General features: G+C 46.2%; 5 protein-coding genes and 1 long non-coding RNA gene across 12 annotated transcripts; 3 read left to right on the plus strand and 3 right to left on the minus strand.

The window, feature by feature from the left end:
• Positions 1 to 16697: 16697 nt before the first annotated feature.
• On the plus strand, positions 16698 to 86505 carry rhbdl1 (rhomboid, veinlet-like 1 (Drosophila)). 2 transcript variants are annotated; one of them, XM_029247042.1, is made up of 8 exons: positions 16698 to 17061; positions 26732 to 26890; positions 42516 to 42740; positions 44226 to 44374; positions 45527 to 45639; positions 71670 to 71770; positions 82312 to 82372; positions 82609 to 86505. In XM_029247042.1, exons 1-8 carry the CDS (start codon positions 17023 to 17025, stop codon positions 82878 to 82880), a joined length of 1119 nt encoding a protein of 372 aa, XP_029102875.1. In that variant the 5' UTR covers positions 16698 to 17022; the 3' UTR covers positions 82881 to 86505. The 2 variants fall into 2 exon arrangements, with proteins under 2 accessions (XP_029102875.1, XP_029102876.1); XM_029247043.1 differs by lacking the exon at positions 71670 to 71770.
• Positions 86506 to 87867: 1362 nt separating this feature from the next.
• LOC108923952 (uncharacterized) lies at positions 87868 to 91005 on the minus strand. The gene is made up of 6 exons (XM_018735032.2): positions 90926 to 91005; positions 89935 to 90105; positions 89403 to 89496; positions 88797 to 88956; positions 88383 to 88535; positions 87868 to 88213 (listed from the first exon to the last, which is right to left on the minus strand). The coding sequence occupies exons 1-6, from the start codon at positions 90928 to 90930 to the stop codon at positions 88044 to 88046; spliced, it is 753 nt and encodes a 250-aa protein (XP_018590548.1). The 5' UTR covers positions 90931 to 91005; the 3' UTR covers positions 87868 to 88043.
• Positions 91006 to 91045: 40 nt separating this feature from the next.
• On the plus strand, positions 91046 to 99872 carry wdr24 (WD repeat domain 24). Of its 2 annotated transcripts, XM_018735031.2 has the most exons (11): positions 91046 to 91396; positions 91733 to 91817; positions 92341 to 92815; positions 92904 to 93081; positions 93190 to 93862; positions 94319 to 94431; positions 95203 to 95327; positions 95638 to 95742; positions 96489 to 96826; positions 97116 to 97300; positions 97491 to 99872. In XM_018735031.2, exons 3-11 carry the CDS (start codon positions 92344 to 92346, stop codon positions 97657 to 97659), a joined length of 2358 nt encoding a protein of 785 aa, XP_018590547.1. In that variant the 5' UTR covers positions 91046 to 91396; positions 91733 to 91817; positions 92341 to 92343; the 3' UTR covers positions 97660 to 99872. The 2 variants fall into 2 exon arrangements, with proteins under 2 accessions (XP_018590547.1, XP_018590545.1); XM_018735029.2 differs by lacking the exons at positions 91046 to 91396; positions 91733 to 91817 and having other exon boundaries at positions 92209 to 92815.
• A 105-nt stretch (positions 99873 to 99977) lies between these two features.
• anks3 (ankyrin repeat and sterile alpha motif domain containing 3) lies at positions 99978 to 108484 on the minus strand. Its single transcript, XM_018734894.2, has 17 exons — positions 108394 to 108484; positions 107728 to 107920; positions 107166 to 107364; positions 106878 to 106999; positions 106668 to 106749; positions 106469 to 106586; positions 106151 to 106300; positions 105009 to 105134; positions 104714 to 104829; positions 104408 to 104569; positions 104078 to 104202; positions 103398 to 103539; positions 103101 to 103273; positions 102629 to 102726; positions 102408 to 102488; positions 102119 to 102210; positions 99978 to 101972 (listed from the first exon to the last, which is right to left on the minus strand). Exons 2-16 carry the CDS (start codon positions 107901 to 107903, stop codon positions 102128 to 102130), a joined length of 1953 nt encoding a protein of 650 aa, XP_018590410.1. The 5' UTR covers positions 107904 to 107920; positions 108394 to 108484; the 3' UTR covers positions 99978 to 101972; positions 102119 to 102127.
• A 213-nt stretch (positions 108485 to 108697) lies between these two features.
• On the plus strand, positions 108698 to 110582 carry LOC108923913 (uncharacterized). Of its 2 annotated transcripts, none has more exons than XR_001965252.1 (3): positions 108698 to 109109; positions 109446 to 109564; positions 110249 to 110582. It is a non-coding gene; the product is annotated as an uncharacterized LOC108923913 (long non-coding RNA). The 2 variants fall into 2 exon arrangements; XR_001965253.1 differs by having other exon boundaries at positions 108698 to 108833.
• Positions 110583 to 111343: 761 nt separating this feature from the next.
• On the minus strand, positions 111344 to 115076 carry c20h8orf33 (chromosome 20 C8orf33 homolog). 4 transcript variants are annotated; one of them, XM_018734907.2, is made up of 7 exons: positions 114685 to 115076; positions 114266 to 114355; positions 114015 to 114152; positions 113433 to 113902; positions 113255 to 113345; positions 112950 to 113096; positions 111344 to 112270 (listed from the first exon to the last, which is right to left on the minus strand). In XM_018734907.2, exons 3-7 carry the CDS (start codon positions 114079 to 114081, stop codon positions 112059 to 112061), a joined length of 987 nt encoding a protein of 328 aa, XP_018590423.1. In that variant the 5' UTR covers positions 114082 to 114152; positions 114266 to 114355; positions 114685 to 115076; the 3' UTR covers positions 111344 to 112058. The 4 variants fall into 4 exon arrangements, with proteins under 4 accessions (XP_018590423.1, XP_018590424.1, XP_018590422.1 ...); XM_018734908.1 differs by lacking the exon at positions 114685 to 115076 and adding an exon at positions 114546 to 114678; XM_018734906.2 differs by lacking the exon at positions 114266 to 114355.
• Between the last annotated feature and the right edge of the window lie 3195 nt (positions 115077 to 118271).

Raw genomic sequence — 118271 nt, forward strand, 5'->3', positions numbered from 1 at the left:
AATCAGAGCCTAGTATGATGCACATCCTTTTACTACGATTTACCTGTTGTACTTCCTATATCAGCGCTGTCCCTGTTGTACGTGAATAATCGAGGACGCGCCTCAAGCGGCGTCACTCATGACCCTATTCTTATATCCCTCTGTTCTCCAGAGGGGTTTGGAGAGAGTTAGTTTTCAAGTGTACGAGTTAGGCGTGTTTAGGGAAGGATCGCGGTGAAGGGATTTCTGGATATGGATATGCGGATGGCGCAGGGTGGTGTAGGATGAGGTACGGTAGTGTAAAATGATGTGAGGTGGTGCAAGATGGTGGTGGCATGATGCCGAGGGCAGCGCCGACCATCTACGGCCCCTAGTGCGACATCCTGGCGAGCTAGCAGCAACGCGCTCGACAGGCCGCGTTGGTGTTCGTTTCCGCCTTCTTCGTAAACCAGCGGATGATGTTCGGGCACTTTTTATGCGAGGTCGGCTTATTTTTCGATGCCGGGTGCAGCAGGACGTCGCAGGGAGGTGTAGAAGGGATGGTGGCAGCGTGGTGCTGAAGACAGCGCCTCTCATTTACACCCTTCGCCCACGATTCCGTCGGAGGGCAGCAGTGAATTTCCCGCCCTGAACGCCAACGTCCCTTTTCTTTTCCTCGCCTTCCTCGTAAGGCGGTGAATGACACTGAAAATCACTGAAAAACACAGGTGAAGATAAAAGATATATGGTGGAAATACAATAAAAACACTGAACTTATTTCCAGTGAAAAACACTGCTTTGCACCTGTGTACGTGCGTGCTGTATGTCTTGAAATTTTAACATTCGAAAATTGAAAGCAATGTAAACATCATGTAGAGTTTTTAACGGCACCTTTTGACAGCAAATTAAGTGTGAAAGGATTAAGACAAATTTATACAGCAGCTATTCTCCGATGTGTTTGTGTACACAGTTCAGACTCCATGTGAAAAAAAGCTAAATTGAAATTCGAAGTGAGCTAAATCATGGCAGCAAAAAGCAGCTACGCTGATGAGTCGTGTTAAAGTGGGTACAAGTTAACGGTAAAAGGCCTGACGTTCGGCACTTTGTTAAGTGGGTTTCTAAGGAAACAAGTCATCGCTATCAGAGTTTGACAAAATTGCAGATGACCAAAACTGAAATGTCATTAACCGTCAAGGAAAACAGTGAAAAATCACAAAAACGACATATCCCCAAAAAAATGGAAAAACAACAGCGGAATGAAAAAGTAGGAATACTGTAAGTAAAATTTCGCTGATAGAGACAGATGGTGAATTAACAGGATATTATTTAAAAAATATAAGAAACCAAAAATAACTTAAAACCTATGACACCCAGACTCAACAAAAAGATGTGGCGTAAGCTTTAGAAAAATGATATTAATGGTAGAACTGCTGTGTGGGAACTGCTTGGTTAAATACATAAACTGGATTTAAAAAACTAGACTCAGAGCGGTGGAAAAAGAAACATATGAAGTCTTTTTTTTTTTTTTGCTTTTTTCCCTTTATCCAAGGCGATTTACATTTTGAGGAAACCAAAGGATGCCTTCGATCCACATTCTCTCTTACCACTTGTTAAAGATGACCTAGAATCAGGAATGGTGTGATAAGCTGTCATTACAGTCATCATTTTTCCACCGTACAAGAGGATAATGTCCATGTACATAATAATGAAAAGTTTTAAGTGATTTCTTGAACACTGCAATTAAGTCTCTATTTGACCTCCAAATCTTCCCCTAACTGATCTGAATATTACTGAACTCTTAGTTGATCACCCGACCAACTTTGTTTTATAAGTCCATCAATCCATGGTGAACATCCACTTGTCCCAAGCGGGGTTGCAGTGAGCCGGAGCCTAGCCCGGCAATAAAGGGCGCGGGGCCGAAGGAGGAGGGGGCCCACCCAGGATGGGACGGCAGTACGTCGCAAGGACCCCCCAAGCAGGACTCAAACCCCAGACCCGCCACACAGCGGGACCCAGCTGAACCCGCCTAGTCACCATACCCACCCCCCCCCCCCCCCGTTTTAAAAAGTGCAAAAGAGACAAAAATGTTATCAGTTTTCAGCATAGACGTTTTTATGATCATTTAACAGTATGCGGAATGAAAGTAAGGTTAATTTTTTTCTTCAGGCTCTATTTTCAGAACTGCCAGTTTTTGCAGGAGAACTTTTTATAAAACGTTCTATTAATATTCTTAGTTAATAATAAGACTATAAATATTATGTTAGCCTCGGTCTTCTTACAGAACAAAAACCTTTTTTTCTCTTTTGTGCTTGTGGCTACCCTGCGGTGGACTGGCATCCCACCACGGTGTACCCATCCCACCCGATTGCCCGCTGAGTCCATGATAGGCTCCAGACCGCTGCAGTCCAGACAAGGATAAGCAGTTAATGACAGTGAGTGGTGAGCAATTTTTTCACCTCTGTATAAATATTCCAGTCTTTGAATGTGTTTGTCAGTGAAAATCTTTTTTTTTTTGTGAATCTCTCAGTTTGGGTCATTTCTGAAGTTTGCTTTGTGTTCATTATGTCCCATATGGATTAAATTAATTATATCACATATATATGATTTGATATACATTGTATCAAAGGAGACTTGGCATCATGTAGGAGAATGTGTCCCTCTTTGAGAAGGTGGCTGTTACCTCACTGCAGGTGAATTGCAACTGGCAGGCAGCTCACCAGGCTCCAGGAGATGTTGAGGCAGCAGCAAATCCAGGAACCCTGACCAGATACCCACTTCCACCCACCCTGTGTGTTTGAGCTGCAGACTCAGCGGAAGCTCGGAACGAAGACGTTTAAAGGCAAACTGCTTAGCAGACCTTGTTACGATGATAATATGGATTGCTGTTATTAATACTAGTCAGTTATTATTTGACTGCTGTTAGCCGAAGTGTGATTACGGCTAAATGTGGTGGTCTGACAGGTCCCACAAGCTACAACAAAAAGAAGCTGACATAATTTTCCCAGTTCACCTCCACCTTTTGCCAAACCTTACTAACCACAGAGAAGAGAATGTAAGGTGGGCTGCAGGTGGTGTAGTGGTTAGGAGACTTAGAGGTTGGAGGTTTTAATGCCTCCTCCTGCTGTAGGACCCTCGATCAAGATACTTCTCCTGAACTGCAATAACCTAATGAACTTCTGCTCATCCTGAGAGTGTAAGCTCTGCTCAGTTGTCATGCCCACGACCTCGTGCCAATCGACCGCACCTGCCCGGAATTAGAGCAGCCAGGTATAAAGGAAGCCGTGCCGGCTTGTGTGGTTGCGGAGCCTCATTGAGTAAACCCGCGAAAGAACCCCAGGTACCTCCTCGGCCTTCCAGTCCCTCTTCGTCCTTTGCCTTTCATTCCCTGTTTGCCGCCTTCCCAGTTTCAGATCTCCTGCTTCGCCCAATCGACTTAGATTCCTGTCACGTCCCAAGAACAACATCTACGGCTCGAATGACTCACGCTTGTCCCCCAACTATGCTCTTCGCTTTCTCCTTGTTCTGGTTTTCATAACAATGGGTCCCACAACTGGGTCCACACCAGCTCCTCGGTCTCCCGCCCTCGTCCTTGACATCAGTGGTTTCAGAGTGTGACTTTTCTGCATAGCACCACTGATTACACTAATCCAACTAATTGTAGGGTTTCACTGATGTTTGTGGTTTTAGGTTTATTTTTTGTACTCCACTCTTTTTTCTTTAAGTAGCAACTCTTTGAGTGCTGCTTAAGTGTCTGCTTGTCTTCAGAAGTCTATTTACCGCTGAGGTGCAGATTCAGGTGGTGCTTTTAGTATCTGAGTTACATCTGAGATTTTCTCATGAGATATAACCGACCCTTTATGTCTCTCTGTGAATTACAACACAAGACAGAGACCACACTTAATAGTCCTCCCTACATCAAATCAATATTGCTTTAATATTTTAAAAAATTTTTTAATGTTTGTTGTATGGTAAAGAAAGATGTTGTCTGTAACTGTTTACTGGCCACTCTCTGTAAAAGTACTACTATATGTTGTGATTTGTCAAAATATTATGATGGAAAGATAGTTGGATGTAACTAGCGTGTTTAGATTCTGTATTGTTGCTAAGGAAACTCTGTTTTCAGTATCCAAGAAGAACGCTACTATAGCAACACGGGACAGCCTTTGGGAGAGACACCGCAACGATTTGGATCTGGACCGTGAAGTATTTTGCACATCCCAAGGAAGCTTATGTGTTCGACTCAAAAGCCGGCAGCATTTCATTTGATAACAAATGTTTTGCGGTAAAAATGCTTCGGTAATAAATGCTTTTTGGTAAAATTAACACACATTTTTAAGGTTAAACTTGAATACCTATATTTTAATGTCAGATGTTAACTGCTCGACACTTATCGTGACTTTTCCAGAGATACCATGTGAAAAAAGAGTAATTTTCTAAGCATTATGGGTAGCACGTTGCTCCGAAAGTCCTGGATTGTGGGTTTTAACCCAGATCTGGTTGTAGATGTGGAGTTTATATTTTCACCCCATATTCACATGGGTTTCCTCCCATAGTACAAAGACATGTCAATTAGCGGCTCTAAATTAATTGAATTGTGTGTGTGTGTGTGTGTGTATGATTGCCTTGTGACAGACTGGTATCACATGAAGGACATGCAAGACCTTGCTTGTCCTTTGTATAATTGTTTCCAGATCATTCTGACCCAAGACGGATGTTTGTGAAAATGGACGGGGCTGGGTGAGTAAAGACCCGAACCTTGTTCAGTAAGTATGCCATGGGATCCTGAAGTTTAGTTCCCAATAATATGAACCAACGCAGCATTTTCTGTTAACAGCAACTCAAAATAAGCAAAACATACTATTTATTCCTGATGTTTCTGGACAGGTGAAGGTGGGTATGGCCAGACCTCATTTGCTTCAAATGACAGTATCACAGAAATGGTATTACTAAGGTAAGCTGTGCTCAAGCAGCTGATGATGCTACTGAGAAAGTGTCCTTTTAGCATCACCGCACCATGTGCTTTAGGAAAGTGGCCTTCTTCTTTCCACGTATCTATTCATTCCACCATATCAAAAATTATCCATGAATCCATCCTTTATAAGTAATCGCCTGTCCACTGGGGGGTGTGGTGGTGCAGTGGGTTTGGCTGGGCCCTGCTCTCTGGTAGGTCTGGGGTTCGAGTCCCCCTTGGGGTGCCTTGTGATGGACTGGCGTCCCATCCTGGGTGTGTCCCCTCCCCCTCCAGCCTTATGCCCTGTGTAGCCGGATTGGGCTCCGGTTTGCCGAAACCCTGCTTGGGACAAGCAGTTTCGGTCAATGTGTGTGTGTGTGTGTGTGTGTGTGTGTGTGTGTGTGTGTGTGTCTGTGTGCGCGCGCACGCGCACTTGTCCAGTGCAGGGTCACAGTGGTCCAGAGTCTGTCCTGGAAGCAGAGGGCATGAGGGTCACAGGGTACATCCTGGGTATGATGCCTGTCCTTTGCTTGGCAATCCCACACACTCATTTACTCACACACAATAAGGAAAACTCAGAGTCACCAATCCACCTGAAAAACATATATCTTCAAACTGTCGGAGGAAATCCACACAAAACACGGGGAGAACAAGCAAACTCCACACACAGATCCAAAAATAGAGACACCATACAGCCAGAGAAATAATGCAGATCCGAATGAGGTTTACAAAACTTCAAATTACTGTGTAACTCAGCTGTTATTTTTGTTTTTGTGTTTCTCTTGTTTTGTGAAGTGGGGGTTCTGTCTATAAGTAGCAGCTCTATTCCCAATGTTTTATCAAGGGAAAGGACAAGCAAGAAGATGAAAGAAACAGGAGTGCCAACTCAGATCTCCAAAGGGTCCTATTTCCCCCACTTTGACCAGATTGTGATGACCCAGCAGCATGCTGCTTCCTATATCCCAGCCCTTGCTTGCCTGAAAACACACACCCAGCCCAAGTGTGTTCTTGTGTCCTATTTGAGTACAAGAACAGGTGATCATTCTAACTTTCATGTGGCCCCCCTCCACCCATTGCAATAGCAAGTTGGACACAATGGCTCCTTTCTCAGCCATTCCTCGCTGACTGTGGTTTGTCAGTCTCTCACTGTCGACCCCAGTAGGCACGATCACCCATGTTAATCATAATAAACCGAGTTTACATTTACATTTACATTTATTCATTTAGCAGACGCTTTTCTCCAAAGCGACGTACATCTCATGGAAAATACAATGTGTGCGTTACATTAGGCGAAAGAGAGCCATAGACGCAGATGTGTGATTCTTAAGTGCAGTTAGTTTCTTTGTTTCCACCAATGTTCATCACATGAGTAGCTGCATAAAACTTTATCCAAATTTCGATGATTCCTGATCACCTTCCTAGTTTTTTTTGGAGATATAGACATTTGTGTTGTATTACAGGAGCAGCTGCGTAAGGGTTTGTCCGGGTTATAATGCATGAACATTTACACCTGACATGAACTTAAGAGATCATGGGAGTCTGGAAAAGATGAGTTTTAAGGCCCTTTTCAAATGCGGACAGAGAATCAGCAGTTTCGAGTAAGAGGGGGGATGGCCTTCCGCCACAACGGAGCCAGAACCGAGAAACTTTGTGCTTTACAGAGGTTAGAGAAGTTTACAGACAAACCAGTTGCTAAAATATTTTATGCTGTCATCTTATATATCTTAACCACCTGGTCCGAATGTATTCAGCATTCTTTTCTGATGGTCTCTTTTCATATTCAACATTCCTCATAATTGTAAAAGTTAATGTATTTTTTATACAAATATGAAGGCATTAAATACATAAAAATCTGATCAAGTGCCAGCAGTCATTTTATTAAGGCAACCAGTTTTTCAATGTGATATATGTTTAGCAGAAAATTCTTAACAATTTTACTCTAGTTTTTATAGTGCATAGCATTTGTTTTAATTACCGAGTCCTATAAGAGGACAATCTTAAATGGGATATCTGTAGTTTCAGCTGTATTTGTTGTCCAGAATGGTCTGATGATGTTCCAGGATGTCCTGTCAAAGCAGGTAGTGTGTAAAGCAGCGTTCCACAGCTGGCAAACGACCTTAGTCAAAAGCGGCACGGCAGCACAGCGAGCGGCACTGCTGTCTTACGGCACCTGAGCGGTGCGAGAGGACATGGGTTCAATCCCTGCTCAGTCTGTGTGGGCTTGCATGTTCTCCCTGTGTCTGTGGGGGTTTCCTCCGGGTGCTCTGGTTTCCTCCCAAAGACATGCTGTTCAGGCTCACCCACACTGATGTATGGATGAGTGACCCAGTGTAAGTAGTGTATGTAGCAGAGTAAGTCACTGTGGTGAATAAGGTGTGTGGGCTGATAACACTACATGGAGTTCACTGGAAGTTGCTTTGGAGAAAAGTGCCTGACAAATAAATAAATGTAAAGGTCATTTATCTTGTTCATGTCATGACTCCATGTTCAGCGGTGGTCAGAACCCGCCGTTGTGTGAATCTGGACTCGCACCCCTTTCGTCTCTCTAGGGTTCAGGTGTCGCTCCATCTCCCCAGCAGAGGGCGGCAGGACCCCGGAGAGGAGTGTGGGTAATGAATGCAGAGGCCAGGACCACAGTGCCAGGGTCATGGATGGCTGGGTGCAAAAAGCTCTCTTCAGTCACCATTGACACAGCCTGACTTCTAAGGTATCGTGTTGCAGTTCCTTTGACCAGAAGACAGCCAAGCTCACTCTATACACTCTGCAGGGGCCCTCGGGCTTCTAAGGAGAGAAAAATGTCGAGTGCAGCATAACCTCTGGACTCGGGGAGGTGAAACAGCTCCCACTTCATCAGAGGCACACTGCCCACGGCAGCTGTCTCGCCCCATCAGATGTCTAGACCAGCGCCAAAAGGCCTCTGCTGTAAACAAATCTTCAGATATGTTTTCATCAGAAGGTCTGTTCTGGGGATGCCTGTCACCGTTGGGGGGCTTCACCTACATCACCTCATTTTCTCCACAAAAGCGCAATCTAAATGATTCGGCTCAGGAGGGAACCTTTCCTGGTTTTCTCCCGTCCGATTCCCATGCTGCCCGAGGATTGGATTATATAGAATAGTTTGAACAATGATGGCTGGCAGTACATGTTATTTTGGTTCCGTTTACTGCATTGACAAGTGTTTTAGAGGGTTTCGGGTCAATGTGTGTCGTTATGACAGTTCTCAGTTTAACAAGTAATTATGCTGAATGGCTTCATGAATTACATTGTTATGAATGATGATGCACTACTGCACAGCTGGGCAGGAGTCACTCTGTTAGCTTCAAGTGCCACGGATCAGCAGCAGTATGTATCACGCTCTGTTTTTCTCCAAGGCTGGCACTGAAAAAACTTTCCGTTCGGTGAGGTTATCCGGGTACAGTCAAGTCAGCAGAGTTAAATCCTGGTAGTGCAGAGTTAAAACAAGGCACAGTAAAGTCAGCAGAGTTAAACTGACTCTAAGGGGTTTTGTTTGATCACTGCATGTGCAAGCGAACCCCTTGGGAGCTGATTTCACACTGGCAATTTTACTGTGGGGGGGTGTTAGTGCAGGGGGATTGGCTTGTGCCTGCTCTCTGGTGGGTCTGGGGTTCGAGTCCCACGTGGGGTGCCTTGTGATGGACTGGCGTCCCTCCCTGGCTGTGTCCCCTCCCCCTTCAGCCTTGCGCCCTGTGTTGCCGGGTTAGACTCCGGCTCACCGTGACCCTGCTCGGGACAAGCGGCTTCAGACTGTGTGTATGTGTTTCACTTGTATGCAAAGCAATACATTAAGATATTTTTTTTTTTGCAAGAGCTGAGCAATACAGGTTACCCGTTTAAGCATCTCAATTTTTTTTACCTTTATTAACTCCAGTTAAGAATAGAAAGACTGTACAAATACAGAATTTGCAAATAAAACAACGACAATACCAACACACAGCTCAATATGCTCAAAAAACAAAATCGTATGAGCAAAGTTCAACAAATAATCAAAACAAACATTAAACACCAGTTAAAACATCAGATACCAGTCGTGACAACTCCGCTTCAGTTCATCTCAATCATCGTCCGACAGCCAAAAAGTCCACAACTCATACATTAAAAAGCACGATTGCACAGTACCAGCACGCCTAGAAATCATCCGACCCCAACAAAGCGCTCACGGCCTACAGTATCAGCCATCAGTGTCACATATTAAAATCACACTATAAATGAAGAAAAGAAATTAAATACAATAAAACATCAATGAACACCACACTCTAAAAAGTATTAAACATCAACAATATTAAAATTCAATAAAATCCAACTAAAATCACATTAAACAATCTTTCCAAGCGATAATCCCCCCAGCTCCCAGGTGGAACCCCTCACTCCTTTAAGCATTTCACATACCTTCTATAAGGTCACTCAGAAGACCCTGTGAACCTGAACATTTTTCCACCTGGGGTACTTCATAAGACATAACCTGCTTTCCCAGGGTGTGTGGAAGCAGCTGACACAACGCTCCACATTGCATCCAGTCATTAAGTCATATAAATTACTGCTGGAACTGCGTGTGCTGTCAGGCAGATCAATGGCTTCCCTTTGTTTTTAAACATCCCCAATACAGTAGGAGCAGAGCTGAAAGAGGCGGTCGCACTTAATGAGATCATCGAAACAAGGTAATTTTTTGGTTCTTGACTGCGCTGACAGTGTGACACACCTATTCTTTGATTACATTCAATATAAATGACTGATGATGATGATGTGCATTTTGCCAGTTGAACCTCTAACTTGAACAGCCTATCTTTGGCAGATTTTTTCTGTTTAAAAATGTATTGTTTTGGTTTTAAATGCCACCAAATCAGTGTCAAATTCTGGTTACCACCTAAGAAGAGCACCTCGAGAATCTTCCACTTGTGTCCTCTGGCTGGAGGGAGATATGTCCACTGTTACTGTGACTGACCATCCATCTGGTTGCTGGTTGTCTTGTAACCGAAAGTACCATTGCTTGAACAGTTCAACTGTCCATCCTTCTGGATGCATCAACACAACTTGCAATCACCTTTAGATCATTAACATCTTACTGCTGGAAACAAATATAAATTCTATCTGTAGCTAAATAAAAATCTAAAAAAGAGAAATGTTTCTTTATCTAAAAACAGACACTTTTGTGTGGTACATACTAACTTTTTCCATCCATCCATCCATCCATCCATCCATCCATCCTAACCTTAAAAAATCCCCAACTTATCCATCCATCCATCCATTTTAACATTATCAATGATGAGAACACATCCGCTGCTCCATCTTTTTAAAGATAGGAACCACTACCTCTGTTGGCCAGTCCCTAGGGACTGTACACCAGTTCCGAAGCACTTCTAGTCCTTCCAGCATTTTTGGACAAATCTCATCCATCCCTTCAACCCTGCAGCCCTGGCATTGTAGAGTTGTCTCGCTGCTGCAATGCTGTAAGATTTAAACTCTTTCTAGACATGCTTACTACTCACTCATACCTTGTCTGTCTGGTGAGCTCCACAATCTCCTGGTCCAGCTCACCGCCCAATGGTGACGCGGTGACAATTTAGCTCCCCTCTTCAACTGTGTCCAGAAAACACAGCCTCAGGTCAGACCAAACAATTGCAAAGTTGACCACTGGCCTTCATCCTGGATACTTTGATACTAAGGACACTTGTGCTCTACTTTTTGCTCGAACAAAGTAGTTGTTGTGGCCAAAGCATGACTCACACAGAAGTCCAATAACACTTCACCGCTCAGGTTCAGATCAAGCAAACTGTTCTTCCTAATTATGGCCCTCCAGGTTTCTGCAACCTTGCTCATGTGTTCACTGAATTCTCACAGCAGGACTACAGAGTCTGCAGCTCATAGCCTCTTTGAAAACAACCACTATCTATAGAAATGTTCGATCCCTTCTAGCTGTTTGGCCCCTAAGTGCATCCACCCGTCACAGTTCATCCCAATGTTGCTGCCTTAAGGCCACTTTCCACCAGTGGCCCCAATTCCAGCTGTACAGCACCCACATGTGGGCTAGTGGGTTTTTCCACACTTGCTCGAGATCTCTCACATAGTGCAACTCAAGAGAAAGAGGAGCAATTATTCCCTTTCTCTGTGTAGAAGTCAGACCTACTGAACCTAGTCTGTACTTTCTAACTTCTGCTGGAGCTCTAGCTCCTTTCCTACCAGTGCGCTGACATTCCTTGTCCCAAGAGCGAGTTCCATTGCATTGGTCTCTTCCATGTGGACCTCCCCCATTTCCACCTGTTGTCTCACAGGCTTTGTACCCAATGATCAGGAGTGGATGACAAGCACACAACACAGCATTGTGTAGCCTTGCTGGACTCAGCCCCACCAGGTTATGGGGGTCACTCAGCAACGAGGCACTTGCCAGCGAACACCCTCATCAGGTCTGGCTTCAAGTTGGGTCTCTGTAACCCCTATCTGGGCAAGTGACCCTTATTACTATTTTGAGCTTTCATGGGAGTGTTATTTGGATCACTTTTTTGGCCCCTTGCCTCTGATGAATTTGGCAAGGGTGCCCCCACCAGGAGCACAAGGCTGCCGAAAAAGTAGCTATCAGGATCCATGGGCCGCTCAAGCGCTTCCACCACGGCAAGGCTACAATTCATGGAGGGGTTTTAATACTCATAAAGCGCTACATTTACCTATATTATCATGCCTGTTATGACTCATTACACTGTTTTATTATAACCTTTCCAGTGCACTTGATCCCCGAGGGAAGCTATTACCACCTGCGATGAAAGCTCGAAAACTTTTACTTCTCTTTTTATGGTCCCATAATTGTGAAAAAAGCTGCAGAAGACAGGGTCAGTATTTGTTGTTCAAATCTAAACAGCCTTTGTGTTTTGCATAATAGCTGAACTTAATTTTCAAATATTTGACCTAGATTTCTTATAGCAGATGTTAATATTAAAATGGCCCATTGAGCCAGGGGGGCTGCTCTGGCTGAGTTCCTGTAATGTCCCATGTTGTACAGTGTAAACATTGTTTCATATTGTGCTCTAATTTTACCCCCAACTGTGTGTTTGTTCTGCTCCAGCCACGAGACCACCCCGAACCCAGTACACTCAGTACTTCACCCTCTTTGTTTAACCATTATGGCTCCATGCTTAGCAGATGCTTTGATCTAAAATCACCTAGTTTTCAGGTCTGTGTTTTTGCCTATTTCTGTGAATTATAAATATTTATAATGGAAACTATGGTTTAAATATGATTACTTAATGTTGTGCCCCTGCTGAGCCCTGACTGTAGCTTGTTGAGTGTTTCTATGTTCTTACTGTCATGCAGCTGAGAACCTCGGTATGGTGGCGAGGCGTGATGCTGCAGTGTTGTGCTGGACAGGCCGTTTGAACCGGAGTCCGGCGGCTATTAGTCCTCCCCTTGCCACTCACAATGTGCCGCTTTAAAGGACGTTCCACCGTAAAGCCACTGTGTTCCCTTACGCACTCATGTGTCGTTTGCATTCATAATTAAACCTTCAATGGTTTTCCAAAGCACCAAAACACTGATATCTATTGAGGGTCTCATCAACTATGAAATATGTATATTGTTCTATGCAAATGATGATGGCAATTTTTTTGACCTGACCTTTGACTCTTCGTTGAACCAGAAAGCTTCCAGTTGGAGATATGCTGGAGATATGGTGGACAGAAGGTTTTCGTTTTCCCAGTAGAGTGAAATTCCAGCACATATTGCAGTTAATGCCCTATCAGAGCCTTTTTGTTTATTGTACCCCTCCAGGTTCTGAAGCTCACCCTCCTTTCTGTCCTGAGTGCCCGCTGCCAGGGTTCAGTCGAGCTTTCGCCGAATTCGTGCTCTGCTCCAGGCCGGCATCCCGGGGCCAGTGTGTGCCCTGGAAGGAGGGCCCAGCATGTCGGGGAGCCCTGAAACCGCACCCTCGACAACCAAATCCGTACAGACGGCACGTACAAAAAATCTTCACGACCCATCATGGATAATCATTAAGGAACGCTGACTCATACCGGAGGCCGCCTTTCGAGTCTGTGTTACGGTGGCTGATTTTAAATGCTGACGCCAGAGTGTGTCTCTTCCACTGGGCTGATGTCTGAGTCGCGAGAGCCTCACGCATGCCGCTCCTCGCTACAGTCGGAGAACATTACTGCCAGCGAGAGGCCTCTCGGCCTTTTCCACAGGCAGGATTTGATTTAAGCTTTTTCATAACTGTGCCGCCACTTACCTCTCTGTCTCCTCATAACTGTAAATCGTAGGCCTGGTCCAGCTCATGCCAACGGAGGGGATGCCCCCCGGCACACCTAACCCACAGGATTCCCCTGCGTCGCCGTCCGGGAGTGCTGGCTGCCCTGCTTCCGAAGGGACCCTCTCTTGGGAGGGGGCAGCAGAGCGATGCCCTCTGCCTGTGAGCTCTGCCAGCTCCGCTGCCTCCCTCCCTCTCATGGCCTAAATGCTTCCCTTGAGGGTAAGGGGCCCGAAGCCAGGTGGAGTTCCGTCCCTTCCCGCTCCCGCTCAGTCCCACGTGCTCTCTTATACAATTCAGTTTGTTTTGTTGCCGCGAATTGCGCTGACGTACGTGCTATTTATAAGGCCCGCGGAGCCGACAGCTCGACGCTTTGCTCCCTCGCTCCTTCGCGCGCACAGCTTCTCCCTTTCTCACTCTCGCTATTACTCATCTTATCTGTCTTTGTAACTCGATTGTGAGTATCCACCGCATAAGAGTAAATAGAGCCTCAGATGGCTGCCATCTGTTTTCATACTCACGGGCGCCTCGATGCTCAGGGCTTCCCAGAGCTTGTCAAGCTTCTGCCTCTTTAAGACATGTGTTTACCAGCTTGTTTAGCCTTCAAAGAGTCGTCCTTTTCTCTAAGAAACAAGAGCCATTACTGTCTGGGAAGAGATAAGAGACTCCTCGTGCTTTTTTCTTCCCGTGATTTTTATCAGTTTGTGATTTTCTTTTTTGTCATTTCTGCTTAGATGCCCCCCCTCGGGCAGGTGTTATATGTTGCTGTGTTACACCACCGTCTGCAGCCAGATGTTCCGGTTGTGGCACATCATTCACCGCTGGCAAACCAGTATCCCTGAGGCCTGACCCCAAGCATCAAGGTCGTGGTTATGCAGCAGGCACCTTGGAAACCCCATTTGACTTGGCTCCACGTCTCACCTACCACCTGTCCCGAGGAGATCATGCTAGCTATGGACTTCCCATCACAAACAGCTGAAACCCTAACCCTATACTAACCCCTAACCCTAACTGTAAACAACCCCTTAACCCTAAACTAACCCCTAGCCCTAACCTCTAACTCTAAACTAACCTGTAACCCTAACCCTAGCCCTCACTGTAAACTACCCCTTAACCCTAAATTAACCCCTAACCCTAGCCCTAACTCTAAACTCTCCCATAACCCTAACCCTAGCCTTCACTGTAAACTACCCCTTAACCCTAAACTAACCCTAACCTTAACTCTAAACTAACCCTAACCTCTAACCCTAGCTCTAAACTAACCCTAACCTCTAACCCTAGCTCTAAACTAACCTGTAACCCTAACCCTAACTCTAAACTAACCCTAACTCCTAACTCTAGATTAATCCCTAACCCTAACTCTTGAGCCACTGGACCACTGGCAAGCCACACATCTCCTTTTGTGGCTTTGTTATATTATTACGTTTTTGCACTATTTGGACACACATTTTTTCAAAAATTATGTCAATGATTTTCGAATCTGATTTTGGCAGGCTACAGCGTGGACAGGTTTACCAGTTGTGTTTAAACTGCTAACAACCTTGGTGAATAGAGGAGAAACCCAGTTAATGATTTCACATGAGTATCTAAATACTCATGGCGTAAAACATGTGTAAAACATGTACACCATTCTGCCATCCTGTACTAGGGTGAGGAGCACTGCTTTGTGGAGTTGACTGAAAGGCTTGAAATATAAAATGAACATCAGACAATACAGCAGAAAAAAGTTACAATGACACTGGAATGAAAGTGAGAGGTCGGGTATTCCTCCTGGTGGACGTTGATTTCTAAAGTACGGCTGAGAAGCTCGGATTTTGCAGGTCCAGCAAAACTGGGGCTGGACTTAGTTAAAGGGCCTTAAATTCTGACCCCATTAATGGTGCATTAGTCATTCCTCAGTTGGGTGGTGCTTACAGTGCATGTGTGAACATGCCTTGGGGACCATCAATCTCTCAGTGTGAGGAGCCTCTCCTGCCTCCTCATCATCTCACTGCAAGACCACACAGCATCACTTACACTTATCCATATAGCTAGTGCTTTTCTTCAAAGCAACTGTTAAGAAGCAAATTATGATTTGTCCATTTCCACAGGTATTATCGGCTTTTTTTAAAATTTTTTTTACTGGAGCAGTTCATGGTAAGTACCTTGTTCAAGAGGACTACAGCAGGAGGTGGGATTTAGACCAAAGGCAGAAGCCCTAACCTCTACACTACGCACTGCCCCCAACCTACGCTCTTCCCAAAACCAATGCCATTGCTGTCTGTGCCCGTTCTCAGGAGAGGCCAAATACTCAGCAAGACTGTTTTCCCCGTATTGTCTTTTAACATTTTCACGTCTCTTCGGAGCACCGTAACGAATTTCAAGCTTGTGTTGACGAAGCAAAAACGTGAATCATTTCCTCAGAGAGCCACCATGGGTCCAGTAATTGAGTCAAGAGGGAGCGGCGCCGTCTGCGCGGAGATCCTCGCGAGGAGATGTGGCGGTGGCTGGAGTTCCCGCACAAAAGTGTGACGGGAGAGCCGCGGGTGCTGTTTGTCAGCCCGGCATGTTTGTCCCCGGAGGCACGCCGGCGGTGACGCTCGTCCTATCAACGGGGGGGGGGAGCCGTCGAGGATGCCCTCCGCGGGGGCCCGCGTCATCCTCAGGGAACGTCCTGCATCCACGGGTGCCCGGCTGGGTTTGCATACCACCGTGCCAACAAACAGCCCTAGAGGACCAGGTAACTTACTGGAGCATTAAAGGACCGCCATCCAACTTTTAGCAGACCTGAAGGATGCGTTCGATCAGGGAATGACACCATCGGGATCACTGGCCTTGCCAGCTGTCACCATCTCCAGCCCTTCACTGCCCACATATTTACCAGAGCTATGGGTTCTCATCCGCATGCAGAATTCCCCAAATCCTTTCCAGTCATGCCCTGGTACACTTTTCCATAGATGATGAGTGTCATGCTGCGTCGTCGTCGTCGTCCCCCACCCGCCCGACACATGACAGACAGTTTAGTCCACAGCACGTTCTCAGTCACTGACAGGGCCATTACAGCGTTTTACTCCGCGCTGTAGGTCGCTTTGGAGGACAGGGATTAAGTGACAAACGGGGGAAATGTGCAAATGTAAACGCTTCCATTAAAGGCTTTTCTCCTCCTCGACTGCTCCAAGCGTCGGACCCCGACTGCTGCGGTTCGCGACGGCGCAAAAGGACGAGCGCGCGTGCAACAGGGTCTCGTGTTTGTTTGTGTGCGCGCGCCCGCGCCTGTGCTCGTGCGTGCGTGCATGGCACGCAGACAGAGAGGGAGGGAGAGAGAGAGAGACCGCCGGAGCGGGAGCCCGCGCGCACAGCACCGCAGTGTAGCTCGTTCGTTCATTCGGTCCCCGCTTCTCCCAGACGCCGCCGTGCCCACCCTCTCCTCTCTCCTCTCTCCTCTCCCGCAGTGAGCACGGGAGCCGCAGCCTCTGGCCACGCCCCCTCCGGGCTCCCATTGGCCGACGGCGGCCGCCTCCCTCCTCCGCTTCATTGGCATTCAGGCGGTGCGCTGCGTGTGGAGGGCAGAGGAGCGCGCGCGAGTGCTACAGGAGCTGGCGCTGCTCCGGCTCCCCTCGCTGTCAGTGCCGCCGCTTCCGCCGCTGCCGCCACCGCCGCCGCGCTTCTCCCGCCTCTTCGCAGCGCCGTGAGGACCAGAGAGACGGGGGAAACAGGCAGACGCGCGAACCCGGAATCGAGCCCGCTCTCGTCCTTCTCCATCTTCCGGGACCTTGCCGCCGAGGAGCTCGTCCCCGGGCCCCCCCCCCAGTGCTGGCAGTGCCCCCCTCGCTCTCCTCCCTCTGCCCTCGTCCTCCTTGGCTCTTCTCAGATCCCTGGCCGGTATATGGATAGAAGTTCCTTGTTTCAGCTCATACAAGAGCAGGTAAGCGGCGCGGCGGCTGTGTGTTTCCATGGTTACGGTCTCCTTCGTCACCCCGCCTCTCCGCATCCTTCCCCCCCATCTGGGGCACGGGAGGCGGAGGTGGGAGAGGCTGCGGAGGGCGACGCGGCGACTTGGGGTGCAGGCGCACGCACGCGCCCGTGGACCGTGTCAAAGTTGGAGCCGCATCGAGCCCCCCCGCCTCCCGCGGACGCTGCCCTCCAGCTGCTGATGCTGACGGTGTTCACTGCGTCGCCTTGCGCGTTTACCTTGCGATGGCAGGAGAAAACCTTCATTATTGTCATTATTATCTTTCTCTTAGTTGACACCTTTGTCCAAAGCAACTTAGAATGTTAAGACACAACTTTACTGTGATTTGCCCATTCATGCAGCTGGATATACCTACTGTATCAGGTCAAGGATACAGCAGATGGAGGGGGATTCGAACCGGGGAACTTCTATCCAGATGGAGTGGATGGAAATGGCTGTAAGCGAGAGGCTTCCTTTACGGTGGGCTCGTTACCGCGGTCTGTGGCTGGGCCTTCACACCCAGGCAAAGTTACTCTTCTCTGTTGTACCCCATTAGCCCAGATGGGCCCTCTCTCTTCTCCACCCCCCCAGGTGATCCTTCCATCCCTCAGATTTGCATCGCGACCGTTGCTCTGTTGCGATACGTTCGAGAGGCAGACCGGGATGGGGCAGCGAGCCCTGAGGTCGACGTGGACTGCAGCACAATCAGTTCTTTCCCCACCCCCCACCCCCGGTCAGTTTTTTCGCTGCTCCGGGGGCATCGGACACTGAACTACCGCGGCCGGACATTTGCGCAACTCTCTGCTCTAATCTCAGCAGCTGCCTCTCTTACTGCTGGCTCTTTGCCCTTGATAATTTCCATCAATGAAAACATCTCAGTTGAGATGAGATGAGATGAGTGGGAAGCGTGCGAGATCTGTGTGGAGAAATGAGCGCAATATAGTAAATTTGCCCAGTTGCATCTCGACCGTCGCATCGATACGGAGACTCTTTCATTGAGGCAAAACTGCGGCAGCTGGGAGATTTTCAGATTGATGAATTGAGTGGTTACCGAGAGGGAGCGCAGTTCTCGTCTGAGCTCACATGTGGGCATCGGGGCGAGATTCGTAGACCGAGGAAATGCAATAAAAAGGACAGGAGGGTGGGTGTTAGTGGGGGGGTTGGTGTCTCAGGGCGAGTCCTCCTGAATACTAAGAGCCCCAGAGCACGGCAGCCCACACCGTCGATGGGGATCCAGACACGGTCATCTATCTGAGGGGCTCTAGCCTAGGGGGGTGACACTGACTGCCCAGTAAAAAGGTTCCCCTTTTACCGCGGTATGAAGTGTGTGCAGCTTGGAAGGCGGCACTTTAAACGGCGGTATCGGTCGCAGTAAGGATCGGGCTGTGCGCGCCGAAGCCGTCGCTCACGCATGGTGGCGCCCCACGTTGGCGAGCGGTGGAACAGCAGAGCAGACCCAGCGCGGGCCTGCGGTGGCGTCCCGTAGGAGGCGCCGCGTCAGCGCGTGAATGAACGAGGTTTACTACCGCGGCTATCTGTGCCACGCACACACCTCCTACCTACGGATTCATCCAGAGGCCTTCTGAGAAATAAGAAAAAGTAAATAAGTGGGCGGTTTTGCTAAACAAATAAAGCGAATCTGTGCGAACCGCTGGGCTTCGGCCTAAATGTCGGTTTTGACGGACGGGCTTCCTCGGGGGCCCGGTTTAATCGCGGTCTTTCCGACAAGCTGCAATTACGGCCGTGTTTGTCGCGAGCGGTTTGCGTCCGCGTCGTCAGGCGTCCCCTGCGGAAACGCTTCCTCTTGTGCCTTTTCTTCGGCCGTGCTCTACTGATGCTCGTGTGCTTCGCAGGTTTGGCTCCTACGGGTTTAGGTGACCCTTACTGTGACCAGCGTTAGGGTTAGCACTAACCCTAACCTTAACTCTAACCTTAACCCTAACCCCTAACCTGAACCCTAACCTTAACTCTAACTTTAACCCTAACCCCTAACCCGAACCCTAACCTTAATCCTAACCTTAACCTTAACCCTAACCCGAACCCTAACCTTAACCTTAACCCCCAACCCGCACCCTAACCTTAACTCTAACTTTAACCCGAACCCTAACCTTAACCCTAACCTTAACTCTAACCTTAACCTTAACCCTAACCCCAACTCTAACCCTAACCCCTAACCCAAACCCTAACCTTAACTCTAACCTTAACCCTAACCCCTAACCCGCACCCTAACCTTAACCTTAACCCCCAACCCACACCCTAACCTTAACTCTAACCTTAACCCTAACCCTAAGCGTAGTGTCAGTCACAGTAAGGGTCACCAAACAGGTAGGAGCCAAACCACAAATGGCAGGCGAGTGGGCTCCAAATGAATAAGGCAAACCTGCCTTATTCATTTGGAGCCCACTCGCCTGTCATTTGTGGTTTGTCTCGTGGTGTTCCTTCAGGTGTACACACATTCTACCTGGCGCTCTTTGCTGCCTCCTTCCCAGGTGCCCAGGTGTCAGCCAACTGCAGCCGGGAGCCATGTTGTACCTGGTTTAGGCTTCACGGGGGGTTGACCAAGTACACGGGTTGCTGACAACGCTCAAGACTTACAGGTGCACGTGGATTCAGGGGTGGGACAGACACGGTGTCTGTGTTGCTAACACGAAGCACTGCGTCTGCTTTGGACTGGTGGATATCGCGTACCCCCCAGTTGCACCGCTAACTGCTCCAAATGTGGCGGTCCGCAAACCTCACCTTTTCGTATCTGAATCATCTGTCTTCCAGCTCAGAGATTTTGTTTCGGGCTTCCTACCGTCGGTTTTCCGGCTCTTCAGATAACGCCCCCCCCCCCGCAGAGTCATCATTCGCACCCCAGACTCAGTGCAAGCCGACGGTTTTCAGCTGCGCTCACGCTTTCGTAAGTCGCCTCGCCAAGCCGTCGTTTGCGGCGCGTGCACCGCTCGCTCGCGTTTTTGTTTTCGTCGGGGAGACGTTTCTCGGTTCATCGTTCCCGGAGAGCAGGGGAGGGCCGCGCTTCGGCCGGGGACCGGTCGGTGCCGCGGTGCGGGAGCGGCGTCTCGGAGCGTGCCGAAAGGAACGCTAGCGCGGCGCGTTTTCGCAGGCGGAGGTGCCGCGAGGTCTCTGGAACGGGAACGCAGAAACGCGTCGCCGCCGTGCGCCGCGCCCGCCGGGGCACGCTCCTCCGTGACGCGCGGCGCAAACCCCTTCGCCTCGCGCTCCTCTCCCGCCGAGAACGTGAGCGCTGCTATTTTCGAGTCGAGAACGCTACGGGAAACCCGCTTCCTTCCTTCCCTTCCCGGCTTCCGTGCGGAACGGAGCCGCGCCGGACCGCATTTGCGTAGGTCAAAGGTCGCGGGATGAGGGAGCCGCTTGGCTTCTGCGGTTAGAGTACATTTATGTGCATTCGCGCCTGGGTGCTTTTAGCATGTGTGTGTTTGCCGGGGAAATGAGAGAATAGGGGAATGAAAGGGAGAGCAGAGCGGGCAAGAGGGGCTGCGCAACCGCGACATGAATCGGTTTATTAGTCTTTGTGTGCAGAAGCGAGCGGCGCCGAGCTCGGGCTATTTCCGGAACGTCGCCGCGTACTCACACACACGCTCGCGCACACGGAGCCCTTCGCAAATAAATAAACATGGCCGTTTAGTCTCACCCGCTCCAAGCTGTACGAGCGGGGCCGCCACCAAAAAACGCACTCTAATTAGAACCCCCTTTAAAGATCCGAACCCTCCCGAAGCTCATCGCGCACTCCTCGGTTATCGGAAACGCGCGGCTTGCTTCGGATTTGCGCGCGCGCGTGACGCAAAGCGGAGGAGCGAGCGGCTCTGGAGCAATCCTCCTCGGCCCAGCGAAAGGTCTCGGTATTAACACGTCGTGCGTCATCGCGCTCCCGAGACGCGTGGCGGTGCGTGTCCGCGCGGGGCCGAATAGGATGGCTCTTTTTAGCGACGTCTTCAAAGGTCAGAATTGTTGAAAGCGGGTTTGGTGCTGCTTGCAGGGTAAAGGGTGTAAATAGGCTTGGGGCAGAGTGTCGTCGTCACACGGTTACTCGCTGGCCCAGGATGCTGGACAATAAAGAGCCCTCGCAGAGTTCTCGTGGCATCACGTAGGGTAAGGGCAAGGTAAAGGGTGGGTTAGGGCTGTCGCCTCTTTAATGAACAGCCCGGGTTCAAAACCACACCTCCTGCCGTAGTACCCTTAAGCAAAGTACGTACCCTGAATTGCTGCAGTAAAATTACCGAGCTGTATAAGTGGAGCATCATTACTGGAAGTCATTTAGAAGAAATGTATGAGAGAAACAAAATGAATAATACTAGTACTTTGTGTCATATTAACAATATATTAATAGTAAATATAGCTCATTGTTTTCACGTATGAACGCGGTACATCTGCACATCATTCCACGCCGGTCAGAGGTCAGCAAGCTGTGGATTTTAGTATATTTATCTGATTTCTTTTTGTGTGCCTGGAGACACTCATTTTACCTCGTGTTCTGTAGTAAAGCCTAGAATTTTGTGCTAAATTCCCACCAGTCCCCGGTAGGTAAGAAGACGTACTTTCTTCCTGTGCCTCAATCTGTTATCGTGGTGTTGGCCACGATGGCGCTCTTGGGATGACATGAATTGGACTCAATGTGTGGCAGAGTGGAGTTGGGTTGATGACATTCCCTCCTGTTGACCTGCTCGGGACTCACTGGCTCTCCTCTTGCCATGGAGGTTCAGCCAATGCTGCCGTTGCACAGTTGACAAGGTGCGAAGCCCAAAACGACCGTGGTATTCAAGTGTGTGCGTGGAGTCGGTGGGCAGACCCATGTACCGTGGTCATGCTCCCACGCGGCACTGCACGTCCTCTGTTTATGTTCGCTGTGATGGAGGTCCTGGAGGTTAACAATGTGATCATGTGCTCCGTACCCCCCCCCCCACCTGTCCCCGCTGCAATGGCGGTTCACATGTACACCGTGCCTGGCAGGTCTCCCTGCTCCTCGTCCTCCGTCCATCGCGCACCTCCCTGCTCCTCGTCCCCCTTCTCGTTCCCTGCACCGGCAGCGAGTTTTCTCCTGCACGAAACAGCGTGAGAGCTGTGACACACTGGCAGCCAGTCGCCATGGCGACCGGTGCAGCTTGTCAATGCGCCGTCTCTGGCTCTCTGGATCGGTTCAATAACAGCCTCTGTCTTTCACAGTCTCCACCGCTGCACCAGTTTGTCCTTCCTCACCTTCTCTCTTGTTTACTCATGGCCCTGACATTCGGGGAGGGGGGGGGTGTCCTTGCCCTTCGACCTTTGACGCATGTGCCACACGGTGTATTTCTGACACATTTTTACACCGTTTCGGTTTAGAATCTGTGTGTTTTCTACTGCTCCTTGTCGATGTTATTACCGCTCACCGTAGATTTATCCCACACACACACACGTCTGTTTATCAAGGGTCCAATTGAGGTTAACCACATAAAGCTAGCGATCCATATCGGACCCGCCTCCGCCACTCTCCTTAATGAAGCCGCGTCTCCGCTACCTCCCCCCCTACCCGACCGATGCTCACCGTTGTTTTACCCTCTCTCCGTACTCTTGGTGGTAATTACCTGCTAATGGCAGATTGCTGAGCAACCATCCTTGCGTTTACATGTGCTGGAGGTGCGCGACTCCTAACGCGGAGCTGCCTGTCAAACGCGTTCCGTTCCCGATTCCCGAGGAAGAATCCAGCATTAATGAGCTGTCGCTATCTTGGACGTGCGCAAGATGCATCTCGCCGTTAGTTTTAGTGGTTAGATCCACCACCTTTGGACTCGACATACCCGAGTTTGAACCCCGCATCCTGCCGTAGGACCCTGGAGAGAGGTACCTGTCCCAAATTACTCCAGTAGAACTCATCCAGCTGTATAAATGGCAAATCATTGTAAGGTGCTTTAGAGAAAAGCATCAGGTAAATGGAGAGATGTAAGTACAATACAGATACAGCGATGGAAGTGTCCGTGTGCAGTCAGGGACCCAACGTCCGTTCTCTGTGCTCCTGGCTCTGTGTGCACCGTCACCCCCGAGGGACCCGTCTGCCAGCTGCTCATCTGCTCCGGTCCTTTCAGAGGCGCTCAGGGTCACTCCCGTCACCCAGACAGAAAGCGGTATCTTTTTTTCCCACAGCATAGTAAAAAAGCATGTGATGTGTCCTTCAGATTGCTGTAAACGGATTAAAAAGAAATAGAGCAAATACTGTTTTTTTCCCATGTTTTCATAGACACATTGCCAATACCTCCTTGAGAGATGCTACTATTCAGCAGGCTTGAGGCTGCCAAGTAAATCGAGGGAGAGGGGGTGTGTTTGTGAGAAATTATATTAGGGAGAGGAGTATTTCCACAAATGGAGACGTTCATGCGCAGGTGCTCGGTAGGTAACGGGGTACCAGGCAGCTGCGGAATCACTGTATCTACTGCGACCTGGAAGACCTGGACGTTCACGATTTTTTGCCGACATCCTGCAGTTGGATCCCGGATGGATGTTGTTGCAGTTGTTTTCTTTTAATAATCAATATAATTCTTTAGAGAGAATCAATGCAATAACTGTTACGGTGAAATTCAACTTCTTACAAGAGGCTTTGATGGTATTCTTTGCTCCTGTGAAGTCTGCAGACGTACAGGTGGTCCGGTGATGCTTTTGCTGTTAAACGCCACCTCGGCAATTGGTGTTTGAACTGAGGCGAGGAAAGGTGCTCATGTTCATTGCGGGATGGTAATGTGCTCGGAGTTTTGGGACACCGGGGGTGTCGGTTGGGAGCACTTAAAGCGTATGGGTGCAGCTGGTAGCGTAGTACTTAGAGCTGCTGCTTTTGACTCAAAGGTTGCATGTTTGAATCCCACCTCTAGCTGTAGTACCCTTGAGAAAGGTACTTACCCGAAATTGCCCAGCTATATAAATGGCTAAATCATTGTAGGTTGCTTTGGAGAAAAGCAGCAAATAAATAAATAAACATACTGATGTAGTATATCACAATGCAACCTCATTGAGATATGGTCACTACTACATAGCACATGAGCAGCCTGCATTTAATCTCTATGGTGATAATTGCTTCATTCTTCTAAGTCTTTCTTTATGAAAGCAGTGATTCGCTGTGATTATGGCAAACCCCTGTTCTGTTTTATGTATTCAGGTGTCCGACTCATTAACTGTCCTTCCCTAGTGTGACCAGATCATTAATCATGCACCCCATGATCTCAGTGACATCAGCGGTCCAATTTTGGCATTCTAGGCAGTCTGTGTCAATCACTCCTTACCAAAAGAATTTTTTTTGTCAAGAGCATCACCTGGTTTACTCATCCTCCGAGGGCAGCATTTCAGCCTTTTCCTGAACTACATTGGACCATTAAGTAGGTCTTCATCAGAAGGCCAAATACATTTTTAAACGCAAGGATTTCACATTCCATCCACTCTCCTTCTCGTGATGACATCTGTTTCCTTTGGAATGGATGTGGGTCCAAAGCAAACTGTTGATCAAGGTGGCCCCAGCGAGAGGGTTTGGGTTTGAATGTCAGCGGCACAGTGGCACTGCCTCGGCCAATCAGAGAATCTCTTACGTGAGCTGTAAATTAATGGCTTTTAATGAATAAATAATCAGTGCTGGCGGATGGGTTCTTTGACCACCGAATCGATTACACTCAACTCCATGCCTGTCGTGGGGATCTGCTGGAGTTACCGCAACAACTGTGAGTTTACCATGCAGAAGCTGCACGAGTGGAGTCCCGTTCTCCCGAGCTTGGATGGGGAGGTGTGTGTTGGGGGGCTAATTAACTGGCGCGTGACCGTTTAGCGCCCCACAGTAGAAAAATAAATAAAGAAAACAAGACCTAGGGAGTTAGCGAAGTAGATTAACGGGAATTAAAATACCACTTAGACTCTCTTAAAGGGCTCACATTGCAGCGCTGGGGCAAGGAATGAGCAGCAGATCCGTGCCGCACGGATTTTCTTTAAGCCGGAACATACTGAGAATACGCAGAATCACGTACGCCCGAGCTTGAGTTTTTCAACGGGTTTTACTTTCCCCTCATTGTCCTGCACAACCTGCCCCAGATCGCTCGGCCCCAGAGGAGCAAGTCGTCCCCGCGGTCCCCCGAGGTCTGGAGCGCCATGTGCGAGACAGGGTCACCCCACTGGACGGTGGGAGGAGAGCCTGGAGGTGGCATGGGAGCAGCCGTTCTGGGTCACCACCGTGACGCAAGGATCCAGCAGATAGAAACTCTGTTTATCACACACACACACACACACACACACACACACACACAAGCAACAGTATTTAAAAGCAACAGGAAGGAACTAAGAGCACCGTGCCGGGAATGACTCCAGAGTGATGCAAGAGCTGAAAGTCAGTCAGCTCTCACAGAGCAACAACATGTTGTTTTTTCCCTCACGTGCACAAATATGTCTCGCCGTGTCTCCCCGCACGAGATCGATTGCGTCCGAAAATGTAAGCGCCCCCTTTAATCGGCGACCGATTCCGCCCCTCCGGTTTGCTGCTCAAGGAGTGAAGGTGGGAAGAGCGTTTGCAGTGTGCGCGCGCGCTATTGCCCCATGTTCCCCGGCGGAGCTGTGAGACACCAGGAATGCCGCGAGAAAACGGATCCCGCTCGTCGCATTTGTCACCTACTATGCGGAGAGGACGCACAGCCAGTGCATTTGCATCCCCCCAGATTAAGGCTACAAGTCAAGGAACGTTTTTAATTTCCTCCCACTGCACTGGGCCAAACCTCTGAGGGTACAGATAAATGCCTAGACTGGGAACATTAAACTATTGCCAATGTTTCACCCTGATACGATGTCAGTTCATGTGATCCAAGAATAGTACTTTATATATTACAGGGAGTGTGGATGAACATTTAGAGACTGCAGAACCTGCCCAGGGCTAACCAACACGCCAAGTCTCCCGTTTGCATCCCATTCCATGCACGGCACGATTTCAACCTTCCGGCGATTGGCACTTTTATGATACTCCCCAGCATAGATCAATTAAAGGGAAGTGGGGGCGTGCGAGCATCAGCATTAATAACCGCACAGCCCGCGGCTCGCTGGGGGCTGGAAACATGCCAAGGGATGAGAGAGCCCTGGGCCCGAGGTTTGCTTCACCCAGGATGAGGGAACACCTGTGGGGAGGGGGTGCTTCACCATAGAAATGAAAGACCCAGGGTTCTGGATTTTGCACTAAAAGGTAGAAGCATTTAGCTGACACTTTCCTCCAAAGCAACTTTCAATTAGTTGCCCATTTACACAGCTGGGTAATTTCTACTGAAGCAATCTAGGGTAAGTACTTTACTTAAGGGTACTACAGCTGTAGTTGGGATTCAAACCTGCACCCTTTGGGTCCAAAGGCAGCAGCTGTAACCACTACACTACCAGCTGTTTTTTTTTTTTTTTTTTGACTTGGACAAAACATGTGCTCTTGAAGGTCTAACAGGGCAGGTGTCCAGCACCTCTAAACAACAGGCTATCAACTTGCACTTTGAGTACATTTTTCTTTACTTTGTTCATTGGCTTTTATCTTCAAGTAAATGATGCCATTCATGCCCCAAACAGTTTTTTTTCTCGTTTCAAAAAAATGATGCCAGCACTCTTTATCACAGCGTGGTGTCCATTAAGGCACTCTGTTCTGTCACCTTGGCAGCTGGACCCAGAAAACACCGGTTTCATCGCAGTGGAGAACTTCACCAACCTGGTGGAGCACCATGAGCTGCAGCTGGATCCATCCAAGCTGGAGCTGCTTTTCGCCCTGGTGCAGAGCAACGAGGATGGCCAGGTGTGCTACCAGGAGCTCATCGAGCTGGTGAGTCCCTCAACGCGGAGCCACTTGGGGATGGGTTAGGGATGGGGATGCTCCAAGATCATCTTGTCTCACTGAATTGCAGAGGAAAACAGCGCTCATCTGAGGTCATATTACTGAAAGCTGCCTGGATGGAAAGAATATTTCAGGGCAGGGTGGGCAATTCAGCCCGTTAACCGCTGTTTCCCAGGTGTGACAGGTTCAGGGAGTGATCAACACTTCCTTGTTGTACATATGTTTTTGTTGGCCTCTTGTTCCCACTCATCACCATTCACCTAATGTTATGCCCTACTCACCCCTAGACGCCTAGGGTCATAACACCAGGCATGAGGTGGTACTGGGTGGACTTATGGAAAAAAGTATAATAAAACACAAAAAAGAGGAACTCTCATCACCAACTGCATTCACGCCTCCAGGTACAGATCCTCAGTGCAGCAAACTCCTCTCCGTCGACAATCCACTCAAACACTTTGGCCACACCTGACCCTCACGGTTGGTGGCACAGACCCTTATACCACTTAGCTGCTGTAGCTCCCAAACATCTAACTGTATGAATAGATCGGGAAATGTACAGCACTGTGGCACACCAGCGTCAGAACACCCCCTGCCCTCCCCCATCTAGACAATTGTTTGCGATTAATGAGCGATCCGGGAGGGGTGTGTTTCCTAATGTATTTTTTCTCCTTGTCCTCCGGTGATTTTTAACATTTTTCTGATTTTGTTAAATTAGTGCCAAACAACTGCTGTAAACGTGCACAACTGAACAAACACGTTTTGAGAAAAACAATACAGCAGGGTAACGGGGAAAATGCACCGGGGCGTGCCAGCCGTGTGCGATAAGGAAATTAACGAAGGCCCACGTGGCTAAGGAGTCGCAACCGAGCGCTACTTCGGGGCTTCCGAGTGCCGGTGCTGAGGGGTCGTATCCGCTGAGACCGGGGGGCAACCTCTCGTAGCAATTTCCACATCAGAGACGGGGATGAAGGGTCTCATTCCCTTAAATCTTTTCCATTCTAAACTCATCTCTCTCTTATATTCTGGCGTCTCCAAGAAAACCTGGAGGTGGAGAATTTCTTAGCCCGAATCCTCTATCGCACAAGAGATGAAATTGGCATAGAATTAGTTTTGAATTTTCAGCCCTTAATCGTCAGCGCACGTGTCCGATGGCCAAGAGCGCATCACGAGGTGTGAGGTGACGGCAACATAACACACTGTCCCACTTTACACTACCATGCCGGCTGCTTTTGCGCTTCCTGCTTATTGACTGCAGTCCCCTTTCTAATTGTTTGGGTAGCGCTTTCATTTTTTTTCCTGTTAAAGAAGAGTAAAGGCACTCTAGCCGGAGGAATGTGTTTACCCTTCCTACCCCACTCCTGCCCTTCCCCCCCACCTCGCTCCAAGGCCTGCATACAAATTCCAGTAGCTACATTTAAACTGCTTAATATGCACAGTTCACCAATGCAATTTGCTTTTTTTCGGCGGTGAATTTATTACGGCAGCCAGCCGTCCCCGAGAATTATTCCAAGAACAGTTATTTGAGAGCGCGCAAACCTACGAGACGTGGCGGGCTACGCAAGTGTGTCACTCTTGTGCGTGTCACTCTGTGTGTGTGGGCAAGCACGCGCGCACTGAATCGCTGCGAAGGGTGACACGGCCTGTTTTTACTACTGTTCTATTATACCGGTATACACAACTTTTGCATAGTCATCCTTGTTGTATTAGCAATGTTCTTTTTTTAAAAACATTTGACCCATTTATGTACTATGGGTGTTTACCGAAGGTACAGCTGCTTGGCTTCACTTGGCATGTGAATGTGCAACCCTGTGTCTATAAATATATATGTTGATTAACTCAGCTGTATTTAATTAAAATTTTAAATTAATGTATTTATTTTCTAAGGTAGTTGGTGGCATAGTGATTGGAACTGCTACCTTTGGACTAAAGGTTGCAGGTTTGAATCCCAGCTCTAGCTATAGTACATTTACATTAATTTAGCAGATGCTTTTCTCCAAAGCAACGTACATCTCATAGAAAATACAATGTGTGCATTTCATTAGGAGAAAAAGACATAGCTGCAGACATGTGATTCTTAAGTAGTTTCCCTCCACCATAAGAACCAATTTTCATCACAAGAGTAGCTGTAAAAAACTCAGAATATCAACGATTCCTAATCACCTTCCTACTTTTTTTTAGAGACACAAAAACATTTACGTGCATTACAGGAGTAGCTGTATAAAGGCTTATCCAGGCATGATCATAAAGTTATGGTGCATGAACATTTACACCTTACATGAGCTTAAGAGATCATGGGGGAAGTGAGTCTGGAAGAGGTGAGTTTTCAGATCCTTTTTAAAGGTGGACAGAGATTCAGCAGTTCTGAGAGAGAGGGGGAGGTCGTTCCACCACAACGGAGCCAGAACTGAGCACCTCCGTGCTTTACCTTTTGTGCGTGGGACCACCAAGTGGGCAGATGTGGAAGGGCGTAGCGGTCTGGTTGGGATGTAGCGGTTGATCAAGTCTTGTAAACAGCTAGGAGCAGTTCTATTGATGCATTTGTAGACCATAACCAGGGTCTTAAATTTGATCCGGGCAGCTATAGGAACCTAGTGCAGAGAAATGAGTACAGGAGATACATGAGAACGCTTTGGCAAGTCAAACAACTCGGGCAACAGCGTTCTGCATCATCTGAAGAGGTTTGATGGCAGTAGTGGGAAGGCCAGACAAGAGAGAGTTTCAGTAGTCCAGATGGGATGTAACCATGGTCTGGACAAGTAGTCGGGCAGACTCAGTTGAGAGGTAAGGACGGATCCTGTGGATGTTATGCAGGATGTATGTGCAGGTCCGGGTTGTGGCTTCGAGGTGCTGAGAGAAAGATATACTTGAGTCAATCATCACTCCCAGATTCTTAGCCGAGGAGGTAGGCAAAATGAGCGAGTTGTCTAGTTTGATCAAAAAATTGTAACAGGAAGACAGGCCAGCTGGGAGGTGTAGGATCTCTGTTTTGGAGAGGTTGAGTTGGAGGTGGTGATCAGACATCCATGCAGAGATGTCCAACAGGCAGGCAACGATGTGTGCGGAAATGTCTGATGCTCCAGGTGGAAAGGAGAGGAAGAGCTGGGTATCATCAGCGTAGCAGTGGTATTTGAATCCATGGGAGACGATAACAGGGTCGAGGGAGGACCTAGTATCGAGCCCTGCGGGACACCGGTTGAGAGAGGCAACGGAGAAGAACGGGAGTCCTGCCAGACCACTTGGCAGGATCTGTCTGATAGGTACGACTCAAACCATCTTAGTGCCGTTCCTTTGATCCCAAGCTGACTAAGAGAGGAGAGTAGAATCCGGTGGTTGACAATGCTGCAGACAGGTCAAGGAGAATGAGGACCGAGGAGAGTGAGGCGGCTTCAGCCGACGGGAGAGCATCAGACACTGCCAGGAGTGTCGTCTCCGTGGAATGACAACTTTGAATCCAGATTTATATCCATCGAGGAGATGGTTCTAGGTGAGGAATTCAGATAGCTGATCACAGGCCACCCGCTCTAGAGTTTTAGACAGGAAGGAGAGGAAGGAGACTGGTCTGTAGTTTTGGACTGAGGTGGGATCCAGGGAGGGTTTCTTTGCCAGAGGTGAAATGAAAGCAGTTTTGAAGGCAGCTGGGAAACAGCCAGAGGAAAGTGAGGAGTTGATGATCTTGGAGATGAAGGTGGAGAGTTGCGGGGAGATGGTCTATAGGAGTGATGATGGGATCAGATCAAGTGAGCAGGTGGTGGCTCTGTGTGACAGCAGAAGGTCAGAGATTTCAGATTCTGACGGGCTTGAATTCGAAGAGCATGACTTTGCAGGGAGGTCCAGCGTGAACAGGGCAGGGAGATGCTGAGAAGCTGTCCAAAATTGTATGGACTTTGTCTCGGAAAAACAAAGCAAAGTCATCGGCAGTGAGAGGACAAGGAGGAGGGGGCAGCGGAGGACACAATAGGGATGAGAAGGTGATAAAGAGTTTGTGTGGTTTTAGTTGCAAACTGTATTTTTTTGTGGAAGAAGGTTGTTTTAGCTGAGGAAACAGCAAAGTGAAAAGTAGCTAAGAGTTGTTTGTAGACATCCAGGTCCGTGCGAGTCTTGGATTTTCGCCATCGTCGCTCTGCAGCCCAGAGTTTGATCCTGTTAGCACGTAATGTATCAGTCAGTCATGGGGTGGCACTGGGGTGTGATGGTTTGGAAGATAGTGGACAGAAAGATTCAAGAGAGGAAGATAGGAAGAGAGGAAAATGTCAGTGGCATTGTCTGTTGATAGATCTGAGAATTGTGCAGCAGAAGGGAGAGTGGACAGCGTGGCAGAGGCAAGGCAGGAAGGCAAGAGAGATTTTAAGTTACGGAGGAAGGTGACAATGGGTGCGGAAAAAGGAGAGAGATTAGCGATGAGGCAGGGTTGGAAGGAGATGAATAAGTGATCAGAGACATGCAGCGGAGTAACAGAGAGGACAGGACAGCCACAGTTACGGGAAAAGACAAGGTCAAGGCTGCTTTGTGAGTAGCAGGGGACTGGGACAGGGAGAGGTCAAAGGACTGAAAGACGACAGGAAGCCGCTTGCAGGAATGTCGTCGGCATGCAGGTTGAAGTCACCGAGGAAAATCGACGGAGTGTTGTCCTCTGGGAGAGAGCTCAACAAGATGTCGAGGTCATCCAGGAAGCAGCCGGGAGGCCCAGGGGGGGCGATAAAGAACAGCCGCAACAAGAGTGATTGGGGCAGTGATAGAGAGATGAAATAGAGATGAGCAGGTCTGTGCCTCCACCTCTGCCGAAGGGGTGCGTCATGTGGGAGAGAGAGTAGTTAGTGGAGAGGACTGCAGGTGTGGCACCCTTGAGCAAGGTACCCTAAATTACTCCAGTAAAATTATCCAGCTGTGTAAATAACTGTAAGCAGCTTAACATTGTTAAGTCACTCGGGAGAAAAGCATCAGCTAAATGAATAAGCGTCAATTTAAATATCATATGCACAGTTTACAATGACGGAAAGTTCAGGTGCGCTTGGACTCTGCTGAGTAATACGTAAATAGAGTACCGACAGAAAAAAGAAGCTGAATGACGTGTAACCAAGGCGATTCTGTGCAATCATGTCCGCCCTCACTTCGTCTCTTTGACAAATGTAAAGTGGGGCAACACTGTTGGCGATGTTTGACTGATGGCAAGAGCCCTTTGAGTCCGGGGAGGAAAAACTGCCACTTTATCATCTCGAGTGTCTGCAGATATTTCGGCGACTGTGAAATGGAAATTGTAAAGCTGGAGGATGGAAAGTTGCCATCGCAGGAGAAGGAGCGGTTTACGTGTCCATTCAGGGTGTGTGCAAGTGTGTGTTCGTGGTGGTCAGTCATCTGACTGCGTGCGCACGTAGGTGTCCGTGCTCGTTTTCGTGTGATGGACAGCCGTCGGCTCAGGAAACAGACGTAGAGATCTCCCGCTGGCCGCCGTCCAGCGTGGTAAATAGAAAGGTGTTTTCCTTTCCCAGATCGTACCACAGTTGGCCAGGGCCCCCGTGAGACATTAAGACCTGCTACCGCAGCTGCGAACATCTTTTAAGCAAAGCCTGGATCTGCCCCCTACCCCCTCTCTGCTGGACGACTGACCCACCTCCCCACCTTGCTCATGGGAGCGTGATGTCCCCCCATGTCCCCGCAGATCCGGCAGCTCCATGTCTCTCTCCCTGGATGCCCACCGAGCTCAACGGGGGTGGTGGTCTTCCTGAGTCGTCCATCAAGCAGGGGTCCAAATGCTTCCCCTGTTCTAAACACCACCGGGAACATCTCCCCTGCCGAGTTTTCCCACTGTCCACCTGGCGGGTGCATCAGAGCCGATGACACACAGCGTACCCTCTCTGCCCCGTTGCATGGTTCCTTTGCGGCGTACAAACACCAGGCTTACAATGTGGGACAGGTGACGAGAGACGCAGCCCCGGTGTCTGGGGTGAGCTGGTATATTTCTAACCCGGAGACTCCCGTTCAAGCCGTGTTTTTCTGCTGGTCTTAACTGTGTCTGACATACTATACTACTGCTGACTGATCTCAACAAGAGAGCTCCATCAGACTCGCCTCAGGCATGAATAACTAATGTAGCCCAAACCGACACCAGGGAGTCTCTGTATCGGGGGCTAAGTATCAAACAATAAGAGTAAGTAATGTGAAATACAGTAAACACTGCAGCGTCAGCGCAGGGCCCGGCCAGCATGTGAAATCTGAAAGACTGCAACCTGGTCAACCGCTCCGCCTCAAGGTTCAAGTCGGGAGGCTGCAATACACCACTTAATGAGAATAATGGCAGGGAGCAGATATAATTCGAACCGTTTATGTGTTTGTGCGATTGTTATGTGAATGTACCTGCTGGAACGGATGGCGGCTTCTTAATGAAGCATGCCACCGCACCTGTGCAGAAGTGATCAAATTATACCTCTATCCATACCACTGTCCCCAAGTATTACGTGAATGCAGAAGCCATTTAGGAATAATGCAGCCCCCAGACATTATTAGATTAATGTTGTGTATTTTTTCAAATCTGCAGCATACAGCCTTCGATTTGAGCTGGGATGTGCTTAAAGTGGAGAAAAACACAAAAAGGATTTATAAACTAGAACTGGCAACAGCGGCGGTACTGAAACAATTGTGGTTACATCTCAAGTTGACCTTCAACGCTTAGTGGCCTCAGCTGCCCTTGACAGGACCGGGGTCACATGACTCGTGCGCTTTGAATGAGGAGAACTCGAAATACTTGGCCACCGAATGCCATCGAGAGTTGGCATATTTAAAAGCATGGATGGACCAAGGGACAGTTTCGATATGGAAAAGGAATAAAGACAAAAATAAATCAGAGCTGCTCTTTGGCACGACCAGCATGGCATCCTGTGATAGCAGACGCTCTCAAGCCGCCCGCCTCCCCCCCCCCCCCCCCCCAACAGCTGCATAATCCAATTTAAGGAGGACAAAGGCTCCAAAAGATTCAAAGTGTGGAACTATCGGAACTTCCATCGCTTATCAGCACAGGACCTACAAGAAAGGTTTGCTTACTAAATGGAAAACTCGAAACGGGCTCATGCAGGGAGTCACAGAGCGGATAATATGAGGAAGTGCCAAACGAAAGAGCGCTCGCGAGCGGTTTGTGGGTTCGAATCCACTGGAATTTGCGTGTTCAGCCCGTGTTCGCAACCGCAATCCAAAAACGTGTATGGTGCAGCTGAAAGAGCGGCAGTTATCTTCGCTGCCTTTAGATCCTACAATTGCAGGTTTGAACCTCCCCTACTGCTGTAGTAACCTAGTACAACAAATTTACCCTGAATTACTGTAGTAAACACTACCCAGCTGAATGGGTAAATAATCATAGCTGACTTTGGAGAAAAGTGTCAGCTAAATGAGTACATGTAAATGGGAGAAGGTAACGGTAAGGCATTTCCGTCCCCTCCCTCACCATAAAAACCAGAAGGGAGTCAAACAGGACTGCAAGGCAGTTTCCCCCCCACCAACCGAAAACATTCCCATTTAACTGCAGCCTCTGTTGGTGTGGTAGGTGGCTTACTTCCAGGGCCCAGTAAGAGTGCTGTTCAAATGAAGAACAAGTACAAACCTTGCGTAGCACTCAAGCGCGAACACTTGCAAAGTGGAGTGTGTATAAACTCAACTGAACGCGATCACGGACCCGACACCTCGCCGCCGCTGTCATTGCAGGAAGGTTGAGGGCCCGTGCGCTGAAGAAGTGCAAGGCATGCAGAAACGCGAGGGACGCCGGCATCATCGGGGCTGGCTGACGCATTGCCTGGCTCTCCCGCTGCACGTGGCCTGGGGTTGTAATGATTTCATTGTCGCTTCTGCGGGTTCTGCTTTACCGGCCGAGGCAAGGCAGAAAAAAAGAAAAGAAAAAAAAAAAAAAACACAGCCGCCTTGTTAACGCTTCCAAAAGAGATCGTAGTGCCTCTCTGTCGTGGATACGGAGCCAGAAAACATGATTAATCCTGGGCCATGTTGGCTGGGCAGTATATTTACATGGCATGCAACATGTCAGCAATACATGTTGCTCACATCTCCCCTGCATTCATAATTTTGCCGATGCATCAATTGTATTCATTTACGCATTTATTTGCCGTTTCACACGACAGCTGTGCAGGTGTAGATGACTGTCCTTCTGCCATCAACATGGCTGCTCTTCTGCCCTTCCCTCATTTTAGGTGTATTCAGCACAGAGCACTTTGCTTGAGTGTCTGAGAACTGAAGTTTTAGACCTTTATAGTTAATACATGAACATGGGGTTCTATTTGTGTGCGTATGAGATGGAGTTTGTATATTGGCGGAATTTCGCCTTGAAAGAATTTCTGCTAAATGGCACAAAAATCTGGGCCAGCAGATAGCAGAAAGGTGGGGGAAGAGATCTGGATGTCTGTTCTTGCGCTAAAATGAATGTCAATGTACCTTTGAGAAGCAATGGGCTTCTGCGAGTGTGTTTGTGCGTGATGGGGGGTGATGGTCTGTGCATTTCCTTTATGGACTCCCCCTAAATTGACACGGATTAATCCTTGGAAGTGCACACCCTTGGAAACGTACTAACTCCTTTAGTCGTCCCCTCCGCGGCCTTCGGTGGCAGCACCGTGGACCCGGCCCCAGCCCGAGGGAACAAAGGGATTATGCAGAAACACTTTGCATGGAAGCGGAGCCAAGTCGTTCTATATTTACAGCGGCGTGCGCCGACTCCAGCTCGCGTTCCCGCTCCCGCCAGCTCAAGGCTGCGCCATCCGTCTCCCACACAGAACCAACCATATGCTCGTCTGTTAAAGAGGAGTGGATGAAAAATTACGAATCGCAGAGAGCTTTGCCCATTTTACACAGCAGCTTGGAGATGCTCAATGGAACGTGGACGCTCCTTGCAAAACCCAGCTCCATACTGTGAAAGAACAGCATGTGGTGGTCAAGTGAAAAGTAAGTGTTGTAGACTTGAGTGGAGAAGTGAAGATCCTGGTCTGTCAGGATGGGTGTCTCTCCATGGCAACAATTTCAATCTCCCTTCTCTTCCTCTGCCTCTTCTTCTGTGTCATGGTCATTATCTTCTGCATTTTCTTCAGGGATTGAAATCTGCATCCTGGTCATAGTCGCCGAAAGCTGGTTTGTTGTTTCACGCTCGGCACCACGGCGCGAAGGCGTACTGTGCCAGACACACAAAATGCTGCTTTAAGACTATTTATGTTTCTTACACCAGTTTGCCAACAGTGCTCAATCTGCTGTGCAGTTCTGTTCATGTTAAGTTTTTTTGCGTGGTGTTAATTATATTCTTATTTACTGTTTATCCTTATTGAAGTGTTCAGTCCATTTAAAAAAAGTTAATCTGAGAAGGTCATAAAATCCAGAAGACATAGTGGCACAGCGGGTATCACTGGTGTCTGAAGGCATGCGGGCTGTGGGTTTGAATCGAGCTCAGTCTTTGTGGCGTTTTCATGTTCTCCCCACATCTGCATAAGTTTCTTATGGGTTTTTTGATTTTTCTCCCGCAATCTAAAGACACATGTTTCAGGTTGTTCATGGTGTGTGTATGTTTTGGTGAAAGTGAGCGTGTGTGATTGCTTAGCGATGGACTGGCAAGAATGTACGCCGTCTCACACACTATGCTTCCAGGATACACTGCCTAACCCTGCATTGGACAAACTCTTGTTAGTCATGAATGGATTAAAAACAGAAAATATTTAAAAAAAACACAACTTTTAGATGAAGTTACAGAACATAGGGTGATCAGTCACATACTTGACAAGCACACACACAGTGGCCACAACCGTTTGTCCCGAGTGGGGTTGCGGCAAACTGGACCCTAATCCGGCAACACAGGGCATGGGGCTGCACCCCAGATGGGGCACCAATCTGCTGCAAGGCACCCCAAGCAGGACTCAAACCCCAGACCAACCACACAGCGGGCCCCAGCCAAACCCACTGTGCCACCGCCCCCACCTTATTTGACAAGCACACACACATCATCTAAAGCTGCTTGTCCCAAGCAGGGTCACGGCAAACAAGAGCCTAACCCAGCAACACAGGGCGTAGGGCTGGAGGGGGAGGGGACATACCCAGGACGGGACGCCGGTCCATCGCAAGGCACCCCAAGCAGGGCTCAAACCCCAGGCCTACTGGAGAGCAGGACCCGGTCAAACCCGCTGCGCCACTGCACCCCCCTTATTTCACAAGCAAATTTCTGTTATTATAGTTATTGTCAAGTTATATTGTTATAGTCAAATTCCTTCTATAAATACACTATGTGGATGACAAAAGTGCTTGTTTTCCAACTACAAAAATAAAAATGTGTTATACGTGATCCTTCAGTCAAACTTTGGAATGCCTGGGCATCTTTTGGATCCTCTTGGACGGGAGTAGGTGATCACACCTTTGAAGGACTGTAACCTTTTCACCCTTGTTGGTTTTTTTTGTATTTGAATGTGTTTGCAATTTCTCCTCGCACAGTTTCCCTCTTACGTTGCAGTAACACAGTGCTGCTGTGTCATTCGACAAAAAGAAAAAAAAAAAACATGAATACAAAACTGTGTTTGCTGTATCAGTCGAATATGTTCGTTACAGAGGTTTTCAGCACAATCCTCCTACCTGTGTCAGGCAAATCAGGGTACTTCTGTTAAATTTATTGAGAATAACCATGATGGCGATGGTCTCGTTAGTAGTTTCTCTGATTTAAATCCACTCACATGTATTGATTTCTATGCGACGATACGACGGTTGACTGTAATCTGAGCCCAGAACAGTCCATTTTTGGTTCATTTTCTCGCACTTTCACTCAGTCTTTACCGTGTACGTGAGCTCGCGGCGGGCCGTCGCGCGCTCGTCGCTCCCGCGCAGTGACACGAGTCCTGCGCCATGTTGTCCTGCGCTGGAGTGGAGGGGGATGTGTTCTGTAAAACTGCAGCGCTGGGAACACGCGTGTTCGTGCGCATAGCTACGTTCGGCACGGACGGGTCACCGAGTCGCTGCCCCACTCGGTCCTCGCAGGTGTCGTGAAGCTGCGACGCGCTCGACGCGCTCGGCGCGCTCACCACCACCACCCCGCGCGCCGACACACGTCCTCCATTGTGTGCCTCCGCTTTTATGTCCTCACTTCAAAGGGAATTAATGCGCACTTAGAGGCTCCGTTAGCGAGTGTCGGCTGTAAGGCGGAATGACAAGTGTGTCTAACCGTGTCTCTGAGGGATGATAAAGTGCGCAAATCCGCGGAAGGGAGACCGCGGCGGGAAGTCGGCAGGTGTTTAGGAGACAAACACCGATCAAAGTGGCGTCGAGGCGCGCGCTGCCCGCTGACGGGCGGCAGAGCGGCAACCCGGCCCGTACCTGTCCTGGCGCGAGCCCGCGGCGTCCTGTGCCGCGCGCGTCACCTCGCCTCGCCGGAAGCGCAGGGTCGCATCGAGGGGCGTCTCGGCTCCCCGCATTCGTGTGTCCCCCCCCCCTCCCCGCTTGACACATTTTGGACACATCTGTTGAAAAGAAGATAGATAGATAGATAGATAGATAGATAGATAGATAGATAGATAGAGTAGGGATACCTACCTCAACTCAACTTGAGTCTCAAGTAGTGAAAAACACAGTGTGCCCTGAGCTGGGGCAGCTGATATTGCAGCGGTTAGAACCTCTGCCTCTAGATCAGAGGTTGCCAGTTTGAATTTCATCATGTGCCGCTTGAGGAAAAATACTTGCCTTAAATTGCTCTAGTAAAATTACCCTGCTGTGTAAGTAGCTTAATATTGTAAGCTGCTTTGCAGAAAAGTGTCAGCTAAATGAATGAGTGTAAGCCCGTACTGTCAGTTTCATGCTGTCTCCTTCTCTTAAGTAAAGTGCCAAGTTATTGTCTCGTGGTCGGTATTTATAAATGTAAGGAAGTGTTTCCCTCAGATTCCTTCAAATGTTTGAGGCAGGTTAAGAAGGGGAGCATCGCGGCGGCACGGCAGGTAGCGCTGGTGCCTCGCGGTGCCTGGGCTCTTCGGTGCCAGGGTTGAATCCGGTTCAGACTGTGTGGAGGTTGCATGTTTCCTCCCACAGGCCAAAGACATCTTTCAGGTAAATCGGCGACTCTGAATCGCGCCCCCCCTCCCCCCCACTCGGCTTCGCTCCCCGTGCTTCTGGGGTAGGTTCTGGACTACCTGACCCAGACTTGGAAATGCGGTTAAGGAAAGGAAGTGAGTGGTTAAGAAGTGCATCTCTATCTACAGCTCTCTGGTGACAATGAGAGTGCAGCCGGTCCTCCCTGGGCAGCCAGGTCTGTGTGTGTGTGTTTGTGTGCACGCGCGCACACGCCATCTCTAAGGCCACACTGTACTGAGTCTGTACTGTATCACAGTTCAGTCCATTGTCAGTTACCACAGTCCTGTCTTCTGTTAAGGACCAAACAAGACTGGAATTTACTTTGGCTATCTCATTCCACCGGCTCAGGTCTTTTTTTTTATTATTATTACTATTATTAACAATAATAAAAAACAACAAAAATAATAATAATGAAATAACACATTAAAATAAGAAATAAATTAAATTAAAATAGAATGATTTAATAATTTATTAGCAATTTTCACTGTGCAGAGGTAGAATGTGGTTAAGGCTGTTAGACACAGGACCACCCCCACCCCCACCCCCACCCTAGGCTCTGTCTCCCGCTCCGTCTCTGACTTGCTGACTGTCTCTTTCTCTCGGGTTCTCAGTGTCTATCTCTCTCTCTCTCTCTCTCTCTCTCTCTCTCTCTCTCTCTCCCTCCCTCTCTCTCTCTCTCTCTGCATGTCGGTTCACCTAACACACATTTAGATTCCGCCCGCCGCCGCTCACTCGCCGGCTACAAAGGGCAGGCCTTCTCTGCTGAGTGACAGCGCATCACCGATGCAGACGAGGCGCCGTTCGCCGCTCCTGGTTATCGCTTTGCAGCAGCAGGCTCGGCTTCATTGTATTCTGCATCATCCTCTCTGTGTGTTTCTGCATTTTTCCCCTCTAAAACTCCGCTTGAAGTGACAGACGTTGTTTTATTCTTCAGAATATTTTTTTTCTTTTAAAAAGTGACAAAAGTTTTAGGAAAATTATTTTGAAGAATTATGGGGGAAATTTGTATGTTATTTACATAAAGTGCTGCTTGAAAGTATGTGAGCCCTATAGGAATTCTCATTATCCGTCTATAAAATATTAAAAAAAAAACTTTTGAAATCAAAGTGTTAAATCTTAAAATAAACTGATAAAATGAGTAAATGATTATGATTTACACCCCTGATTCTACTTACCTACCCAGTTTAACCAATGCAATTTGGCCTTCACTTATTTTTACCCCTGCACTACTTGTGTGTTTCTACTACACACATCATTTCCTTTATGCAACATATGGAATTGGTCATTACACACCTATTATGTCACATAAGAAACACTGATTCTCATTAAATAACCATTTTGTGGTAACAGTAAGGGACACAGGGGCTTCACATACTTTCAAGCAGTGCTGTACAGGTGGTGTGCAACATGTCCACCTTCCTTCTTTCTGAGTGAAGATGATGGGATGCGTGGGTCCAGGCAAAGTGGGTGAGGTCGCTGCTGATTCTTAGGGTCACTCTTAGGGTGACCAGCCCGTTTACTGCAGGTCCATTCAGCTTAAAAAGACTGTTCTCTCAGGGAAATTACTCTACTACCACTGTTAATGACAGTTAGGGTTACCTTTGTTTAGAATTCAACGCTGGAACACGGACAGGAAAACGCAAAACGTGTGTCCGTTACCAAACCTCCCTCCAGAAGTGGGAAGTATGTTTTTTTTTTTTTGGAAAATGTTATTTTATTCACGTTGCGAGAAGTCGTTCTCAGCAGTGGAGACAGACGTTTGCTGTCCACTTGGGTCCTGATGAAGTGTCAGCGTGACGTTGCTGAAATGCTGCGCGATAACAAAGGGCTGCTGTAGCCGGCTGCCTTTCGGACCCTGGAAACGGGGTAAGTACCCCGGTCTGTGAATTGCAGCACTGGACCAAGTGAGAAGAACACAGCGGAACATAACGGTCAAAAACCACTGCAGCTCACTGTCAACATCCCTCGTTTACAATCAGGCACAACTCTAGAATGTGGATGGAGATCTTTACTATTGACTTTCCGAGTCAAATAAAGACTAATCGCAGGACTGTTATCCAAATGTGTTTGACAAAAATTGTTTCACGAGGTGAAAATTGCTCTTAACGATTTCAGCATTCAGTGGCTCCGAAAAAAAAAAAGAAAAAAAAAAAAAAAACAGAGATCCTCGCTCGCCGAGCAGGTGTAAATAAACGCCGTCTCAGTTGGCTTTTTAAACTTTAGATTAAAATATGTTTTCTCATTTTATTCATTTATTCTAATCATCTAATTATTATAATGAGCTAATTAGATTCTGTCTAGAGAGGCAATCTGAAACACTCCGAAGTTACTGAGAAACATAGAAGCGGGTAGGGGGTGCACTGAAAAAGGAATGAATGGTTGTAAAAATTGCTGCTTGGGTGCTGTGCATGTTGGGATTGATTAAGGAGCGTTGTGTCTGAGCCAGGGTAATGAGGGATGGTGTTATATTAATCAATCTTGAGAAAGGTCAATGGTATTGTTGACGTATCAGCAATGCCAGGTGCAGGTGGTGCTCTCAGCACTGGCAGAGTAAACATGGCATCTCCTTGGCAACAACAAGATCCCCAGATACAACCTTTATTCAGCCACTACTCTGGCATTGTACTTGTTCATTTGCGTATCTTATAATATTTAATTAAAAAAAAAAAGGGTGGGAGGGTACCGGGATTTGTCCATCCTGTGTCTTATGCACCTACTCGAACGATGAACCTCGGTACAGCAAGTGGTAAGGAACGAACTGGCTTTGCTTGAGACTTTCATCTCTGCAGCTATGTCTCCTTCTCTTAATGTAATGCATCAATTGTACTTTTGCTGAGATGTACGTCGCTTTGGACAAAAGCGTCTGCTAAATGAATAAATGTAAATGTAAGATCCTTGTTGGCCGTCAAAGAACATGCAGGAGGCTGGCGTTCAAGCGTTTAGGCTCCTTCGGCTTCCGCAGCTGTTGGCAACGTCTTGTACGGAACGGCTCCGCGTCGACACCCTGCTCTTGAAGCCTAAAACTGCTACAAGATATTTTGGGAATTTGTTGAAAAGAGGAATTGTCTATGCCTGTCTAGGCTGATTGAAACAATCCCTAACACTCAGCTGTGGATTTGTCGAGGTAATGCTCTTATTCACTTTGCAGCCGGAGCTGCGAACGAGGGGACGCTTGCCGAACCAACCGCCGACCGCAGCGACGCTCGGTGCCTTAGTCATCTCTCAGGCTGACTGCTGTTTTGCTCCTTTGCTTCCCTTTACTCTCCGTCGTTTGTGCTGCTGTTGTGCTGTGTCAGATCTCAGAATCCGGCTCACCCCGAGAGTCCAGGCAGTTAGTGAGCATCGGCATGGATTAAAGACGTTTGTCTTGCGAAGAAAGCTGTTGTCCTCACATGTAATCAAGGACAACAGAGTACGTTTCTCTGGTGTTAGGCACAGATCAGCCCTAACTCTTCAAATCCCATAAACTCTGGTGCGCCATCTCCTCCACACTGCCTGCTTCTCACCACCCCCATCTCTGCTCTTTACTTCTGTCCAGATGAGCAGCAAGCGCACCAGCAGTTTCCGGCGGGCCATCGCCAACGGGCGCCGCACACTGCAGAGGGAGATCCTGCTGGATGAGACGGGCCTAGGTGTCTACAAGCGCTTTGTGCGCTACGTGGCCTACGAGATCCTGCCCTGCGAGACGGACCGCCGCTGGTACTTTCACCAGAACCGTCTGTGTCCGCCTCCCATCTTCATGGCCATCGTCACGGTTGTTCAGGTAAGGCGTCTAGGTTTGTCCCACAGGGGACGTAACGACGTCCACTCAGGTTACAAATGCATGACCTATTCTTGGCACCAGAAGCTGAAGTAGGTCATTTCCACTGGATCCATTTAAGTTCTATTAATTAATTTAAGGTCACTGTGTTCGGGATTCAAACACAATGGAGTGGAAACTGGGAGTTTTAAGCCATGTCATTTAACTAAAAATGACTATAGTCCTTGATAGAGGACCGTTACTGTACACTCTCAGGTTGAAATTGAAGACGTGGGTATGAATAAGATTTGAATAAACTATGTAAGCCTGTGAACCTCCCTTCCCCAAACCAAGCCCTCAACATGAAACCCCAGTAAGACTGATGAGGCTCTGGCTTTGCAGCACAGGACACTCAATCTGGCAGCAGTCGCTCTACTAAGTGACTGTGTGTGCCGGGTTCAGCCCTCAGGTGATGTACTCTAAATAATTTTCGCTATCGCTCTGCGGGTTCCTTTCTCCTTTGGTGTTCTCCAGCTGGAGCCAATCTGCAGGATTAGCCTGTCGTCCAGTCACCCGGACCCGGTCCCATCACAGTCTGCCGAAGACTGAGAAAATTGCATTCCCCTTGATCTCCTTCACTGTCCAACTTAGGGTACCATGGGAAGGGAAAATCAGTGTGAGAGCTGTGTTGCCTGGAGGCAGAAACCTCCACCAGTGATCTGCTGTCCTCAGCTAGTCCTAAGACCAAAAAAGGAACCTACAAGCGCAGAGCCCAAGGTGGCCACTCGAAGTGGAGATGACACAAGACTGCCTCCATTTGGTTCCATTCTTCTTCCCCGTTCCTACGTCCGTTTAGATTCCCACATAAGAATTTTACTTCTCCATTATGAGAAAGAACCAGCACAGCCAACCTATATAATATGTGAAATTCTTTTAAACAACTATTTTAAGCGCTTAAGACTGCTGCTTAAGTTTCTTGTTAAAAAATGAACAGAAGCATCCATTGGAGTAATAGGAAGAAACCCCAGGGCTTTGCTAACTATAATCCAAAGGCAGGGGGGGTGAGCTGGACGATGAAGATTAGTTTTATTATTCCTTAGAACTCTGATCACATTGGATGTGTTTTGTCACCTGATCATGCGACTTATATTTTGAGACTCTTGTGGTTTATCTGTTAGTAAAGCTATAATACTCTACATTTTACAGGGGAAATCTTTTTAGTGATTTTGCTTTGGTAAACCCATCTGAGGTATTCCTTTATGGCAAATTAAATGACTCATGTTTTGTGGGCCTTAGTGAACTTCATACAGGCCCTGCAAATAACTGCGCGTCTGTTAACAGCTTTCATGTTTTTTTTTTTATTTTTTATTATCTGTTATTACTAGTTTACTAGACCCTAATCCAAGACGAGAGTTCTTAGCAGATGTAATAGCTGTTATGTCTTCTGCTTTTCATTTATTCTTCTCTGAGTTGTGTACTTGTGCAACTTGAACAACTTGTGTTCCCTAGATCATCGTGTTCCTCTGTTATGGCGTAATGCTGAACAAGTGGGTGCTGCAGACCTACCAGCCTGACTTCATGAAGAGTCCTTTGGTGTATCACCCCGGGCACCGGGCGCAAGTGTGGCGCTTCTTCAGCTACATGTTTATGCATGTTGGGTAAGTGGTGACATGATGAGTAACGGCACACAAAAAGGCATTCACAGGAGACACGTTCATACATATGGCAGCCAGGAGGTCTCTAAAAAGAATCGTCACCACAGCAGGCCCATGTGTCTTTGTGAACCTCAGTTATTTCATATAGTGCCTTGTGCTCTTAGTAGGGTCTCCCTTGATGAACAGGTCTGAGGTTTTATATGGAAGACTGTTGCTACCGATGTTGAAGAAGCAAGACCGATGGGTGTGTACCAAATACAAGGGGATCACGCTTTTCAGAAGCTTATGGCACGGTACTGAAAGGGAGACTCCACCCAGTAGCTGTACCTTGGATTCAGAAAGAAGAATATGGAATATGGTTATGGAACATTGGACCAGCTCTTCTTCTTGGAACTTCTGTTTGAGTAGGCATGGAAATATGCTGATTCAGTCTACATGTGTGTTGTGGACTTAGAGAATCCATATGAAGGTGCCGTTTGATGTTTTTGTTGTTGGAGGTACAGTATGAGTATGGGGTACGGAGGCTTCTGATGAGTGCTATCCATTCCCTGTATCAGCACAGCGTCAAGTCAGAACTTTTCTATGTGACTCCACCAAGACTGTTTTGTCTTCATTCTGTGATCTTCAAGACTGTGATTTGCATAGCGTCCGATTGAGGAACGGTTTGCACCGGTGTTCCTGCCATTTTCAGATGATGTTGCCCTTTTGGCCTCATCCAGCTGTGACCTTTGACATGCACCTGAGCTGTTCACTGCCCAGTTTGATGTACCTGCTGTGATGATCAGCACCTCTAACTCTGAAGTGATGGTCCTCTCATGAAAATGTGTGGATTGCTCTCTCCAGGTAGGGGGGGAACAACTGGCCCAAGTGAAGGAGTTAAAATATATCAGGGTCTTTTCACAAGTATTGGAATAAAGGAACGGGTGATTGATCAGCAGTTCTGCGGGCACTGTACTGATCTGCGGTGATGAAGCAAGAGAAGAGTCTTTGGTCTAAGCTCTCAGTTTACCATAGAATGTACGTCTCCCTACCTATCATGAGCTTTGGGTAAAGACTGAAAGGATGAAATTTCAGACACACGGCCAGAGGATAATCTTGTCATGCAGAATTACAGGGTGATAGTCACCATGGTGTGGTTGTGCTCTTTTCTGACAGGCTGGAGCAGCTGGGCTTCAACGCACTGCTGCAGCTGATGATCGGCGTCCCCTTGGAGATGGTGCACGGCATCCTGCGGATCAGCCTGCTCTACATGGCTGGGGTGGTGGCTGGTGAGTAATGGGGCACTCTGTCACATCCATTAGGCTCTTCTTTCTGTGCTGCACGATCAGGCATCACAGGCGCTGTTTGTGTCTATGCTGTCTCTCTGCCATTATTGCCTGCATCGTGTGTATAACTTCCTGTAGTCATTCGCGGTACCTTCCAGCGGCAATATGCTTGATTTAACCTTCAAGTTAATTTGGAGGGGAAAAAAAATTAAATGAATTCCAGAGATATTATGTTAGAGATGCTGTAATACACGTTCATTTAAGAAGGGTATTTGCGTTTCGAATTTCACATCTATAAGCAGCTGAGTGTTATGTACCACCAAAAGGGGGTGTCAAGTAAATAACCTATGCTTTGATAATATTGTTTGTTATTGAATGTACTTTGTAGACTCTGTTCTTGGACACTTTGAACAGTAGCGCCTCCAAACTGAATGAACATAAATGTAATGTACACAGGTGACTCTTAAGCAGATGTAATATTTAGCATAAAGATTTAATATTTCCACTCATTTATTTTAGAGAGCAACTCTATGCACCAGTAAAGTTTTAGAGATTGACAAGATAATGTTTCATGTGAATGTCCCAGGTGGGCTTGTCATGGGCGAGCTGAAGAAGGATGCCTGAAAAGTGCATGATCAGTAAGCGTCCTCACCTTGTCCAGACAAACAGAACAAACCCCGAGAGGCCTGCCCTTTGTTGGTGTCCCCTCTATGTTCTTGAATTTTCGCTTACGGCCGCCCCGATGAGGTGGTGATGCGGGACTCATGCGCTGTAGAGTCTCCTTCGGCGAGCAGCAGACCTCGTAAACACTTGAGTTGTGAGAGGTTCAGTGGCAGCCCTTGAAATCACCATGTGCGGCGGAGCGCCAATTGACAACAAGCCTCCCTCTCGTGATCCTCATCAAAGGCTGCGTGCGCCCGGCTACTTAGGTTAATTTCGTAAAGATGCTTTTCTGCATTCACGCTTTTGTGATAATAATAACTTATTTACGTGGATTTGTACACGGCAATGCCATGGGGTCAAAGATTCTACATTCCTTTGCTTTATTTTTTTTGTTTTCTGCAGTGTGGACTTTCGGTAAATCGTCATAACATTGCAAACGTTTCATTGTATAATTACTGTATCTAAAGGTGTTTGTTTAGTGATTATAGTTATTCTTATTTTCTCGCTGTTTCTCCTTACTTTCTGCAAGAACTGCGTAGATATAACTTATTAGAAACGAGAACAGATTCGGACCCTTAAGGTATGGGATTTCCCCGCATTGTCCCTTGGATTTGTGGTTTATTTATAGTTTTTAATGTTTACGTTTCAGAATCTGAAATTCATAAATACTGTTTTTTTTTTTTTTTTTTTTTTCCTGATTTGGCTCAGCCAAAGACTGGGACTTTAAGAGAATCGACGCTCGCCTTCACATGCATAAACTCTCATAAATAATTGAGATGCTGGTTTCTTTCAGAGACAAACTGGATGAGCAAGAGGGAGGTTCATCTGTGGGGAATGTTTAATGTGTGCAAGAGATACCCGGCATGCCTTATGTTGATTCTGAAGACTGACTGCGCTGCTGAGTTGCAGTAGCAGGGCAGAAGCAATCAATGGGACAGGAAGATGGGTTTGGAAACATGCTGTTTAAGAGGTAACGATCCAACAGGTTAGATCCATGATTAATAGGTCAAATACACAGGGGGAAGAGGAAGTGGCGGAGATAAGGACATCAACCTTGGGCCAGACTATCAAGGTAATCTGAGGGTCGTGGATATAGTTCACGAAAACACTGCTTGGGTAGCTGGCCTTTCCTGTTCCTGGCTGATCGTTCACACGGAAATGGAAACATGGAAATATTTTTTATATCCCGGAAGATATTTGTACACCCACGCCGCATTATATGGAAATCTGGGAAAGGGGAAAAACTGTTCGTAAAGCTGAAGTCCGTGTAACACGCTTTATTTCCATTCATTGAAATGGGAGAATTAGAGCATCTTCTCAGCCACTCTAGAAGTTAACCAGTTTCCAGCCAAAATTGGTAAATACCTGAATCACATAAATGGTTATACACTTGGAAATGACAAAAAAATTCCTAGATTTCCTTCACTCGTGTCAGTGCTCTTTAAATTCGGTGCCTCAATCGCCGAGACTTTGTTTTTCGCTTCGGATTTTCAGTACCATCAGACCAAACCTTAGCGGTATTATTAGTGTAATAATGCCAATGAAAATGGAAAAGACAAGGTACAGTTGAACAGAAACGCCATGAAGACATCCTTAGCTGGAGCAGTTCTGTACATTTATCAGACACTTTTCTCCTCAGCAACTTACAATTATTTACCCATTTGTATAGCTGGTTAATTTAGGATAAGTGCCTTGCTCAAGGCAGCAGGTTTGGCTGAGTCCCGCTGTGTGGCGGGCTTGGGGTTCGAGTCCTGCCTGGGGTGCCTTGCCTTGTGGTGTCCCATCCTAGGTGTGTCCCGTCCCCCTCCAGTATTGCACCCTGTGTTGCCAGGTTAGGCTCTGGTTCGCCGTGACCCCGCACGGGACAAGTGGTTTCAGACGGCGTGTGTGTGTCTGTGTGTGAGAGACCTTGCTCAAGGGTAGTATGGCTGGAGGTGAGATTCAGACCTGCAAACCTTGGGTCCAAAGGCAGCAGGACGGAAGGTCACTACTGACTGGTGCCGAGAATTCTGGGAGAGCTTGCCTCGCTGGCAGAGAGTTGGGGGACAAATTGGGACGGATTCTGACGTATTTACTGCATACAATGTTTCCTAACTGACTGCAAGTGCACTTTTACCAGGCCACCTGCTCAGTGAGGCTGTTCAGGCGAAAACAAAGCGATTAAAATGAAAAAGGACAGAAATTAACGTTGTCCATAAAAGCAACAACACATACAATAAGTGCACGTATAACAGTTTATGGACGCACTTAGCTGCCCATTATTACGTTTGTCGCTAATAGTTTTATGTGCTCATCACACTGTCCTCTCCATGGAAGCAACACTTCTATAGAGTGGATGTATTTTTCTGGAAGTTATTGAAAGCAATAACCTAGGCCATAAAACAATAAGCTTATGTGTGTTTGTTACTGAAGAACGGAGCCAGTGCAGATGGTACCTTTGCAATGCACAGTGACAAAAGGAAATATTAAATGTGAGAGGCAATTGTGAGCAGCACACTTGCTGTACGGAGCGAAATAATAATACGTGCGCCCAGTGATACCCATGTCATCAAGAGAAATCAATAATAATCTAGTAAATCTTTTGATTTATGTGCGCTCTCCAGCAGCCGTTTCCAGTCCATGCTGGTTTTCATTATGGCTGAACGGTTTAATTGATGTCAGCCTGTGCGCGCACTCGTAATTTCGGCTTGTGTTCCACGCGGAGGAAAAAGTGTTGAACTGCACCGTAGAAAATCCACATTTTTTTAAAAAATCTGTGCTAAACGTGACGTGCGTAACGTAACGCCTCTGCTTATAGTTATGCGTCATGTATTAGGCATAATTAACAACAGCTGTGCTAGTGGCGTGACACATTGTAAAGTGTGCGGTGAAGGCTGTAAAAAGCTGTAAAATTGCAGCCAGTTTCGTTCCTTGTATATTGCTTGTGATAACAGTAATTGGGTGGTTACTTATCGACTGAAATGGGCAGGGATTCGGGTAATCTTTTTTTTTTGTTGAGCTGCACAAATTAGAAAAGATAAAGAAAATGGTTCTAATGACAGACTGTATCTCCTAAATAAGCTAAATGAACACAACTGGAAGCATGGTCATACTTTGGTCAGTACCACGGACTCAGATTACCAGGGTCCGATTTACATTACGTTTATTCATTTAGCTGACGCTTTTCTCCAAAGCGACTTGCCACGTAAAGGTATTTATACCTATTTACACAGCTGGGTAATTTTACTGGAGAGATCCAGGGTAAGTACCTTGCTCAGGGGTGCTACAGCTGGAGATGGGAATTGAACCTGCAACCTTTGGGTCCTAAAACAGCAGCTCTAACCACTACAGTACCATTTGCGCCCGTTCGTTTTGTAATGGATGCTCCAGTTGACTCATGTGCCCATAACGTTTGAGTTGGAGTTGAGCTGAGTGGGTTTTTTCTGTCCCGCGGTAGACACAGTAAAGAATTCCCGAAAACAAGAGCTATTTATTGATGAGCCGACGGCTTCTAGAGTTGTGTTTCACCTTGGGTAGATGCTGTCTTTGGACTCAAAGGTTGCAGTTTCAAATCCCACCTCCAGCTGTTGCACCCTTGAGCGAGGTTCTTACCCTCAGTTGTTCCTGTAAAATTCCCCAGCTGTATAAATGGATAAATAATTAATAATAAAAGTAACTTTGTAAGTTGCTTTGGAGAAAAGTATCAGCCGAATGAATGGCAGTGATTTAACATTCCAGGGGTCCGTGTCTGAAAGGTAAGGCAGATGGTTGTCCCTACTGGGCAATTCTTGTATTTTGACATCATAAGGAGTCACGTTGCTTGGAATGAAGCCCTGCGGGCAGGCTGGGGGGGGCTGCAGCTCTAAGGCCCAGTAGTCCCTGGAGACCGACAGAGTCAGGGGAAGCTGAAGCCTTTAAAACACTTATTTATTTATGTTTGCCGCCGTTACGCTGAAGCACCCTCGAGGGCACGGAAAGATTAACATTTTCACTACTTATTAGGCTTACAGGATGGTATTATATAGTATTATGTCTTTCTCTTTGTCTTATTGTTTTTCTGGAGGTTAGAAACAACAGCGTCAGGCCCCATTTAAAACCCCTATAATTATCCATTTTAAAGTTCGTTTGTTTACCACTGAGATCTACAGGAATTCCTTCTCGGAGGCGTATATGGTGTGCGGCGAGCGAATTATGCCTTTTCACCATTTTCTCTTCATCAGCTGTGTGCAGTTGGTTCGGAATGGAGGAAACGTGAACAAGGAATAAAAGCGAGCCTGGATATTCCAAGTCAAGGCCGCCTATTTTCAAATGTCACTCAAAAGAGGAGAATACGGCACACGGTCCTTTCCAGTGTGGAAAGAGGCACGTTTCCTCCTTTTTTTTCTCCGAGAATGTCTAATGAGTGTTCGTGGGGACGTTGGGGGATCCGGCTGCGTTACGGGAGCGTCACTTAAAGGCAGCTGGGGACTCGTTTACAGAACGCCCCTGCGCTCACATTTGACTGTAAACGTTAAACTCGCACGGCGATTTATGGAATTTGAAAGTGAAGCGAAAATGCGCCGTACAGCTGTAAGCGCACCAGCTGTACGACTCAGCCGCTCGCCGCGCTGGATGCTCGGCAATTAAATGTTATCGGACCTTGGTGAGGGAGAATATTTTGCCTGCTCTTGCATTTTCAGACGTGAATATATGCTCACAAATAGTATAGAATGTACTAAATGTGGTCCCTGGAAGGAATGTTATGTGCCAAGACATCTTTTTTTGCTTTGAGCCTGACTGGACCATTATCAGAACTCACTAAGAAGAGGCCGGTCCCTCTGTGGTGGCTCCTGGGAGGAGCACATCGGGGGGTGCTCATGGTTCAGAAGCGCATCATTAATAAAACTAAACGCACCCATATCCAACATAATTGCCTTAATAAGTGCTGGACCGAAATATCCGTCCAATTTCAGTAACTGCTTGTCGTAAGTAGGGTTGTGGTGATGCAAAGCCTATCCTGGAAGAATTAAATAAAGACTGGGGGGGGGGGGGGGGTGCTTACACACTGGACAGGATCCCAGTCCATCACAGGGTAGCAAAGCGTGCACACACACACACACACACACACACACACACCCATTCACACACTAAGGCGATTTCGTGTCACCAGTTCACCTATACTGCATGTCTTTGAACTGGAGGGAGGAAACCAGAGCACCCAGAGGAAACTCATGCAGGCACAGCAAGAACATACAAACTCCATACAGACTGAGCAGGGTTCGAACCCCTGTTCTGTCACACACCCTACGCGCTGCCACCCTTAGACCAAAAAAAAAAAAACATGAAAATACAACGATATACCAACATAATTTTTTTTCAAGCTTACATCAGTGTTGTACTGATAGTAAACACAGCAGTACAGTGGTGCACCTGTGTTTTTTTAACTGTTTTTCAGGGCTACATCTGTTGCTCCGTATCAGTGAGCATCCCTGCATGTGTTGCCAGAGTGGGCGGGAACCGCTGCGCAATATGGTGCAAAAGCACAGATAGAAAAATCGCAGACGGCACAGGCTTCTGTCCTTATATGCAAGTCTGCAGGTTTCCCACAATCCAATTTTCCACTGCTTTTGCTGATGGTGTGGTGTTAGCGGCAACTCGCCTCCCTTCTCGATCGCCTTGTCAAACACAGAGATTAATTTTTCACCCCCTCAGTTTTGCGGCCCATGTACATGTGATGCTCCACTCGTGTGCTGTAGTGGCTCCTGCAGTTATACCTGAGCTGCTTACTGCTCTGTGCTGGTTGGGAGTGCAGGGATTTGGCTGCGCGCCGCCGTTCCCAGGCGGTAAAGCTTTGTTGTACCCCTTCGCACGAAACCTTTTGATTCTCGACAGCCTGCGAGGGGATCTGGCTAGTCTTTACCCTAGTGGGGTGCTGCTCTGTGTGCTTTGTGTTGGGTTTGTCACCAGCAGGGACGGTTGCCACATGGTTGTCCTCCTCATGGATTGCGCCTGGATGGGATAGGGGTGGGACTCCGCCACCAGAACTGTCAGGGTAAATAGTGAGACTGCAGTCAGAGGACTAAGTACAGACCTCGCATGATGAGGTTTTGTGCTACGAAAAGTCGCTGTAACACTCATATACTGGGGAAATGTATAACTTTTATACCCAGTGTGAATAAAGCTATGGGTGATAGCGCTGCTGTCTCACAGTGGCCGGGTGGGGCGAGAAGATGTGTGGAGTTTGCATGTTCTCCCCATGTCTGCAGGGGTTTCCTCCGGGTGCTCTGGTTTCCTCCCACAGTCCAAAGACATGCTGTTCTGGTTCACCCATAGTGTGTGTGCGCTCCACTAATGTAGGGACGAGTGACTCAGTGTAAGTAGTGTATCTAGCAGTGTAAATCACTGTGGTGAATAAGGTGTGTGGGCTGATAACGCTACATAGAGTTCATTGGAAGTCGCTTTGGAGAAAAGCATCTGCTACATAAATAAATGTAAAGCTTTAATCTCACAGCCAGATGACGTTAAGTTGGTGTCAGTTGTTTGTTGGTGTCTACACAATAGCTCCAGTGGCACCCTGTCCACGTGCTTTGCAGAGTGACATAGAATATTACTTTTTTTAATAAATTAAATATTTATATAAATATTTGTGAGTTCTAAAAATGTCCAGTGTACCGTGTCTCACATCCTGTGTGTGCATTGGACAAGTGGTTATTCATACCACGATGTAACAAAAAAAATTTTCAAAGTTCTTCGTTATGTCAATTTTTGTGTTGGTTAGGGTTAGTTAAAGTTTACTGACTTCAAAAATACTACTAGTTCTTCTAGAGTGTCAGTTTTAGTTTGGTACTTTACAGCCACCGGGAGATTCTAGAAAGCACCAGAACATTATAGAAAGCATCAGATCCTAAAAGGTACTGGAAAATTCAGTACTTGGAACCCAGTGCCAAAATTTGCCACAATTCTCAAAAATTAGTTTCAGTAGTTTTTAGAATGTGGAATATTTTTAGAAAAACTGATATTTGGTACAAACTAAGGCCAAAAGTATAATTAATCTAACAGAACTAAATAGAAAATGCAAAAAAACAACAAAATAAAATTTTTGTTACATGTGTAATAAATGAATGAATGAATGAATGAAAGGTTAACATAAGAGTTAACTTAAGTAGTTTAACATAATATAAAAAACCTTCTGTTTTGGTTTTTTAATTTATTTTACTCTACCAATTTTTTTTTATCTGGGAACCAGTTATTTTTGTCCATAAGAAATAGTGTTAACTTGATCTCATCACAACCGGAATTCACCTAACGTGGTGATTTCACAGAACGCATTAACCCCATGAAGTGAGGGCTGAGGGTACGTTCAACTGTGTGTTCGCTGGTCTTTATTCAAAAGCCGGAGCACCGATTCTCTCTTTGTCCTCTCTTTTTCCCAGCCGTGCTCAACATCACTTGTTGTAACTAATTAGTTATCAGCCTTAGTTTAAAAGGGGAGCGGATTAGTTAAATTATCCGCAAAGACCTACAGCTCGTACCTTCACCAGGATCATGAACAAAGACTAATGCGTTCGGTGTCCTATCACGTGATTTAATGAAATATGTTTGCACCACTGCTATAAAAACAAAATTCCCCAAACTCAGACCCTTTATTGACTAATTTATCTAATTAGTCAACTTGCCTTCATTGTATTTGCATTTTTATGGCATTCCACAAGTTAGATGTCTGAATTCACACATTGAGTCAAACCTGAACAAACTGAATTGAAAGAAAATGTAAAAATTTGAAGGGACCATTGATCTTAAGCAGCCAATTTACCCTGATATTAATAGGATAGTCCCAGTTGTATTGTACTAATTCTCAAAGTCTAATAACAGCTTTGGTTGTCAAATGCTGTGTGCTGGTGCATCACTCTAATTCTTCCTGTGCAATTCATAAAAATACCGTGTCATTTTGAAATATTTACTGAATGCAAGAGCACAGTTAATATGCAAACTCAATTTGCTTCATCATCAATATATGTTTTTTATAAAATAGAAGGATACTCTGATTTCGATTTTTGCCGGTCTGCTTTTTTAATAATGTTTTGGGTCAGTGATTGATTCTGCATGTGTCAGTAAGTGGCATTTCTGCTTGGTTTTATTCAGGAGCTCTCATTTTATGAGGTCCGGTGATCAATATGGCCAAACAGGCAACCCAAAAGGATTATTAAATCTTCAGATCCAGTTGAACTGCATTGATTTTTTTGTGTTCCAGGGGCACAGCGCTACTTTAACCATCAAGGTCATTTATATTATCTGACTCCACGTCGCCTGATAGTAACTCAGGTCTGCCGTTTTATTTTTGAGGACATTGCCCCTTCTCGGGAACACATGGAACAACTCTGGTGGGTAGAGACCCCGTTTCAGCTGCCTGTCCAAGATGTAACGATACATGAATTGTGTGCTCGAGGTCTACCGCTGGTTCCCAAGACGACTGTTATGGTCACAGACTCAGTGGTTATGTTTCCATTACTATCCCTACCAACAAAGCAGAGACGGGACTGAGTAGGGGGGATTGATTTTTTAGGGCCTTACTTTGCGGCACATTGATTCCTTTCACCGTGGTTGCATCCCCACCAAAAACCCACTGTCAGCAGGGTGCTGTATTCCGCCACTACAGCACAGCAGCTTAGGGACAGAAATATTAATTAGACTGTATAAATACAGGGTGAATACACCGCGCTGTAATTTACAGCCCAGAGATACTTCCCCGCATGCTCGCAGGAACACACTGCGTTTGAAACCCTGCAGAAATTCACAACAGCATTTCATTAGCGGTACTAAATAATTCTCTGATGCTCTGTGTGTCTCTGGAGACCAGAGACATGGTAATACGGGGCACATTAATATGGAGGATATATTTGCAATCAGGCTTCTAAATCTTAATGGAAGCTTCTGTTCATACTTTCACCTGAGGGTTTTTTTTTAAGTAATACAAACTACCGCTTAAGTATTTATACAAAAATTAATGAATTTTTTTGCTCTTCTCTTTAGGGATGCGCTGGCCGAGTCATACAGAGAATAAGTTGTTCATAAAAGATTTAAGATGAAAGACATTTTCGTGAAGATTTTCTTTCTTCCCAAACCTGCTGAGATGCTTGCCGATCGTCCTTTATATCGTAGCCTTCTGTCCCACATTGTGGACCTCTGCCCACTTTAACTCTTAGCGTGAAAAGCACAACACATTTTCCTCGCTATTTCGCCACTGGAGCGTGGCATCAAGGATGGCCGGCGTAAATCAGAGGCGTTGTGGTGTGAGGGGAAGGAGAGGGGCGGTGGGCGCTGGAGAGCGCAAGGCGGAATCAATCACTCGGAACATCTCAGGTGTGACTCAGGCCTGGAGACGTGAGGAGGTTTGATGAGCCCAGCCACAGGAGGGAAGGGGGAGGGGCGGTGAGACAAAGGGCCATAGAGGCCTCTTCATAAGGCCCAAGCGACTATCGGTTCTTATCCCGTTGAAAGTTTAAAACAGTCATCATAGACTCTGCAGGGTTTTTTTTAATTTGTCGGTGCTTTTCTTTTCATTTTTACATGATCGTTTGTAACCAACAAGTTAACAGTCATTTGATGAACAGCTGCAGACTACCGAACTCTTATAAGGCCTCTTAATATAGGGCATGAGTGTCCATCCCTGGTGCAAACAGAGCAGTAGGCTTGTTGAGGCATGGGGCTGCTTTTCTTCCCCATAATACCGATGTTTATTGGCTTCTGGCACTTTGGTAGATATACAGGTGCTAGTGTGATGACTTTAAGCAGAAAGGCATAGTCACCTTGAATGAGTACAGTAAGGAGAGTGGTACCGTATTTACTCAAATAAACACTTGCACTTTTTTCCCCAAAATCCAAGTTAAAAAATCGGGGTGCGAGATATATGCGGGAATTTTCGGAAACTAAAGCTTTTCATCGTATATGCAAAATTTCTTTTTTCGTTAAGTAAAATTAGGGGTGCGAGATATAAGTGTGAGTTATATTCCAGTAAATACGGTAATTGTAGTGATTCAGTGCTCTGTTTTTCACACTGTCCTATGTTTAGGAAGGGCCTTCTAACCCAGCTGAGTCTTCAACACCTTTTACGTTTTTACGTTGATTCATTAGATGGCGCTTTCCTCCAACGCGATGCGCATCTCAAAAAACAATACTACAGTGCATTACACCAACAGATAGAGAGATCTGGATACAGACACGTGATCCACAGTCAGTTTGTCTCATACCACCGTATAAAGCACTGTACATTGCACAGGTAGCTGCATATAGAGGTTTTTCATCAAATTACAGTACAGGTTCATGGAGCACATAGGTGATCGGGTGAAGCATGAGTCTGACAGAGGTGTGTTTTGTGATCCTTCTTGAACGTTGAGAGAAATTCAGCAGTTCTGAGTGAGAGAGGGAGGTCATTTCCACCACATGGGAACCAGAACCAAAACTGAAAAACTTTAGGCTTTAGGTCGGATCTCTTGTGTGCAGGACCATCAGGTAGGCAGAGGTGGAGGAGCGTAGCAGTCTGGTTGGAGGGTTGCAAGTGATCGGGTCTTGTAGATATTGGGGAGCAGATCCGCTGATGGTTTGTAGGCCGTAACCATAGTCTTGAACTTGCAGGTAGCTACAGGAAGCCAGTGGAGAGAGGCAAGGAGGAGCTGGATATTCTTAGTGTATCAATTCAGGGTAAGTTCCTTGCTCAAGGCTACTGCAGCAGGAGGTAGGATTCAAACCCGGGTCCTCCAGTTGATGGCAACGGTCCAACCTCTGCACTAACTGCTGCTGCCTAAAATAACCACTTTAACTTGACCCACAATTGAACCAGCTGCCTAAGGATGTCTTACTCTATATGGCTAGAGTCCTCCAGTCTTCTGAAATGTGTCATTTTATGAATGACAAGTCTTTCTGAGGTGCTGGTTCACTTCCCAGAATCCTCCAGCGTTCCTGTGCTCCGGCACTCAGGCCCCTGAGCTGGCCTGAAGTTTTCCAGATGTGGCAGCCAAAGGCTGTCCTAAATCAGGGCAGACGGGGAGCTCTGTGCCGAGGCCAGCAGCGACACGGGGAGCTCCAGACCGCATGCAGGGCGGTAAATCTGGGACTCGGCTGCGATTCTTGTCCAGGCGCAATTACAGGTCTGCTGTGACAGGACGGACGGGGAGCGTGCGGCCTACGGGAGTCGGGCCTCACCAGCCCTCCGCCAAAGATCTGGACACAGTTTCACTTCCGAGAGTCCGAAAGCACGCGTGCCCGGGTAGCAGAACCCTGCGCGGTGCGTGTACGCGATGTAGACACAGACGCTTCGAATGAAACGCAACACTTTTCCCGCATCCTCCAATAACGCTGCTATTATTAATAACACCGGTGTTAATTCTGAGTCTCAGCTGTCAAGGTTTTCTTTTATGTGGGCTGTGGAAAGGCGATAATTGGAGCTGCTGCTCGTGTTCGCTCGAGAATAGGCACTCCGTTGTTCATGGCGGGACGAGGAGACGCACATAAACAGCATGCGATGATAAGATCGACTCTAAAACACAGCGCTGGTCCACCGGTTTCTCGAATTTATCATTCCACGATGTGCCTGCATCAAAATTCCCCATATAATAAGAGGGATTAATTCAACATACTCTTTCAGACAGTCTACAATGAAGGCAGACTTTGTCTCTAGACATGAAATCAGGGGCTGTTTGATCACTGAGCACAGCGGTGATTCATTCTGCTGTGTACAGGAATTCGGTAATGAAAACAGAACTGTGTATATGAATGTGATTACGGAGCAGCGCCTTCGATGTAAGTCTGCGTGTGCTTGTAGGGTGCACCTCTGCAGGCAGCCTGGGGAAACGGTGGCGAGGAGCTTCCCGAGTTCTTTTTGTTGTCCCGAATGCACCTGGGAAATAACATTCTGTAAAATCAGGTAGGGGAATTCTGGTAGTATTTATATAATGGGACGTACAAAAGGCATACATAACGCTTACGAGTTTACGAGTGTAATGACGTGACATGAAATAGTTGAAGAGAAACCATCAGTGTGCACATACTGTCCTTGAATATTTCCTCTTTTTCTGGTTCAAGCTGCCCACCTACATCACTTAAAAAAAAAAAAAACAGCTTTATGTCATATTTATGTCAGTGCAAAAAGATTCATTCTCCAACTGCTGTTCCTTTATGGCAGCTGTTATGGCTACTACTTTCCTTTATAAAAGCTTGATGTTGCGTTGTATTAGTGCTACACAAAACCCAATGAAGAGGACGCTAGCAATTTACATTTGTTAGTTTAGTGCTTTTCTCCAAAGCAGCTTGCAATTATTTACCCATTTATACAATAGTTTTACTGGAGCAATTTAGGGTAAGTACCTTGCTTGAGAGTATTACAGCCAGAGGTGGGGGCTTGAACCTGCAACCTTTCTATCCCAAGGCAGTAGCTCTAACCGCTATGCTACCAACCATTCTGGTTTGGAAGTATTCCTTCTATTTCCATCGGTAACTACTGATTGTGGTGATCCACAATTTATTTCAGAAGCACAGGGTGCTAGGCTTGGCTGGGTGAACCTTAGATGGGATGTCACACACATAGTAAGTGCAATTTTTAAAGTCACTCTGCCTGAAACACACTTTAGCCTGTGGGAGGAAACCAGAGCGCCCGTGGTAATCCCTCGCAACCGTAGCGAGAACACGCAAGCTCCAAGCAGACTGAGCAGGCATCAACCCTGCATCCATTCAGCCCGTGTGGCGTGGTGACACTGTTTTAAAAATACTTGTGTGCACAATTACTTTTTACAGATTTCGCATTTGTTGATCGCTTTGCAGCTCGAAATCACAGACCAGGGACTGCCGGAAGCTTATTCCAGATGCGTCTCTCTCACCGAATCCACAGAGGCTGGGTCCAGACGTGTAGACTGGACAGGAGTTTGAGGCGATATTCCTGCCGTCTTCCTTCAAGTTGGTCTTAAAGAGAGGCTGTTGGGTAAAAGCTAGTGCCGTGCGGTAATATATACTGTATGGGTCATAGGGGGGAGCTCGTGACTGATTGTTGCACAAGGCCCAGTGGAGGCTGACACATCACGCTGTACCTCAGCCGTGACTCGCACACAGTGATACTCTTGGACCGGGGGGGACAGACCCCTCTGTGATGGATATGGATATTAACGGCAGCAGTAATAATAACAGCGGTGTACTAACCTTAAATCCACCACAATAGCATGTACGACAGGGAGCGTAAATCTCCCGTCAGACCCATCCCAGCACCAAGTGCAGCGGCGCACCGGTCCGCGCTCCAACGGGGGGAGCGGTTCCCTGACTGGGGTTGCGTGTGTTCATTCGCATTTGTACTCAGTTATCTAGGCAGATCACACATATATTTCATGTTTTTAAATTTTTCTTTAAATGTCAACAGGTAACAACAATAACAACAGTAATAATACAACTAATAATAATAAAAATAATAATAAAAGTTGGAATACATGATGTAAAAAAAAAAAGAAAAACGCACCCCACGTTAACGTCTCTGTTTTACAAAAACAAGCAGCGATATGCACAGCATCCATTGTCAGCAAAGTCCTCGACACAATTAGCAGTGTTTAATAACAGATACTCCCTTTGAGTTGGCCTAGACCAGATGACCTTAACCCTAATTTGACCTAAATAATAATAATAATAATAATAATAATAATAATAATAATAATGATAATAATAATAATTCAGTTGTTCGTGGTTGTAAAGTCTCCCTGTTCAGGATGCCACAGAAAAGGTCAGAACTGGACAGATGGAGTCCCAGTGGATCCCTGGGAAAACAGTAAGCGGGACTGTGAAGGTTTGTGGGAGATTTTACACTTATTCTATGATTGACAAGCAGGCGTAGGTAGGGGTTTGGTTTAATACATTCCTCCTGAAGTTTAATTTTTTACAAAACCCCTGTAATAACACACATTTTAATGGCAGACCCTGGAAAGGATGGTGATTTCTGAGGCCTCTGAGGATAGTTGGAACATTACAAAAGCACGAAAATCCTTTACTTTCTCCAGGTTCCGGAACAACTGTTAAGGGGATTTTACTTTTTTTCATTTGCAGAGTCAGTGGAAAGTCGCCATTCATGAAATTCGGCTTTTGTTGCGACCGTTTCTGCTGGATCATTGCCGATTTGTAAAATGTTCATCCAGCACCTTCGGACCGGTCTGAGCGATCTGAGAAGTGAAATCTGTCCGGTGGCCGTGTGGACACACCCTAAAGCGCTTCACGCATCCTGTGCTGCCTTTCAAAATTACGGCTTTTTGTCCATGGATAAAGTTAATTAACTGTCATGTTACCGGCTTACGGACCCACTTTTGGATGACCTATGGTCTTAGATGTTCCACCTAGTACCATCTACGTCATCCCACACCGTGTCATCTGTATGGACCTTTACGTTCCATTATTATGGGGTTTTCGGAGCGTTTGCAGAATTGATGCCAATGTAGTGTTATTCAGCAAAGTCAATTTTTTTTATAAGTGCCACATTAGGAATTGACTGACGTTCCATATATTTCCAAGCTTTCCCTTAAAATACTTTTTGATACCTTCCTTTCCCTGACTGAGTTGCTGGAAACTTTTCCTTATGCCTCATTTAGTTGATGAGGGAAAGTGATATTGTCAGTCTATCTCAAATGAAAATAGAGAAATCCAATATTTCCTACCCATCCCTTATCTCATTGCCTTAAAACATAAATGTAGCTGGAATTGAGTTTTTTTTTTTTTCCCCCTCCCTTACAGGTATTCTCTTCAGATTGAACAAAAAATGGTTGGCGGGACAATTACACACCAGTAGAGCGCTGTCTCTACCCATGATAGATTTCAAAATTTGCACCCGCAGTGCCAGCGTGGTAATGAGTTTTGTATTTATGGCCATTGCTGCAGATGCCATGGATGAAAGCCCTGACCCCTGGACCGGTGGTGTCCAACAAGTTTGATGATCTTTTACACTACTGAAATGAGGTCACAAGGTTCACCATCCCTCTCGCGAAAGACCCGCTTCTCAAGGTTGTCCTCAAGACCAGCTCGACCTGGTTATGTGCGGCTCTTCGCCACACTGCTGGTATTTTAAGGCCAAACAGAGGGATTTTAGGTAGAACAGTCTAATTGGACTGTACTGGGATTTCCATCCTAACTTGCGCTCCACTCATCTTTTGCCAGTGGACGTCTAGGGATTCGAACACTCATGGGGAGAACAATGGCTTTGCTGTAAGACGGATGAGCCTGACCTTTTTAGCTTTGCTCTGTTGCAGGCGATGTTGGTGCTGAGAAACTAAGGGAGAAAACCTGGTTCCTACGGTTGACTGAGCAGCTTTTCGCTGGATTCCCTTTTCTCACTATAGCCTGCTTTCCACCAATGGCGGGAGTAGCAGGTAGTGTATTGGAGTCAGGTTCAAATCCCACCTCCAGCTGTCTTACCCAAGGTGCTTTTAATTAATTGCTCCAGTAAGAATTATCCAGCTGTATAAGTGGCTAAATAGTTCCAAGTTTTTTTAGAAAGAAGTGTCAGCTAAATTTAAGAAGGGAGTTGGATGCTGAATTGTAAGGCTGTGGTTTGAGACTATTTACATTTATCTAATGCTCTTCTCCAAAGCAGCTTACAATTATTTACCTATTTATATACGTGGGTAGTTTTAGTGGAGCTCAAGGATACTACAGCTCTAAGGGGGAATCAAACCTGCAACCTTTGGGTCCAAAAGCAGTAGGCCTTACTACTATGCTACTAGTTCCCTCTAGAAATTTTTTGTGACATCTTTATATACTTGCCTGAGCTCCACATACAGTAGGTCTCTTCACTGAGTGTGTGTGTGTGTGTGTGGCTGTTGGTCTGTACTTTCCTTTTTAAGAATAAACATTCTTAATAAAAATATTTTACAAAATTCATTCAAAGAAAACTTATTCCTATACTGCGCAGCAGCAATGATCAAGACATTCAAAACACCCAAAAAAACGTGTTTATTTGTTTAGCAGACACTTTTCTCCAAAACGATCTCAAGGTCAGCAACTCACACACACACACACATATCATCTGAAACCGCTTGTCCCATATAGGGTCGCAGCAAGCCAGAGCCTAACCCGGCAGGACAGGGCTTAAAGCTGGAGGGGGAGGGGACACACCCCGGACAGGACGCCAGTCCGTCGCAAGGCACCCCAAGCAGCGCTCAAACCCAAGACCCGACAGAGATCGGAACCTGGCCATACCTGCTGCGAGTAAGCAACTCAGAGTGAAAAAAGTGCATCTCGCCAACAGACGATGAAATTTAGATGCAAACGTATGATTGTAGAAGCACAGTTAGTTTGTTTGATACCACAGTTTCTGGCTGGCACTATCTATACCAGTCATGAATTCATGCACAGTGCTCTACCTTTTTATTTTAGTGGAGCTGATATTGGGTATATAATACACACACATTTTCAGAACCGCTTGTCCCAGACGGGGTCACGGGGAACCGGAGCCTACCCGGTAACACAGGGCGTAAGGCCGGAGGGGGAAGGGGACACCCAGGACGGGACGCCAGTCCGCCGCAAGGCACCCCAAGCGGGATTCAAACCCCAGACCCACTGGAGAGCAGGACTGTGGTCCAACCCCCCCTGTATATAATACAGTATATATAAAACTGTTACATCAGCGAGTAGTGCTGCTGCCTCACAGCACCTAAGCTGTTTGGGTGTAAGTTTGACTCTGGTTCGGAGTGTGTGCAGTTTGCACGTTCTCCCTGTGTCTGCATAGATTTCCTCCGGGTACTCGGCTTTCCTCCCACAGTCCAACGACATGCATTCAGGTGGATTGGTGACGCTAAACAGCCCATAGTGTGTGTGTGTGTGTGTGTGTGTGTGTGTGTGTGTGTGTGTGTGTGTGTGTGTGTGGATACTGTGCGATGGACTAGTTTCCTCTCCAGGATGTTCCCCCTCCTTGTGCCCAGAGATTCTGGAATAGGCTCCAGACTACCGTGACCCTCAGGACAAGAGGTTAATGAATATGGATGGATGGATATATATAACTTCTAACCAAGGCTAATAATTCCCACTTAATTCTGGTTCCTCTTGTTATGAATCAGTGTATGGCACACCTGTACACTCTTCTGTGACTAATGCTCTTTTCACACACCACATTTCATAGTGCCAAACAGGACCATTAGTGCAGAATGGATGGACCGGCATTTTTACCGGCGTTAGTGCTCCTGCTGAGTCGCATGTACTTATCGGTCTCTATTTTCAGGATGGAGATGTGTGCGGAATTTGGCCAGTATGTGGTGAACAGTGTGTGATTTGTAAGTTTCAGCCTTCGGGGGGTCCAGCATCTCACAAGCATCCAAGTAGGGATTTTCGTAACAGCTCATGTCAGTGTAGGTGTGGTGTTTCTAAAATGCGTTTGTCATGAATATTCTGGTAGCCTCAAGTAGGTTTAGAGCAGTTTTCACGGTCCAAATGGAGTCTTATGGGGAGCGGTAACGCAACGCTGTTTTTTGCACAGGTATTTTTATGCAGCACACAGTACGTGTTGGTCGTGTGCATATTCATAATGTGAAATGCAATCAATTAACCGGTTCCTCTTCTGCTGTCCAGCAAAAAAGGAAAATATGTATTTCAGTTGCTACTTTGTTGATGAAATTTTAAATGTATTTTAATATTGGATGGCTTGTGACTTTTTCATTGGGCTTTTTCAACTTCATTAGTTACATTAATAATTTCTTTTCAGTCCCGGTTTATTACAGATTTCGTTAAGTTGGTGAGTAGTAATTTGGCCCAATTAAAAGTTTTTCTGAATTTATTTCTGTCACTTTATTGACAAATTAAACGAGAGCTACCAGCACCCGTCCACAGCTGCTCAAAAATTGTTGATGTATAAATTAAGTAGCATGTAAGCTTATATGAAATATGAAAAAATGTTATAGACACCTGTGTAGTTGGCTGGCACTTCAGGGACCACGGTCTCCTCCTTCGGGAAGCACTCTTCGCAAGCACACTTAAGTGGAGCCACACTGTCATCGAACATTTCGGTAAACTGACAGCTAACGATTGGTGCAGATTTTTAAGTGGAAAACACTAATCTTTCCTAATCTTTCCTAAGATTAAACCTAAGAGACACCATTATCTCACACTGAAAATTAATTCCCAGTCTGTGTTTGACCTTGACGCACAGCAGCCTGTTTGCACTGGTGCCGATAAATTACATTTTAGGTCATAATTTCACTCACGGATATCAGTTATAGAATGAAAGTCCAACGCAGAAAAAGAGAAATATCTTTGTCATACTTGCAAAAAATGAGCTCTTGTTTCTATTATTTTATTTCATCATTAGCTGTGCGCTTTGCTAACATTTAACATTTTAAAACATTTGCACATCAGGAGCAACTTTCCCAGAAAACCTACATCTCCCTACTAAGTGATCTCATGGACATTGTCTCTGAAAATACAGCGTTCCCCCACCTTACAAAGGTATTTCATTCTTGAAAAACCCTTCTTAAGGTAAATTCTTGTAAACTGAAGACATCATTAAATCGGTTGCTTCAATGGTTAAAAAAAGAATCTATGCTTTCCTGAGCCCCAAAAGTGACTAAATTGCTCAAATATCACCAAATCCCATTCAGCACAATCAACGTAACTAATATTTACTATTGAAGTAATTATCATAACATAACACAACATAACAGCATATCAAGGCAGTTTCCCTCCATTAATTACTGTGTAATACTGTATGGTTGAGTACATTGAGCTCATTCAGCTCTTTCAGAGATATCATAGACTGTCCAAACACTGACAAACAAAACATACAAACACAGTATGTACTAATTCAATGTTTAATGCAAAAAAAAAAAAACCTAAACAGTAAAGAGAGAAGAAATCAATGAAAACAATGAAAATGAATTGACACTCACTGGAACAAGTCAACATGGTTTGGACAGTGCAAACAGGGACCATGATCACTGAGTTTATAAGAGGTGAAACTAACAGACAAGGACTAATAGAGGTTGAGAAACCACCACAACACGAGCCAAACTATAATTGCGCAGAAGAACCCATTTTAGATTTGGTCTCGTGCCACTCAGCTGTTGAGAAGCGCGTAAAATCCAAATTCGGTCCTCGTAAATGCGAAGAAATGCCACACGCTTCTTCGCATGCCCCATCAGTCAAAGTAGGGGTATCGCATGAAACTCCTTATAAAGTTGAATTCTTGTAACTCAAATGGGCGTATTTCATGGTATGATTGTATTTTATCTTGCTCACTTTCATTAACCGCTTGTCCTGGTCATGGTCTTGGTTGTCTGGAGCCTATCCCAGAATCACCGAGTGCAAGGCTGAGGAGTATTCTCTGAACGGGACACCAGTCCGTCACAGATGACTATTATGATAATCAAATTTTGACATCTAAATGTAATTCTGTATTCTGAAATGAACTTCTGGGATGTCGTCTGCTTTGAATTCACACCTTGAGTACCGCAGGCACCTTAACCCTAAAGAACAAAGTTCTGGGCCCCCTTTTTTGCTGTGTAAATACAGTAGATCAAGCCATCTTTGCCCCAGGTATATTATCCAGGAAGGGCAACTTATATAGTGAGAGAATGCTGACAATAGCAGTTTTTTTTGTGCAAGAACAGCAGTTTTTTATATTATAGTTGGATTTTTCTGAGGTTATAATGTACAAGCAAAGTGTTCTGGTCTTAAATTGAACAATTCCAAGGGAATTGGGAATTGGAAGCAGTTTTATTTCCATACCTGCACCAACCCAGAGAAATTTTGCAAAACCTTTGGACACTTTAAACTTCTAAGTCCTGCAGCTCGTGGGATTTCGTGTTATAATTTGCTTGAGACCAAATGTGATTGGGACACAAAAGTAATGCCTTCCCATCTATGCCTTTGGTGCCCAGTGAAGGGGAAAATCTGAGCACAGATTTAATTTGGAGAACTTTTCGTTTTTTTTTTTTTTTTTCGTTATTTAGAACGCAGTCATCTTTATTGTTTGCCCAGAGTGCAGCGTTTTGTTTTTCAGGTGGGTTTCGTGAGCACGGACGGTTGGGCGGCGCATCCACGTGTGTGTGTGTGTGTGTGTGTTTCTGTTCATCTCTGAGCTCAGAGTCAAGCGCAGAGCTGGCAAGACCCTTCCGGAGGGACGCCCTGTGTGCCACAGTCACCGTACCCCGCCGGGGATGAGGGCAGGGCCAGCGCCGGCTAATTGAAGTAATAAGTTGGACGCTGTGCTTGGTTGCTTCTTGAGGCCTCGGTCTTGGCAGAAGGTCCCTGGGACGGCGACTCTCAGTTCCCCTCCGGCTGCGGAGCAGAGAATTAACAAAGTCATTTATCCAAACTGGCAGCAACACTGCTGTGTGTGAACAATAAAGGCGCCCTTTGTGGCTGTGAAATAGGATTCGACAGATCAGCCCAGACTTGATGGGATGCTCTCTGAATGACTTAATGAATATTCTATAATCTTAATTAAAACATGTTTTATGTCTTATTGTAGTCATTTTGTCAAGTGAAATATTTTTATCATGGCAGATTACATGCGGAATCATATTAGTTATGGACAGAACTGTCGCAGGGGTTATTCGTCACAAAGTGGTTCGGCCCGTGAGATTGTCGAAGCCGCGTTCTCCCGGGTGCGTCGAGTCCCGGAAATCGCCGGACGACAAGGCGTCGTCCCTACGTGGAATTCCTGCAGGTTCAACAAAGGCTAACAAACACCTAACGGAAAGCAGATTGTTAGATGTGTAGAAATTTTGACCGATGTTTCGTTTCTACCGATAACATCTAAACAGCTGGAAATTTGTACAAACGAAATATGTTTTCTATGTGTTTGTGTCCCTCCGAGAGGCTTTATGCACAGCGGTAATGTAAGAAAATCCCTTCATCCTTGTTCCGTCATGTTTTGAGTATTCCAAGGACCTACAAAAAGCTTAGGACCCCCTATGAAGTAGGACCGTTGATAATAAGGGGATTAGTGCATTTCTTTCTGTAAGCAAACCCAGTTTAGTGGCGAGTACCGGTACGGGATGCTTCGCTCGTGAAGATGCAGTTTTCGCTTCCCGAAATTCGTAGCAGCTGCGCCTTCGACACAGCATCACTGAGGCTTTAGCAGAGACGCACTGGACCCCGTTTTCTGGGTGCGTGCGCTGCAGGTACGTACTGCCGTTGCCTAATTGCAGATGAAGATAGCACTTTCACTTGTTTCTCCACCACCGCTGGCCTGGGTCAGCGTTGCCGTGGAAACGGGAGGGTAGGCAAGGGTACGTCTCTTCATTAAGCAGCGAAATGGCACAGTGATGACACACACACACACGCCACCCACTGCTGCCCGCAGCTCAGAGTAATCACAAGAATCCTGACAAATTAATGTAAAATTGCCGTTTTACTTTCTCCCTCGCCTTCATTCATAAGCCGAGAGGCGAAAAAGTGAAATCTTGATCATGGAAAGGAAAGAATGAAATGCCTTTCTTCTTTCCGCGAACATGAAACATGTAACTGTCTGAAATTTCTAAGGTGCGTTTCCGCGTGCTAATCCGTGTTCTGCCCCACGCTTTTCCTATTTGAATGTTACATCTCGGTATACTCTGTGGCCAGGTGGTCTGTGCTGTGTCTTCGGCTTGAAAGAAGGGGACGAGACGCAGGCTGGCTTTTGGTTCGAAATGTTGTTTTCCGCCGCTCCGCAGAAACCGGGATGTGATCTCCTTCCGCGTTCGGGTTTCCCGGCGTTCGCCGCTCGACTTTTGCCGCTGCCGTTTCCACGCTGAGAGGACGACGGGGAAAAACACGTCCGTCTCCACTGCTTTACTCCAGTTTCGTACCGCGCGCGCGCAAGGCCAACGCACTCGACATTCCCGACATAACGTGGGATGTAGCTGAGGTTATTTCTTCATCGATCGGTGCACTTCAGCCTGTGTATTTGCCGCACGGAAAAGGATTGTGAGATACATTTAATCCGCCCGTGCGGCCGTGGCCCCAACGGCTTCTCCCGCATGACGTCCCCCATCACCTGTGCGCGAGCAGCCCCCTCCTCCCTCCTGCCGAAGCGAAACTCCAGGGGCGCTAAGGGCTCCTTGTGGAGACTGATCCATATTTCATGCGCGGAGAAACCCGCAGATGCGAACTCTCGTCTCCAAGTCAACAAATTACTCAGACGTTAATGCGATCGACACCAGCACCGGGGGGCCTCGTAAATATTGAATGGCGGGGGTAAGAAGGTAATTAAGAACCTCTGATCTGATTTGCCTGTTAAACAAATTTTAATGGCTAAGCCGTAGCTGGATAATGACTGCGCGTTCAAGAAGAGGACTATGACATGCGCACGCAAACACCAGTTTACCGCGGATCACGGAAAGGGTTCGTCGACAAGACTCCTCGGGTTAAGCGTGGTTCTCCGGACCCGAATTCTGAACGTAACGGACCAGGAAGAACAGAACGATCCAACACGGAGAGCTGGACCTTCAGCTCGGAGGTTCGATTTGATGCACCAGCAACAGGGAAGACGGAGCAGCGGAAGCTGTACTGTTGCAGGTTGATGGATAATGTTTGCTTCAAAGATTCTTCAGCCGGAGCCAAACGCTCCACCATCGTCGAGCACAGCGAAAGGGCCCACGGAGGCAGCCTAATGCACGGTGGCCCTCGGCACGCGTGCCGCACCGCACCAGCGGGGCACCGCGTCCTCCTCAAGACGTGTTCCCATTCTGCCATTACCTCCAGGTCCCCTCCCGGTAAAAAGCCATTGTTGTCTGAAGATTTTTTCCCCTTGCGCTGCAGTTTTCTTTAAGGTCTTGTCTCGTTTTAGAAGCGCGCACGCCTGAGACGGGACACGGCACGAGAGAGGAACTCGCGGACTTACTGTATCTTAATATATTTGCAAAGGGTCTCATGAAAAAAAGTCCCAGAGACTTTGAGTTCCTGGTTTTTCAGAGCTGACAGTTCTAAGGAATTAGTGCAGATATTGTTTTAATCTTTTTTTTTTGGTCTATTCCAGCTCACTTCTTTACCAGGAGCAATGTGTCAAACACCTCCTTAGGGTATCACAATAATGGAGAGGTTCAGAAGGAATACAATACATTCATTTAGCAGATGCTTTTCTCCAAAGCAACTTCCAACAAACTCTATGTAGTGTTATCAGCTCACACACCTTATTTACCGTGGTGACTTACACTGCTAGATACACTAGTTACAATGGGTCACTCATGCATACATCAGTGGAACACACACACTATGGGTAAACCTGAACAGCATGTCTTTAGACTGTGGGAGGAAACCAGAGCACCCAGAGGAAATCCATGCAGACACAGAGAGGACATGCAAACTCCACAGAGATTGAGCAGGGATTGAACCCTCATCCTCTCACACCACCCAGGCACTATGAGACAGCAGCTCTACTCGCTGTGCCACCATGCTGCTCTAGCAATCTTTAACCCAAGGTTGGAAAAATGTTTCAGTACTGGTGGTCCTCGAATTACAACATGCGATTTACAACCACCGAGATTTACAACGGTTGTCCTATAACACCGACTGGCCACGCTGCCGCCGGCACCATATTTCTTATCGTTTGCCTCTCGGTCGTCTCGGAGTTTGGTGTCTAGCAGCAACTGATTTTTTCTTTACAAATATTTTGTCTGAGATTCCCTTCAGGTTACATTTTGTTTTAAATGGCTCTTAAGAGAAAAAGTGAGAGTTCTGCCGGTGCTGAAAAGAAGATGTGTAAGACAATAGATCAATATATATAATATAATTATACTGCACTAATGAATGTGATGTCATTAGTGCAGTATAATTATATTATTGTACTATATTTATATTATTATTCTATATTAGTATTGAATGTGAATAATGTGTGAAATTAGTGAAAAGCTCTATTATACAGTGTAACATTCATGTGTGTCGAATGGTTGTATATTATTGTATATCACACTGTCTGTATAATATAAGGGGATTTTTGACGTATCGACCGATTCTGGGATCTTCAGAACAGAACCACATTGCAAGTCAAGGCCCGAAAACCCTTCATAGATCAGATTGCTTTTCTGCTATGCGCTCATTTGTGTCATTTTTAAGTGCCGATGTTAATAAATCACAGAGCGCAAACGAATGTAAGAAATAAGTAATAATGACTCAGGGAAATGTACTCGGGCGTCCATCTGTTATTTGATCACGACCGCAGTGTCATTGCCTTTGGGAGCGATAGCTGACGCGGTGTGTCTGGCCTTCATAGCTGTGCTAAATGTGAATCCGCTTACCCTTCTACGTTTGCTCGTGTCATCATGTCCTGTGCTTTCAGACGCGTTATTGTCGCCGGCATGACCCCCGCTGCCCTCGGAGCAGTAACGCAGGTCTGCGGGGTCTTGGCTCCCCTGTCTTTCGTTAACCTCTCCCTACCAGCCAGGACCCGAGCCCAAATATTTATATGAAAATAAGATTTTCCTAATCGGGCGCCACCTTTTACATTTTTAAGGAGTAAAATAAAACAGCACGGGTGTCGGGGTACGACTGGAGTCTCCGTTCTGCAAGCAGATGCACAAGTCATGTGTGTCGACCCGTGTTTGTTTCGTGAAACTGCAAAGAAATTTATGGCTTTGCAGCTGCTCCTCTCTCCACTTGAACTCAGAAACAATTTGTACGGCTTTCCTGGGAACTGTTACATCTATATGCGGCACTCCTCTCTTTTGTGTTTCCTTTCGCAAAAGCGCTATGTAGGACACGTTCGCTTTCTCCGGGGCCCTACTGTAAATTAGCAAAACGTGCGGCTCTTATTTATTTTTTATCTCTTCTTCCAGCTGTGCCAACTTCAAAAATAAACATATTCCTTCATATCTAATTCATGGCCAGTCATTACAGTTAATTTGTGCGTTCGCTTACTTCCTCCAACAAATGATTAAATTCAGCCATAACCCTTGCTGAATTTTTTTTTAAAAATTTTCTCCCATTCAGTGCGATAGGTAAAAATTTCTATTTGTCCGCTTTTTATCAGCACTCATCCACTAGGCGATGCTTATAATTCCTTCGAAAATCATTTCGGTATGAAACGCAAATTCTTTGCAAAGCAGGGGAAAAAAAAACACATATTATTTGCATATAAAATAATTGTCATCCCTGGGACCTTTTACACAAGATAATAATTATGAAAAAAAGTTTTGAAGCAAATACCCTTTGATATTGTCTCACATCATTATTTTAATGTTACTCTTGTGGGTCTGTTACTGAATTTGTCCGATGCCCACCATCCGGTCTGCAATGCAGGGACTGGGCCGATATGCTCCGCTGCACAAGCGGCTGTGGAGCGTAGATGCGCGCAGGTGACGTACAAAGGACGCGGAACGGTCTGTTGTGTTCGCTTTGGTGAGGTACGGAAAGACGGCGAAAGAACCTGTGAGAAATGTGGTGTGAAGTGTGACCCAAGCCCCTGCTCACTCCTCTCTCTCTGCCCTCAGGCTCCCTGACGGTATCTATCACGGACATGAGAGCTCCAGTGGTGGGAGGGTCCGGAGGGGTCTACGCTCTGTGCTCTGCGCATCTGGCCAACGTTGTCATGGTAACTGCTGCCGTTATTATTATTGTTATCAGTACCGGCACTAAAAAAAAAAAAAAAAAAAAAAAACAAAAACAAAGAGGCCTTACCAGAGAGAGAACCGTGAAAGCATGGTGCTTTTACATTTTCTTTGACATTTTACCTTCGTGCAAGGTATTTCGTGGGATAGAGTGTATGAGCAGCTTACACTGGCTCCTCACTTTATCAGTGCAGTTTGGTCTGGAAACCTATAACTCAATTAGTTCTCATATCCAAAGTCATAATCAATATAGTATCTATATTACCAACCTCCCTTGATTTATTTATAGCTAACGTTCAGTAATGTCCCCAGATAAAGCTATAACAAATGACTATGTATTTTTTCGTTAACTTACAACAATATTAAAATGCAAACTGTAAAATTTCTAATAATAAGATGCTGTAGCGTCCGGACGGGAGTCCGACACGGACGCGCGTTGCTATTACGTCCAAACACAGACGAAATATATAATGACTTCACGTGCAGTGTGAGGTTAGACGTGTACGGTGAGTATTGTAAGACACTCGGTGGAAGTGAAACAAGAAACACGAGACCAGGAAACACACACGGTGTTGGAACTACGGTGAACAGTGAAACGCTAATCTGTGAGTCTGACCGCAACCCTGAGACGTGACGAAATACCGGACAGGAACGATGGACCAGGACTGAAGAACAAGAGGCAGGAACTGACGGGACGGGCACTCGGGACTGGAACATGCACACCTAGGAAACAAACTGAGGGAACAAGAGACTACCAATCGCCAACGAAGCACAAGAGAACTGCTGATTAAGAATCCGCGACTAGTTCTGCTCTGCTGGCTCCTTTTATACCTCCATGTCCTACGAGACTGTGAGGTGATAGGTAAGCGTTAGCTAGCGGCACTGAGTGGCGCCGCCTCTGACCAGGAGGGGCAGTGACCCCGTGGGATGTGATAGTACCCCCCCCTCCAGGGGCGGCTCCAGCCGCAGAACGCCGGCGGGTAGGCGGTCGCCCCCGCCGTCGCGGAGCAGGCCGATCTGGATGACACTCATGGAAGTCCTCAATAAGAGCTGGGTCCAAGATGTCCCGTGCTGGTACCCAAGACTGCTCCTCCGGCCCATAGCCCTCCCAGTCGACCAGATAGTACAGCGTACCCCGTCTCCGTTTGGAGTCCAGGAGGGCCCTGACGGAGTAGGCAGGAGAACCATCCACATCCAACGGTGGAGGTGGAGAGACTGCTGGGCTCTGCAGGGCGGAAACACAATGGGGCTTGAGGCGCGAAACATGAAACGTGGGACAGATACGATAATGCGAGGGCAACTGAAGACGGTAAGAAACCGGGTTGATCCTCTTCAGGATCTTGAAGGGGCCGATGAAACGGGGGGCAAGCTTCCTCGAGGGCAAATGCAGTTTGAGATCCTGGGTGGACAACCATACTCTCTGCCCTGGCTGGTACAATACAGTCCTACGCCTTTTGTCGGCCTTCTCCTTTTGGTTGGATACCACCTCCTGGAGACGGACATGTGCGGATTCCCACACCGACTCACTCCTCTTGTACCAGTCGTCCACAGCTGGCAACCCACTGGTCTCCATCGTCCACGGGAACAGCGGAGGCTGGTAACCGAGCACACACTGGAAAGGAGTTAAGTTTGTGGACGAATGGACCAGGGAGTTCTGGGCATACTCTGCCCAGGGGAGGTATCTGCTCCAATCCGCTTGATTCTGAGCACAGTAACTCCGCAGGTAACGTCCAACCTCCTGGTTGAGGCGTTCCACTTGCCCATTAGACTGTGGATGATAACCAGAGGAGAGGCTGACTGAGACTCCTAAGCGGGCAAAGAAGGCCTTCCAGACCCTTGAGGTGAACTGGGGTCCCCTGTCCGAGACGACATCCTCTGGCAGGCCATACAGCCGGAAGACATGTTGGAACAGCAGTTCCGCGGTCTCCAGGGCTGTAGGTAGACCTTTCAGAGGAATCAGTCGACAGGCCTTGGAAAAGCGATCTATGACGACCAATATGGTGGTGTTTCCATCAGAACACGGAAGATCAGTAAGGAAGTCCACCGCTATATGGGACCATGGACGGTTGGGAATCGGGAGTGGCTCTAAAAGCCCTGCTGGCAGCTGCCGTGGGACCTTGGCCTGGGCACATGTGGTGCAGGCAAGGACGAAGTCTCGTACGTCCTGTCTCATGGATGGCCACCAGAAGCGTTCAGCGAGAAGCTTCAAGGTTCGGTTGACCCCTGGGTGTCCTGTACTTGGACCATCATGGGCCCAGTGTAGGAGCTCGGACCGAACAGTGGACGGGACGTATTCTTTGTCTTGGGGCTGCTCGTTGGGACCGGGTTCTTGACGTTGGGCTGCTTGGATATCGTCCAATAAAGCCCAACGGATAGGAGCCACAAACTGCGTCGGGGACAAGATGGTGTCTGGTGGGGAGAGCTGAGGCGATACCTCGAACAAACGGGACAGGGCATCGGCCTTGCCGTTCTTGGAGCCAGGACGATAGGTCACCGTGAAACGGAACCTGGTGAAGAACATGGCCCACCGCGCCTGTCTGGAATTGAGCCTCTTTGCCTTCTGCAGATACTCCAGGTTCCGGTGATCAGTTAACACTAAGAATGGGTGCGTAGCCCCCTCTAACCAATGTCTCCACTCTTCTAAGGCCATCTTTATGGCTAAGAGCTCCCTGTTTCCTACATCATAATTCTGTTCAGTAGGCGACATCTTGTGTGAGAAATACGCACATGGATAGAGCTTCAGGGGACTTCCCTGGCGCTGTGAGAGCACTGCCCCTACCCCGGCCTCAGAAGCATCAACTTCCACAATAAAGGGCAGTTTGGGATCAGGGTGCTTCAGGATTGGGGCAGAAGTAAAACGCTTCTTTAGGTCTTCAAAGGCCTGACTCGCCTCAGGAGTCCAGTTCAGGCGCCTAGGGGCTCCTTTTAACAGAGCAGTCAACGGGGCTGCAACGGAACTGAAGTTCCTTATGAAGCGCCTATAGAAATTCGCAAAACCTAGGAACCGTTGCAGGTCCTTTACTGTCTTTGGCTGGGGCCATGACAGAACTGCCGAGACCTTCTGTGGATCCATCGTGACCCCGTTGGGTGTTAGGATGTACCCCAGGAAATCCACAGAGCGCACATGGAACTGGCACTTCTCCCCTTTCACGTACAGCTTATGTGCTGCCAGCTTTTGCAACACCTCCCTGACATGTCCAATATGCTCCTCACGGGACCGAGAAAAGATCAGGATATCATCCAGATACACTAATACTGAGCGATTAATTAGCTCTCTGAGTACTTCATTAACAAAAGCCTGGAATACGGAAGGTGCATTCGCCAGGCCAAAAGGCATGACCAGGTACTCATAATGGCCGAGGGCGGTGCTAAAAGCGGTCTTCCACTCATCCCCTTCCCTAACGCGAATCAGGTTATATGCGCTCCTAAGGTCCAGTTTCGTAAAGATGGTAGCACCGGAAACCTGTTCGAGGGCCGACGTGATAAGAGGCAAGGGGTGCGGGTACTTCACAGTAATGGCATTTAGCCCCCGATAATCAATACAGGGGCGCAAACCCCCGTCCTTTTTCTCAACAAAGAAAAAGCCAGCGGAAGCTGGAGAGGTAGACGGCCGGATGAATCCGGCTTCTAGTGCCTCCGTTATATAAGCCTCCATTGCCTGATGTTCAGGTTGAGAAAGAGGGTATACCCGCCCCCTAGGGGGTGTAGTGCCCGAAAAAAGATCTATAGCACAATCCCAAGGTCTATGAGGAGGCAGTTCTGCAGCCTTGTGTTTGCTAAACACCGCCACTAGATCTGCATACTCCCTTGGAAGCTGCAGGGGCAGATCTGCATTAGGGCTCTCTATGGATGTGGAGTTACAAGACGTCTCCAGGTGTTTGGGACACTGCTGTCCCCAAGACAGCAGTTTCCCCTCACTCCAAGAGATAATAGGGTCATGGGTGCATAACCATGGGTATCCCAAAATAATGGGGTTATCAGGGGACTTAATCAGATAGAACCATATCTGTTCCTTATGGAGTGGCCCTACCTGCATAGTAACGGGCTCTGTGCGCTGCTCTACACGCCCCGACCCGATTGGAGCGCCATCAATAGCTTTAACAGCCAGGGGTTTTGGGCATCGGGCACAGGGCAAGCCCCAGGACGCGGCCATATCATGATCCATGAAATTCCCTGCAGCGCCACTGTCTACCATAGCTTTCGTCTGCTGCTGCTGGAAACCCCAGGATACTGTAACTGGTAATGTCAACAGGGAGGTATGGAGAGATACATCACTCACCAGTAAGTCGGTCCGTTGGGATCCACGGGGTGGCCGCACTGGGCAGGAAACCTGAACGTGATCCGCAGCTCCACAGTAAAAGCACAAGCGTTGCAGAAAACGGCGCCTCCTTTCCTCCTCTGTCACACGCCCGTTACTGAGTCGTATTATTCCCTGTCTGACGCACTGTTCTTCAAGCCCTGCACAGCTGACAAGGTTGCGTGCTTGAGCCGGCTCACTGTCCACAGGGCTGTAGGGCACCTGCTGCCCTGGCGGCGTCGGGGTCCGGCTGGAACCGGAGTTGCTCCGGTAATCCGGCGAGAACTCCTGAGAGAGTGGTCTTGACAATCGGGGGCTGGATGTCTTCTCCACTGGAGACCAGGAACGCACCTGAAAACTCTTGGTGCTGGGGAAGAACTGTCTCTCTGTCTTTCTGTCTGGGCTAGGGGGTGACTCAGGAGAGTAGGGCCCTGGGAACAGAGAGGCTGGACTGGAGATTGAGTATTCTGTGTAATTCTGGTTCTCACCTCTGCTACCTTGCAAAGCCTCCTGGAAGGGAACGGACAGCTGCTCAGTAGCGCTGATCCCATTGGTCTGCACAGGGCTCGTGGGCTCCGCGCGAGGACCCGAGGAAGCATAAAGACGATCAAAAAGACATGTCCGCCAATCATCATGCGTTTGCGAACTGGTCGGATCGGCGCCCCGCCCACCGTGACTGAGGAGTCGTGTCAACTGCTCCAACTGATCTGTGAGGCGGCTAGCGGCGTTTGTGCAAACCAGGAGTTGTTCTTGGTTCGCCTCTGTCAGATCCGCCAGCTCACGCCATTCCGCTGAAGTCATACTAGCAGGCGGATTCTTCTGTAGCGTCCGGACGGGAGTCCGACACGGACGCGCGTTGCTATTACGTCCAAACACAGACGAAATATATAATGACTTCACGTGCAGTGTGAGGTTAGACGTGTACGGTGAGTATTGTAAGACACTCGGTGGAAGTGAAACAAGAAACACGAGACCAGGAAACACACACGGTGTTGGAACTACGGTGAACAGTGAAACGCTAATCTGTGAGTCTGACCGCAACCCTGAGACGTGACGAAATACCGGACAGGAACGATGGACCAGGACTGAAGAACAAGAGGCAGGAACTGACGGGACGGGCACTCGGGACTGGAACATGCACACCTAGGAAACAAACTGAGGGAACAAGAGACTACCAATCGCCAACGAAGCACAAGAGAACTGCTGATTAAGAATCCGCGACTAGTTCTGCTCTGCTGGCTCCTTTTATACCTCCATGTCCTACGAGACTGTGAGGTGATAGGTAAGCGTTAGCTAGCGGCACTGAGTGGCGCCGCCTCTGACCAGGAGGGGCAGTGACCCCGTGGGATGTGACAGATGCACGTCGTCTCCGTAACCTTTTGTTCGGTCAGTTCGGTTAATAACAGCTGGGTGCACGAATTTTATAAAATCGACGAAGAAAACAATTGAAAACAGTCTGTAAAGCTTTTCCATCGTTAAAAATTCTTGACTTGACTGCTTGTAAAATGAGGAGATTGTCTGTTGCTGTCTTGCTACAGTTCTGTATATATGTTTCTCACGTAGTGCAGCGCACAGGACACAAAGATGGACACATCTACATTCCGGATACACACTGTGGACAGTCACCACTGATTGCCCTCCTGTAGGATGGGCCCGTCTTAGTCTTATAATAGGCTTGTAAAGTCACCCAGGGATCGTTTTCCTGGAAGGCCATGTCAAATATCACAGTGTGATGCTGTGGCGGATGTCATCGTCAGCTCTATAGCTGTGTAATCTCTGGACTGATTGTTCTCATTGAAGATATAATGGCTTAATGTGCAGTTGGCAAAGTAATAAATTTCCGCGAATGGAAAACCAGCAAAAATGTGTGATTTCAGATTTATGTCCTTAGTCATATTTAAATAAGACGTCTAATTTTTTCATCGCTGTGAACCAAGACATCATTTATGCCACTAATACTGCTGAATTATGATTGCTTTCACTATTACTGGGCAGCACATCACACAGTGATTAAGGACATGGACTTGCAACCTCGTGGTTGGTGGTTCACACGCTATTCTGACTCACCTGAATTGCTCCGCTAAACGCTCATCTTTATAAGCTGGTATAAGTACGGTAAGTCAGTCAGGGAGTTTCCATCCACTTTTCTTGGTTAGGGTTGTGGTGGTAGCAAGTTGAGCAAGAAAGCCCAAAAATCCTTTTCCCCAGCAAGAGTCTGCAGCTCCTTCTGAGGGAATCTCAGGTATTTGCAGGCCAACCAGGAGATATAGTTTCTTAAGACAAACCACGTCAGCTGACTTTGCTTGATCCTGAGGAGTAGCGTCTCTACTCCGAGGCACTTCCGGATTGCCAAGCTCCTCACCCTGTCAAGTAGAGCAAGCCCAGCGATTCTGCAGAGAAACCTCATTTTGGCTACTTGTACCCACAATCTCATCCTTTCTGTCAGTATCCAAAGCTCAGGACTGTAGATAAGGTTGAGGACGCAAAATTGCCAACGGTTTGCCGATCTACCTATTAATGTATCGTTCCCTTTCTAAGATACTTGAACTTCTCTGCTAAGGGCAGTTGTTCCCCCTTCACCTGGAAGTAGCACCTCACTCTTTTTCAGAAGATCACCCCGACCTGAGGCTTGAATGAGCTGATTTTTATCCGGCTGTTTGACACTTATCCTCAAACTACTCCGATGTGTGTTGAAGGTAGCAGTCTGATGAGGCCAAAGGCATAATTGCATCTGCGAACAGCAGAGACGCTACCTTTAGTCTCCAAATGTTGGTACCCGCCAGTCCTGAACGGCACCTTGATTTCTTGCCCACGAAATCACAAACAGGAGTGGAGACACAACACAGCCTTGGCGGAGTCTGATGCCCACGTGGAACAGATTTTCGACACCAAGAATATGGGCACAACTCACATTGTGCTGGTACTGAGAATGAATAGGATGCTTCAGTGGCCCTGGAACCCTATATTCCTACAGAACCTCTTGTGGCAGATGTGGAGTTGCACATTATATGGCTTAGCCACATCCAAAAAACACATGTAAACTGGATTTCTATACTTCCATACCTCCTTAAGTACCAAAGAGAAGAGCTGGTCCACTGATTCATGACCAGGATGACATGCACATTGTTCCCCCTGAATATGAAGCTCAGCTATTAATTGGAGTCTCCTTTTCCTAAACTCTAGCATAAGCATCGGCAAGGAAGCTGAGGAGTGTGATCTTGCTTTAGATGGAACATACCCTCTGGTCTTCTTTCTTAAATATAGGGACCATCACCCCAGTTTGCCAATCCAGAGGTGCCTTACCCACCTTCCCTGCAAAACTGAAGAGTCATATGAGCCATGTTACAGTCACACTGTTCAGTGCTTTTATCATCTCTAGCCAAATCTCATCCACTATGGAGATTTCAAAACACCATAGTAACTTAAGGACCAGTTTTGGGCTTTAATCCATCAGAGAAATCAAATATTGTCTTGTCGTAGGAATGCATGTCTGCCAGGTTGAGGGGTTCCTTCCACCATTTCACATTCTCATCAGAAGTGTTCAGCATTTCCACACTCCTGCTGAACATAGCCAGAACATGGTCAGAACAGCTTAAGACCACCCAGAACTTTCTCCAAACTCCTGGTACCTATCAGCAAAATGAAGAGATACTTTCAAAAGCATTTACTGGATAGGCTCCATCTTCATCTTAATGGTTTTCCTCACTACTGGTGTCCACCAGCAGGTCCTATGGTTATCATTGTGGTAGGCACCAATTACCTTCTGAGCAAAGCTTTTAGCATCCCCATCCACGTCTGAAACCGTGGTCCACTCTTACTGAATTTTCCCAGCCTTGCTCAGGAGAAGTTCTCTCAGAGGTGGGAGTCAAAATTATCTTGCACTGAGCTGTCCAGTAATAATTTCCAGAAAACCTTCACAGAACATTTTGGTCTCCCCGGGTTATCTGGTCAGCACCCTTTATGTTGAATCCATCTCACTACCAAGTGGTGGTCAGTTGGTAGCTTCTGCCCCTTGCTCTACCCAAGTGTCCAGAACATTTGGCCTGAAGGTGGAAGACAGAATCACAAAGTCGATCATCAACGTGTAGTCCAAGGTCCTACTTGTTCAGATTACACTTATCAGCCTCCTTGTGCCGAAACAAAGTTATGGACAATCCCTGTCTCACACAGAACTCCACTAACAGTTCACCACTCTGGTTCAGATGGGGCAACGCTCTTCCTCCAAACCATGCCATTACAGGCATTTCCATCATTATCAACGTGAATGCTGAAGTCCTGCAGCAGGACAACAGTCGGCTTCTCTAGTATCATCGTCCACCTTCTCCAAGAAGACTGAATACTCTGAACAGCCGTTTTCTCTTCACAAATTGTAGCCTCATAGAGGCAACCTTCTTTTCCACCGGGAAGATCTCCAACTGCGCAGCCCACAGCTGGGGTTTGTGACTATCCTCACACCCTGCCAGGGAGAGACCAACCCCGATCAGGAACTTTTGGGGTTGAGGTGAGACCAACTATAAATATTTTGCACTTTTCCACCTCCAGCACCATCTCATGCTCCTTCTCCAGCAGAGGCGTGACATTCCACATTCCCTGAGCTAGTTTTCATTGCCCGGGTCCACTCCGTCTAGGTCCATGCCGGTCATGCCTGGCATCGCACCCGTCACGCCCTCCACCTCAGCGCAATGAGGCGCACCTGCAGTACATCAGAGGATGAACATATAAAAGGAAAGCGCGGCGCAAACACAATCGCGGAACCTTGTTCAGCCTCTCCTCTCACTCGCGCTTCTTGTTACCGATCTCCTGACTTCCCTGTTTCCTCGTCCTGCTCCTCGTGTACAACTTCCTGGATAACCACGACCTTTTGCCTGTGTTCTGGATTACGATTCTCGGATTGTCCCTTCGGATTTCGTTCGCGCATCGGTGACCATTTGCCTGTTCACTCGACATGTCTTCTGGATCGCCCTTTGTGAAACCTTCCTGTGCTCCGCACTTGGGTCCGGCGCCCCCGCTCCCGGAGGATGCCGTGACAGCACCTCACCCCCACCCTTCACCTTGTAGGTTTTGAACCCACAACATAATATTTGCTTTGAGATACAGCACCCTCTGATTAGCAGGTTAATAATCATAACATTTCTTATAATTTAATGAGTTTATATGAAAGTTCAAAGCTCATGCATGAGTGTGCGTGTGCGGGAGACGGCAGTGTGGCATCCTAATGACATCCTTACCTGCGGAAACAATTTTAGCTGCAGTGTTGCAGAGCTCACCAGCAGATATAATTTTATGGTATGTCCTTCTTGTTAGTAACAGTGTTGGATTTATTTATTTTTTTTGACTGATGAGAAATGAATAAACATATTGCGTGTAGGAGTGTCAGTTCTGAACATGTGTTGTCTCATTATTAAGTCAGTGAAAATATTTTATCAATATTTATACTGTATATTGAGACACACTGGATGGTTCTTTGAAACTGTAAAAGCTGCAATATCTGTTTATATTTCTTTATTGCTTGCTTGTTTGGTGCTGTTCAGTCCATAGCTGATTCACACCTGTTGGGATCTGCATGAGCACTTAGGTAGAGCATCAAAGTCAGCTTCAGTGAAGTCAGTGGCTTTATCATATACAGCGAGCCCCCTCTTCCTTTACGGTTCTGTGAACTGTCCTCCTCCTCGACAAGCTTATCATTTATTTGTGGGCATTATTATAAATTTATGAGCGCTGCCTTTCCTTGGGCCTATTACACATTTCAGGGAGGTTGTTTAATAGGTCCTTTCTTTATTGGTTTTCTCGGATCTTTAATCTTGCATGCTGCTTACTTCACTACTTTCCCAGAAAAAAAAAAAAATGTTTACGTGCCACACCAGGCTTGATGATTGCAACAATTCTTCAAGTGCGGAATGAAAGTATTGTGACATCAAGTGCATTCTGTGTGCCGGGAACTGGAACTACCCATCGTTTTTAAAGAGAGCTACACTTGTGACGTTGGGTAGCCTTCACACACCGTTAAGACATCGCTTCCCCAAATAAGTCAGCGGGGCTGCAATGCAACGGGCGGAATGAAGTCTTGATGGGTCTGTTCCTCTTCTGTGGTCTTCTTGGCACTGTACTTCCATCAGTTATGCTTGCACTCAGATCCCTGTGGACCCCAGGGGACCCTGCTCAAGGGAAGGCACAGTGCTCCGGTCACTTTTTGGTGTGTCCTGACCCAACTTGGCATGTATGTTGTAGAACTGGGCTGGGATGCGATGTCCATACAAGCTGCTCCGGATGATCCTGGCCCTCGTTTGCAGTAAGTCCAACAATCCGTCTTCATTTCAACATTTGTGAGGTGCAGCGCGATTAGTACAGACTTTGAGGTTGTGATGAGCACTTGAGCAAGGCCTAGTAAAGAAAGTGTCTCTAAGTCTGTAAATGAGTCACGCTGACACTAAAGTTAATGTCACAACAATCTCCAAGTAAAGGGTTTTATTGAGAGCGAAGAAGTTTTTCTACCCTCTGTCCTTTGCCGTACTCTCACCCTTGCAGTGAGCTCAGAGGTGGGCCGTGCCGTGTGGCTCCGCTTCTCCCCACCTCTGCCCTCATCCGGCCCACAACCGAGCTTCATGGCCCACCTTTCCGGGGCCGTGGTGGGCATCAGCATGGGTCTGCTCATCTTGCGAAGCTACGAGGAGAGCTTGCAGCAGCAGTGCTCCTGGTGGGTCATCATCTTCTCCTTTGTCACCTTTCTCCTCTTCGCCATCTTCTGGAACATCTTCGCCTACGAACTGCTTGGAGTGCAGATACCACCGCCACCGTGAGGGCGGTGCCACTGTCCTGTGCTCCCACCAGTACGGTCTACAGCTAACCTCATGCTCTTCTCCACCTCAACTGGTCAGATGCAAACACACCCTGAAAACACGGATGGATAATTCCGGAACTGGTTCTTAAAGGAAAAAAAAGAAAAAAGCAGAACAGTACTTTCAGAAGCATAGCAGTTTGTTTTCAACGCCATCAGATTTTTAGAAAAACTGTACCTTGTACAGGAACATGTATCAGCTAGAGTTTCTCAAACCCCTATCAACAAAGCCACATAAAAATCCCTTCTGTCTCCACTGTGGTAGCCTCATTACTCTCATGCTGATTGTAACTTTAAAAGAGTAAATTTGGAGAACTCTGCACAAAGCAGTATTTCTGCAGTTTTAAAAGGTCTGCTAATTCAAAAAAAAAAAAAAAAAAAAAAAAACTGAGAGGGGGAGCCATCAAGGTTTTTAGTATGTAGTACGTTTCAGTGTTTAATATATTTGCACTGTCTTGGCATTCTGGTTTTTTGGATTTAACCAGAACCAGTAACTCACTGTGTAGATTAATAATCAGAGGAAATGATTATATATTCAGAGGTGTTGACAACAGTTAATGGAGGCAGCTGGTGTGGAAAAGGGAAAACTAGATTGTAGTTGGCAGTAGGAGCCGCACAACGGTGTGCTGCCGGTAGTGTGGCCGTCGTCCTCCAGGAGGTTTCAGCCGGCCTCTCGTTGCCCTAACATTACGCCGCGCTAACTAGTGCTCCTCATTGTCTGTCTCCAGTTTTACCCCATTAATGGTGTAAACACCACTTCTTGCTTTCATCATATCAGCCTGATTGCTTATATCAAACGGGCTAAATGCGAGTGACTGTTGCGTTCGCCTGCTGAGCCACAGACCGACAGGCCAGGGTGCGTTGACATGCCACCTACAGTCATGAGCCCTCCATCTCCGCGTGGGGCAACGGAGGCTGTCAGTGCCCGAAAAATACCTCAGTGTCCTAAAGACTGTTTTGTATAGGAATGTACCTAAATTTGTTTCAGTCATTTATCCTGGTCTGCTCATTCTTTCATTCTCTATAATTCATCTTCATCACTTGGTCAGCACCCTGTTATTTTTCCTTTGTTGGGAAAATGCCGTTCAAAATGTTTCAAATGGTGCAAAATAATTGCTATGATTGTTGTTATTACTCCTGCGATTTTCTTAGTAAACAGTTGGTGAAAAAAGAAAACCCCAGATAAATAACTGTCAAATACATCATAGTCTATAGATCATTCTCTCTTATTTTTTTCGCAAAATAAGCCATATACGCTGAAAGTACCTAATCAGCATGGACCATTTCTGGAGAACTTTGTAGCAACTTGGAAAGACAAAAGAAATTCTAAACTGCATTTCAGTAAACAGAAACTGAAAAATACAAATGCCTGTCTGTACGTGCTGGTACACATTGTCTTTCGGGTTACAAACTATCCGTATAGCTTTGCCCTTTTTCTGACATGCCCCCGCTGCTGTGTGTAGTAGAACAGACCCTGATGAATATTTATGTCTGTGAGCAGCCATGTTAATTATACTGCAGTGATTTCCATCCATTGTTGCTTCGGCTTTTGGTCTCAAGGCTCTTATTACCATGCCAGAAGATTTGTGTGTCTCGCAAAAAATAACTAGATCTTGGCAAATTAAGACCAGACCAGGTACGAGGAAGCAGCGCTGGCCAAGAGTGCATTTGGTAATATGTCACGCTAAAGAGTCCTTTCGCTTTAAGTTTTTAAATTGAATATTTATAGCTGGCGGATATTGAATCACCACCGACGTTTCATCTATTTAACATCTCATTGACTTATGTTGCAAAGCAAGATTGGCCCTCATCTTTGGCCTGAAACATTTGCGTGTATGTGAGTTCTTAGTGTAGGGTTAGAAAAGGGCTTTTCGTGTATGGTCGGTGTTAGCGGGCTGCCCACAGCATGGTGGGACAGTTGCGAGGTTGGTGACCGTGGCTCTTGCGGCACACGTCCCTCACTGCCCCATTTGTTACAGTAGGGGAGAGCAGGAGCTCTTCAACAGCAACATAACCAGGGCTTAGCAAGTACAGGGAGTGTGGAGCCATCTACGTAGAACATGATCTCTCACTGTGTCGTGACTTTTTGCGATGAAGACTGATCAACACACCATGCACGTTGGCACTTACTAGGACTCAAGAGCCCAAAGGTTCAAAATAGCGACCTGCAAACAGTCACCGACGATACTGTAACCTGAGAGGTCAAGAGTTTCAGTGGAGAAATTCAAAGAACATTACAGTGAAAATAGTCTTAGCAGAACATGTGTGACCATGTGGGGACAAGCATTAAATGTATGCTTCTGCAGTTTATATTCATAAATGCTTTCAGTTAGGTCATTGGAAGCTGAAAGAAGACGCATGGCAAAATTTTTCATTTCTTCATAATCCAAAGTAGTAGTGAATAAAGTCTGAAAAAAAATCATTGGATAAAATTAAATGAAGGACTAACCAGTGTTTAGGGAGGACTTGACACGTGTGAACTCAAGTAAATGGCGAGGCGCCTATTACGTCCTACCTTCTTACTGCTCATTTACATGATGTGATGAACAAGGTCAGTCTCTGACGGTCCACAGAGAGTCAGTAGAGCCTGTGAGAGGTGCTGCATTCTACTGCCTAGCTGCCTCTTGCTTTTCACCCTTCGCCGTTTCAGGATTTTTCCACTCGGAGAGGATGACTCCATAAGAACCAAGGTAAGAACAGCAAGTTAACCATACATTCTGTACTGCGGGAACAGAGAAACTATGTGAACTTATAACCATCGTAGTCATTTTTTTACACTTACTCAGCAGGGTATCTGTGTGGGACTGATTATCTTGACTGTTGAACGTGCATCATGGGAGCGACGGCTCCATAGCGACAGGCTGAGCCGAGTCCCGCATGTGGTGTTGTTTCATGTAATGTAAATACAAAAAGATCAAAATACCTTCCTCCCTCGCCTTAGACTGTACCGTGGTAGAGAAAACAGAAACGACAGAAAACAAGGGTTTTTGTTCCTCTGTGTTTCATTGCATGAGAAAGTATTAAAAAAAAACAGCAGCTATTGTAACTGAATATTGATAAGTGTGTGGGTTACCTGGCAGAAATGAGGAAAGCAGTTGTGTTGTATGGGTACTGTGAGAAAACTGCAGAGTCTCCCACCAGTGGCTGTTCCCTAACCACACAGTTCCTCATAGTAAAACATTCCTAACTGGTGTTCCTTCCAGTCCCAGTTGTGAACGCCATAGAAGTCGTGAAATCAGAGCAGAAGTGGTGAAATACTGCAGACAAAAATGTTATTGATGCTAAGCTGGAAAGGGGCAGTTGGTTTGGCCTATATAGGTAAGAGTCCACATCGCCACCCTCGAGGTATACAGGCAAACCTGATATTAATTTGGAAATGAGCATGATGGCTGGAAAAAATGGCGTAACTACAGAGCACACAGGGTTAAGACCACCTGCCTGACTCTTCTTATAAGTCAAATTTCTTGTGACAAATCAGATAAATTGGCTTGATTTTAACAGCCATCCACATACAGAATCCAGCTTCTTTTGTGTTTCTTTTTTCCTTTCATTACTTGACATTATTTTCGACAGAGGAAGTATTTGTGGCAGCCTTTTTTGTTTTTGAAAACTGGTATCAGTATTTCACTTCAATTTAATCACCTTGTGCAGAGTTGTAACTCTTTGATGTAATTACTACTGTAATTTGGTGTTAGTTGTCATTTTCATGTTCTTGACAGCCTTTTGACTCAAGTCTTATGGAAGTGTTACCTCAATGTTGAACCTCTGTCCTTTAATTCATTTACAGAATTGTACACATTGACTGTGAGAAATACTCTATGTCCGTTGAAGATGCTTAGGTTTGGTTCCTTGCTGAAGACCGGCTTTTTCTTTCTCTTTGTTTGACTTCCTGCCGTTGGGTTTGACACCTTTACCTCGACATACAGAATCCGTACCATCAGTCAAAACTCACAAGCAAACCAGCACTCAAATATATCTGTCTTTAAACACTAAAACTCTCCCATTTTGACTAGTTAAAGGCAAACAAGGAAAGTCTGCTTGAGAAATGCATTATGATGGCCTGTCCTCAGTTGACGCTTTGAGGGTGAGGCCAGGGAGCACGTTGGCCCAAAACATACAAAAGCGCTGCTACAGTAGTTTTCACATTCCTCTTTCTGTAATCAGTTTGGTGCCAAGACAAGGACAAGGAGGAACATATCTAAAAATCCAGACCAGAGGTTGTACCAACCCACCGTTTACAATATTGTGCTATGGAGAAAGAAAAAAGTTATTTTTTCTGGCTCAGAAACTACTGAAAATGTAAATATAAATAGTTTATATTATATTCTACAATTATTATTTAATGGCGTATTGTACTTTATAAATGTTCTTAACTGAACGATTTTATATTGTATATAATTTTTGTTTTCTTTTGTACTGTTTGTTGTTCTTGCTTTCATTTCAGAAACAATACAAATAAAGATCTGAAACATGAAGAACTCCTGGTTTTCCCTGCAGCTCTGCACTAACCAAGAGCCTTGTATCTCACTTTACTTCAAATTCGGGGATCAAGTTTTCCACACTCTTAACACTGACTAGAGCCATCCACATAGGAGCTTTATATGTGCAGCTTGAGAGACTATGTTCCCAACACAGGGGGTCCCATTTGGATCTATTCCTACAAGCAACTGAGCCTCAGACTCCAGCTGGTACAGAAGCACAGGCTGCCTGAGGTTGTTACGGATGTCCCGCTGCAGGCTGAGCTGGAGCCACGTCAAGCTCCAGGAATAGCACCTTCTTTTCTCACTGCATCCAGGAACATCCAGGAAAATTTTGTTGCCTCATGTGTAGTGCAATCTACCTCCATCTCTAGTAGAGTGTGTCTATTTCCTGGGCCACTACAGAACCAAGGAGCCTGTAGCAGTGATGAGGACCAACTACTCAGAAAAACCAAAGTGCTTTACCTCCCGAAGGAAACATAAATCATTTGACAAGTACAAAAAGTCTCACATAAAAAGTATACAATAAGGACATGCACACAACTACCTGGATTAACTTTAGTGTAAGTTGTGATTTACTCCCATTTGCTCCTAATATAAATGCACAATGTAGAAAAAATGGAAAAAAAAAAATCTTGCAGAACAGTCTACTTGGTTTTCTGTCTTTTGGCTGGTTTCTGGCTTTTCTCCAACCCCTCTTCAGAGCATTCCGCTTCTTTGAGGTCCTGGAGCAGAGACGGCTGCAGCTGACTGGCCACAGCCCAGGCCCACAGACAGAGCTCCACCCTGTGGGGCGTCCAGTCCTGCTCACAGTCCACTGAGAGGGTGAAGGGACAGCAAGTCCACCATCAACACTGCACATGGCTTCAATCATTTGCTCATCTACTTGGGTACTCAAGGTAAATTACCCTCAACAAAAGAAGAATAATCCATTTCAGGACATAAGTGAGCTACTCCAAGATCTTTATTCTGTGAAATGCACTCACCTTTGTTGAGTGTGTTAGTGCACTCCACCACACTCTGTAGGTAAAGAGAATAGTGCTTGGCAGTGTATTGGATGGGCTTCAGACCAGGAATGGTCTCCATCGCTTCATCAGCCATAAACGCAGCCAGTTCTGGGGCTCCAGCAGTGAGAACCGCTACAGTGAGAGAGAGGAACACGAAGGGCTGAAAATCAAAGAGGCAAAAAGCACTCCCACCAGAAATTCACACTGTAAATCCTATTAAATGCAGTTAGTCAGAAACTCTACTGCTATAAATGTTTTTAGTTTAGCCTAAATGCTGCTAGCCACCTACAATTTATTAAATTTTAATTTTATGCTGTCTCTGGGATATGATGATTTCACTTGAGTGCGAGATGCATTTCAGTAGTTCCTCAATAATGCATGTTCCTTACTCACCTGAAGCAGTGGCTGGCCCCACGGCTTTTAGAGAGCTGAGCTCTAAGATCGCGGCCTGAACATCAGGGAGGAAACTGAAGGCTCTTTTGGTGCACTTTTCCACCGTCTCGCTTGGATTAGTAGCTACCAGCTGCTGCAGCCGAGGCCGAAATTTTCCCCTCTGGGTCCAGAATCAAGGGCAAAAACTTTTTCCACCATGATGTAGAACAATCTCAGTCAATCATAAATGAGTCAACCACAGAGACACCTCCTGCCAGGTAATAATCACTGTCTGAAGAGCTGCTCGTAACTGTGAATGACTTTGAGGTATATATCAACAAAACTCTTTATTTGAAAATGAAAACATCAGTAAATGTTGATATAAAATATGAGATTCTGTTTCAAAACAAACTCAATTTATCCTGTGAACTACTTTTATGGGGAGTCTTCCTAGCTTAGATTCAAACTGATCCTTCAGTTGTACAATGAAATCAGGCTAAAAGTGGTTACTAAAAGGTATATGTTCCAAATCCCATTAGAGCAAGTCACATCCTCAAAAGGACACTGTAGTAAAAGCACGGTATCTGGCTGCAACCACTCTCCCCTCCAGCTCTTTTGGACACTCACTGTAAGCTTCCACTCCATCACTTTAACAAGTTCTGAGTGTGTGACAAAACGCTCAGCCCGGCTAGCTATGGCCATAGGTAGCTCCTCCTGATACCTATGCAAAGACAAAATTAGATATGGGGACCATCCACAAACTCACGGAGCGGCTAAATCCAGTGCACCTACATGCATTGTGTTTTAGTGCATGCTGCATTGCATAAAACCATAATCAGAGCCGAATGGATATAAGACATTCCGGTGTCTTTGAGCAACGTGTCCCTTCCAAACAATATTTAAACATGGAATTAAAACCATTTCTTCAGAGATTATCATTATTGAATTATCATTCATTATAACAAATAACTTGTACAATAGTACTGTGATGTCAGTGTAAATCACCCACAGATATTTGACCTTTACAGAGATTAACATTAGGAGTGATGTAGCATATAATAACAAATAACTAACCATCAGTTAGATTTAACTGCAGCGGGCATGCATCTACAGAACCGTCCATTACTGACAATGCCACAAAGATGACTAATTGTCTTACCATTTATCCAGTGTTAAAAGCTTTCCCGCCTTCCCATCCTTGCTCAGCCTCGACTTGAGTTCCACCACCTCCCAGTATTTGGCATAGACACATCTCCATGTCGCTGGATCCTCGCAGACAAACAACGAACGGTTGAGACACATGGCGAGGAGGAGCTGTTGTAGCGCAGGGCTGTAAAGAACACCAACAAAACTCAACATTTAACAAATTTACAGTGCAGAAATGAGTGGCTTAGACAAATACTTAAATATTTGTCACCATCATCATGTTTTCCCCTGTTTTTGGTCTTGCCACTGCTTGATTTTACTTTCTGATCTAAACTTGGCTTACTTTAGAACACTAGTTTGTTATGTTAATGATGAAGTACTGTACTATACTTTAAGTATTACTGTCTTGCTTAAAAAAAATGTGTACTTTCCACCACTTCTACGTTTCCACACTTTTCATAGAAAGGGCGGAAAGTTAGCATAAGTATGTCGTTCATCTTAAAAATATAGTAACCATACTGTCAATTCGTAGAAACTTTTGACTTTTTTAAAGATTATGAACAAAACAGATTTTATTTTAGCACAGCTATTCAATTTTTGTGGACTACACAGAAATGCAATAAAATTGTATCGAAAATGTTTTTTTCCTTCCTGTCCAAACGGGTTATTATTACTCTGCTGTGTTACATCGGTGAATATCGTTGCATATGCCATGGTGAAAGAAACAAACTAACTCATAATCACACATCTGCAGCTGTCTCTTTCTCCTAATGTAATGCACAAATTCTATTTTCTCTGACATGAATCATGTATTAACTTAAATGAGTCTCGAAGGGTCTGCTTAAGTTGTGACAGAGGACCGACACCATGAATAAACTAAAGCAAAAATCCTAATTATAAATAACATTAGATTCTTGAATAAATATCGTTTCATTTAAATTACATTATGATAATTAAATGATCACACTATAACATGTAAACATTTATATATTGCTCACTGTTACCGCATATGGACTACAGCTCCGCCCACGTCCGTTGTAAGATTTTACTTCCGCTTTCCGGAGGAACACGTCACTGTCAGACGGTTGGTGTGCCGCGACGTTGTTCCAGTCGCCTCAGTAAATAACGGTGCCGTGTTAGGTACTTTGCGCTGGCCACGCGGGCGGAGTCTCGCGGCCCTTAACCGACGGGAGCGCGCGCGATCCGGCAGCAATGTCAGCGGCTTTGCGCGGCTCGCGAGCCCGTCTGTTATTGAGCCTTGAGTTGGATGTGTGATCGTTCGTTGACCGAGTTAGCGGCTACACGGGGTCGTTTCGTCGAAGTAGAAAAAACTTATTCGCGTGTCTGGCTGGCTGGTGGTCGTGTTTAGTAAACTGTCGAGTTGTGAGACCCAAAGACTCGCACCTCCCCGACACACAGTCCGTCATGCTAAGGCGTAAGAATCACCTGAGGCTGAGGCGATTTCGAGGCACGAGGTAAGGAGTTAGTTACACCTGCTTTTTATTTGTGTTTCAGTTCCCAGCTAAACGGAACAATCGCCTCAGCCCGGCACGCGTAGAGCTCGCGCAGCTCGCGCAGCGCCGCGTGACTCGTCCCACTCGCCTCGGCATCACTGATGATCGCTCTGCACACCGGCGTTTTCAGCCCTAGCTAAGGCTTAGTTACTTCATACTTGCGCCTACTTGGGGCGACACTGACCGAGTTTCTTCTTCTGTCTTTTCCCACCTAGACTAAGACTAAGTTTGACAGAATTGCAGTGGACGTCAAACCCTTTGCTCTGACCACATCTCTGCGCTCTTTTTCCTCCGCAGTTTCAGTTGAGCAGAGCAGGGATTGGGGTCGGTCACGTGACCCGGGTGGTTTGGCGGGAGCCGTGAGCAGCTCTCAACACTTCTAGTGAGTCGAGCTTATAGACGAATCGGGCACGGTGGTACTGCGAGTAGTGCTTCTGTGTCAGAGTGGCTGGGGGTGCGAGAGGACATGGGTTCGATCCCTGTTCAGTCTGTGCGGCATTTGCAGGTTCTCCCCGTGTCTGCATGGGTTTCTTCCAGGTGCTCTGGTTTCCTCCCACACTCCAAAGACATGCTGTTAAGGTTCCCCCATAGTGTGTGAGTGACAGAGAGTGTGTGTGTGTTCCACTGATGTATGGATGTGTGACCCAGTGTAAGTAGTCTGTAGCAGTGCAAGTCACTGCGGTGAATAAGGTGTGTGGGCTGATAACACTACCTAGAGTTCATTGGAAATTGCTTTGGAGAAAAGTGTCAGCTAAATTAATAAATGTATTGATTCAGCATAAATACCTTGATCAAAGGTAACAGGATTTGAACCAGGAGCTCTGATTTTAAGGCGGCAGCCCTGACTGCTGTTTGGCTGACTGCATTCTCTCTCTTCTGTTTGCTCCATGTTGTACACCATGGAGAAAATGGCACGAGTTACCACTGCCCTGGGCAATAATGCTATTAGTGGACACACCATGTTCTGCCATCTGGACGCTCCGGCAAATGCAATAAGCGTGTGCCGAGATGCGGCACAGGTGGTCGTAGCGGGGCGGAACATCTTCAAGATCTATGCTCTAGAAGAGGAGCAGTTTGTGGAGAAGATTAATTTGCGCGTCGGCCGTAGGCCGTCCCTGAACTTCAGTTGTGCCGATGTCATGTGGCACCAAATGGACGAGAACCTGCTCGCCACGGCAGCCACCAACGGAGCCGTGGTCACCTGGAACCTGGGCAAACCTTCGCGGAACAAGCAGGACCAGCTTTTTACCGAGCACAGGCGCACAGTTAACAAGGTCTGCTTCCACCCTACGGAGGTGTACATGCTGCTGAGTGGCTCGCAGGATGGCTACATGAAGTGCTTTGACCTGCGCAAGAAGGAATCTGTCAGCACCTTCTCAGGTATCACCAGTGATTCTGTCAGCATTGAGGATCTGCAGATTTACATGTGACTCAGGTGACAGAGTTTGTGCATTGGCATTTTTTCCAGGCCAGTCAGAAAGTGTGAGGGATGTGCAGTTCAGCATGAGGGATTATTTTACATTTGCCGCATCCTTCGAGAATGGCAACGTCCAGCTGTGGGACATCAGACGGCCTGACCGATATGAGAGGATGTTCACTGCTCACACTGGACCCGTCTTTTGCTGTGACTGGCACCCAGAAGATAGGTGAGTAACTCCCGCTGTCTTCTCAGAGGAACTGCCTGGGTCAGTGGAAGGCAGCGTCTTTTGGATTTTCTGCTAATGTCATAATTCCCCCCCCCTTAACCTGCTCAGGGGTTGGTTGGCAACAGGTGGCCGTGACAAGATGGTGAAGGTGTGGGACATGACCACCAACCGAGCCAAGGAGATCTACTGTGTGCAGACTATTGCCTCGGTTGCTCGTGTTAAATGGCGGCCAGAGCGGAAGTGGCACATTGCCACTTGTTCCATGATGGTAGACCACAACATTTATGTATGGGATGTGCGGCGCCCTTTCATCCCTTTTGCCACCTTTGAGGAACACAAAGACGTTACCACTGGTATTGTGTGGCGTCACCTTCATGACCCCAACTTCCTCCTCTCGGGCTCTAAGGACAGCACCCTATACCAGCACATGTTTCAGGATGCCAGCCGGCCTGTGGACAAGGCCAACCCAGAAGGCCTTTGCTTTGGTCTTTTTGGGGACCTTGCCTTTGCGGCAAAGGAGAGCTTGATCAGTGGTGACTCCAACCGGAAGCCGTATGCCGGTGGGGACCGTCGTCATCCAATCTTCTTCTTCAAGAAACCTGACCTCACAGAGCAGTTTCCCCATGTCTCCAGCACCCTCAGTGTCTTTGAGACAGACCTGAAGAGTAGCCATATGGACTGGTTTGTCAAAACAGCCAAGCTGTATGCGCTCAGCGGAAAGCCTTTCACAGAACTTTGTGATCACAATGCCAAGGTAGCCAAGGAGCTCAATCGACCTCAGGTACTAAAACTATATATGACACAACTTTTTAAGTGTTGTTTTAATTGGGGTGGCACGGTGGCACAGGGAGTACCGTTGCTGTCTCACAGCACCTGGGTGGTGCAAGAGGACGTGGGTTTGATCCCTACTCAGTCTGTGTGGAGTTTGCATGTTCTCCTTGTGTCTGCGTGGGTTTCCTCTGGGTGCTCTGATTTCCTCCCATAGTCCAAAGACATGCTGTTCAGGTTTCCGCATAGTGTGTGAGTGACAGAGTGTGTGTTCCACTGATGTATAGATGAGTGACCCATTGTAAGTAGTATATCTAGCAGTGTAAGTCACCCTGGTGAATAAGGTGTGTGAGCTGATAACACTACAGAGAGTCCATTGGAAGTCACTTTGGAGAAAAGTGTCTGATAAACAAATGTAATTGTCTAGAAAGTATCTTGAATCTGATTTGTGTTTTTCTTGTTTTTAAAGGTTTCTACTACTTGGACAATGATACGGATTATGTTTTCAGACCCAGGGAATCTCAGTACAGTAGCGCCCAATCATAATATTAGTAAATTGGGTACATTGCCATTAATGAACAGGTAAGTTATTGTAATTTTATTAACTACTTTGAATAATTTAAGAATATCAAGTGAATAAATCAACTTTGCCAGTTAGTGATTTAATGTAATTAGTCCAACTTCATTGTTGAAAAAACAAATTTAGTTTAGCTAATAGAGCAAAGTTAAAATCTGGATTTAAGAACAAATGTAATTTCAACTGACAAATTTCAGCTCTGAATAGGAGCCTAGGTGTTGACAAGGATGACACAAGGCGAAGAGCCCTTCCCCTGTAATGAGTCTATCTTATCTTGTGCTTCTCACTTGTGTCGTGGCTGTGCCCCCCTGCAAGCTTATCTCAGAAATCTCCTGAATTCTTCATCATAGTGCAAAACTATCCTGTCATACTAAGGAGCCCTAAAATGTGTAGAATTTGCAGCAAATAACTTTACGAATAGCTCAGGAACACGGCAAAGATGCAGGGTCCACAGGAAGAATGTGCAAACTCTACACAGAGAGAGACTCAAATCCACAGCCCAGAAATTGATCAATGCTACTTGCTGTGCCACCAAAAAGCACAGCAGAAAGCAGATTTTTGGAATCACATTTCACTTGTTACGTGAGGAAAGCCTGTGTTTCAGTAGCTATGTAATTTGCATATTTGGGGAAAACATTCAATTATCCTTGAAAGTATGTGCTGCTTCATATTCCTTTTTCATTTGCCTTAATAGTGGAACAGTTACAGAAAGACTCAGTAATTTGAGTTGTAGGAAGAGAGCATTTTTCTGAAATGGTAACTATGATTTTTGTCAGTTTCAACATGAAGGAAATGACTGCAGGTCTGGGTAATGAAAATCGCTTGGACCGCAGTAAGGGAGAGATCAGGCAGGATACCATTCACATGGATTCTGGAAACCCCTTAATTAGCAACAATGATGGTGAGTTCCTCAGAAAATCAGTAAAAATGTTTACCTTTTGTAATTTTATATAATTGTCATTTATATATAGTTATGTCTCAAGTTAGAATGTTTTTTCATATATTATCTCTTGAACCTGATGTTTCTCAAAATGGCTTGAGTCATAAATGCTGTAGTATAGTTTTTTTTTTTTTTTTTGATGGCTGTTGTATACTGTTGATAGTTAATACTGTTTTGATTCTTATGCTGACATCAGTTTGATAAATTGTGCCTTTTACACTGAGTGTAAACCAAGCCCTCGCTGTGGGACTGTTTAATGTTTCTCCCCCAGAGAATGAAGAAACAGAGGGCAGTGAGGGACAGGCAGATTACATGTTTGGTGATGCAGAGCTGGATGATGATGACCTGTACTCTATGGAGCCTGACAACCAGGGCGGTGAGTCTGTAGTAGAATTGTGGTAGTATAGACAGACACATTCCAGCTATGCTTTTATTTCAGTAACAATAAGTGCAACTGTGAGTCTAAAGAGCTTTTCTGTCATGTCAGAGAAATGAGTACTAAGAATAGTTTTTACGTGCTTATAAAAGATTGACAGGAAATTAAAATGTGAAACCTTTTTACAACAGTTTTATTCACAACACTGTAAAAATGAAGCAGTTTGGCAGAATTTGAGTGTCAAATTTCCATGCTAAACACTTAAAAGTAATCATAGCAGTGAATAGAGTTTCACTGTTGTCAGTTCATTTAAAAGCAAAGTGAGCCCAAGCAACAAAGGTGATGTCCTCCTTTGGCACTGAAACATTAGTTTTCTCTGGTATTTTGGTTCCTCATTTTTGGCAGTTGTGTCTCAGCTATTGTGACAAATTTTACTTGAAGGACTTGCTGCACACTTGAGCTGCATTTTATATTATGGGTGTCTGTTACTGGTGTTTGTGCTTGCATATAGAAAGGATGTTTGTTCAGAATCTATACACTGGTTTATATTTTCTATTTGTAGGATGGCTATTATGCAATGTTCAAATTAATTTGACCAATCTTTAAGTTTGTAATGTCATATTTAAATTTCGTCTTAAATCTTGGTGGGTGGGTGTGTAAGGAAAGAAAATGTGTTAAACCTATGGTTCAGTGCACTTTCTAGACAAGAGCTTAAGGAATTGAACAGTGTGAATTGTGTTTCCCAGCTGAGGAACAGGAGTACACCCTGCCTCAGGAAGCGTTCCCATTACGGCACGAGATTGTGGACAACCCTTCTGCGCCAGAGCACCTGCAGGACAGGGCTGACTCTCCGCACATGAGCGGCAATGAGGCAGAGAGCATGTGCCTGACGCCCATCGAGTCCTTTTCCCTCATCTCCATCTCGCAGCCACTCTTCAGCTCCCACCTGCCACCGTCCTTCTTCAGCCCCATGGTGCGCGAGATGCTGTGCTACTATGCTGAACAGGGAGATGTACAGATGGCCGTGTCTGTGCTCATTGTCCTGGGCGACCGCATACGCAGGGAGATTGATGATCTCACACAGGTTAGTGAAGTCTAAGCCTGTCACCTGGCTGTTGCTGTACAAGAACAACTTTTCCTTACTGCCTGACTTCTGTGGAATGGAGCCTAGAATATCAGTATTCTAAGTATAATCCATCCAGAATAAGCCAGTAGAGTACTTGCATTAATGGAGCCATTGCAGATGTGGGGACTGCATGATTTTGACCACACCTATGAAACCTGTGCACATGCAGGCATGTGGAGGAATGAGGTATACAGTCACTAAGGACTGTGTGACCGAGTTGCTCTGGTGCTTTTTATAACCTCCCCAGGAGCACTGGTACATGTCCTACATTGACCTACTGCAGCGCTTTGAGCTCTGGAATGTCTCCAATGAGGTTATCAAGATGAGCACATGCAGTGCTATCAACTGCCTCAACCAGGCCTCCACAACCCTGCACATCAACTGCAGCAACTGCAAGAGACCCATGAGCAACAAGGGCTGGATATGTGACAGGTGTGTCAGAAGGTCAACACTCTTTGTGTTCCACATTGCCAGGACGATTTTGTGCAGTGCTTTCATTACGGCGCTCTACAAAAACTGTAACCTTGTAATTGTCATTGGCACACAGCTAATGTCTGTTGTAATAAAGTCCCGTTTGTGTGTGGTTTGTTTAAGCAGAAGCTTTCTGCCCCTATCCCCCCAGGTGCCACCAGTGTGCCAGTATCTGTGCGGTGTGCCATCACGTGGTTAAGGGCCTCTTCGTGTGGTGTCAAGGCTGCAGCCATGGTGGACATCTGGAACATATCATGGACTGGATGAAGAGCAACTCGCACTGCCCTGCTGGCTGTGGGCACCTTTGTGAGTACACCTGAAGAGTCAAGGGATAAGCCGTGCAATGCGGTGGAGGCAAAGGGACGTTCTGTCAAATCTGAGCCAGATGTTTTTGCAAGGGCTTGCAATCAGGAAGGCAAAAAGAAGCCAACATTTGAAAAATAAAAATGGTTTAATCTCTGAATTTTGCTTCATAATGTTTACTGTGATTGGTAGCCACTTTGCATAAACTTCTTTCACAATGTCAATAGGAAAAGCATGTGCAATGGTGCCTGTCTTCCTCACCATGTAGAGCCCTTTCACTTGAGGTAATCTACTCAGAGTACTGCCATGCTGCAACAGAGAGTGAGAAAGTCCTAGAGAATTTTGGCATAGCTTAAATTGTACAATCATAAGAGTCATGGCATTTGTGGAAAAATAGAAGCTTCACATCAGTCCAGTGTCTTCATAATCAAAATGGATGAAATTGCTGTGTTGTCATACTTCTTAATGTTAATTGATCATAATGGAGGGAGAACACCTTGATTTTTTTTTTTAAAAGCAGTAGTTGAAAACAGTTTCATGAAGCTACCTTCTGAGCAATAATTCAAAATGCAAGAAAATGGGAAGTCTGCTTTGAAAGTCAACATTAATCAGGGAGCTAGAGGGTAGGCATGATTATTGAGCATAGGGAACTATACCAGGACCTGGATAACAAGCTGCTTTGCTGGCCATACCTTTTAGTCTGCCAGTTCCCACAAGCAATCCTTGGACTGCAACTACTGTAGGTTTTTCAGATCTAGAAAATCTGCTGAGAAAAACGTCCATTGCCGTTCTGCTTGTAATATTGCGATCGAGCTCTTTGGCAGGCAGTTACGGTCACCGCAGGGATTAAGGAAGGAAAAACCAGCCTTATTGGTGTGGTACCTTGCACTTCAAGAGCACACGTTTAGTGGTTATAAGGAGTTTGCTAGAAAACAGAGGATCTTCGTTGTATCCATCCCCCCGCCGCCCAAAATTATTCTGCTCTTGCTAAGCATGTGGAATTGTCTACTACATTTACTGATTATTTCCAACACAATACATAGTGACATTATTGCCAGCAGTGCAGAAGTGACAGGTAGCAAAATGGATAAGATCAGACTCCTTGTAGCAGTACAGGATATGTGTGGTGCTAATGTCAACTGACAGAGCTTGTTATGTCAACAAGAAGGGCTGTGCTGTATATGTGGCATTCTGGGTTTTTTTTTTTTTTTTGTGTATAAACAGATTTGAAGGTTTTACCAGGCTTAATATGGTACCAGTTGCATGAGTAGGGAACAAAAGGTGGCCTCCCACTTCTTGAGGCTATTTACTGCCAACCCCTTGGCAGGAAGCCAGTTATGACCTGGTTAATTTGGAGGAAACTGGAGATGTACCTGCCAGCATTTTATTACTGGCATATTATATGGAGTGTGTAAAAGATTTGCTGAACTGCAGTTGTCATATTTCGTGCCATTTTGATCTACCCCTAGCTTTGGGAACATTTTGCTGTGGGCTTTATTTCAAGTTGAGCAATCTCATGGTGAAATAAATTGGGTCAACATTTTTACTTTCTTTTCTTTTCCCCCTCCTCTCTAAGTCAGCTGTGTTGCATGCAGGATTTGTTTTGTGGTAAAGCTCAGTGGAGGAGCCGACCCCTTCCCGCTTTAACAGTAAGGGTAAATATATGTTGTGAAGATTTTGTGTTCTTGTGGAAACGTCTACGAAAGATCACATCTTGATCATATGTCATGGCTTATGTTTAAAATAATGCCCTCCCCCCTTCTTTTTTTGCCTTTTTTTGCTTTGACTTTATCGGGTCACAAAGCTGCTGCTGTTAAAGTGCATAAAATATGATAATACATTGAGTGACAGATCACTTTGCACTTCCAGGAATCTCTATACAAACACGTCCTTTCACCGTGGGAGACACGATGTGCCCATGCTAGTGTCTAATTCACAGTGCACCTACTAAGAGATATACACACAAATGTTTTAGCCCTCATTGCTGCTCCTCTTACCTTAGGTGTTGGTTTTCAACCACACAGCAACTTGGTGCTCTCATGGTGCTATTTTGGTAGCTCGTTCATTTGATTTGCAACTGGGGTGTTTCCTCAGTGCCCCAAAGCAGGCTCTGGGACGTTAAAGGGAATCCACCATCAGTGCAATAAGGACAAACTGATCTGTACACACTGGTATTTACGTGCTGCTTTCTGTAAATAAAAATGAACACCAATGCTTATCTGTCAGTGGATAGCAAGGGAACAAGGATGATCATTTTAAATAGTATCTTAAGAAGGGTTTGTACGTAGACCCCTGCTGTTGTGTGTGTGGTTTTTTTTTTTTTTTTTTTTTTTTAAAATCCTGGTACACAGAACTGTCATGCAGGTACAGGTGCTTTTCCTTTACCCACAATGAAGAAAACCAAACATGTATAGCATGCTTTGAAACATCTATTACAGGAATGCTGTTTTTTTGCTTCTTTGTATATAATAATGCTTTTCCTCATATGTTCTTGACCCATTTTAATAGATCAAGAAGCTGGCTATAACTACACTTCCATGTATAAATGTTATTTTGTGTTTTTCTTGGACTTTGTGTAGCCATTGGCAGTCTGATTACAACAGAATTTTTGGCCTACTTAAAAACAGGACAGGCCCTAGCGTATAGTTTTTTATTAATAAATGTATAATATAGTAAATGTTTTGTGACCTTATTTGCTGATATTTGAAGCGTAATTAAAAGTTTTGGAATGTTCAGGGTTGCATTACATCAATACCACCCTGAAATTGGTAAAATATGGGCTTTCGGCAGGGGCACTGGTTTAAAAGAAGAGCTCTTTAATACTCCATACTTTGATCCTAAATATTTACCCTAACCTTTCCATATTTTGTAGATGAAAGAGCAGCTAATGATACACCACGTATCAGTGAATGTGTAATCAATGCCTGCCCCCCCACTCATTTCACCACAACTTCAGTCAAACAACTGCTGTTGCTTCTGAGTCAGTTCAGTTTTCTACAAAAAAGTCTGGTGTGCTTTGAGTGTCAGCAGCACATAACTGATTTTTGAAACATGCCCAACTGCTGCTGGTGTTTGTGACCTTGCCTGCTGATTTGCATTCTAGTCCCTGTTAAGCTAATCAGTAAATTGGAGATGAATTGCCTGCCTTGTCTGTGAAGCCTGATATCCACACATCATGCTAAAGCAAGAAGACTTATAGAAAAACTAATAAAGGGCTTCCTTGGTCATTTGAGCTTTTGCTATGTAAATGTATTCCATATCCCTGTAAGGTAATATTCCATTTGTTAGTATCTGGTCAGTTTAGTGTGGTAAAGTCTTTCAACTGAATTTAATCAAGCACCTCTTTACAAGTAACATTCTTTGTTACTCAAAGCTTAAAGTGCAAAAACAATTTGGGGGGGCATGAGGAATCATTAATGGTTTCTTCATATATTGTTCTAATGTAAAAATGGTGGTATAAGCTGAACATACAGAAAACTCCAACATCTCACAGAACATCTACAAACTCATGTAAATTCATCTACCTGCAGTGGGCAATTACTACTTTGGCATAAGCCCTCTTTACAAGTAACATTCAACACCCTTGACTACACAAACTACCAAAGTGTGTCTGTCTTGGTGATTAAAATGCTTTTGCTGGCTGCAGTTCTCTCCTCAAATGACAGCAGGAATGATGTTAAATTCAATCATCAAGAAAAGAGTCTGCTTCCGTTTTAGACAACAGTGCCACTGTGCCAAATCTACATAATCCTCTGCACAAAACAAGGGGTGTAATAAAGGGTGTAGAAGAGATTATCACAGACAATAGGCTTCAAATTCATTTAGCACTTGAGTAGATGATTTAAAAAAAAAAAAACCCACCAACAGCAAGAATTTCTTTCTGGCACTTTAACAGCTAATGGAAAGTCTTTGCATTTCATTCTTTTGTGTTCAGAAAAGCATTTTCTGTCTAGGTAGTCAAATTCAAGGACAATGTTTATTTCATGTAATTCACATTCTTACTACTTATTACACCAAATTCATGCAGAACACATTGGTGTGTCAGTTGTCTTAAATGGTGTGTGAGAGAGAGGGGAAGAACAAGAGGCAGATCAATTTACAGGTGACTCCCTCTATTGGACCTGCCCCCCACCTACTCTGCACAGAACAGCTCCCCATGCCCAGGTGGCTCCAGCACAGGCTTATGGGTAGGGAGACAGCTGCCCTCCAGCCTGCTTGTCATGTCCATGGCGAGCTCCTGCTGTGCCTGGTCCAAGCCCTCCTTTTCTCTCACAAGCTTGTCTAGGGTGGCGGTCTCACCCTCCGTCAGAAACTGCATCAAGGAGAAGCTCTAAGGGAGCAAAGAGACCCAAGAATCAGCTCATGCTGCGGAGGAGCCAACGGACAGCCGACAGTTCGATTCAGAACCCGCTCGGCGAGTTCTACGGTTGAAAAGGAGTCACCAAAACCCAGATGTGGACGGTGCAGAAAACTCACTGGTCTCTACTAGGATGCCTCCCAGTTCTCTGTAACCTTCTCTGCGGTACTTAGCCTCCTCAGGCTTTGGGTCAGCACCTGGAGATTCTTTCCTTGAAGACCATACAGATGAAGAGTCCTCTTAGAGAGACACGGACGCAGATAAGAGTAACGAGACAGTCCTTAATAACCAGTGAAGGATTATAAAGGATTGAGAGAAAGTGAGGGATTTGCCTTAACCAATGGCGAACCATCAGTGTACCGCTTTGACGTTTCTATTTTATGGCTCCCAGTTGGATTCCCACCTTACCCATCTCATTCTCATAAGCTTCCATCTTCAACATAAGCTCTGTGAGGCCCAGGGATTTAAATTCCTCCAAAATCTTATTTCCTGTGAGAAAACAAAAAACACTTCAGGTACAGACATGGAAATTCATGAAACATCACCTGCAACCGGGGCTTCTTGAAATGGGGAAAGAAAAAAAAAAAAAAAAACTGGATTTAAAGTCTAAGAAATTCGATGTGACTTGCCTTTCCCACCAGTCTCTGCTTTGAGCCTGACCTTGCCTTCACCAGGTACGATGACTCTGTCGCTCCACAGGCGCGAGAAGAGCTCCCTCTGACAGGTTCTGTCCATCACACACACGGCATGGTCACTAAAGGTTCCCTAGTCACTCTAAACAGTCACGCTCTCTCTACTCGAACCCTCGTCTAAACAGCCCCAGTCGTTACTCTTCACAGCAGGTGCAAAGGCACAACACACTCCTTTTACACATTTCATTTCCCTTACATGTACAGACCTTGACCAAGGCTGCTAAAAGGGAGGCAGGATTCAAACCTCCGTCCTCCCCATTTAAGGAAGCAGCTCGAACCATTACATCATCTGCTCCATTTCTTAACACAAAAAAAAAAAAAAAAAAAAAAAAAAAAGAGAATTCATTTACCCTAAAAGCTAAACTGTATCATTTGTCTTGACACACAGCCTTGTTTTCTCAAGCCTCACCGCGTTTTCTCCAGGTCGGCGCCCATCTCCTGAGCCAGCCTGTGGAGGTCTACCAGCTCAGCGTGCACTCTTCTCCAGGCTGTCTTGTCCTCCATCAGACATCCCTCCATTACTGTGCGCAGCTCCTTCTCCTGCGACACCTGGCCCTGGAGGATTTCCACCTCCTCGCAGCGCTGCCAAGGGGCCGGACCGCGGCGGGATCAGAGCAAGAGAGCGAGAGCGACGTGAAGGCGGTCGATCGGTCGAGATGCAGATATGCTCTGCTGACGCGACTGCAGACTTCCAGGTGAGCTTTACCTTGTGCAGCTGTATGGCCATCTCCTGCATCTCGGCCTCCAGTCGGTCAGCGTAGGCCTGTTCCAAGGCATCGCTAGGGGGCCTGGCTCTGCTGTGCCACCTGGCAATGGCAGAAGTCATTTTCCGCTTGGGCCCAAAGAGCCTGGTGCAAGAAGAGCACAGGACAAAGACTATAAGACCCTCCCAAGTCTTACCTCCTTTTACCTTTTCTCCATCTAGTCTATCCATTTTCATATTAGCTCAAATGACAGTTGAGATGAAGTCCCGTCTTGTGCCTCATCAACACCGGTCCTTCTCCATTTAAAATGTGCTCATCAGCATCTAGACACAACTTAGGTGAATCTTACACAACCGAGTCAGTCGGATAGCGGCTCACGTGCTGGGATTTGTTTACCGCTCGCATCTACTTGTACACAAAAACTATTTCCGATTACAGCAAAAATGATTCATCTGAACGACCGTCATCTAAGTTCACTGTAAATACCACCTACAGCTACAATCTGTTTACAACCTTCTGTTTATTAAACACAACAAATTAACATTCATTTAGAGGCCTCCCTACACTGTTTACCAGACATATGTTTTTTAATTCTGCATCATAATTATTACTTGGTTACATCCGCCGCACTTCCCCTGCAGTCAGTACAGATAAACGGAGGTTTTCCAATAAGGAAACTCACGTGATGCCCACTTCCTTTAGATCGTTCTCGGTGAGGGTGAGGAATATGCGCAGGTCAATGTCCTGCTCCTCCAGCAAAGGGAGGTACTTTGAGAAGCCAATCTGTTCAAGAAACTCAACCAAGTCCTAAGAGAGGACAGAGACGAATTGAGTCCGTCAACGAAAGGTTCCTCTTTTGTCTTTCAAGATCAAGCTGTTGGAAGCTTTGACTCAAAGGTAATAGTAATAATAAAGATGCTGAATTAAGGCAAGCAAAGTGCACCAGGGATCAGAGCCCCGCATAGCAAGCAAGAGGCGAGATAGGGAGAAGGACGCTCTCACACACTCGTACCTTGGGGCCCGTGTAGGCAGGGTGTTGCCCGGCAAGCCCGGGCATCTGACAGGTGCCATTGCCGCCAATGCCAGAGATCTCGCTGCTTCCGTGGCGATTCCTGCCCTTGTGATGGTGACTCTTGCCCCGTCGGGCCGAGCTCCTCTTCGCCTGGTCGGAGTCCTGAGAGACAAACCGAGCCCACTGAAAACACCGAATCTGGTCGATCATGCGTTCGGTTAGCCTTTTATTCCAGTCATAGTTAAAGACTAATTATGGTTTTAATTAGATGATTTTCAAGAACACTTTTCTCTGTAGATGGTCTACCTCGCTGCTCTCCAGCGAGGCCTCGTGACTCAGGCCTGCCATGCGAGGGAAGCCCTCGCTGCTGCTGCTGCTGCTCCTCATGGTGGGCATGTCATTGTAGAAGAAGGGGCTGTCGTCTACAGGAGGAAAACACCACGGTCAACAAGCATGCCTCCGCCAGGGAACTCTCTGGATTCCAAACTGTGCAAGGAGCTCCAAAGGGGATCCGGATGAATGAATTAATCTCTGCAACAAGAGAAGGTATCGAACAAGAAGGGAGGCAGACGCGAGCATCGACTCCTCGAAGATTCCATACCTCTGCTGCTGTTGCTCTGCCCGTCCAGCTCATTGATGGGCGAAGTGACGTCGCGGTTACAAATTCTATCGTTTTGCTCCCCCATGTCTCGGAATGTCACGTAGCCTGGGGGGGCCACTGTGGGTTCTGTGAGAACAGAGACAAACAATCCACAGGTCCTAACTCTGGTTAATAGATTAGGTATTATGCCTCTCACCAGGCTAGACATTCCATTCTTGAACACGTAACACAACCACTACGAAGACAACTACACAATGCTGCTTGAATGTGTGTAAACCGCTCATCTCCCTTAGTTTTTACCATGAAATGTTTACTGAATCAGAACTAGTGTTTCTCATGTGACGTGTGTAATGACCATTTCCACGCGTTGCTTTAGAGAAAAAACAGGCAAGTAGCGCAGGTGTAAAAAAATAAGTGAACCCCAGGTGTCACTGGTTAAACCAAGTATGTAAGTAGAACCAGGTATGTAAATCATCATTTATTAATTTCATAAGGTAGATTTAGATTTTATAATCTTAATTTTAATATTTTATACAATAACAACAACCATCCCCATAGGGTTTACATACTTGCAGGAAGCACTACACGTAATATGTAATTACAGTTTTGAAAATAATTTTACTTTACACCAAAGTAATAACTTTATGTAGACATATAGGCCACATAATATATGGCTTTTAGAATCTGGCTCTCCAGAAATGTTCTCAAAAACCACTGAAGAGCAGGTCTCATTTACATACCTCTGGCCTGCAGGGAACGGTAACAACTGTTCCCATAGCAACACATTACTACTCCGACGCTACGTTAAAATCACTGCAACATGCACCTAAGTCCTTAAGGTCTCAGTGAAAGTGTTTTTTTCTCTTTTTCTGGCAGAAAATGTGTCAGAGATGATATTTATCGTGCCTTTTTTTTTTCCTCTTTTGCTCAAGATCTAAAGTCTGTTGTAGATTAAAATCCTTTAGTCCAGACCAAGACAAGTCATGGAGCTACTGTTGTATCAGCTGTGCTGTGACCTTTGGCACAGTAAACCAGGAATCCTGGTTCTTATTTTCGCTTCGGTTGTGTCAAGAAATCGTAAGGGGCGATAAGCAGAGAGCACAAGAAGCCCAAAGAGGAACGACGTGCAGTGTAAACGCTACCGTAGTGTCTGCCGGTGCCTCCCACTCCAAACTTGGCTATGGCCTGTGGTCCATCGTGAATGCTGGGCCCCTTGATTTTGCTGCGGGCGAGGCGTGGCCTTCGGGGAGCGCTGTCCGAGTCTTCAGAAGAGCTGAGGTCCTCAAAGTGCCCTGATACCAACACCGAAGGGGAGACACAAAACCCACCCTGGAGTTCACCAATGAGACTGTGAGGCCAAAAAGGAAGAGCGAATCCCCAGCGGCTGAGCGATAATAAAGCTTCAGCGCTTTGCAGCCCGACACACACTTGCCCCCCCCATGGTTTTCCCCCTTCGTTACCTGCTTTGGACCTGGCACAATGCATGTCGATGAGGCTGGCAATCTTGGTGTGACCATAGAGAATGGCCAGGGCACGGGCTGTCTCGCCCTTAGCATTCCTCTCTTCCACCTTTACCCCCTGAGAAGGATGGGGAAAAAAGACTTGAGTCGCGCCAACAAGCGAGATGTAACACTGAGACAGTACGGGTAGCACACTCACGTGCTCTAGGAGGTACTGAGCGATTATTTCATGTCCTGAAGCAGCGGCCTCCATTAAGAGGGAGAATTCAGAAATGGGTTCCCTGATGGAGAGAGACACCTCTTACTCCCTGCACCGACAAACCGGGAGACGAGTCAGCGCGAACCTTGCCACGCGTGTTGAGAAGCTCCTCTTTAACAGCACTCTGTTCTCAACGTCAAAGTGACTCACTTGATGTTGGCATTGGCATTATTGTCCAGCAGGAACTTCACCATCTGCTGATGTCCAGTGCTGGTACAGTGGAACAGAGCCGTCCAGCCCCTCGCATCCTTCATTTCCATCTCTGCACCTTGCTTTGTTCGGCATCCAGAAAAAACCATTTGCGTCACGCGTTAGTTGCACAGAGAACGGCCGTTCCTCGCTGACGACATACCGCGATCTATAATTCAACGATGCCCTTTTCGTGGCGGCATCTACGAGAGTCGAAGAAGGAAGGTAATGCGAAAAGGTGTCCCTCACCTGCAGCAGGAAGTAGGCAATGCTCTCGTTTCCACAGCTGGCTGCCAGCATAAGAGGCGTCTGCCCCTTAGGGGTGGTGGCGTTCACATTCACTCCGGCCTCAAGCAAAAGGTTTGCAATGTTGTCATGCCCAATATAGGCAGCGTACATCAGAGGAGTCCATCCACCGATGTTCTTACAGTCCAGGTCTACGTCTCGTCTGTACAGTGACAATAAAACGACAAATAACTACGAATAGCACAACGAGTCCGCAAAAGATCCACTGGAACGGATAAGGGGAGCTGCGCAGAACCAATCGCTCAAAATGATGGCAGGCAGCAGAGCGGTTAAGGGCCATCAAACAGCAATGGGAAGATCCAAAGTTTAAATCCCGCTCCTGTTATGGTACCCCTGCTCAAGGCACTCGCTCCAGCTGGACTGGAGCGTACATCTCGGGATGTACAGAGCTAATATTGTGTCACCTTAGATAAAGGTACCAGCCAAATAAAGGTCCGTAATAATGATGCTGCGAGACCACAGGTCTGCGAGTTAAAAAGGAAACTGGAACAAACAGGCCGTCCACCTGCGGATGCATTCCGCCACCACGTCGTACTGGCCGATGGAGCAGGCGGTGTGGAGGTCCAGGGGAACGTCGAGTTCCTCGAGGCGCACTAACTGCCCTCCGGTGCCCCCCAGCCACAAGGACAGGCTGGCGCCCAGCTGCTCCGACTCGCTGGCTTCGTCACTCAGCTCCGACATCCTCCAGGGCGGCGCTCCTGTGCTCCCACACACACACACACACACGTCACATGATCACACTGACACACCCTCCCTGGGGTCACCAGCAGCACCATGCTGACAACAGGCCACATGGTGATCTACTATGGTACCACTTCTCCACTGATATGACCGGTGGGGGGGGGGGGGGGAGGCTCAATTCATCTACAATAAAATGCAAATTAAACACACCCATGATGAAATGTTGTGTAAAAACTGGCTCAGATTATGTCTAGACAATCACACTGTAACTTTACTGCAGATAACATCTTAGGTACTTTATATAGCAGAAATAAATTAGAATTATTACAGTTACATTGAAAAGATGCAGCCATGATGATAATATATAACTCTTTACACATAAATCAGTTAAGCTCAGTGATAGTAATAAGAATATGTTAAACCATCAATACAGAGAATTTATATACAAAATGTAGTACCCAAGTTACAATGTCAACTTTTCATTAATTACCAGTTAGCGTTCAGACTCCAGTCTCCTTTTGCTGGAAACTTGTGTGGATTACAAACACAAACTAACACGGTCTCATGCAGTCACACCTTTGTTACAGGAAACTGTGCTCGAGTGTCTGGGATTTGTAGTCATTCGTGTTTGTCAGTTTGGTGCGTTTCGGCGGTAACGTCACACAAAAGTAAACTTCAATTCCCATACGCACAAAAAAAGCACAGCGGTCATGTGATCAACGACCAATCGAGAGTGAATTCGTCATGACGTCACATTTAAACGTCAGCGTAGTAAACGGAAAGTAGTAATCGTGAATGTTTGGGAAATGTAATTTTGCCGTTTATTCTTTTATTGAAATATTTTTTGAATGTTTACACCAAATGTGTGAATGTTGTTGTTTAATCACGTTAAGTATAAGCTGCCTTTAGCACACTTCAGCAAGATATATGGTAATGACGTATATCAGCTGTAACTGTTTCCCTTTCCTGTTATTTGTCATGATTATTGTCATTTAAATGTTATTCTGTTTTCCCCATATATGTTAAGCACCCGTTTTACTCAGTGTAACAGTAAGGCAGTAGAAAGCTTCCTGACAAATGATGTCATATTGAGCTGATTACAAAAACACACTCGTTCTCAGAGTGTGTCAGTAGTTCGGTACTTTACAGCCACTGGAAAGTTCTAGAAAGTACCAGAATATTCTAGAAAGCATCAGATCCATAAAGGTACTGGAATATTTGCTGCTCGGAGCCTGGGGTCAAAATTTGCCAAAATTTGCTAATTTCAAGAATGTGGAATATTTTTCTAATAACTGACATATAGTACGTACTAACGTCAAAATGTTTAGCTTAACAAAACTGAATGGAAAATGCAAAAAATTGACATAATACAATTTCTGTTGAATTAATTTATCGTTGATATGTGCATACAGCACTGATAATGTTATTTACTATTGCGTAGAAGCGGTGCCACGCAGATCTTGGCCTACAGTTTTGGACCTCGGTTCAAGTCTGGCTCTGTCTGCATGGCGTTCCATGTTTTCAATGTGTTTCTCACTACAGTCTAAGGATACATGTGGAAGAACGTGGTGGTAAACCACTTCCAAATTCTTCCCTGCCTTTAAACTACGTGTGCGCTCGCCAGAATTGACTTCAGCCAGATGGCACCGAGCCGACCGTATGTAAGTATAACGGTTTTGTGCCTAACAGTAGGAATCAGAATGAAAACACACAAACAATGATGGAAATCAGGACACTCCGTACACCGAAACTCAGGCTTTTGTTCAGAAAGATGGCGAGCAATCCAGCGTTCAGGCTGGTGAAGCTCCTTTCTCTACATCCAAACAAGGATTATGGCCTTTACCAGAGGTCCATGATTAGAGTGGCATGATTATTGATTAAGCATCTAATGTGTGCAGTGTTTCCGGGGGGGGGGGATCTGGCAGGATCTGGACAACAACAAAATGTACCGCACCAAGATTTGTCACTAATGATGATTGCCAGGTTCTTAGTCATGAAGCTTCGAAGGTGACCAGCATCAATCTCGCCAAAGATAACGCTAAGATCCTGAAAGGATGATGATTTATCCAAAAGATAAATGAGGTCAGTCTTGGTCATCCTGTGTACGAGATAATTAACAAGTCCCTAGCGAGATATTTATGAGAGATAAGAGGTAATAGATGATGAAGGTGATTCTAAACATCAAAGCAGCAAGCCATGAGCCTTTGTGGCCTCCTGTTATGAAGTCAAGCTTGAGTGTCTCCATATGATTCAGTATGTCAGTGAGATGAAAGGCCATCCAGTATGAAACGGGATGCATTACCAGGGCAGGAAAATGTCACATTTATTCATGTTGAATGTTGCAGACAGATGAAGAAAAATGAGGACCCAAGAGAGATGCTGCTGTGATGAACAAAGGGAGTCTGGTGACTGAGAGCAGGACGGTCTCTGTGAGCTCTTCTCCTGCTCTGAAAGTACACTGCTGCTGTCACCGTGTGGCTCTGACACACCACCCGAGAGCGGGCAGCGCGGTCCTCTTCGATGCGATTGCCTTTGCAGCTGGAGATGTAGGTACGCGTCATTTTCTCATGGCATAAATAATAAATAAAAGGAAGCGCTTATTGGGTACAGAGTCCAGTTTTACAGGACTACTTCCCATTTACTTACATCGATTCATTCAGCAGACACTTTTCTCCATTGTGACTTACAGTTTTGAGCTACTTACAATTATTTACCCATTTATACAGCTGGGTAGTTCTAGGGTAAATACCTTACTCAAGGGTAATACAGCTGGAGGTGGGAATTGAACCTGTGATCTTCAAGGCCAAAGGTAGCAGATCTAACTATTACACCAGCTAACCCTCTAGGCATTAGTGAGCAGCACTTCGCTCCATCATTGCCAAGGCCAGTCATGTATGTCCATCCATCCATCCATCTTCCTCCGCTATCCGAGGCCGGGTCGCGGGGGCAGCAGTCCGAGCAGAGTCCTCCAGACTTCCCTCTCCCCGCACACCTCCTCCAGTTCCCCTGGGGAAACCCCAAGGCATTCCCAGGCCAGCCGGGAGACATAGTCACGTATGTGATGTGTTATACTGCACCATTAGTCGTTTCTTCAGTACTGCACATCGTAACTTGCAGCAACAGCTGGTAGCATAGTGCTCAGAGCTGCTGGAGGTGGGATTCAACTGCTTTGGGCCCAAAGGTTGCAGGTTTGAATCCCACCTCTAGCTGTAGTGCCCCTGAGCAAGGTACTTTCCTTAAAATTGCTCTGATAAAATTACCCAGCTGTATAGATGGATAAATAATTGTAAGTTGCTCTGGAGCATCAGCTAAATTAATAAAGCCAGAAACAAATGGTTGCTTAGGCTCCATGCATCTGCAGCACTACTTTAGTTCTTGGTTTTACATGTGATGTAGCTAACATGTCTTTGTTCTCTTTGTGCTTGTCAGAGCTCCTCAGAAGCGTTCCAGTAAATCTCTGATCATTTTACACTGAGGGTTTTAATTTGGTACTGCAAACATCTGCCAAGGACAACTGTCACAGCGTAAAAGGCAGACAGCTGCTGACAGTCTTCCGAACGTCACTGGTCTCCAAAATGAGGTATGGCTGCAGGGTCCCTGGCAGCAGCTTCGGTCCCAATGACTTCCTGCGACTGTAGATGAGGAGCTATCGCCTCCTAGAGGTGAGGTGTGATGTTTCTGTCCCGTGTTAGGAGGCGGGAGGCTACAACCTGAAAAGTATACACTAGTATAACTTTTCAGATGAAATACATCTACATATCAGTTATATTTTACCAAATATTAATGTAGACCTGCAGTCAACTGATACTATGTTTGAATGGACTTTTCTGTTCAGAACAAGTTGAAAACCTGTTGCATTCCTCTGCAGATATGGTCACTTGCTTTGTCACTCAACTCGATGGTTAATAGTATTACTTCCGGAACGTGCAGGTGCTTTGGAGGCTGTAGCATCAGTACTCAAACAGCCAGCCTTATTTTCCAACTACTGCAATCAGGATCCATTTCAAATGACTCTCAAACTAAGTTTCATATTTTATTAAAGAAAAAGAGATATACTTCTTACAGCCACAGTAAAATGGTCTTATTCTCCACAAAGCACAGATAAAGACTGAAGTATTTGCATCATCAGGCACTTGAGTAGGACAGGAGAGTGGATCAGAAGAAGCTGAAACAGAACTCCTCCTGGGAAGGGGTGAAGACGAATCTCTCACTATCGGACCTGGGCCCCCCCTCTGGAGTCTGGGTCTCACTCTGGCCCTGATCGCTCTGCTTTTGCCCCTGGCTCTGCCTTCTGCACTCTGCTCTTCTCCGGAAGACGGGCTTCTTGATGGGCTCCGACACAGCGGTGACACGGGCCGACTTCACAGCTACGAGTGAAACAGCAGGATGGTTTGCGAGGGTGAAGGAAACACTTCACCAACGGTACAGCGCTAAGACAAGAATTGATTCGCTGATTCAATGTGTCTTCTGTAGTCCCTGTGAGACCATTCCATGCACCCTGTTGGGGGCAGCTGATAGTGCAGTACTTAGAGCTGCTGCCTTTGGACCCCCAAGATTGCAGGTTTGAATCCCACCTTCAGCTATAATACCCTTGAGCAAGGTACTTATAGTAAAATTTCTCAAAAAAAAAACTTGCCCCACTATGTAATTGTGTAAATAATTGTAAGTAACTTAACACTGTACACTGCTTTGGAGAAAAGCATCAGATAAATGAATAAATGTTCCGTGCTGATTGTGCTGCGCTGCTTAGGTCTGGAGGGTTTGACGAGTCATGTGTATGCGAGTTCTGTCCTGGCAGGAGAATGATGGCAAGGATGAGGGGAGAAGCTCTGTGTCATCATGACGGTTTTCATTTACATGTTCTCACAGTGCATCTGTGCTTTTAATATTCTGCTTAACTGCAGAGTTTCCACCTCTCTGTTCTGAACCACACTGCTCTTCCACACCACACTCTTGCAACCTGCACCCCATTTCTAAGACAATATTTGCTACAAGCCTTAAGGCAATGAAAGGAAACATTTCACTGTCCCTTTTCAGAATACTCACCTTCCTTAATTAGTTTAACTTGTCTGGCATTTTCCTCTTCCATCTTTTTCCTGTAGTCACCAAACACGGTCCTCATCACCTGCCTCTTCTTCGCAAGGTGGGCTTTACCGCTACGCAGGGTCTTTAGAGCTCGAGAAGCTTCCTCCACTATGGCAGTAAGTATGTGCAAAGCCTTATTACTTAAAATAAACGCACACTCCTGTACAGCCTGTGTTTGCTTTCAGTGGACATCTCCAAGTATGCTGAGTTAAAGACCTGCTTTTCTACAATTGTTTAGTGAAGTATTTTTATGCAGTAACACTTACTCTGTTTAGGGGTTGATTTCTGTGTTCTCAGGCCCAGCTCCAGCTGTTCGATACACCAGTCAAGTTCTCTGGCCAGCATCTGCTCTGCAGTCTGTAACACACCAGGCATTGCAGTTACAGCGTCTCCCACGAGGTTTCCGTCTTTAATTGAACATGTTAAATGCACGGCGTAACTTACCAGCACACACACTGGTTCTGCTGTGCTACTGGATGCTCCACTCTGGGATGCCACTGTTGTTTTGTTCTGGCCTTCAGTTCCCTCTGACTTTTTCTTCTTCTTCCTGGGTTTCTTCTTCTTGACTGTGGAATCCGCAGACTTTGTGCTCTGCTCAGTGTCCTGTGAATTGTCAACGGCACCAACACCAGGGTCTCCCTGTCCCACAGACGCTGCCGTGTCAGCGCCTGGACCAGCCTCGACTGGCGTCTCTGAAGGTATGTGGAAGTTAAAGGTGAAGCCCTCTCCCTGGCCTGTTGAAGGAGCTGCGGCCCCCCGAGCGCCAGGTTCCTGAGCGGCAGGATTCATTCCGGCAGTTTCTGCACCCTGCATCGTTGTGCCATCTGGGAAGAAGTTGAAGACGAAGGAGTTGTTGCTGGGAGCCCAGATGAACCCTCTATCGTCCCTGCTGGATCGGGGATGTGCCGCCCTCGCTGCGAACACACCGCGTCCACTGCAGGTTGGCACCTGTTCCACAGCACGTTCACCAAACATTTGCTTCTCAGAGTAAATGACAGTGCGAGTGGCAGAAGGTCTCCCCTTTACCCGTGCGCGTCTGTCCCTCGCGGTCGTCCGTCATCCGTCGCCCGTAGTCGCCAAACACCATCTGCATCACCTGCCTCTTCCTCAGCGACGGGGTCCTGCGGGAGCGCAGCACGCCGAGCGCTCGCCGGCTCTCCTTCGCTGTGTGCGGGCCACATTTCAGGGAGATGAGGTGATGTGGAGCACAAGCGAGACGAACAAAGTCTAGACATGGTGGTGCAGACATATATACACACACACACACACTTTCTCACCTTCCTGGGGAGTGACTATCTGTCAACAAGCTTCTCTCAAGCTGTTGGATGCACCAGTCAAGTTCATCTTGCAAAGTCCCCCCAAGGAGCCTTCAGTGATCATTACAAAAACCATGTTGCACCACACAGGTTATACTATAACTACAAAAACTCTGACATGTTGTTTTCTCTCCCACTATGTCCAAATTAGAGAAGAAAAAAAACGGGAAATCTATTCATTTTGTTTTGACTGAGAATCCAACATAATATTCATTACACAACAAGTTAAGTCGAGCGTTACCTCCTCCATGGCAGAGTAAGTCCCTTATATCAGCCAAAAAATGAGAGCAGACAGAACTGCGCTTATAGAGCATTTAAAACACACAAACATACACACACTTGCTGAGCGAACGGGCCTCCAGCTATTGATGCAAGTTTACCTCACGAACGAGCGACACGTTAGTTCGCGCAGCGCTTCATTTCTACGCGCACAGCCAACGGGAGCGCGGTGACGTCACACTCTGTCCGTCCGCACTTCTGTCCGTTCGGAACAAGCGTATCAGAGTTTCGAAGTTCCGCTATGCTATTATTATTGTGGCGCGCAGCGGTCTGTGGTCGGATGGGATGAACAAGGACGCACCGGCAGCGTCCGTAACGAACGTTTTATTAGACACAGGAAACTAATGCTCTGAGACCAAGAACCTCGTTTTCTCGCAGAGAGGCACCTTAAACCATCCTTGCCAGTCTCCATAGCGACCTCGGGATTTATGATGACTCTTTATTTTGCCTGTAATCCCCCCCAGTGGTTGGACACTTTATTCACATTTTCCCATAATGCAACTATTTACATTAAACGAGTTTCCCGCTCAAACTCCCGCCCGGTAACGCGGGTCGTTACATCATTATTATTATTATTATTATTATTATTATTATTATTATTATCATCATTATCATCAAAACACTGAGAAGAATAATAAATACTGATTGATATCCACCACAGGTGTAAGTGGGGGTGGGAGGCTGGTTGGACATTTTCCTCCAAAATCTTTAAACAACTCGATGTTTCCCCCTTGTATTTGTGTGTCGAACTCCCCTGAGCGCTATTGCAAGTATTTTTTTGTGCCCCCCAGCCCCATAAAAAGCGAAGGGATTCGGCCCCTGCTATCTACAGCAGCGCTTACCTCAGCGATTTGCTGTCGACAGTAACAGTGCATTTAAAAGCGCTGCGTGTCTTGACGCCTCTGTACCTCCCCGACCTCCTAGCAGTCCATTCCCTTCCACACATTTCAGCCTTCCTTCGTCCGACTCCAACCTTTTGCACGTTCCCCAAACTCACCTGACCTCTGTGGCTTTACGGCTTCCTCCCGCCGTGACCCCAGACTGTGGAATTCCCTTCCCGGGAGTGTCAGAGAGTCTCCTCCTCTGAGCATCTTCAAATCCAGGCTCACAGTTCAGGGGCTCAAATTCATCGGCACCAAAGAGATTTTAACTGTATGTCTTGAAACAAAAAAGTCAAAGTCAGCTTTATTGTCACTTCCACAATATGTTTAGAATATACATTGGAGTGAAACAGAATTTCTCCTGAACCACGGTGTGACATAAAGGACAACGTATACAACGTATACAACATATACTATTACTGCTGCAGTACAATTCACAATAACTAACTACTAGACTAAAAACACTGGAGTAAAGTGCAGTGGTGTGGTCAGTTCAATAAATATAAATGTAAACAGATTTAAAAGTGGTAGTGCAAAAAAGTGAGTTTTTTTTTGTGCAATAATTGCGTCGAAAAGAGGGGTAAGTGACCTAATGGGGTGGGGTTTGACTGGGGCCTGCTGTGTGGTGGGTCTGGGGTTCCGTTTGGGGCGTCTTGTGGTGGACTGGTGTCTCGTCCGGGGTGTGTCGCCCCCAGCCCTGCGGTCTGTGTTGTCAGGCCAGGCTCCGGTTTGCCGCGACCCACTCGGGACAAGTAGTCGTAGACGCTGTGTGTGACCTAACGTAGGTCGATGTGGAATGTACTAAAGAAATACAGCAGCTATGCTTGGGATGGACACCGCTTTAAGCGAGGTTTCAACAGAGACTGTCGGGGACCTGAGAGGACAATCTTTGCAGACTGTATGAAAGTGGCTGGTGTCACTTTGGATGGAGAGGGTGCAGGGGTCAGAGTTCAGATTCTGGTATGTAACTGGTGGTTATGGGTCAGAGAGTTCAGGATCCTGACAGCTTGAGGGAAAAAGCTGTTGCACAGTCTGGTGGAACCAGCTTGTATGTGCAAAAAAAAAAAAAAAAAAAAAAAAAACATCACTTGTTTTATTACTTTCACTGACAAAACTAAAAAGAGAGCTGGGCATTTTGGTGCAGGAAAAAGGCTTGGACAAAAGTAGTGGCACCCTAGAATGAGGACTTAGTTGGATGCCTTTTGGATATTTTAACTCTTCCTGAATGCCTCTTCAATCAGTTAACTTGCAGTATCTTCTCACAGAAAATTCCCCTCTCTTTAGAGGAATTTCTTTCTAATTCTTCAGTGTTACTGTAGAAACAGACTAGTTTCCAAAACCCCAGTATAGATATCGTGCCCCAAAATGCCACACACACACACGTTTGAAGCGCCCAGCACCAGCAGTTCCAAAGTGACCCCACAGCATTAGGGAACCTCAACTGTATTTCATTGTGTGGAGGCTGGTTTATTCCATCAGGCCTTTTGTCATCTGTAAACATTGGGCCAATTTACATTTCCAGAGGTTCAGAACTTTTGTTAAATCTGTAGGTGGAGTATTTCTTGGTCAAAAGACTGAACAAAGTTCAGGTGGCCAGAGGCAGAGGAGCGTAGCAGTCTGGTTGGGGCGCAGCGAGTGATCGGGTCACGTAGATATCGGGATGCAGATCCTTCGTTGGTTTTCTAGGCCGTAACAAGAGTGTTGAACTTGATGCAGGCAGCTATAGGAAACGTTTAAAGGAGTTCCGAAAGCAGCGTATGAAATATAACCATTTATGCTGCTACGTTACTGTCAATGTTTGTTACTCGTTTATCATAAACTGTACAGTTCGCTCCAGAGGGTGTTGCATCACCTGATGTCCAGAGCAGCCCCCAAGAAATTCTCCTTTTCTAAAATGTGCTATAAAACATTTTAGATTTGCAGTACTAATTGCATGTTATAACAGATGTAGTAACTATATCACTTTTAAGTTCAAGCTTATAATTAGCTACAATTACAGTAATTAAAACTACAGTAATAATTATTTACAATGACTAGTAATTATGACTACATACATTTTAATCTGCGTTCAGATTTAAATCATGTAGGATAACTTTTTTCTCTGCGACATGGTTTTAAGTTGTCCTTCCAGATGTTCTTCCACCCCAAAAAAATGCACAAGACAAGATTTAAGATGTATTTTTTAATTCCATAATGATAAAAATAATTCCATTAATTCTGTAAACCATTGCATAAATGCTATGATGTAAAAATTTTAACAAATGTTAATTTACAACAATACAGGTAAATGATTATGCATCATAAATAATACCTTCTGTTTGTATGTGAAGAATAACGCCATTCATGTCTTTAAATATTAGACACAACTATGAAAAGGCGTTCATAAATTAAAAAGAAAATTCCCATAATATGCAATTAATGTTGACAACATACACAAATTAATATTCTAACAGTAATATCTTTAAAACAATAATTAGAGCATGTGCTATTGTATAACAATACATACCAAAATAAGGGATATGCTGTTCTCTATTATAAAATACCTAGTCCAATTAGATTTTAAGCAAACATTTTACTAAAGTTAACTTTTTCTGTAAGAACAAAACACGTTTCTTTATTCTACAGATATTACTGTAAAACCCTGAGAAATCACTTAAGTTCCTTTTTTCATCCTCTCTTTATCTTTTGATTAATAAATACAAAATATTAAATTCATGTAAATTTATGTAAATTTATGCTTCCGAGGATTCGTAACCTATCATCAGCAAACGCAATTTTGCGCTACATCATAAATATTAAGATGTTCT

The sequence above is a fragment of the Scleropages formosus genome, chromosome 20, assembly GCF_900964775.1.
Source record: "Scleropages formosus chromosome 20, fSclFor1.1, whole genome shotgun sequence".
NCBI lineage: Eukaryota > Metazoa > Chordata > Actinopteri > Osteoglossiformes > Osteoglossidae > Scleropages > Scleropages formosus.

Excerpts from the sequence above, each read along its gene's own strand:
- rhbdl1 (XM_029247042.1), top strand. The coding sequence starts at position 17,023 with ATGGATAGAAGTTCCTTGTTTCAGCTCATACAAGAGCAG. Across the intron at positions 17,062-26,731 it reads TTCAGCTCATACAAGAGCAG|CTGGACCCAGAAAACACCGG; the intron begins GTAAGCGGCGCG and ends TCACCTTGGCAG. Across the intron at positions 45,640-71,669 it reads CATGGCTGGGGTGGTGGCTG|GCTCCCTGACGGTATCTATC; the intron begins GTGAGTAATGGG and ends CTCTGCCCTCAG.
- anks3 (XM_018734894.2), bottom strand. The coding sequence starts at position 107,903 with ATGTCGGAGCTGAGTGACGAAGCCAGCGAGTCGGAGCAGCTGGGCGCC. Across the intron at positions 106,301-106,468 it reads TTGTGCCAGGTCCAAAGCAG|GGCACTTTGAGGACCTCAGC; the intron begins GTAACGAAGGGG and ends TGTTGGTATCAG. Across the intron at positions 104,570-104,713 it reads CCTCGCTGGAGAGCAGCGAG|GACTCCGACCAGGCGAAGAG; the intron begins GTAGACCATCTA and ends TTTGTCTCTCAG.
- wdr24 (XM_018735029.2), top strand. The coding sequence starts at position 92,323 with ATGTTGTACACCATGGAGAAAATGGCACGAGTTACCACTGCCCTGGGC. Across the intron at positions 93,082-93,189 it reads GACTGGCACCCAGAAGATAG|GGGTTGGTTGGCAACAGGTG; the intron begins GTGAGTAACTCC and ends TAACCTGCTCAG. Across the intron at positions 95,743-96,488 it reads GGAGCCTGACAACCAGGGCG|CTGAGGAACAGGAGTACACC; the intron begins GTGAGTCTGTAG and ends TGTGTTTCCCAG.
- LOC108923952 (XM_018735032.2), bottom strand. Across the intron at positions 88,957-89,402 it reads TGATGGAGTGGAAGCTTACA|AGGGGAAAATTTCGGCCTCG; the intron begins GTGAGTGTCCAA and ends TTCTGGACCCAG. Across the intron at positions 88,536-88,796 it reads GGGGCCAGCCACTGCTTCAG|CGGTTCTCACTGCTGGAGCC; the intron begins GTGAGTAAGGAA and ends CTCTCACTGTAG.
- c20h8orf33 (XM_018734906.2), bottom strand. The coding sequence starts at position 114,081 with ATGCAGATGGTGTTTGGCGACTACGGGCGACGGATGACGGACGACCGC. Across the intron at positions 113,903-114,014 it reads CGAGGGACAGACGCGCACGG|CGAGGGCGGCACATCCCCGA; the intron begins GTAAAGGGGAGA and ends GTGTGTTCGCAG. Across the intron at positions 113,097-113,254 it reads GAAATCAACCCCTAAACAGA|TGGAGGAAGCTTCTCGAGCT; the intron begins GTAAGTGTTACT and ends TTACTGCCATAG.